Below are 142,274 nucleotides of genomic sequence, written 5' to 3'. Positions count from 1 at the left end.
GAAGTTGGAGATCCAGTCGCACAGGGATGTATGCAGTCCTAGATCCTCCAAATTAGTAGTGAGTAGGGAGGGGATGATAGTGTTAAATGCTGAACTGTAGTCGACAAACAGCATTTTAACATAATTACCCCTCCCTTTGTCCAGGTGGGTCAGTGTGGTTTGGAGCAGATGTGCAATTGCATCATCAGTGGAGCAGTTGTGGCGGTATGCAAACTGCAGTGGGTCCATGGAGGTTGGCAGTGAAGATGATGAAATCTCTGACTAGCTTTTTAAAGCACTTCATCACGACTGATGTAAGGGCAACAGGGCGGTAGTCATTGAAGCCGGAGGGTCGACGATGGTGGATTGCTTGTAGCTGGACGGGACGATACCGAGCGTCAGGGAGCGATTGAAGATGTCGGTGAATACCGGTGCTAGCTGGTCTGCGCAGGCTTTGAGGACTCTTCCACAGATACCGTCTGGTCCTGCTGCCTTCCTGGTATTCACCCTTTTAAATACTCTCCTCACGTCACTCTCCGTGATGATGAGAGGCCGCTGTTCTATGGTGGGCTCTGCGCATGTGCCGTTAGCTGCGCTGATAGTACCATTAGCACTAGTGCTGTTAGCATTGGCACTGCTAGCATTAGCGCTGTTAGCATTAGCGCTGCTTCGCCTCCCTCACTGCCCTGCGCACTCCATATGCTGCAGACATGTACTCGTCCATGTTCCCGCTGATGATCCCCGCGTTGTAGGCAGCAGTGCGAGAGTTCAGAGCCTCGTGGATGGTTTTGTCCACCCTGGGCTTCTGGTTGGGAAACTTCTTGATGGTGATTCTTGGAATCATGTCGTCCACCAGTTTCCCAATAAACCCTACTACTGCCTCCATAAACTCGCTGAAATTATCAGTACTGCACCAGAACATGTCCCAGTCTGCGTCATCCAGAGCGTCCTGCACAGCGGCCACCGATTGGTCTGTCCAGCGCACGACCTCCCTCTGAACCGGAGCTTCCCGTTTCAGACTTTGTTTATATTTTGGTAAGAGGAAGATGGCGGGGTGGTCCGACTTACCAAACGGTGGATGAGCTAGTGCCTTGTAACTGTCTTTGTATGGGGTGTAGCAGTGTTCAAGTGTCCTATTTCCCCTGGTGGGGAAGGTTACGTGCTGGTAAAGGTTGGGCACTGCACGCTTGAGGTTAGCACTGTTGAAATACCCAACCACAATATGTGCAGTGTCCCGGTGCTGTGTCTGAAACTATGTGAGAGCCTCATGAAGTTCACACAGTGCAGTGTCTATGTTGGCCTGAGGTGGGATGTACACGGTGTTGATGATGACCGAAGTGAACTCCCGAGGAAGGTAGAAAGGATGAAACTTGAGGGCGAGCAGCTCCAGGTTGGGTGAGCAGGAGCGGGCGAGAGTAACAACATTGGCATTATTGCACCAGCTGTTGTTTACCATCACACACACTCCACCGCCTCTCGACTTCCCCGAATCTGCCATCCTGTCGATACGGTGAACCGAGAAGAACTCGGCCGGCTGGATGGCATGGTTTGGTACCACTGGGTTCAGCCATGACTCGGTGAAGCAGAGGAGGTTGCAGTCCCGAATGTCCCTCTGGAAGTTTATCCTGGCCCGGAGGTCGTCAAGCTTGTTGTCCAGAGACTGGACATTGGCTAGCAGGATGCTGGGTAAGGGAGCTCGGTGTGCCCGAGCCCTCAGCCTGTTCCTGACACCGGCTCGCTTCCCTCGAGGCCTTTTCCTCGCGTCGCGTCCTTTGTTCTTCCTCAGGATCTCCGTCCGCCATCTTGGGTCCGGGGTTAGAGACGGCTTGAGGTGAGTGCTATGTAGATTAAGAGAAATAAGAGCGTGTCTGCTGTATGAGATACGCGCCAAGGTGTAGAGAGAAGGGCTGCGGAGAAATCAGGGGTAGCGGGAAGAGCGAAAAGAGCTAAAAAGATAGTGAAAAGAGAGAAAAAATTGCCAGGTGTGGACGGAGCAGTCGTGACGGCAGCCGACCTCACTGGCGCCATCACCCATGTGTGATAACATAATCCTAATTTCCGTTAACCCAACTCATATATACGTAAACAAAAATGAACTCTATATTTGCAAAGTGTGGATGCAAATATCTTACTATAACGTTTCCAGCAAGGATGAGATGAGAGGCAGAATGCAAGTGCATGGGGTACTTTAATGAGCAACAACTAAGGCTAACAAACAGAGACACGGGGAAAACACTGAGGCAAATTAACACACAAACCAAGCAAACGGCAAAATAAGGCCAGTGATAGCAACATCAGCTTTAAATGTGACCAAACATACCAAAATAACAGACTAACTGGAAGACAAAACCCAGGGCTTAAATAACCAAGACTGATGAAAACTAACCAGATAGGTGAATATAAGTACAGGCAGGGATACAAACCAGGGGGTGAAACAGAACGAAACTAAAACAAGGACTAGAAAAGAGGAACAGAAAGCAATGACAGGCATAGAGAAAACGAAACTAATTAATGGAACAACAAGGAAGTAAAGGAGAACAGAGACGCGACATGGAAACCATGGAAACAGGGATGCCAGTGAGGGTGGCCAATCGTGACATCTTAACTTTCAACTGGCCCTAAACAACCTGTTTTCTAAAAAGAACTCAGAACAACAACAACAAAAAAAATTACAAAAGCAGTCTTTTGTTTCTTTTGGGAAATACCCTCACAAACTCATATCCCTGATATCAGGGCTATTGGCTATTGACTTCTCTTGGGCCAGAATCACAAGAGGTTTTTTCATCAGTGGCTACACACTGTTGAAAGGTTTGCTGATTCTGTCAAGTACTTCTTCAGCAACAGGCCTTACCACATTAATTTCTCAGGCTTTCTGTTGTGAATGCATGCAAGTTGCTGCAGGGGGTCTAATAAAGCCAGGTCAAGAGGAGCTAGAGTTGGGGAAGGAGACCATTACTAGATATCATCAGAGCCAATTTCTTTTATGGAATTTGTTCTCCATTTCAGCAATGGCTTTGTCTAAAATTTACAGAAGAGACCTTTTCAAAGACTAACTTGGTCTATGGGCAGAGCCAGCAGGTCTGTGACCTACAGTGGAAAGTACCAAGCTCTCAGTCAGTTGTGTGTTCCCAGCCTTTTTCCCCATCTAAGACTTTGGCTCTGACATAGCCAGATGACCCAGGGAATCATCAGTTTGCAACTCTTTTAAATCTGCCAAAGACACACTGATTACCTCCCCAGCCCCACACAGATCTACAGAATGGGCTTACAAGATCAAATTGGCTGGCTTCAAAATACCAAATCTTTCAAATGGAACTTTCCTATTTCAAAGCAATTGTTTTCTCATCTACACCAAGAGCCCTGATGCCTCTGCATAAATCTACAGGTACATCAGAACCGTCAGACACATCAGACAGGACATTTAAAATGATATTTTGGTTCTCCTCTAAACACTTGTTTACATCATAATGACTGGTCCACTGGCTCTCAAGAAGCCTTTTGAGAGGGGGTGTGTCATAATGCCTAACCACATAGTGCTGCTGGAAAAATAATGAAATGTGCTAGAAAGCACACACAAAAAAAGATTTAACACATGAATCTACTTCCATTGCATGCAACACTGTGATTAGTGAATAAAGGGAGGTTTCTTTGAAACTGCCCTGCAGTCCACCTTTCACCCCACTCATTACAGCTGCACCATCATAACACTGACTGATGTTGTGATCAATACAGTGACCCCCATCAGAAAGATGCTTTAGTATCAGTTATGAATTCAACATCTTGCTGATCTAAGTAAGCCAATAAGATGCTCTTGTGGTAGAGAATTGCAGATGAACTTGATCATTAAGGAGAGATTCGCTGCTTTATTCGGTGATGCTGCTTCCTGTTTTTGGGACTGTTTAACGCCAACACCACAGTTTCAGCATACTAGCCCTTAAAGCTCACTAGCTGTTTATAAATTTTTTCCTTGGACTTAACTACATTCTACCTGGAAACCGGCAGCTTCCATCAGACATCGAAAACTACTTTATCATCACAAACTATATCCAAAGAACTACAAAAAATGTAAGTAACGTTAACATTTTTTCCATCAAGGAATGCTTCAATTCTCCTTTGGTACGCTGAGTGCAACATGAATAGCTATTCTTTGCCCGTCGTTAGCAATAGTTTTATCTGTGAGAAGTGTAAATTTATTGCTAGTCTGACAGAGAAGATTCTAGCACTAAAAGTGTGCATCCAGACCTTAGAAAGTGTTAGACCTATCAAGGAACTAGAAGTACAAACTCTGGATGCCTTAGGGGAAGTTAGCAAGCCCTCAACTCCAGCACTACAGCCCTCACAGTGGGGCGAATAGGTGAGGTTATGGCAAAAATACTTGAGCTTCGACCCGGCCATGGGAGCACTACTCCTGGCAGCTTACATTCTCCTTCAGTGCATTAAGTGCAACAGGATTTGCTATTTTTTGTCCGTTGTTTGCGATAGCTTCATCTGTGAGAAGTGTAGATTTATTGCTAGTCTGACAAAGAAGATTCTAGCACTAGAAGTGCTCATCCAAACCTTAGAAAGTGTTAGACCCATCAAGGAACTAGAAGTACAAGCTCTTAGGGGAAGTTAGCAATTTGTCCAACATGTTTGCCCCACTCAGCGAAGCACCCGCTGAGAAGCCTGTTGAAAGAGCTCTGGTTATATGGGACTCTATTTTGTGACACCTGAAGTTTGCTAGGCCTTTAGGGACACCAGCAGCAGTAGTTAGCTGTATACCAGGGGCCATGGCGCCAGACATTGCCGGTAATCTTAAAGTTTTAGGCAAGCTTAGGTTCTCCAAGATAGTTATTCATGTAGGAGCTAATGATATATACCTTAGTCAGTCAGAAATTACTAAAAATAATATTGAAGAGTTGTGTCAATTAGTAAAGGCGATGTCCGATGCAGTAGTATGCTCTGGTCCCATCCCAATGTGGCTCAGCAATATACAAAACAATGTGGGGTTTATAGATAATGGGAACATATTCAAGGGCAAGCCTGATGGCCAGGTGCTGACGATTGATGGTGATTGCAACGTGCCCTGGCCTGACTGGTTATCCTACCTTACACCACCTCACATATAGCCTGTTCGAGGAGAAGAGCCCAGAACCCACCTTCGCATACATTGCATTGTGTATGTTTTGTACCTTTGTTACTGAACTTTTTTTTTTTTTTGGTTGTGAGTATACGAAGGTTGTGTGCTTAGTTCGGTTATGTCTGTACAGGGCACATTTTTGTTGTTCATTTGTTTGTTCTTTTTCTCCTTAGGCAAGTTTTCATCTGTTTTCATTCCAGAATTGTTTGTTTGTTATTTTGGCATTGTCATCTCCCAAAGTACACCCCTCTACAAATAAATACCACTTTTTACTTTATTATAAAAGTAAACAGCCACAATATAGTAACCTCACCTCACCATCATACCAGATGCGTGATCACGTCAGCCAGTGCACCTATATTTATTGCAAATCTCCCGGACTTATCATTTGCGACTAGAATACCCTCAAACCCCACGGAACTTTTCAAATAACAATGCTTAGAATCAATATTCTGCTCCACTTAAGAGTAAAAAAATTAGGGACAAAACATTTGTACCTTGGTATAGTGACCATATTCACAATTTAAAACAAAACACTCCAAAAATAGAACATAAATGGTGCCACACTAAGCTTGTAGTCTTTCAGCTTGCATGGAAGCAGAGCCTTCTCAAGTTTAGAAAAGCACTTATTACCGCTTGAGCATCTTATCTCTCAACACTAATAAAAAATAACAAAAATAATCATAGATTTATTTTTAGTAAAATTGCACATCTAACTAGGAATAAAACTGACACCAATGCTCAGATTAAAACACAGTAGTAATGAGTTCATGAATTTCTTTAATTAGAAGATTCAGCGCATTAGAGATAACATTAAGAGTATTAACATGACATCCGGCAGCTACTTAGAGATCAGAACAACCAAGCCAAAAATGACTCTAGAATCCTTTACACCTATCCAAAATTCAGAACTTACAGCTCTGATCTCATGCTCAAAATCCTCCACTTGCTTACTAGATTCACTGCCCACACACTTTCTTAAGGAAATCCTACCTGAAGTAATTGAACCTTTATTGAATTGAAATTAAATAGAAATTTAATAAACTCCTCCTTGAACCTTGGCTACATTCCTAATTCATTCAAATTTGCTGTAATCAGACCACTTATCAAAAAAATCTAACCTTGACTCATGTCAGCTGTCAAACTACAGGCCGATCTTAAACCTTCCATTTATTTTCAAGATTCTAGAAAAAGCTGTAGCTCAGCAGCCAAGTTCATATCTGAATCAGAACTAGATACATGAAGTCTTTCACTCAGGGTTTAGGCCTAATCACAGTATGGAAACAGCACTATTTAAAGTAGTTAGTGAACTTTTGTTGGCTTCTGACCAGGGTTATGTCCCTTTGCTTATCTTGCTTGATCTGAGTGCACCCTTTGACACTATAGATCAACATTTTGCTAGATAGAATTATGGATTATTCTAGACAGAATGTGGAATTATGGAAATAGCCCTTTCCTGGTTTAAATCTTATCTAGCTAGTCACTTCCAGTTTGGTAACATAAATGGAGACTTCTCAGCATACAAGGTTAGCTATGGTGTCCCACATGGATCTGTTCTAGAGCCTCTGCTTTTTCTTTATATATGCTACCTCTAGGTGACATTATATGTAAACACTGTGCCAGTTTCCACTGCTACGCTGATGATACTCAGCTATATGTCTCAGCCAAACTGGAGGACATATATCATCTTATTCACTAATGCATAAAGGACATCAGACACTGCATGTTGAGGAACTTTCTCTCACTTAATCCTGACAAAACAGAGGTGCTTCTATTAGGGCCAGAGACAGCTAGTTCCTCACTCTCTAATTACTCAGTGAACCTCAGTGGTCTCCCAATCACATCTTCTCTAGCAGTTAAAGATCTTGGAGTTATTATGGATTCCAGTCACTCGTTGGAAGCTCATGTAACTAATATTTCTAGGATTGCCTTTCTCTACCTTAGGAACATTCTCTCCTCACATGATGCAGAAAAGCTACTCCATGAATGTATTACTTCAAGATTGGATTACTGTAATTCCTTACTATCTGGCTGTACCATTAAGTGCCCAAACAGGCTCCAGCTAGTTCAAAATGCAGCAGCCAGAGTTCTTTCTAGAACAAGAACATTTGATCACATCACTCCTTTCTTAGCTGCTTTACACTGGCTCCAAGTAAAGTTTTGTATTGATTATAAAATACTTCTAATAACCTACAAAGCACTGAATGGTCTTGCCCCACAGTACCCTTAGCACAGAACTCTTAGTGCATTATGATCCACCATGTCTGCTTAGATCATAAGGTGCAGGCTCTTTACTAGTACCAAGAAAATCTACCGAAGGAGGCAAAACCTTTTCCTATAAAGCTCCCACACTATGGAATAACCTTCTTGTAAATGTTTGAGACTCAGACACAGCCTTAATATTTAACGCTAGGCTGAAAACCTCTCTGTACAGTCAGGCATTTTATTAACTATTTCCCACCTTAGGTAAAGGTGTAGATCTGGGGGGTCCATGGGCATTGAGAGTTATGGTAAACTGGAATGTTATGATGCTGTGAGTTCAAGTTTGTTGACTGAGAGCAGAAGAGTGCTGATGTTCCAGGGTCCCCTTATGCCTGCGTTTCCTTCTGGCTCTATTCTTTCCATCTCCTACATTCAAGTTCCAGCTTTTATAGAAATTCTACTTTTCAATATCTGCATAGAAATGTTGTGGCCACCACTGACCTTCCCAGAACTCGACTGAGCTTTTAAATCTCATGTATGAAAGCATAACAGCTGCTAATCAAACAATATTGTTATAGGTGTTACCCAAAGATTGTCAAGCATATTCTATGACCATATAAAGCGCACATCACTCAGGTATGGAATTATAGTTTATTCCAACGACACTGTGAAGACATACATGTTCTGCAGAAAGTATCTGTAAACTTTTTACATTTCACTGTGATTTTTAAATGTGGTTAGTGATTTTTGGGTCACCATTTTGTTCTCTTAGTCAAAGTTTACTTTTTTTTTTACCCGCAGACATACTCAGATAAAAGTCAAGCAAGTCATCATACATACAAGACACAAATGAATCAATAACAGGAGTAAGTGAAGCTGGTTGGACAAGGACACTTGAGTTAAAGAAGTTGCAAAGAGCGCTTTTTGATTATTTTAGTTTTGGAAGATTTTATGCCTGATGTGGAGATAGAGATTTGCCCAGATGACAACACTTTTGACATAACAGATCTGCACTCTGATGCTGACAGCAGTGGTGATTTCAGGAGGGGAGCCAATGAAGTGGTAATTAAAGGGGGCGGAGCATATGTTCGTATTTATAGTATACTCCCAGAAGAGTGTATGTGTGTGTGAGAGAGAGAAAGAGAGTGTGAGTGAGTGTGTGTGTGTGTGTGTGTGTGTGTGTGTGTGTGTGTGTGTGTGTGTGTGTGTGTGTGTGTGTATGTGTGTGTGAGAGAGAGAAAGAGAGTGTGAGTGAGTGTGTGTGTGTGTGTGTGTGTGTGTGTGTGTGTGTGTGTGTGTGTGTGTGTGTGTGTGTATGTGTGTGTGAGAGAGAGAAAGAGAGTGTGAGTGAGTGTGTGTGTGTGTGTGTGTGTGTGTGTGTGTGTGTGTGTGTGTGTGTGTGAGAGAGAGTAGGAAAGTGGAGGCATGTTATGCTGATTTGTATGCAAAGGACTTGCACCTCAGACGGTCTTTGAAAAAAGAACTAATGTCCCATAGAGAGACCTCCCCTTAGCGTGCATTTACCACAGAGACCTCCCCTTATTGTGCTTTTACCACAGAGACCTCCCCTTATTGTGCTTTTACCACAGAGACCTCCCCTTATTGTGCTTTTACCACAGAGACCTCCCCTTATTGTGCTTTTACCACAGAGACCTCCCCTTAGCGTGCTTTTACCACAGAGACCTTCCCTTAGTGTGCATTTACCAGAGACCTCCCCTTAGCATGCATTTACCATAGATACCATGTTATGTAAAGATGGCGCCGTGGATGTCAGCCTCGGTGAGAGTTCTGTATGTCTTGTGTTTGGTTTTGTTGTTTTTTTGTTGGATTTGGCAAGTCAATTACACTCAGTTGGAGTAAAGAATGTTTACTGGCCTGTAGAGAAAACATTTCGTCTGGTTCTGTTCCGGAGTTTCTAGAAATTGTGACAACGAGTGCCCTGGCTCTGCTTAACCTGACCTGGGAGAGGCAGGAGAGCTGGAGCACTCGTGCGGCTGAGACGGCGTGGTTTTCGTACACCTTTACCATCTTTATTCCTTTCAAATCTGTGATCTCTACACAATAAACTGAATGAACTACTTCTGCCTAATCAAACCAACAAGGAGTTTTTAAATGTATATGCCTTTTGTTTTACTTAGACATGGGTCACTGAGCTGACCCCGTACAGCGCGCTACACCTCCCCGGTTTCCAGCTGTATAGCGCAGATAGAAACATGGAGCTTAGCGGCAATAATAGAGGAGGAATCTGCTTTTATATCAGCAAACGCTGGTGTAAAGATGTCACGGTACTGTTAAAATCATTTTCTCCTCATCTATAGACTCTTTTTATTAAATGTAACCCTTTCTACTCCCTGAGAGAGATTTTTTCTTTCATTCTGGTCGCTGTTTATATTTCGTTGAGTACTTACACGAGCGATATGGAAAAACAGCTAGCAGATCAGATAATGAAAGCAGAAAGACAGTATTTGGACTCACTACTCATTATTCTGGGACACTAACATCATGAATCTTTCTAAAGAAATGCCTAAATACAGGCAGCATGTCTCCTGTGCCACAAGAGAGGGGAACATTTTTGATCATTGTTACACCACTATTAAGGACACCTCTCATGCAGTTACATGCGCAGCTCTCGGTCTTTCTGACCACTACTGTCTCCTCCACCTCATACCTACATACAGGCAGAAACTCAAAACCAGCAAGCCTGTTATCACAACAGTGAAGAGATGGACTAGTGAAGACATTGAAAAGCTACAGAGCTGCTTTGAAACTACATACTGGTCTGTTTTTGAAGAGGCGGCAAAGAGCCCAGACGAATACACATATTGTAACGTCATACATCAGTTTTTCTGAAGACAGTTGCATTTCAGTTTCAACACGTGAAATACAGCAACAATAAACCCTGGTTTTCAGCTGAATTCAAATAGCTTCGGATGGAAAAGGAGGCTGCTTTTAAGAGTGGGGATAGAATTCTCTATATACAGGCCAAATACAAGCTGGAGAAAGGAGCAGCAAAGCAGGAATACTCTGAAAAACTGAAAAGCTACTTTACTGCTAACAACCCATCGTCAGTCTGGAAAGGCCTTCAAGAGATAACCAACTACAAGGCAAGGACATCCCTCCTCTTTAATGACCGCCAGATTACCAATGACCTGAATGAGTTCTACTGTAGATTTGAATACAGAAAAGACTTTGTTCAGCCTTTAGCTCTTAGCCATCAGCTCTCCTCCTCCACCATGGCTCTCTCACCTTTGCCCCCTGCTAATCTTATCATCAACGAGCAGGATGTCAAGAACCTTTTCCGCGAACAAAAGGTGAGAAAAGCCCCCCGGTGTGGACTTAGTGTCTCCATCCACTCTAAAACACTGCTGTGAACAGCTAGCACCTATTTTTACTGGCATATTCAATAAATCACTGCAAATCTGCTCTGTTCCAACTTGTTTCAAGACATCCACTACTATTCCAGTCCCTATGGATTATGGAATCCATAACTAAACTACAGGCTGGTAGTGCTTGACCTCTGTAGTCATGAAGGTATTTGAATGTCTGGTCCTAGCTCACCTGAAGATTATAACAAACCCTCTGCTCAAGCCCCCACAGTTCGCATACAGAGCAAACAGGTCTGTCAACGATACAGTCAATTTGGCCCTGCACTTTATGCTACAACACCTTGACAGCCCTAGAACCTACGCTGTTTGTGGACTTCAGCTCGGCATTCAACACTGTAGTGCCAGAGTTGCTGCTGTCCCAGCTGTTGGTGCCAGATTCCCTCTGCAGGTGGATCATGGATTTCCTGACTGACAGGAGCCAGCAGGTGTGACTAGGGAAGCACACATCAGATTCTCGGACCCTAAGCACAGAAGTACCACAAGGTTGTGTGCCTTCACCTCTCCTTTTTAGTCTGTATACCAACGACTGTGTTTCTAATGAACCAGCTGTGAAAATCCTGAAGTTTGCAGATGACACCACCGTGATGGGTCTTATAACCAACAGAGATGAGTGTGCCTACAGAAAAGAAGTCGAACATCTGGTTTCATGGTGCAGCAGCAACCATCTGCATCTGAACACAGAAAAGACGCTGCAGTTCGTGATTGACTTTAGACGTCACCCCTCCATCCTACCTGTCCTCACCATAAATGGATCTGTGGTTTCTACTGTGGAGTCACTCAAATTCCTGGGTACTACTATGTCCAAGGATCAGAAGTGGGAGGAGAACATAATTTCCATCATTAAGAAAGCACAGCAAAGAGTGTACTTTCTAAGACAGTTAAAGAAATTCAGAGTCTGATGATCCAGTTCTACACAGTGATCATCGAGTCCATGCTTACATCTATAATCATCTGGTTTGGTTCGTCTACCTCACAGGAATGATCCAAACTTCAGTGTATAATCAGGATGGCAGAGATCATTGGATGTAGCCTGCCACCACTTGAGGACATTTATGCCAGCAGGGCGGTGAAATGCGCCAGCAAAATAATTGCTGACCCTTCTCATCCTGGACATCAACTTTTTTAGTTACTGCCCTTTGGTAGAAGATTCAGGGCTATCAGAGTCAGCACTACTAGATATGCTAACAGCTTTTCCCCAGAGCTGTAGCACTCACGAACCACAGTGGACTTTGCACTTTAAATTGAACTTACAAATCCACCTCCTCCTGTGGCATAATGCTCATTTTGCACAACTGAACAATACGTTAGTATTCAATGTTCACATTATTCTGTATTATTTTTTGATATACATGTTAACATGCATATCTCACATGTACAGATAGCCTTAGTTTTTGTAATTCTAAGTTTTTTTTATTATTTATTTGTTCCTTATTTTATATCTTTTTTTTTTTAAGTCAAATATTGTTGGAGTATATGTGCTGTCCAGTTGTTTTAGTAGGTTATATCATACTTGTGGGCACTCACCAAGACAAATTCCTTGTATGTGTATATACATACTTGGCAGAATAAAGTTATTCTGATTCTGATTTACTACCATACCATTTACAGCAACTGTAGCTAGTTGCGCCTTACTCCCTGCCTATAAATAATATACAGTTTGTCTCACAGTAATCCTGCCTTTTCAGGATACCAAAGTATTTGGACTAATACATTTACAAACTTAATTTCATGGTTGTATAGTTCACACTTTGCAATAGTTGTCTAAATGAAGACCTGTAGACATTACCAGATGGGAATCCTCCCTGGCAATGTAGACATGTCCAGTTGTTCTCCATTTCTTGTTCTCAGAGGTGCTTTGTCCTTAGATGTGGTAAGTGTGTACTGAACAGGGTGCAGACTGAGTGATTTACATGGCCAGACAGGAATACTGCAGTCTCTGGCCCTTAAATATCAATTGTTGTTTGCTGTTCCCAGCAATGGTTTACCTCACCCCTCTGGGGTTATACTGGCATATGATCATCTTTTATGCCTACATACTGCAGAGGAGTAGTTGTGAAAATATTCTTTGGTTATCAGCTAATTTGGTTGCCAGTTTCTGCCTGAAGTGAGCCTTTCTCAGTTTGCTATTCACTGCATTCTTGTTTCTTAACAATGTACCAAACAGTTCATTTTGACACATCTGATACTTTGAGTAGACATAATGGTTTAAATCAGTTTACTTTAGCCTCATGTTGGGCTTATTTACTGTCATAAACACTTCTTTGATCCTTATGTTGAGCGACAGTAGCAAGAGACTTCACATGTAAACGCCCTCATGTGGCATCCAGGATTCTAGAGTCAGCTGTAATCTTTTTGATAGCTCTCCTGTGCATACACTAATAGGAAACAACACAGCTGTCCAAGAAACAATCGAAGAGCCAGTTATCCAATTACCCTGGATTCCCTGAAATGGAAGGATTGTGTATAAAATGACCTTTATTTCCTGCACACTCCATTCAATGTGCATCTAATTATCCAAAAACTATATGCATATAATTATCCTCTAACTATCCTCAAACTGATTATCAGCACTTTAACCTTATAGTGTATACCAAGAGCATACAAATCACAAGAGAGTTGGAGATGATAATTAAAGCACTTGCAAATGACCTCACTGGTATGTGAACAAAGATATTGATGTCCCTACATCACTGTGATGCACATTGTACATACTAAAGGAGATCTACTGATCATCAATCATCTTTAGTGAATCTGATTTCCTCAGTCTGTCTTACTGGTGCATGCATAGACACACACATCACTGGTAAAGACTAGAGATGAGAGAGAATAAATATTCTTCACAAACTAAAGTTTAGGTCTACCTGTGCCTGACTAGCACAATCTGTAATGGTGACCAATGTAAAAAAAAACAAGGCTTGAGTTCTGATACTGAAACGAAGACAGACATATAACAAAAGACAATATCCTCAGTGTGCTAGCTGGAGTAATTGGTACATAGCACATTATGTTTTGGGAATTTATATAGAGATTTGTTTATACTCCTTTGTATTCGTTTGATGAGACTGTCCACTACTCACCAGAACAAGGCTGAATCTTAACTCTTGCTCTTCCAAGATAATATTATCTCTGCTTTATGTGGTAGCAAAATTTTTGTGACTTGTTAGTCCCTCAAAAATTATATCCTGAATTCTTCTCATTTAGTCTGTATCACTGAACACGACCCTTACTGCTGGTCTAGTGGTACGGCCCGCTGCGTGCAGTGGAAATTCACGTTGTCTCACGTTGTAGCCACACCTACGTTGTTTAACACACATCTGCACCTAGTTAGTCTCATTATGTCTGTATGTATTTAAACCACTGTTGTTGTGAATATCATTGTTCATGTTAGCGGCGTTTGTATTCATTTTCATTGTTTATGTTATATGTGAGTGCCATTAGCTTTTGTAAGTTAATAAATGTCTGTCTCCGTCGAGGGAGTCTGTACGGCCTGCTCCTTGCCCTGCGGCACCCAGGCTGTTACAGTCTGCCGTTGGACAATGAAGGAATGAAGTTGCAAATAAATTATTTAAAAGAATACACCAGGCTAGCAGAGATCCAGGAATTGGAAAAATCATGAGAGGAGAGAGACAGAGAGACACTTAAATTAATTAGAAATAGCTCACCAGTGGAAGCACACTACAGCCATCCTATGTCCAGTTCAGCAAATAGCAATTCCTACTGCAGAAGACAGGACAGAGCAAGAAGAGGCTGGGAATGTCAGTTCAGATAGCAAGATCCTCTGCTGGGTCCTCTGTTGGGCCATTATGGGTCTACACATAAATCCTCCTGACTACCAGCAGTTCAGTTTTGTCCTCTCTAGAGTACATATTTAGACTTAAATATCTCCCACAGCAAACATACTAAAGCACTAACTCCTTTTGTTCTTTAAAGAGGACATTTAGAACTTTTAAATAATACCAATGTTATGGGGGTGGGGTTTTGGCAACTTCCGCTTACTTTTTAAAGAATATGGCATCCATCAGCACAAGCTGCTTTTATGGAAAGAAGAAAAGTAAGTGCTTATTAATTATCATTGACCAAATTCTGTCTTGAAATGTTGTTTTATATGAATCTCCTAAGAACACTTTAAACCATTTTCTAAAGTAATATAACAATATGTTATGATGATAGGAGAGTGTTTAAAAAATGTCCTCCACAGTGGACATTTGTACTTATTACCTACATTTTGTTCTCTGTATTTTCAACTGCGAAGGAGGGGATTCATTGTCAGAGGCAGAGAGAGTGTTACTGCTAATTGTTGATGAAAACTCAGATATTGAGTTGTCTGATGTGGAAGATCAAGATGCAGTTTTTGAGGCAGAGGCAGAGGACTCAGAGAGCTCAGAGGATGAAACTAAGATAGGGCAAACAGAGGCAGAAAAGTCAGAGCAAGCAAAACCATCCACATCCAGTCTCCGTACACTCTGGGGCAAGACTACAATGTACACATTTACTTTGTATTTTCAAGATAATATACACTGCCTGGCCAAAAAAAAGTTTACACACTCTGATATTTCGTTGGACCGCCTTTAGCTTTGATTATGGCACACATTCGCTGTGGCATCATTTCCACAAGCTTCTGCAATGTCACAACATTTATTTCTGTCCAGAGATGCAATAATCTTGTATTGATCTTGTATTGATGATGGGAGATTTGGACCACTGCACAAAGTCTTCTCCAGCACATCCCAAAGATTCTCAATAGGGTTGAGGTCTGAACTCTGTGGTGGCCAATCCATCTGTGAAAATGATGTTTCATGCTCCCTGAACCACTCTTTCACAATTTGAGCCCAGTGAATCCTGGCATTGTCATCTTGGAATATGCTCGTGCCATCAGGGAAGAAAAAATCCATTGATGGAATAGTCTGTTCATTCAGTATATTCAGGTAGTCAGCTGACCTCATTCTTTGGGCACATAATGTTGCTGAACCTAGACCTGACCAACTGCAGCAACCCCAGATCATAGCACTGCCTCCACAGGCTTGACATGAGACATGATGGGTACATAGCACTTCAGTTGCCTCTCTTCTTAACCTGATGTGCCCATCACTCTGGAACAGGGTAAATCTGGACTCATCAGACCACATGACCTTCATCCATTGCTCCAGAGTCCAATCTTTATGCTCCCTAGCAAATTGAAGCCATTTTTGCTGGTTAGCCTAACTGACAAGTTGTTTTCTTAAAGCTACACAGCTGTTTAGTCACAATCCCTTGAGTTCCATTCGCATTGTGCGTGTGGAAATGCTCTTACTTTCACTATTAAACATATCCCTGAGTTCTACTGTTTTTCTACGATTTGATTTCACCACACGTTTAAGTGATCGCCGATCACGATCATTCAAGATTTTTTTCTGACCACATTCCTTCCTTGAAGATGATGTTTCCCCAATGTCCTTCCACTTTTTAATAATGCATTGGACAGTTCTTAACCTGATTTTAGTAGTTTCAGCAATCTCCTTAGATGTTTTCTCTGCTTGATAATTTGACCCTTCTGAAACAGATTAACATCTTTTCCACAACTACAGGATGTCTTTCAACATGGTTGTTTAACAAATGAGAAGCTACTCACTGCCTCAGTTAGAGATAAATAACTTGTTGCCAGCTGAAACATAGTCACCCATGCAGTTATTATCCAATGTGAGGCTCTTACCCATTTGCATAGTTAAATCCAGGTGGTGACCTTTTTCTTTTGGCCAGGCAGTGTATTACCATTTACATATATACATAGAGATATTTACTTACATTTTTTTTTCACAAAAATGATTTATTCTGATAATTCATTGTAACAATAATTGAGACTAATATTCTTTTTCTACGTTTATTATTTTCCTAAGATTCAACCCTCAACTGGAAAATTTTCTCATTATTCAGAGTAATGATGCCATAACATGCCAGAATTGGACCCCAATTAATTATTTTCATCAGTACATTGATGACTCTGTGTTTGAAGAAATGGCTGTGTGTCCTTGTGTCTGGAGCAGCACTAAACACCACTTCTGAAGAGTTGAAAACATTCTTTGGCAGTTCTGTCTACATGGCCTGTCTAGTTTATCCAAATATACAGATGTATTTGGCCTCAAACACCAGAGTTCAAGTAGTGGCAGAATCCATGATCAAAAATCAATTCTATAAACTAAGAAATTCCATTAAGATTGTCAATGACCTTGATATTTCAGATGAGGACAAAAGCAGAGACCTTGTGGAAAGTCAGGCCCCTTCTGAACAAAGTGAGGTAAGGATGTCTAAATCAGCTTACAACAGGAAAATTGTCCATTGATGAGCAAATTATTCCATTTATTGGTCGCTGCCCAATTCACCAGTATGTACCGGGCAAACCATACCCGACTGGATTGAAGGTGTTTGTCTTGGCCACACCAAGTGGTATGGTCTTAGATTTTGTGGTTTACCCAGGTAAGACCACCTTCAGAGTCACAGAGGGATTGGGCATTGGAGAACAAGCTGTCCTTCATTTGGCAGAGACTGTTCCCAGAGGAACCCACCTGTTTTTTGACAGGTTCGTTACAGCTGTCAATCTCCTGCACACCATGATGGAGAAAGGCTTGGAAGGTACAGGAACTCTCATGAAGAACAGAATTCCAAAGGAGTGCAACATTATAGGGGATCAGGCTATCAAAAAGAATGGAAGAGGGGTATCTGAGATGGTGGTCAGGTAAGATCCTGAACTTTGTGTCATCAAGTGGTTTGACAACAAACCAGTGGTCATGGCATCCTCTGCCTATCTCATTGAGCCACAGGACACATGAAATAGATGTTAATTAATGTTATTTAAGAAAGAGAAAAGGTATGTCCAGGTGTCAAGACCAGTGGCAATTGCTGAGTATAAAAAAAAACATGGGTGGTGTGGACATGGACGACAGGATGCTAAGTTTCTATAGGATGGCCACTCGCACTCGGAAATGAACAGTGCGTACAATTTTCCACTTTTTTTTCACTTTTTTTTTTATTTGGCAGTCACCAATGCATGGCTTCAGTATAAGACTGACTGCCAAGTTCTGGGAAAGAAACCACTGAGATTCCTTGAATTCAAATTGCTCCTTGGTGAGCAGATGATTACTCAGGTCCAAGTAGGAATCTCCAGTGAGAGTGAAGATGACTACACTCCCCCACATCAAAAGTGGAAACCTCAGCCAAATGCAGCTCGGAGACACTATGGGGCCATCCATCTCCCACAGATGGTGGATGAAACACAGGCATCAAGGTGTCGCAGGTCTGGTTGCAACAAGCAAAACGTATGTGATGTGTACAAAGTGCAAGATCTTCCTCTGTGTTTCAAAGAAAGGGAATTGCTTTTTGAAATATCATACTCCATAAACATAAGTCCATAACATCAAAATACAAACACTAGACATACACTAGAAAAGTTACATATAGATTGGTAGTTGGTAGTTTTCATCATAAACCGACAGGGAGCAAGACAAAAAGCAAAAACAGGGAGAACAAGTAAAATGATAAAAACTTCTAAAATCAGGTAAGTACAAAGGAATGGTTTAGAAAGTCTGGGAAAATGCTGAGCAAGACTTCGCAATAATCAGCAGACACAAGTAAGTTTAATTGTACAAAGACATTAAGGGAAACGACACAGGTGACACTAATTAACTTTTTTTTTTTTACTTAAGTTTAAGATTCTGCAAGTGACTCGTGTATAATGATTATGTCTGAGTGCAAATCACTTAACGACATCTGCTGTGATCAGAGAGCAGAGATATTTTTGGATCAGAATCACAGGATTCCTGATTAGGAAGCTGCAGTAATTTTCAGTTTTGCCACTATTTTGTGTTGGCTGATTTATCAGACACCTGCCTTGTTAACACAACAGAAGTATTTAAGAAACAGGTACGTGGTATATAGTCATTCAACATGCAAGTTGTTAATATACAACCCCCCCCCCCCCATGTCTCAGATCATGTACTTACTAGCAAACAGCTTTGTTATTACTAGAGCATTTGCCTGTTGCTAATTAGGATTTTTCTTTCATGCAGTTCACAATATTAACCATGTGTTTCTCAAACATGTAGAGATAATGGAGAAAATAATTTGAGCAGAGAATTTGCAGAGAGGCGATTTATTAATATAATATTTTGATCCCAAATAGTTAATATCAGATTATTTAGCTAGATAACTAACTAACACACACCACCTTAGGCCTTCTTTAAAAAGCAAGGCCACCAGTACCAGGGCAGACCAGTTTATTAATACAATTTAAAAACCATAACTCAGCACCACCAAATAAATCTCTTGTGTTGTAAATGGTCATAAATCCAGTGTAATCTCATCAACCAATCAGCACTCACTAACAGAAATACTAACATTCTGCACCAAACCATTTTGCTGTAGAAAAAAAGTAAGTTTACAGGTAAATGTTTCTTCCTTCTTGTATTTTCTGTGTAATACATACTTCTACTTTCCAAAATTAAAGTGAGATCCTGGCAAAGTGGTGAGAAAATAATGAAATGGCTGTAATGTGGAGCAATCACAAGGAGGCATACGCTGAGAAGAGTGAGATTTATTAAGGGCAAATCCATATTCAGAGTCGTTAGTACGGTCCAGGGTCAGTGAGTCAACATGGAGAGTCCAGGAATACACAGTAGACAAAACACGCAAGGAGACAAAAAACAAGGAGACAAAAAACACGCAATAACAGAATAGGGCAACGGGCTACAAAACAAAACACAAACTACATGAACAGGCTAAGAATCATGAGCAGAGTAAACATGACAGGGCTTAATACATCCAACTACAGAGGACACAGAGGCATGCATAACAATAGCAGGCAGCACAAACACGATAGAGGCATGAAATTACAATACAGGAAGAGAAAACATGACAGGCATGGATTACAAAGACCAGCCAACTAACGGAAAGACACAGGCTTTAAATACATGGACTGATGAGGGCTTACAAGGAACAGGTGATAACTCGTGAAAACAGGGAAAACCAAAACAAGCACCAGAACAGGAACGGTAGGAGATGAAATTAAGGAACGCAGTCAAAACAAAGACATGAGCTAGGGTGCTAGGGAGGGCCAATCATGACAGCAAGCCCCAAGACTAGACACAGACAGGAACAACTGGGCAAGAAAAGGAGCAGGAATGGAAACTGGATGAGACACAGGAAAAAACAGGTGAGTAACATGAGCAGAACATAGGACACAACGAGGAGCAGGTACAGGAGCAGAAGAGACAGAGACCGGAGACACTACAGGAGCAGACAAGAAAACAGATGCAGAAACAGACAAACCGGGTCAACAGGAGCAGGCACAACAATCAGGAACAGACACAAACGCAGGAGCGGGAACAGGACACTGAATAGCAACAGACTGAGGGTGACACAGACTGGGCCAGGACAATGGGACAGGAACAAAAACACACAGGCACAGAAACACAGACACACAGATGGGCACAGAGACAGAAACAAAGGGAGACCAAGGAACTGGAATGGGCACAGAAACAGGCACAGGATCAGACACCACAACAGGGGCAAAAACTAAATCAGGCATATGTGAAGGCAAAAACAAGGAACAGACCCGGTAACAAGTAGAGTGGCATCTTTAACGCTGGGAACAGGAACTCACTGGGTGGCATCTTCAATGCTGGGAACACAAACTGGCAAAGTGGCTTGCGGTACAGCCACTGGTACAAGTGCGGTGACCCTGGAGGAAAACACAGACACAGAAGCAACTCGGCAGCTCCCAAGCCTCATGTGAGCTATAGGAAGCTTGCAGTTGAGAGCACACCAAGTATCATACCGAAGATTATCTGTACATTCACTCCACCTACTCACGTCTTGTGCTGCAGGTCGCTCCTTCCTGCAGCGTTGATAAAAACAGGCAGATAGTGTGTACCTGCGGTCTCATCACAAAAAACAGCTGAAAATGAAAGTACTTGCAGAGTTTTCTATGACTGACAATACGCCCTTATAGCTGCAGTGCCAGGGGATTTGCTGCCTCTGGCTTGGTGGTGCTGAGACGCAGCATACTGGGACTGTGGAAAAGGCTAGTGTTTTGTCCCATTTACCTGACACTTTTATCCAAAGCTACTTACAATTATGACTGAGTACAATTTGAGCCATTGAGGGTTAAGGGTCTTGCTCAGCAGCCCAACAGTGGGGGGCCGTGGTGGGGCTTTAACCAGCAACCTTCTGATTACAATTCAAGTACCTTAACCGCTGAACTACCACTGCCCTGAAGAGCATTAGCTAACAGAGGCCCTCTCTCTTTCTGCGTCCTTGGTAAACTGGTCTTTCTGTAATGTGGAGAGATCCTGAGGCAGACTCATACACTGAGAGGAGCGAGATTTATTAAGATGGTATAATGATGTGATTATGTAATGTGATTTCTTTCTTAAAATTATTTAATTATATGGTCCATATCCTACATTTTTCCTTGATTTTATATTCTTCCTTGATGTCCACTTACAATGTTTGTGTGGTTTTATGTTCCAGTCATAATTCATTTTCCAACTTCTCTTTCCAACCTTTTAAACAGGCCGTTTCTGCACCTTTAACTGAAATAGTAGATAAATGACCTCTGTTCACTGTGAATCCATCCTGGATCCCTGCCTGAGACATCATTTAAGAGTTCCACGGGCGGTGATCGCCACGGGCAGTCATCCCGCACTATGAACCCTGGACCAACACTTCCATCCTGAGCCCTACCCTAATGTGTTTCACCTGTCACACTCCTATCCTCAGCCCTGTTCTAATGTGTTTCACCTGTTCCTTGTTTCAAGCTCCTTTTAAGTAGCCCTTCCATTCCCTTGAACATTTTTTGTGGGGTGGGGGATGTGTGCCTGGCATTAAAAAAAGAGACTATTTAAGTTAAAATTAATTAAGTGATTAAAGATTGCAGCACACTGTATCTGTGGGAAACGGGCAATACTGAAAACCAGCCTGTTCAGGAGGGGGTTATATATGTCTATATCACGGTACGGCCCCTCTGCCCCCAAACATCTCCGTGCGTGTGTATGTATGTTCGTCAATGTGGCCATGGCCTCCTTGTGTCTCACACCTGCTCCTTATTGTGTCATTATCATATGTATAAAGGTCTGTCCTTTACGGTTTTCGCTTCTGTTAGTGTGCGTATCTGAATGTCAAATAAACGTGTGTTGGTGTTCCACGCTACTCGTCCCCGCATCCTCCTTAAAGCCTCCTCCTTACAGTCTAACCCTTAATTCAGAATTGCTTAACAGTAAGAATTTAAATCCTATTTTCAGTGTTATTTACTGTAATAGAGAACTGACTGTAAAGATTGCACACACAAACGAAGAGGATCCAATCGCAAGAGGTTTTATTTTTTAAATCAAACAGATCAGTGGGGTCAGGCAGGTATTCGTAGTCAGGTTGTTCTAAGGTCGATAACACGGGGGTGTCCAGGCATCAGGCAGGAGACGAGGTATGCTCGAATCTGGAATGCTCAGCATGAAACATAGAGTTGGCAATACGTTGCGACATGAATGCGAGGGAGGGGAGGTTAAGTAGGGGGGCAATGATGAGGAGAACGATGATCAGGTATGTACTCTGGTGAATCAGATCGGAGGTATGTACTAGTACTCTGGCGAATCAGATCGGAGGTGTGTACTAGAAGTAGGTGTGGCAGTGCAGGGCTGAGCGTGGTTCCCCTCATCAACAATGGTTTTCCAAATACAAACCAGACACACAAGAATCTCAGCTTTATAAACATTTCTTTAGGGAACTATTTCATAAGAGCTGCTGTCTTATTAAAATGAAGATTAAATAAATCTTTTTAATTTATAGCGCAGTAATTACAGTCAGCTCCAAAATGAATATTACTCCTGATAAAAATGAATTGAACTGCTGTACATCAGTTATTGAGTCACATATTAAAATTTCAAAAGTTTTTTTTTTTTTAGAAAAAGGTTTTGTACAGTATAATGGGAAAACAAATCAGACATTTGTTTTTAAAAGAGTCACTTAGAATGAAATTCCCAAAAGAAATATCTTCAAAAATTACAACCATTTCAGATGAATTTTACATTATGGGTATGACTTTTATGTGTGGCAAATTCACTGTGGTCTTGCTGTGGTCTCGCATCTTGATAATGTCAGGTGACTCATTTAAATCTTTTACACATTTAAATGAATCTAAATCAAGACAGAACATACAGTCAGGAAAGGTACAGTAAAAATGCACATATGCAAGAAGAAGGCATGCATAAATTCTGCCGAGGAAACACATTTGACAGTGAGGCAATTCATAAATCAACTGCAGGTGGTACTAATCTAAAATTTGCTGGCAGGTGTAGGCAGAATCATTGCTGTCCGCAGCTCATGAGCGCAGTGTCTTTGTATGGATTGGGGACAGAAAAGATCAAATTGGGCAGGCAAGATTCTTTGCTGTTATCCTGTGGCATGAGGGGTGAGGCGGTGACAGGTGGGCTTTTAGGGGGTCCGTGAACAGAGGAGACAGCTGTGAGAGTTGTGGGAGGAGGTGTGGTCATACCTCCAGACTCTGGATGTGGCACCAGATGTGAGAGATATGCACACATGCATCCCCTGTCCTGCAGCAACCTCAGCACATCATTACGGAAGCGCACGGCCACGAAGGCATAGAGCACAGGGTTGAGACAGCAACGCACGTATGCCAGGCTGCGGGTAACGTCCTCGCTCAGGTGGGCCCTGCCCCACTCGTCGCAAGTACTCATAGCTATAAACACTCGGAAAGACAGCACCAGGGTGTATGGCAGCTGGAAGAGCAGGAAGAGCAGCACCAATGCCAACATGAGACGCAGTGTCCTCTGTCTGCGCCAGCATTTGGCCTTACCCTGCAGGAGCACATGCCCGATGGCACCGTAAAACACCAGCATGGCCACGCAGGGCACACAGAAGCCCACAATCTTAGCCACATTTGCCAACTTCTTCACCCAGCCACTGTCGGCCTCCATCCAGATGTTCATGCTACAGCGTTGCGCCACGTTGCCAGCTTCCTGCTTCACAGAGGAGAAGATGAGCTCCGGCAGGCTCAGCAGCACTGAGGCGATCGCCACAGCAATGGCACACAGCCCACCGTAGCACAGCATGGCCGGCCGCAGCTTCTGTGCCGCCCGCGCGCGGACCACCACTAGGTAGCGGTCCGCACTGATGCACGCCAGCAGCAGCAGGCCGCTGTATGTGTTGATCGCGTGCACGCCATGGTTCAGCTTGCACAGACCCTCTCCAAAGAACCAGCCGCCAGCGAGGGCCTCACCTGTGCGTAGCGGCAGGGTCAGCAGGAGCAGCAAGTCGGACAGTGCTAGGTGGAAGAGGAAGACGTCGGTCATGCAGCGCAGACGCAGGCGGCGGTACTGGCCGAAAGTGGCAATGACCAGTCCGTTGCCGGTTACACCGAGGAAGAAGATGATGAAGAAAAGGGCAACCTGGATGGCCACATTGGTCACCTCCTGCTTATTGCTGGGTTCACACATCTCAATCAGATTCAGATCGTCCGTAGAATTTGAAATATACGTGTAATCACCAGAGAAGTCATCTGTCGTAATGAGCAAGGCCAGAAATCCTGTATCACAGTGATACATTTTTAGAATCACTTTAGGGCAGAGACAATGGTAGAGGAGGTATATATAATATACCCTTGACATCCTAAAATGATGACTAGCCCTGATGCTGCAGTGCTTGGAGGGCAACTAGGCAGAGGATAAGGACCATTGTACTGGGATGCTTAAGACTCCCAGCATGGTTCAGATAATCTGCTACTGGGAAACATGTACCATAAAGATGAATATGTATCTCAAATGTACAGATGGAGCCTAAACTGTTACAAAGACCAGGTATCAGTTATGTGCTGTGAATTGCAACACCTACAAGGAATATATGTGTCACATTTTGTGGAGGAGTGTATTAAGACAAATGAACATAATGTAATATGTTCCCTTAATATTTTTACTGTTTACTATTTACTGATTAAACTCCAATGGCAAATGTTAAATCATGTCATCGGGCATCGTGTTGTAACTATAATTCAGGGCATGCTTCAAATACTGTGCTACAGATTGTACACATAAAAGATTACACTGTTATTCTGCATGGTATGTATGAATATTGGGATAAATAAATAGCATACAAAAACAAGTAATGTTAAAAGTTTTACTTAAATGTGAAAAAAATAAGTAACTGATGATTAACTACTACTCCCTGCTGACCATAAACTGCCTAGACAGATGATGTCACTCTGTGTATCACCTGTGGAACTGTCATCATTGGGGAACTTGCCATCGGTATGGATCGTAGAGTTTCTGTAGCTTGTCATTGCTCTGCTTAGAGAAAGAAAGAGAGAATCAGATATGAATTAGTTACATGTGAAGTTCACAAGGTGATCTATGTCATGATGTGGAATGGTCCAAATTAGTGGACCTCCAGAGGGGTTTCCAGTACATTTTTAAATGTGGAACAGCATCATTCTTCCATCACATTCTCAGTAGGAAAGAAAACTCTCAAAGCATTCCAGGAGCCTTTAACTATATTGAAATAATGACAGTGTGCATCACAGCTAATGGGTAATATTGGGTAATACAAGTCCTCTCTACCTAATATTCCTCTCTACCTTTGTCAAAGCACCAGCTCTTCTGACATATATCTGAAGTGAGACAGTTGTCAAAGCTCTTCCAGGCTAGACGATCTTTTGATTATTGACGTACCCATGATGATCTAAGTTCAATAGCGGGGTACAAATTGGTGTAGGCTGAGAGGTATTGCCAATACACAATAAAAGCCCTTTCAAACTAAAAAACGTGGTATAGACTATAAATCCGATACATCCTTTCTTATTAGTCTTCTGTTTAAACTATTATACCTGAGATCTTGGCTAAAATGCTACCTGTAAAATCATGAGGCGTTGAAGATAGAGTAACTCATATCCAGTCTATCAAGACATTCTATGTAAACAAGAAAACTGGCAAAATGTGTCAGCGAGTGTAATAATGCTTACAGAGAATGTCAAAGTTCTCCCCATTTCTCCTTTGAGAAATGTGTTAAAACCATAGCTAGGAGCTGTTAAAAGTGTAGTCACGTTATTACTCAGCAGACTGCATCAGATACCCAATGACCATTTTTCAATATACATGTACAAAAGTACCATTCAGTTGTTTCAGTTGTGCCATCTGTGACATCTTAAGGCTTGAGTGTGGTAGAGTATCTTTATTGATGCTCACAAAACAAAGCAAAAGGCTCAAAAAACAAACAGTAATAAATCAAGCCCTTAGCAACCCTTTCAGCGTTTGGGTGGTTTATTTATTATTATGTGCAATGTAAAGCACTGGAGACATGTAACTGTGGACTGAAATACTGTGGGTTAAATGAAAGTGAAACAAGAAGTAGGTGTGCATGATAACAGGTAATAAACTAAATGATTGAGATTAGGGGGATTGGCTGCAAACTGGAGCAATGTGTATGCATGTGTGTGTGTGAGGGCATGTCTCTTTGGCTGGGCGCTGCCCAAGCCGTGAAACCATCTGTCCTTTGTAACTGTGGCTTGGATGGCGAAACTGTCCAACAAACTAATAAATATAGTTTAAAATAGGGAATATCATTTTGAAATTGTAAACATCATTTATTCTAGTAAGTTCTTCTTTGTTGGTTCACTTCAATTAACTATTTTAGAGGTAAGTGTATATAGTGTTAGGAGTCTTGCCCAAGGACTATTATTGGTATAGCATAGAGCACTTACCCAGAAGAGGTTCAAACCCAAAACCTCCATGAGAAAAGCAGTGTTTTCTAAGCCTTTGCAGGCAAGACCTGACAACCCATAAAATGTGTAAAAATACGTTACAGAATTTAGATTTGTGGACATACTTAGATAGGCTGTCACATAATAACACTGTTTATCCACTTAGAGCTCTGTGATCTGCCCAGATTACATACTGCTGTTTGCCTTGGTGCCAAGTTGGGTTGTTATCTACATATTCAATCTATGCCTGTATTCTTCAGTTATCTTTGTTCACATTCGTGGTACTTTTTTTTCATCTGGAACTGAATATATATATATATATATATATATATATATATATATATATATATATATATATATATATATATATATATATATATATATATATATAAGTATGTTCTATGATCTCAGTATCTGCATCTGTTCTGTGATGCAGTTCTGTTCTGTTCTGCATCTGTTCTGTGATGCAGATGTATCATACTACTAGAGTATACAAGAAGGTCTTATCTTTTCTTCTTTTTTCCAATCTCTCAATCTGCATGTCTGTAAAACTTCTTTTTAAAGGTGATTCGACCATTCAACTATATTTAAAACGGGTATTCAGTCTTACAGCGTTATTATGTCTAAAGCAAACGATACCACTATAGTATACAGATGTATAAAATAAAATGAAATAAAATAAAATAAAAAAGAAGTGTTGTAAGAATTAAAAACACTAATCCAAAAAAAATGGTGGTAACACTCACCACGGTTAATCGTTATCGTGATTCTTAGACATGTTTTGCGGTTTACAATTACACGAAAATAGACATAACATGGAACTCTTTGAACACTCTTGGTAAGAAGGTTTATTCATAAGGAGACACATCGCGTGCCACCGCTCCGTTGCTTTAAATGAAGTGTCCAGTGAGATGACTTATAGCTTCAGAAATCAGTCATCATTGCGTGCGACAGAACTTTAAGAACAGTTTCACGTCTAACAGTGTTATTTTTGTTGAGAAATACACCAACCATACTACGTCATCTCCTTTGGATATTTGCATTCCCTTGGAGTGTACAGAGGCTAATACACCGCCGACGGGACCACATCTGTAGCGAGAAAGGTACGAATTTAGATTGCTTAGATTGCGGATGTTGGAAATTAAAGCTGCTTTCCATTATATTCTTAAACTTTGCCAAAATATGATTGCGAGGTATTGAGCAGTTAAATTATTAACTTAAACGAGTTAGAGTAGAGAGGCTTTCAGATTGGATGCTATCCCACGTAGTAGGCTAGATAATCAAAAACATATCGCATCTATGAGAACAAACACACTAGTTTATAGCAAATCGGATTTTTACTGTTGGAATCTGTTATATTTGATTTTAATATGCCGAACAATACAATACCATTTTTAAAGACTAACTCGATAGCAAACCTGCAAAAGTAAACTGCTTTACTGACAGCGGTGGCGTTACTACCAGCATCAAATACAGCCAAACTGCTTAGAAGGTGCTCACGTAGGTATGAATGCGCATAAACTACTGGAATAATGCCTCAGACTACTAATTTACATTCCATTCTATTCTATTCTATTAATATAAATTTCATATTATATTATATTGTATTAAAATAGACCTCTAAACAAATAAATTACTCAGATCAAAGGAAGTTAATACAGGCTTTGTAACGTGTGTGGCCCGAGTGCCGAAGGGTGAGGTACAGGACGCACAGGCTCCAGCGACGAGGACGAACATTTATTGTTACATGAAGACAGCGGTAACACAGGAAATGAACATAAACACGAAACCGTGAACATTACAAAAGCGAGAGACTTATAGGTTTAGACTACATACATGTATTTAGTTCTTAGGTGGTTGGTTTGCCTGTTTTTTTTTTTTCCTTTGTACGGTTAAACAGTCACGACATGTTAACATTTTAAGTCTCCTGGAAAGATTAGTTGTTGTATATAACATTAAATAAATAAAGCACCATTTGCTGAAATAAGTGTCTGGGTAAAACCCAAACACATACCAATACCAGACTTATTCTTCAAATGTGTGCTTTGGATTTTGTCAGGTGATTAATTCCATAAAATGTCTTTATTATTATTGTTATTATCATTATTATTATTATCCCATTAATATCGTTGTTGTTTGTTTCTTTCTTTGTTTGCTTGCTTGCTTATTTACGGGGTTTTCTTTTAGTACCCAAAACACCTGAAGCGCAAAATAAAATATGCTTTTATTTATGAGCACAAGGTTTATGACCACAGACTTTTTGAGCACACAGTAATAAATTACATTGTAGATTCAGTTATAATTTAATTAATTGAACTGAAAATGAGAATGATCAACTTTCCTAAGAGTAAAATGTTAATCAGCAGTAATCGAGCCACGTATACAGTGCTTGAAGGGGGCCGGTACTCACGGATACGCAGTACCAGCACTTCTACATTTTGTTCGTTCGCGTACCGTGACCTTTCGTTGCGTTTCGGCACTTTTCACCAACTGCCCGTACTCTTCTCTGCCCCCGCCATATCAGGAATATAAAAACTAATTACCCAGGCAGCACTACGTGCGGATCACCTGTTCCCGTTCTCTAAGACTCTAAGGCTAAATAACGATGGCTCCAAAAGTGCACAAAGACAAAGCGTAGGTCACACAACAGAGCTTCAACTAGATCCAGAACTAAATGCAGGCCCAGGAGCAGCAAGCTAGCTTTAACGTCACTTCTAGCAGTGAGGAACCTGTTTGTGTAGCATCCGCAGAAACAACTGCCTGGAACTACCGACGATAACAAATAAAGATGAATGGCTCGATTGCTGGTCAAAGGATCAAATTTATTTTTCTGTGCTCGCTAATTTGAATTTACATTTATGATTTCATTTTAAATTTACATTTACATTCGACAAGCAAACCATTGACAGCTAAGCTTGGAGGAGGAGATTCAGTTTCATTATATTGGACTGTAATGTACTATTATTACTCAGTAATGTTACAACATGCATATCTAGTGCTGTTACACTAGTGCTGTTACACTAAATATTAAACATTATCTTAACCATAAACATTCACAGTCACCGAACGAATATTTACAGTCGCCGTTATGTCCATTGATTCGTGTCTGTGATTTGTGTGATTTTTTCATCTATTCTGTCGCATTAGTTTTCGACACTAATGCAACTTTGCTTAATTTATCAGTTTCTTTATGAGTTGAAGCACATGCACCTGCATGCACCATTGAATGGTTTTCAATATAGGTCATTAATAATCAAACATTAATCAATAAAGCTCTGCTACTATCTAGACTTTGTACACCTTTTTGCATATATTTTAAACAAACGACTAAAATTGTATCCATGGAATCTGTCCACAGAAACACAAGTTGCTGGTCAAAGCATTTATTTTTCAGATTACACGTTGTGCTATATAGTTATGTTTACCTAACATTTAAGTTTGCTGCCAACATGCAGTCAATAAAATATACATCATGTTTACTGTGAATGTGTACAAAAACGTTCATTACTTTTCAGACAATTTAGTAATAGATAGTTTTATATAAAATATTACATACATGCATGTTTACATATAATATTATTTATCATATTTCATATATAATATTACCTAAAACAGTTTCTTGGGAGACTGGTGTGACTCACCTCTGTGTACAGTAGTTGGTAGATTTTTGCAGTAGCAGTGCCAAGGTTATTCAGTGCATGCGCTGTTTTTGATTGTCTGGCCTCTCTACCCGAAATGTACATAAGATATATGTGGCATGCTGTTTTTCTCATCCTATCACAGCTGGCCTAGCATGAAACCAAAATCAAAAACACCCTGACCACAAGCTGATTTAAACATGAGAAGCAGCTTCTTTTTGCAAGGGTGTTGTTTTTCTGTTACTTGTTTTTTTTTTTGGAGGTGGCATCTGAGTTGGGGATTGTAGGTTCATGAGTTCAAGTCAAAGTTCTTTACCTCAGGGACAGGGGTTGTACACGTTGAAATGCTGTGACACTGAATAATGCCCTGAATATGCTATGCAAATGTGAAACAGGATGAACATTTTGGTTACGGGTTCATGATACTGGGTGGGTACTCAGGCCAGAAAGAGGTTGCACTGGGTTTACCAAGGTTTCTGTGCAGGTGGCTTTTTGTGCCTGTGGTTGGCATACTGTTGACAGTGCTATAGAAATGACCTCTCCTTAACCTGAGGCATGTCTTCCATCTTGAATGTTTTGAATTCATTTTGTCTTTTGCATATTCATCATTGTAAGTTTATGTTGGTGCATATGCTTGTGTGGATGGTTACAAAATCTGTTCAGATCCACCATAGCATGTATCAGTGTGGTTAGTCGTCTCTTAATCTGTGTGTGTGTGTCTGAAAGAGAATTTGTTTACAAGTAGGCATACCTCTGTCTTTCTCAGCCCTGTGTGTTAGAGTGGTGACCAAACACTCAAAAGTTGGAAAAATGCATCATTCTAAGCATTCTCCCTCTCTCTCGCTCTCTCTCTGTGTGTATGTTTCAATTTGTATTTATCTCTCTATTCTGTCTCTCTCACTGTCTCCATTTTGTTTTGATCGGATTGTGGTTAGGAGGTTTGTGTCAAATGCCACACACTCCTTTCCAAAAGGCAACATGAACAATGCACACTTAGGTTTTAATTAATGTAATGAGTTTTTAATGAATGGCAAAGTATTACCATATACCATTTAGGCATAATAACTATGCAACTATGCATCTTCAGAATTAATTCTAAATCTGTGTATGCAACTTGTATTTACACATTGCATTTTTCTCTGTATGTATACTGAATTTCAGTGATTGTACACTTTGTACAGAGTGTACAATCAGAAAACACCCATTCAGAAAACAGAATTGGATTCTTCATTTCTGACCTGAAGATTGCATTTTGTTCATAGGCAATTGTGATGGCAATTGTGGTCTTTTGTGTGTAATGAAATACAAATCTTTATACGCAAACATATCTGACATTTTATTTAAACAGGCAAAAAAAGGTTTATGTGAAACTTTACCTAATACAGCCAATCGCAGGGTCTGTTTTATTCATTTATATCAAGCTATGTATTTATTTCACAAGGAAAACAGATTGCCAGTCAAAGTTAAATTGACTGTCCTTAGACAGGTTATAAATTGACTGTCCTTAGACAGGTTATACATTTGAACACCCAACAAGTTGAGGACAAGCTGAAGTAGGTTAAAACAAGTGTGTCATAAAGTATAACATGTCTCAATGAAGAAAAGACTTATGACAGCTCTGTTGATTGTTACAGGTTTGTTGTAATTTTTGACTAAGCAGAGAAAACACTACACCAAACAGGGCAGTTTCAATGTGTTCATTGCAAGAGCTGGAGATGATCTATGTCGTTCATCCCCTAATGAAATTATCACAGGGCAGCTTTAACATGACAAACATCACAAAGGTGGATGTCAGGATATGTATATGTGACTCTAATTATAGAAGTGGATCACAGTGTCAACATTATTTGTGATTGGAGATAGTAAGTAAAATGAGTTAATGGGTGTCAGTTTTGTAGAGGTTTGCCTTGCATGATAGACACACACAAAATAGAGTGAGGCATAACTCTGTGCATGTTCCCAATTTCAGATTTTACCAAAATGTTTAAGGTTCTTTGTCAGAACTGGAATAATTTCTTTACAAATTCTGAAGTTCCTTTACAGAAAATTTACAAGAACTCTCCACTTTGTACTCATATCAGGGACGCTATCAAAACTTATTCATCAGCACAGAGAGGAAGAGATGTGGGCTGTTTTACTATTCCTCAGTTACGCACGCACACACACACACACACACACACACACACACACACACAGAAGTGTTCCTCACTTATACTACTCTGAGTGCTTGTTCTGTCATATACTTGTAGACACACATACACACTTCTGAGTGCTCACAGACTTCCATAATGCTACATTTCTTCATAGGAATAGTACTTCTGTTGCTAGATCCATCAACAATCTGTTGTAAGAAAACCCATGATCTCCTAATTAGAGCATGTATATTTTTAAATATTATGTTTAACCTAATTGGATGGTATTATGGAAGGCTTTATGGATTACCACCAAGAGACGTCCAGACACTGCTGTGTTCTTAATAAATGCAGGAGATAGATGTTTGTATTTAAATGTTTTTTTATTTTTTATTTTTTTGTTAAAGAAGGTACTGTGTTTGTCTGTTTTTTCAGGTCAAACAGTGGAAGGCACCTTTTTGGGAGATAAAGGTAAGAAAATTACTGAAAACCAGTCATAGATGTGGTCTGCTTATCAACAAATGTTTAAATTCAGTTAATTGCATTTTGATTATAACTAAGATGATTTTATTCCATGCTCAGAGTTACTCCTATTATTTAATTATGTCATTTTTATTTCAATTAAAATTGCATTTGCAGTTGGGTCTACAATGGAATCTCACTATGTCTTTTTCAGAAGGAATTCCCTTACACAATGACTCTCTAACTCTAAGGTCTTGGAACACTGAATGTGTCAGAACTGATTGTTTGGTGCCTTGCTAGTAATAAGCATACCCTGTTGAGCTTAGCAAAAACAAACCGCTTTGGTCTTCTGTACCAAAGTAATGGGAAAAGCAGACAGTGTGAATGAAAAAAGGCAACTAATTATGGACTGAAGCAGATGGTGTCATCTGGGGAACATGGCTGCATGTATGTATCCTTGTCTTCCTGGCTATATTGATGAAGTAACAGCCAACAACAGCAGTAAGATGAATCATTCTGAAGTGAAGACTGCTTAGATCCAACCAAATTCTTTTAGACTTATTGGACTCCATATTGTGGTAGAGAAATTTTATCATTCCGCCAAATATTTAAGGTACAAAAGATAGAATGAGAACTAGGGATAGGGGGAGATTAATATGAATTGTTTTTATTAATGTTGCTTTTTTTGTTTGTTTTGGTTTTTTAACCATTTTTCAGAAGAGACTAACCAGAATGTGACTTATGAATATTAAGGTAGGACTGTGTTTGTGTGTGTGTGTACATTGAGGTTAGTGATAACTTTTAAACAGGCTTTTAAATATTGTTTGCTTGGTTTTAAAGTATAAAATATTTGTGTGTGTAGTGTATGTACATTGAGTTTAGTGATGATGGTGCAAAATGTGTGTATGTGGTTGTACAGATTTATTCTTACTACTACTTGCTATGTAGGTCTTAAACTTTTGTTCTCTCCTAGAGAGTTTCCAGGATCAAGAGCAAAATCATCGCTATAAGAGTTGTAATGTATTGCTACTGGTGAAGGCTATCAAGCCATTCTGCTGGAGTGAATTTAATAAGTCCATGGTGGAACTGGGATGGCAGAAGTGGTGTGAGTGGGAGTTGGTGCTCAGGTAAGCCAACAGTTCTTCCACTATTAAACTATGTGTGTATGTGTATATTATTTGTGTATATATATATATATATATATATATATATATATATATATATATATATATATATATATATATATATATATATATATATAAAATTTTTTTTTTTTTACTTTTTCCTCCTTCTGGAACCTGCTAGATTAACACTGGAAATTATACATCAGTCAGTGTTTGTCATCATTCTTGTAATTGTTTTCTCTTTTTCTTAGAGTAAATTATAGCTACATAGCTTTAAACCAGCTGGATCTGGATTGATTTGCTACACATGACAAGCGTTTGGAGATTTGTGAAGTTTAATTTTTACTAGTTGTTTACTAAATTTTTACTAAAACACTCCAAAAATAGTGAAAATATAAGTGTGCTTTAATGTAAATGAATTATTATAAATAATAGTAGAAATACTTGTGTGACAAGCACTAATTGCTTACATTTTTCATGTCAAAGGAAAAATTCGTTTGAATTATTCCATTAGATTTGAATCAACTTCCATTTGAATTTATTTAAAAATAACTACAGGCACATTTCCTCTCAAATTGTAATTGTAAAAATAAAAACTTGGTAATGGTAAGTCTAAACTCTACCACTAAAACAAATAGCTTTATTCTTTGAGCACTTGCTTTCTTCAGCCTAATGTTTTAAATCCCACAGCAGTTCATTGCAAGTCCCATCGCAAGCCTCGTCACATTCCCGTAAAGGAAGGGCTAAAATTTAAAATGTGTTCCTTATCACTAATTATATGTACTCAGGGAACTAGTGCCTTTTTCTGATTTTTGGACAGGAATTTCCGTCTTTTTGTAGATAAGAGATATGCTCTGATGGTTTGTGTGTGTGTGTGTGAGTGTGCGTGCGCACATTTCCTCTTCCTCCTTCCTCCAGTGTTCCGAGGTTTGGGAGGTTTGACACTGAATACCCTACCACCACATCAGCACGAGAAGCCTTGTACTTGAAGTCCTGAGTGTGTAAACTGAGGTGTAGGGATAAAGGAGATAGGGTGTACGGATGAAGAGGCTAGGGCGTTGGGGTATTTGTAAACATTTAATTTTGTGAGTCAGTCACAGAATTAAATAATGAACTATATGAAGACAAAACAGTGACAATGACATTTCATGAAACTGGTCAACTGATGCAGCATTCAGCAGGAACATATGGTATTCAGCATAAGAAAGTAAGTGTACATATGGAAATTTAATATATCATAGGCTTTTGTTGTGTATATAAAAATTCATGTATATAACAAAATATACTGTTGCCTGTCGTTGTATTTAAACACCTTCAATAGCAGCTTATTACAGCATTCATTTCAGATAGTCTTTTATGTAGTTCTTATTGTAGGGCACTGTTTATCTTGTTTAACAAACTCTAGCACTTATTGTTTATAGCACTTATCACTGTTTAAGATAGACCTTATGTATTTTGCACTTCTAGGTATCAGCATTCATTCCTGTATTCTACAGTATTCTAGTTCATTGGTATGTTAATTCTAACCTACTGTACTGTACTTGGATATATTCTATGAGTAAATGACAAAGCACTTTTGTAAGTCCCTCTGGATAAGAGCGTCTGCTGAATACCGTAAATGTAAATGTAAATGTAAATGTAAATGTAGTTCTCATCATTCCAATTTAGATTTTTGTTGCCTGCATAATAAATTGATTATTAATACTAGAGCAGCCATTAGTGTTAGTATTAAAGCCGAGAGAAAGCTTACAACATCCAGAGAGTGGTAAGAGTACCAGGGCATCTTATAGGACTTGGTGTGCAGCCCCTTTATAGTGCATTACAAACTTTATCCTGTTGAGAGGATGCATGGGCCTGTCCTGGTGCAGTCTAGATAGTCTTTGCATATTGTCTCTGTATGATGGCTGCTGTAGGACAATTTGTACTGCTTTCAGGAAGTCCTGGCTTTTCAATTTAACGACATCAAGAACAACAGCAGCTCCTCGTACCTGAAGATGTAGTAAGTTCTCAAACTGGTCAAACAGTAATGGGAGACCTACCACTGGAACACCATGGTAGATAGACTCAAACTCCATTAGTCCCACCATGGGTGACAAACACTCGGGTTCTGGGGTGACCCAGCAAGTCATTCTGGGGAAGCCATTTAATCAGCAGGTTGTTGTTGCCCAGATTATTGGGTCGCTTACCCAGATGTCCCCAGATCACCCTCTGGGGTAGCTGAGCAAATGCAGCAGCAATCCCAGATGTGATGTCCCACAGGATGGCCTTAAAGCAACGTACCTAATGACATAATGATGATACCGTGCTCTCCAGACCCATCCACAAACTCCTGCAGCTCCACTGATAATGGCATTTCAGTTTTGCACTGGAACCCCCAATGTAGATGATATTGGGCATGGTGAGCCAAGGGAATTCAAAGATAAAGTCCACCCTCATCAGCCAGATGCCAACGCCCTGAAGGAAATGATAAAAACTGGTGTCAGGTCCAAAGTAACATGTCATCAGTGCAGCATAGTGAGAACTCACAATGAAGCGGTCAATGCACACGTTCTTCAGCCTTTCACTGAATGTCATGTGTTCTGAGACAACACAGCCTGACTTTGGGAGAATGGGAGAAGGAGCAACAAAGTGCCCCTCTCCACTGGTGAGCCACTGTACATTAAACACAATCGGTAGTGTAAGATGGGCTCAAACCCAGGTCAGCTAAGTGATGACACCAACAGCCTACTGGGTGAGCAACCACACTCTAACAATGGTGGGCCCATGTGCAAAACAGTTAGCTCTTGGATCAGGTAAAACAAAATGAAAAAAACTAAACACCACGCAGAGTGTGGAAAAAGGAAGAACAAAGGATGCCACGGGAAGAAATTGTTTTTCCAAAACAAAACCAGAAAACAGGGAGGAACTTGAATGGCTAAGGGAAGCCTCAGGAGAGAGACAGACTCGAGAGGGAAAACTGGAGAGAGGAGGGGACATGTAAAAACACAGACACCCTCACAGACAAGAAGTGAGGTGTAGCACGAAGGCGCATAGACCTCAATACCTGAGGCGCTTGACCCAGAACTTTGGCAAAAACCCAGCACTGGGTCACTGGGCTTATATAAGGTCTAGCCCATCCTGTGTTAAGCCTGATTAGTGGCGTGCCTGACTCGATGCCTCCCTCTGGTGGCCGGAGGGGGTCTCGGCCTGGCACCAACCCTTACAGGTAAACCCAGTCTGTGGGCCACTAGCGCCCCCACAGGAATTCCAGGGTCAATCAGAACAACATCATAGCATGCAGATTTTTTCTGCTCCATCAGGGTCTTGTTTTCATCTCCACTACCATTTGACTCGCCTGTCAGTGAATTTCTGACAGTGTGGTTAACATCTGCCAGTAGAATTTCATGAATGCCAGAGGAGAGCCCCCTCCTCACTGAATTTCCAGCATCTTGCTAAGGAAGGAGACAAAAAAGTCTTGGTGCTCGATGATTACGCCCTCGTGAAGGGAAACCGTAATAGACGTAATCCATAGTGCATTCACTTCGATAATTCATTGTTCCAAAACACATCACAACACAACACCCTGAAGTTTGAGTTTTACACACTAGACACACATGACCATGCACTGAAGCATTCTTCCAGGATATGAAAACACCACATTTCATTTCATGCATATTCTTGTTAGCTATAGTTTATACAACAGAAACAGTTTGGAAATGGCATTTTATTTATAAGCGCCTTTCAGGATACTCAATGATACTTCACAATAGCAAATGAAAACATGATAAGAATTATAAGAAAAAAATAACAGGGTAAAACACAAGAATAAAAAAAATAACCCAATAGATAAATGAAAATTAAAATAGAGATTAAGACATGGTAAAAGTTACAGTAATGAGTGACTGGACAAAAACACCACTATGATAAAATAACAAAGCTGTGAGGCAATAGAAATAAAAAGGATTTACAGATCAGGAAAGGCAGTCTGAAAGAGAAAAGTTTTAAATGCTTTTTGAGGGCGGATAGTGATAAGCAGAGGTGGCGGTGCAAGGGGACGGAGTTCCAGAGCTTTGGGACTGCAACGCTAAAAGGACTATCACCATACGTGTGTAGTTTGGCAGGAGGAACAGCCCACTTGAGCATCGGCAGACCAGAGCCACCGTGAGGGATTGTGTCTGGACAACAGAGCAGAGGGGTCATTTTTGTACATGCAGCCTGCCTGTGCTTCTTATTAATTGCAATGATGATGTTAGAGATTCAAATTGCTTGATAATATAGAGAAAATGTCATATACATGAAAATTTTAATTTTATCACTTATCATTGAAGCACATGTCCAAGTTACAATGATCACAAATGTTGATCACAAATGTGACCTTCGAGCAGAAACTCATAGATGTGTGACACAGAGCTGTTTGTTTTACGTTTAGTTAATATCACAGAAAGAGGAACCAAAAACAAAAGTACACGAAGGCAAACGGGAAGTAGGCTATAACAAAGAAGATAGGAAAAAAACACAGAAGTAAGGAAAAACAAACGGCTACAATCACAAAACAGGCTAACAAAGGAAGGCTTCAGAATACAGACAGGCTTTCAGAAAGTCAAACATTCAATGAACAGCCAAGACAAAAGGCCCAAGACAGGGTTTAAATACATGAACCTAACAAAACTAGAAACGAGGAACACGTGAAAGTAATGACAGGCATGGAAAACAAACGAGAGGTGGAGAAAACAAAACAAAGGAATGGAACCAAAACACACAAGACAGAGAAACCATGGAAGCAAGGAGGGACAATCCGTAACTCTATCACACGCCGTCAGTACCTTTCACACACAAATAAGCAGCATCCCTATGTGATTAGACAATGCAATAGATTTTAATTTTGACAATCCACAAGGCAGAGAGCTTCTTTTTTTCTCTGAACATTTCCATTACTGAATTATTTGTTTGGTATTGTATTTGTTTTAATTTCTTTGGGTTCTTTGTCTTATACAGTACATACATATTTGATACACAAGGAAGTGTTAACCATAAAGTGGCTCAAGACTTTCAAAGTGGGAACTAAGACTGTTCTTGTAATATTTCCTTGAAATCCTCTTTTGTCATAAAAAATCTGAAACCTTTGCTGTCCTCAGAGTATTTGTTTACATATAGGAAGGATGGTACTGGCGAGGACATCATCTTCCAGGCGTCAGAAGGATATGTGGTAATCAGAGGCTTTTTGTGTCTAAGCACAGGTACATGGTTTGTTTGAGGGGGTATTTTTAGACTGAACCTCAACATGTATGGCAGCTATGACTTTATTGACCATGGACTTATCTCCTATGCTCCAGTTGAGCTAGCATAATTCAGTGACTGCTAAAAGTTAGCCATGTGGCTAATGGAGTCACTCAGGGCCTATGCTGTGAATAATTTTTGTCATTTCCCCAGGATTGGGAAAAGTTTCTAACTATTGTCCATGCCAATAAAATAACACTGGTACATACTTGGAGAGGCCGTCTCTAGTGAATCCACTTTCCGAACCTACCCAAGAGTCGCACAACCCACACATGCTGGGATTTTGTTTACACTAGAGGGATTTCTCAAGGAAGAGGAAATATGAAAAGCTAGGGAGTTCAAGGGTAATGTCATAGTTGTTGGCATTAGAATTGACTTTAAAACAATGTAACTTGTCAGATAAACTGACATCAATGTCCATTAGGATGGTTTTGTTCAATCTATAGTTTGTGACAGTGTCACATCAGACATTACCACTGTGAGGTTCATCTATATTTATTCCTTTTTATCTTTTTATGTTAATGCATATTGAAGTTATTTTATCCTTGTATGCTCTATAAGCACATATTCTTGTATGTAAAGCACCTTTAAATACACTGAAATATCAAATGTGCTATACAAATCAATAGAAATAAACTTTCCTTCCCACTAACATGTACTGACAAAATGACAAAGCATTAGATCTTTCCATTAGTTGTAGTGCTCAAAAATCTATATATTAGGGGTGGGACTTTAACGCGTTAATTTCGATTAACTAATTACAGGGAAAATAACGAAATTAAAAAAATAACGCATTTTAATCACACTTTTGCACCGTGGAACGTTTCTCAGTGCACGAGTTCCAGGCATACAGATTATATTGACGCACAATGTGATGAGCATGATGCAGATGACGGAAGAGGCTACGCTGGTGGATGGGAAATTTAAATACAAGAAACTTCCAGATGGAAGTACAAACAAAAATGTTGTTATTTGCACTTTATGCAGGAAGGTGTTTGCTACCACCTCAACGTAAAACATGTTGGGGCTAGCGTGTAGGTCAGTAATGTTAACTTAGCTGCTAAATGTGATAGTATTCCTAGTACGAGCAAACAGTGTCGCCAGTCAACACTCGACCACATGTCAAAGTCCACGTCAGACAAATTGACCAATTCACTGGCGAGATGGATTGCTGTGGACTGTAGACCGCTCTCTGTGGTCGAAGATAAAGGGTTACAAGACACGCTGCAAATTGCGTCAGCTGATGCAAGTTACGAACTGCCGTCCAGAAAGACGATGTCGAAAAAAAATCCAGCAGTGTCGTAAGATAGTGGGTCACTTCAAACATAGCCCTGCCAATACAGAGGATGTTTTTAATACCATTTTAGATGATGATAGACAATATTTTATCTATTTTATTTTATTTATAATGGGAGCAGTTGAAGTCAATCAGTACTTTGGCATTTTTGGTCAGAATTTCCAGCGTTCTGAAAAGTATTTACTGTGTTTTCTGCACTCATCTATTGGTCTGTGTAGTAGACTGGTGGGAAAATAAACAAGATTTTGAAGTTTAAGCTTATGTTCATTGATTCATTCATCATCCAAACTTAAATTAACATTTCCCATGTTAAATATTGAAATGTGATTAATTTCGATTAATTAATTACAAAGCTTCTAATTAATTAGATTTGTTTTAATCAAGTCCCACCCCTACTATATAGTATTACGGTCAGTGGTGGCTCCTTTCGAAGCAAACAGTCAAACCGGTTAACGCAAAGCTAATTCAAACTGGAGTGATTGGAAAAACCTATCCTGTAACTATCAACCGTGCACACGGTTTAAGAGCACATGATCTTGTTCACTATACGGCGCTGACGTAAGTGGATCACACAAAGTGCCGTCTGCAATAGGAAATAAGATTAGAGGGTAGTGTGGAATCTAAGATAAGAAATCAATAAAATAAACAGTACAATAGTGCGTAAGAAAAAGAAACAGAACCGAAAAAAATAAGTAATAATGAAAAATGAAATTCAATGAGAAGTTGCGGTAGGTAATAATTACCACAGATTTGAAACTTTTGAAATTATATCATGAAATGTTGGATTTGATAGTTTAATTTCATTTCACAGTTAGCACTGCTTCAGAGAACCTTTCTTTATAGCCAAGCCCATTACAGTACGTCAACAATCAAATCCGTCATGTCACTGTGCTCAGCGGCGGTGCTACACGCGGACTTGTCTTTATGTTGTTCCTGTGCTGATTCTCACTAATTTGTGTTAATCCACGTCAAGTGGTGTGTGTCGTCCATTAGTGGTCAGTCACACCACCTGGAGGTTATTATCCCATTATGATACGCTTTCTTTAATCTTGATTTGTATTCATGACTGTTGTTGTCAATGTTACGTTTTTTATTATTATTATTGTTATCATTCATTTTTGCCGTAGTTAGCACGCTTTTATGTTTGGTGTCGTTTTCGTTACTTTCATGAAAGATTCCAGTTGGAGACTCGCGTTTGCTTTCCTTTTTTCCTTTTTGTCTGCACGTTACTTCTGTTGAAGGTAATTCAAAAAAGATGTAGTAAATGTGAATACAAATTCCAAGATTTGTGTGTGAGAGGCGTTAGAGTTGGTCCTTGTTTTAGGCTTTGCACTCAGTATTGGCGGTGTAATTTTGTAATTCAATAATGTAAACCGTGTGCAGGCAAGTAGAGGTGGAGTCAGTGATTTTGCACCCGTTGCCAAATTTCCCCACACCCTTATAAATTAACCACATGCAGAAATAGTTTATATTTATCTTTGACTCGAGAGAACCGATTCCTCCACAACTGAAAAGACCAACTGGAAAAAAAAAATGGATCCCTGTGATTGCAACAGCAGTAAGATAATATCGAATGTTACTCTTGTTTTTTAAATCTCATGTTTATTGTAGTCTCTGATTAGGTATGTTATGGGATAAATCTGTGATTAATCCTATTTCTTTTAATTAAACTGAAATAATGATTCATTAATCATTCTATTAAACCTATTTTCCATAACATTTCAGCTGGAACTTGCAGGTGTGGTGTCAACTGCAAATGCAAAAATTGCAAGTGTCCAACTTGCCAGAAAAGTATGTTCAGTTCATCTATATGTGCTCACAATATCTTCATTTGGAGTACAAGCATAAGCCTTGACCATAATTACCTTCTCACCAATACTGCTGTTTTCTCATTCATAGGCTGCTGCTGTTGCTGTCCACCTGGGTGCAGCAAGTGTGCTTCTGGATGTGTGTGCAAGGATGAGGCCTGTGATTCTAGCTGTTGCAAGTGAACATCCACGTTTGTTTCACACACAGTGCAGCTGTGTGTGAGAGAACCACTGTCCCATGCAGTGAGGCTTGTCGGGAGTAACAAATGGCTGGCAAACCTTTTGTCAAAACTGTCATTTACTTCTGGTTATCTTCACTCTAGTTTTCCTAGTTCTGTTAAACATAACCTTTGCAATTAATGTTGCATGACTAAACCTGTGTGGAAATGCCAATAAAACATCTGAGTATTTCCAGTGTTGCTGCATTCTGTTATTTCGGTTTACTTCTTTCAAGGGACCTCTGGTGATCTTTAAACTCTCCTTTTCTTTACTTAGTTGGCTTTTTCAGACCAAGTATTGCTCTAGGCACTGGAGGCTGAGAAGGGCCAGTGCTGATTATTCCATCAGAAACTCCACTGTCCACATCCACCACCTGAGATCTTGCAGACTGGATATCCTAAATGCTGTTACTTGTAGGCATAACTAGATTAAAGACCGAACAGTAGTCTAGGACAAGCAACTCTATGTAGGTATTGCATTTATGTGAGAACTCGAGGGACTAAAGAAAAGCTGCATCATCCACTGCTCTATTGGCGTGATGTAGTCCAGTTGCAAAGAGGCAGAGGTCATTATTCACACAACTCCAGCTTGTTGCTGCCCCTTATGACTACTGTTGTGACTGCCCCTGGTCTGTAGTTATTGATGCTTTTGTGTGGGATTAGAGTTTTGGAATGACTAATGTAGCATGGGGTGATTGGAGACATCTGAATGTGTATTCCTGTGAGTTGTACAGTAGGTTTTATGATTTAGTTTCATAGTGTTCAGATATCCACTGTATGGACATATTTTGGGGAGGGGAAAAAAAAGAATTTTACAGTGTTTGTTTTCTGTATGCTCACTGCCTTCCAAACAGTTGGGGAAATTTTAAAAAAGATTAATTGGGAGACACTTTTTCCCCCCTGGTAGTCAGGAGGGTATAACCTTAAGCTCAACCTTGACCCCAGTTTTAGTTTTTACAGTAAAATATTACAAAAATTAGTATTGCATGTTATAATTAACATCTCAAATTGGTCTTATATAATGCATTTTTCTAGCTCTAATATTGAGGCACTACTGAAGGCCTTGGTGAGTTATATTAGGTGAGTTAGATTGTAAGATTAGTTGAAAACTAAACTGCAGTGTAACAGCTTCCCAAAACTGCATACCCATGAAATAGGCTGAATCATGATATTGATATATTTGTGATATTTTGGTGCCATCTAGTGCTCGTAACATATCAAGAGCACAGGTTTCTTACAGCCCCACTGATCAACTTTCAAGGAGCAATAAATTATTTTTACCACCAAAAGGTAGCAAACATGTATGATGCGTGATTATTTTTCTACAAAGTGCTGCTCACACAAGATGACTCAAATTGCTCTGTAGTCCTGAAATGAACCAGTTTTTTTCCCATAGAGGAGGTCTCCCACATGTTTAAAGCAGATTTAGTACAGAATCTGATACATATTTTCCGAGTGCACACTCACATTATTAGGTCTTGAATACATCACCTATTTCTTTAATCATTGCTAGCATGCTTGACTCACAGCTAGACTCAACTCACCCTCCATCTGTTCGTTAACCAGGCTACACGTCTTGGGCCAAAATCCACTAATAAAGTAAGGTATGTGGTTTATAATTATAATAAACAATTTCACCTATAGTCTGACATCATGGTAAGCTAAGCATTACTAGATAGCTATCTGGAATTCTAATTGTAATTCGGAACGTTTGGTTGGTTTGTTTGCCCTGATTAGTTGCTTACGGGGCGCCAAAGCCGCTTTTACTACAGTGTTGGTTTGACGTATTTAAAATTGCACCAAAAGTCTTTACAAAAGGAAGCTGATACTGACAGTGATCGCGACAGGTGTCTCTTGCACAAAGAGCGGTACGGGGCGCAGACAAAAATTCAAATGGTGACATTTGCACTTCACGCAAATAAATTAACACAATAAATGAACGCAACCTAATGCAACTAATTTACTTTTTAGGATCTGGCGCACTGTGTCATGTTCTTCAGTAGTTTCCTCACTCTCCGTTTTTTTTTTTTGTTTTTTTTGTTTTTTTTCCAGTTGCATTTTCTGAAATTCTAAATTTAAAATATTGGTTTAGTCTTGACTCTTGGTTAGTGTAGTAATTTCGCTTATTTATTCATTTGTTTTTGGCTTACATGTTCAAGTGTGTTAGAAGCTCTGACTTCCACATTCACAGAAAGCTTGTAGTTACCATACTGAAAATAGCTAACGATGCCTGCTGGGCAAGACAAGGGAAGTTTTTGTGCACAGCTTCAAGGCGTGCTTGAAGAGTTACAGTTCAGGTATGAATGTTACGCCATTTCAAGTTCGATCGTAGACAGTCACATGTCTATAATGATAAAAGTAATGCAGGTTCTATGTATTTATGGCAACCATTAAAAAAAAATCTGTAAATGCCTATGTTTTACTTTAGAGAAAGAATAAAAACAGACACAATCAGTTTTGTTGTCCAATTTATTTACAAAAGTATGTACATGAACAAACATTAACATTTTTCGTAAAATACAATTAAAAAAAAAAAAAAGAAAAACCTCAGGCACTCAGCCAGCGGGGCTAGTAGGCAAACAATAAAGCTGACAAAATCGACAGTGAGCAAGACAAAGGGCAAAAACAGGGAGAACGAGTAAAACCGATCAAAACCTCAAAAACCAGGTCAGTACAAAGGAATGGCTTACAAAGTCTGGGAAAATGCTGAGCGAGACTTCGCAATAATCAGCAGACACAAGTAGGTTTAATTATACAAAGACATTAAAGGAAACTAGACACAGGTAACACTAAAACTGGGGTTCGGGAACGGACAGAGGGATTATGGGGAGTGTAGTCCACCTGAGGCAGGCTACAGACGTGACAGCTGACTTTAAAAGCTTTTTTAAACCCAAGTTTAAGATTCTGCAAGTGATTCGTGAGTGCAAATCACTTAACGGCCTCTGCTGTGATCAGAGAGCAAAGATTTTTGGATCAGAAACACATCAGCATTCCTGATTAGGAAGTTGAGGTCATTTTCAGTTTTGCCACCATTTTGTGTCGGCTGATTTTGCAGACACCTGCCTTGTTAACACAACAGAAGTATTTAAGAAACAGGTACGTGGTATGTAGTCATTCCACATGCAAGTTGTGCAAATACATGTAGAGACGATGGAGAAGAGAATTTGCAGAGAGGCGATATATTAATATAATTTTTGGGATTTTGATCCCAAATAGTTAATGTCTGATGATTTAGTTAGCTACCTAACACACACCACCTTAGGTCTACTTTAAAAAGCAAGGCCACCAGTACCAGCGCAGACAACTTTAATAAAATTTAAAAACTATGACACACCGAGTGGAGAATCTGGTTCTGAGTTTAGGCACAAAAGGGCTTCACTAACATTTAACATGGTTACCATCACATATGTGCAATACCGCTCAATTCGTCGCATTTAAATACATGCGCTTATAAGGAACGGGGTTCCCCCTTTCCTTAATTACGCGGGCTCTGTGCACGCGCCTTTCCATCAGTCGCTTGCTTAATCCTGTTCTGTTTTCACTATATCACATCACTTTGCCACAAATCAAACCTGTAGCTAATAATACTGTAATAAAACCTGTATATTAATGGACCATACACATAATTAATATTGTGTAACATTTTATGTATCATTATTTTATGTTGGCTGTTCAATAAATGATGATAATCTGATGTCCTAAATCCTTATTTGCTGATGTAGCAACATATGTTTAACATTGCACGTGTAGTCACATTAACAAAGGCTGTGTTCGAAATAGCCTACTACATACTATTCACGTACTGATTGGGCCCTAAATCAGTATGCCATATGCAATATGCGACCAAAATAAAATTTTCCATTATGCAATCTAGAGCTATCTTCAGGGCGTACTGTATCCCATGATGTAACGGTGGCAGAAAAGCTTTCCCAGAACCTTCATATATTTACATAGTATGGTTTGCATGTGGCAGATACTAGGTACTATACTGCATACCACTACAGGGACCCGTATGCAGTATACTGAGTGCAGTATACGGTCTATAGTAGGCTATTATGAACAGAGCCGTAGCCTTAGCAGTAGCCGGCTGGCATGTAGCTGCCAACTGTAGTTGCCACCAAATAAAACTTGTGTTGTAAATGGTCATAAATCCAGTGTAATCTCACCAACCAATCAGCACTCACTAACAGAAATACTAATATTCTACTGCCCCAAACCATTTTGCTGTAGAAAAAAAAAAAGGAAATTTACAGGTAAATATTTCTTCCTATTTTTTGTGTGATACATACTTCTACTTTCCAAAATTAAAGTGAGATCCTGGCAAAGTGGTGAGAAAATAATGAAGTTGCTGTAATGTGGAGCAATCACGAGGAGGAGGCATACGCTGAGAAGAGTGAGATTTATTAAGGGCAAATCCATATTCAGAGTCGTTAGTACGGTCCAGGGTCAGTAAGTCAACATGGAGAGTCCAGGAATACACAGTAGACAAAGGAGTTGTCACGATCAGTCCCTTCCATGTTCCGTGTTTTCCATGTCTTGTGTGGGGTTCCGTTCCATTGTTTCGTTTTGTCCTCACATTGATTGCGTACACCTGTCACTCGTTTCTAGTTCATGTATTTAAACCCTGCTGTGTGCCTTGGTCGTGGCTTTTCACTATTTGTTTTGCTGTTTCATGGTTTGAGTTAATGGTTGAGGGTTATTTCTTTGTGCTCTGTGTTTGTTTCTTAGCCTTCGTGTTTCCTAGTCCTGAGTGTTCCCTAGCGTTAGTTCCTAGCCTGCTTCCCTAGTTAGCCTTCGTGTGTTTTTATTTTGTAATGTTTCTCAGTACTCTCCGTGTCGGCTCTGTGAGCCTGGACCGTATAAACGACTCTGATTTTGGATTTGCCCCTATTAAATCTTGCTCCTCTCAGCACATGCATCCGCCTCCTTACCGCTCAATGCTACAGGAGACAAACACGCAATAACAGAATAGGGAAATGGGCTACAATACAAAACACAAACTACATGAACAGGTTAAGAATCATGGGAAGAGTAAACATGACGGAGCTTAATACATCCAACTACAGAGGCATGCATAACAATAACAGGCAGCAGAAACATGATAGAGGCATGGAATCACAATATAACAGGCATGGATTGCAACTAACAGGGCAGGGAAAGACACAGGGTTTAAATAAACGGACTGATGAGGGCTTACAAGGAACAGGTGATAACTTGTGAAAACCAAAACGAGCACCAGAACAGGAACGGTAGGAGATGAAATTAAGGAATGCAGCCAAAACAAAGACATGAGCTAGGATGCTAGGGAGGGCCAATCATGACAGCAAGCCCCAAGACTAGACACAGACAGAAACAACTGGGCAAGAAAAGGAGCAGGAATGGAAACTGGATGAGACACAGGAACAGACAGATCGGAAACATGAGCAGAACATAGGACACAACGAGGAGCAGGTACAGGAGCAGAAGAGACAGAGACCGGAGACACTACAGGAGCAGACAAGAAAACAGATGCAGAAACAGACAAATCGGGTCAACAGGAGCAGGCACAACAACCAGGAACAGACACAAACGCAGGAGCGGGAACAGGACACTGAATAGCAACAGACTGAAGGTGACAAAAGGGAGGATGTGGACACACAGCAAAAGATGAGAAATGTCAAACCGCACACACAAAATTATGAGCAAAATAAAAATACCATACAGACTGGGCCAGGACAATGGGACAGGAACAAAAACAGGCACAGATACACGGATGGGCACAGAAACAGGAACAAACGGAGACCAAGGAACTGGAATGGGCACAGAAACAGGCACAGGATCAGACACCACAACAGGGGCAAAAACTAAATCATATGTGAAGGCAAAAACAAGGAACAGACCCGGTAACAAGTAGAGTGGCATCTTTAATGCTGGGAACAGGAACTCGCTGGGTGGCATCTTCAATGCTGGGAACACAAACTTGCAAAGTGGCTTGCAGGACAGCCACTGGTACAAGTGCGGTGACCCTGGAGGAAAACACAGGCACAGAAGCAACTCGGCAGCTCCCAAGCCTCATGTGAGCTATAGGAAGCTTGCAGTTGAGAGCACACCAAGTATCATACCAAAGATTATCTGTACATTCACTCCACCTACTCACGTCTTGTGCTTCAGGTCGCTCCTTCCTCCAGTGTTGATAAAAACACTCAGATAGTGTTTACCTGCAGTCTCATCACAAAAAGCAGCTGAAAATGAAAGTACTTGCAGAGTTTTCTATGACTGACAAGACGCCCTTATATCTGCAGTGGCAGGGGATTTGCAGCCTCTGGTGGTGCTGAGACGCAGCATACTCGGAGTGTGTGGAAAAGGCTAGTATTTTGTCCCATTTACCTGACACCTTTATGTAAAGCTGCTTACAATTATGACTGAGTACAACTTGAGCAATTGAGGGTTAAGGGCCTTGCTCAGTGGCCCAACAGTTGGGGGGCCGTGGTGGGGCTTTAACCAGCAACCTTCTGATTATAAGTCAAGTACCTTAACTGCTGAGCTACCACTGCCCTGAAGAGCATTAGCTAACAGAGGCCCTCTCTCTTTCTGCGTTCATGGTAAACTGGTCTTTCTGTAATGTGGAGAGATCCTGAGGCAGACTCGTACACTGAGAGGAGCGAGATTTATTAAGATGGTGTAATGATGTGATTATGTAATGTGATTTCTTTCTTTAAATTATTTATTTATATCGTCTATATCCTACATTTTTCCTTGATTTTATATTCTTCCTTGATGTCCACTTACAATGTTTGTGTGGTTTTATGTTCCAGTCATAATTCATTTTCCAACTTCTCTTTCCAACCTTTTAAACAGGCCGTTTCTACGCCTTTAACTGAAATAGTAGATAAATGACCTCTGTTCACTGTGAATCCATCCTGGATCCCTGCCTGAGACATCATTTAAGAGTTCCACGGGCGGTGATCGCCACGGGCAGTCATCCTGCACTATGAACCCTGGACCAACACTTCCATCCTGAGCCCTACCCTAATGTGTTTCACCTGTCACACTCCCATCCTCAGCCCTGTTCTAATGTGTTTCACCTGTTCCTTGTTTCAAGCTCCTTTTAAGTAGCCCTTCCATTCCCTTGAACATTTTTGGGGGTGGGAGATGTGTGCCTGGCATTAAAAAAAGAGACTATTTAAGTTAAAATTAATTAAGTGATTAAAGATTGCAACACACTGTATCTGTGGGAAACGGGCAATACTGAAAACCAGCCTGTTCAGGAGGGGGTTATATATGTCTATGTCACGGTATGGCCCCTCTCCCCCCAAACGTCTCCGTGCGTGTCTATGTGTGTTTGTCAATGTGGCCATGGCCTCCTTGTGTCTCACACCTGCTCCTTATTGTGTCATTATCATATGTATAAAGGTCTGTCCTTTACGGTTTTCGCTTCTGTTAGTGTGCGTGTCTGAATGTCAAATAAACGTGTGTTGGTGTTCCACGCTACTCGTCCCCGCATCCTCCTTAAAGCCTCCTCCTTACAGTCTAACCCTTAATTCAGAATTGCTTAACAGTAAGAATTTCAATTCTGTTTTCAGTGTTATTTACTGTAATAGGGAACTGACTGTAAAGATTGCACACACAAACGAAGAGGATCCAATCGCAAGAGGTTTTATTTTTTAAATCAAACAGATCAGTGGGGTCAGGCAGGTATTCGTAGTCAGGTTGTTCTAAGGTCGATAACACGGTGTCCAGGCATCAGGCAGGAGACGAGGTATGCTCGAATCTGGAATTGAGTTGGCAATACTTTGCGACATGAATGCGAGGGAGGGGAGCTTAAGTAGGGGGGCAATGATGAGGAGAACGATGATCAGGTATGTACTCTGGCGAATCAGATCGGAGGTATGTACTAGTACTCTGGCGAATCAGATCGGAGGTGTGTACTAGAAGTAGGTGTGGCAGTGCAGGGCTGAGCGTGGTTCCCCTCATCAACAATGGTTTTCCAAATACAAACCAGACACACAAGAATCTCAGCTTTATGAAACATTTCTTTAGGGAACTATTTCACAAGAGCTGCTGTCTTATTAAAATGAAGATTAAATAAATCTTTTTTATTTATAGCGCAGTAATTACAGTCAGCTCCAAAATGAATATTACTCCTGATAAAAATGAATTGAACGGCTGTACATCAGTTATTGAGTCACATATTAAAATTTCAAAGTTTTTGTTTTTTTGTTTTTTTTTTAGAAAAAGGTTTTGTACAGTATAATGGGAAAACAAATCAGACATTTGTTTTTAAAATGAAATTCCCAAAACAAATATCTTCAAAAATTACAACCATTTCAGATGAATTTTACATTATGGGTATGACTTTTATGTGTGGCAAATTCACTGTGGTCTTGCTGTGGTCTCGCATCTTGATAATGTCAGGTGACTCATTTAAATCTTTTACACATTTAAATCAATCTAAAGCAAGACAGAACATACAGTCAGGAAAGGTACAGTAAAAATGCACATATGCAAGAAGAAGGCATGCATAAATTCTGCCGAGGAAACACATTTGACAGTGATGCAATTCATAAATCAACTGCAGGTGGTACTAATCTAAAATTTGCTGGCAGGTGTAGGCAGAATCATTGCTGTCCGCAGCTCACGAGCGCAGTGTCTTTGTATGGATTGGGGACAGAAAAGCAAGTTGGGCAGGCCTGATTCTTTGCTGTTATCCTGTGGCATGAGGGGTGAGGCGGTGACAGGTGGGCTTTTAGGGGGTCCGTGAACAGAGGAGACAGCTGTGAGAGTTGTGGGAGGAGGTGTGGTCATACCTCCAGGCTCTGGATGTGGCAACAGATGTGAGAGATATGCACACATACATCCCCTGTCCTGCAGCAACCTCAGCACATCATTACGGAAGCGCACGGCCACGAAGGCATAGAGCACAGGGTTGAGACAGCAACGCACGTATGCCAGGCTGCGGGTAACGTCCTCGCTCAGGTGGGCCCTGCCCCACTCGTCGCAAGTACTCATAGCTATAAACACTCGGAAAGACAGCACCAGGGTGTATGGCAGCTGGAAGAGCAGGAAGAGCAGCACCAATGCCAACATGAGACGCAGTGTCCTCTGTCTGCGCCAGCATTTGGCCTTACCCTGCAGGAGCACATGCCCGATGGCACCGTAAAACACCAGCATGGCCACGCAGGGCACACAGAAGCCCACAATCTTAGCCACATTTGCCAACTTCTTCACCCAGCCACTGTCGGCCTCCATCCAGATGTTCATGCCACAGCGTTGCGCCACGTTGCCAGCTTCCTGCTTCACAGAGGAGAAGATGAGCTCCGGCAGGCTCAGCAGCACTGAGGCGATCGCCACAGCAATGGCACACAGCCCACCGTAGCACAGCATGGCCGGCCGCAGCTTCTGTGCCGCCCGCGCGCGGACCACCACTAGGTAGCGGTCCGCACTGATGCACGCCAGCAGCAGCAGGCCGCTGTATGTGTTGATCGCGTGCACGCCATGGTTCAGCTTGCACAGACCCTCTCCAAAGAACCAGCCGCCAGCGAGGGCCTCACCTGTGCGTAGCGGCAGGGTCAACAGGAGCAGCAAGTCAGACAGTGCTAGGTGGAAGAGGAAGACGTCGGTCATGCAGCACAGACGCAGGCGGCGGTACTGGCCGAAAGTGGCAATGACCAGTCCGTTGCCGGTTACACCGAGGAAGAAGATGATGAAGAAAAGGGCAACCTGGATGGCCACATTGGTCACCTCCTGCTTATTGCTGGGTTCACACATCTCAATCAGATTCAGATCGTCCGTAGAATTTGAAATATACGTGTAATCACCAGAGAAGTCATCTGTCGTAATGAGCAAGGCCAGAAATCCTGTATCACAGTGATACATTTTTAGAATCACTTTAGGGCAGAGACAATGGTAGAGGAGGTATATATAATATACCCTTGACATCCTAAAATGATGACTAGCCCTGATGCTGCAGTGCTTGGAGGGCAACTAGGCAGAGGATAAGGACCATTGTACTGGGATGCTTAAGACTCCCAGCATGGTTCAGATAATCTGCTACTGGGAAACATGTACCATAAAGATGAATATGTATCTCAAATGTACAGATGGAGCCTAAACTGTTACAAAGACCAGGTATCAGTTATGTGCTGTGAATTGCAACACCTACAAGGAATATATGTGTCACATTTTGTGGAGGAGTGTATTAAGACAAATGAACATAATGTAATATGTTCCCTTAATATTTTTACTGTTTACTATTTACTGATTAAACTCCAATGGCAAATGTTAAATCATGTCATCGGGCATCGTGTTGTAACTATAATTCAGGGCATGCTTCAAATACTGTGCTACAGATTGTACACATAAAAGATTACACTGTTATTCTGCATGGTATGTATGAATATTGGGATAAATAAATAGCATACAAAAACAAGTAATGTTAAAAGTTTTACTTAAATGTGAAAAAAATAAGTAACTGATGATTAACTACTACTCCCTGCTGACCATAAACTGCCTAGACAGATGATGTCACTCTGTGTATCACCTGTGGAACTGTCATCATTGGGGAACTTGCCATCGGTATGGATCGTAGAGTTTCTGTAGCTTGTCATTGCTCTGCTTAGAGAAAGAAAGAGAGAATCAGATATGAATTAGTTACATGTGAAGTTCACAAGGTGATCTATGTCATGATGTGGAATGGTCCAAATTAGTGGACCTCCAGAGGGGTTTCCAGTACATTTTTAAATGTGGAACAGCATCATTCTTCCATCACATTCTCAGTAGGAAAGAAAACTCTCAAAGCATTCCAGGAGCCTTTAACTATATTGAAATAATGACAGTGTGCATCACAGCTAATGGGTAATATTGGGTAATACAAGTCCTCTCTACCTAATATTCCTCTCTACCTTTGTCAAAGCACCAGCTCTTCTGACATATATCTGAAGTGAGACAGTTGTCAAAGCTCTTCCAGGCTAGACGATCTTTTGATTATTGACGTACCCATGATGATCTAAGTTCAATAGCGGGGTACAAATTGGTGTAGGCTGAGAGGTATTGCCAATACACGATAAAAGCCCTTTCAAACTAAAAAACGTGGTATAGACTATAAATCCGATACATCCTTTCTTATTAGTCTTCTGTTTAAACTATTATACCTGAGATCTTGGCTAAAATGCTACCTGTAAAATCATGAGGCGTTGAAGATAGAGTAACTCATATCCAGTCTATCAAGACATTCTATGTAAACAAGAAAACTGGCAAAATGTGTCAGCGAGTGTAATAATGCTTACAGAGAATGTCAAAGTTCTCCCCACTTCTCCTTTGAGAAATGTGTTAAAACCATAGCTAGGAGCTGTTAAAAGTGTAGTCACGTTATTGCTCAGCAGACTGCATCAGATACCCAATGACCATTTTTCAATATACATGTACAAAAGTACCATTCAGTTGTTTCAGTTGTGCCATCTGTGACATCTTAAGGCTTGAGTGTGGTAGAGTATCTTTATTGATGCTCACAAAACAAAGCAAAAGGCTCAAAAAACAAACAGTAATAAATCAAGCCCTTAGCAACCCTTTCAGCGTTTGGGTGGTTTATTTATTATTATGTGCAATGTAAAGCACTGGAGACATGTAACTGTGGACTGAAATACTGTGGGTTAAATGAAAGTGAAACAAGAAGTAGGTGTGCATGATAACAGGTAATAAACTAAATGATTGAGATTAGGGGGATTGGCTGCAAACTGGAGCAATGTGTATGCATGTGTGTGTGTGAGGGCATGTCTCTTTGGCTGGGCGCTGCCCAAGCCGTGAAACCATCTGTCCTTTGTAACTGTGGCTTGGATGGCGAAACTGTCCAACAAACTAATAAATATAGTTTAAAATAGGGAATATCATTTTGAAATTGTAAACATAATTTATTCTAGTAAGTTCTTCTTTGTTGGTTCACTTCAATTAACTATTTTAGAGGTAAGTGTATATAGTGTCTATTATTGGTATAGCATAGAGCACTTACCCAGAAGAGGTTCAAACCCAAAACCTCCATGAGAAAAGCAGTGTTTTCTAAGCCTTTGCAGGCAAGACCTGACAACCCATAAAATGTGTAAAAATACGTTACAGAATTTAGATTTGTGGACATACTTAGATAGGCTGTCACATAATAACACTGTTTATCCACTTAGAGCTCTGTGATCTGCCCAGATTACATACTGCTGTTTGCCTTGGTGCCAAGTTGGGTTGTTATCTACATATTCAATCTATGCCTGTATTCTTCAGTTATCTTTGTTCACATTCGTGGTACTTTTTTTTCATCTGGAACTGAATATATATATATATATATATATATATATATATATATATATATATATATATATATATATATATATATATATATATATATAAGTATGTTCTATGATCTCAGTATCTGCATCTGTTCTGTGATGCAGTTCTGTTCTGTGATGCAGATGTATCATACTACTAGAGTATACAAGAAGGTCTTATCTTTTCTTCTTTTTTCCAATCTCTCAATCTGCATGTCTGTAAAACTTCTTTTTAAAGGTGATTCGACCATTCAACTATATTTAAAACGGGTATTCAGTCTTACAGCGTTATTATGTCTAAAGCAAACGATACCACTATAGTATACAGATGTATAAAATAAAATGAAATAAAATAAAATAAAAAAGAAGTGTTGTAAGAATTAAAAACACTAATCCAAAAAAAATGGTGGTAACACTCACCACGGTTAATCGTTATCGTGATTCTTAGACATGTTTTGCGGTTTACAATTACACGAAAATAGACATAACATGGAACTCTTTGAACACTCTTGGTAAGAAGGTTTATTCATAAGGAGACACATCGCGTGCCACCGCTCCGTTGCTTTAAATGACGTGTCCAGTGAGATGACTTATAGCTTCAGAAATCAGTCATCATTGCGTGCGACAGAACTTTAAGAACAGTTTCACGTCTAACAGTGTTATTTTTGTTGAGAAATACACCAACCATACTACGTCGTCTCCTTTGGATATTTGCATTCCCTTGGAGTGTACAGAGGCTAATACATCGCCGACGGGACCACATCTGTAGCGTGAAAGGTAAATTCGCTTACGAATTTAGATTGCTTAGATTGCGGAAAATTGTTGGAAATTAAAGCTGCTTTCCATTAAATTCTTAAACTTTGCCAAAATATGATTGCGAGGTATTGAACAGTTAAATTATTAACTTAAACGAGTTAGAGTAGAGAGGCTTTCAGATTGGATGCTATCCCAGGTAGTAGGCTAGATAATCAAAAACATATCGCATCTATGAGAACAAACACACTAGTTTATAGCAAATCGGATTTTTTACTGTTGGAATCTGTTATATTTGATTTTAATATGCTGAACAATACAATACCATTTTTAAAGACTAACTCGATAGCAAACCTGCAAAAGTAAACTGCTTTACTGACAGCGGTGGTGTTACTACCAGCATCAAATACAGCCAAACTGCTTAGAAGGTGCTCACGTAGGTATGAATGCGCATAAACTACTGGAATAATGCCTCAGACTACTAATTTACATTCCATTCTATTCTATTCTATTAATATAAATTTCATATTAAATTATATTGTATTAAAATAGACCTCTAAACAAATAAATTACTCAGATCAAAGGAAGTTAATACGGGCTTTGTAACGTGTGTGGCCCGAGTGCCGAAGGGTGAGGTACAGGACGCACAGGCTCCAGCGACGAGGACGAACATTTATTGTTACATGAAGACAGCGGCACTCACACGTAAAACAAGAAATGAACATAAACACGAAACCGTGAACATTACAAAAGCGAGAGACTTATAGGTTTAGACTACATACATGTATTTAGTTCTTAGGTGGTTGGTTTGCCTGTTTTTTTTTTTCCTTTGTACGGTTAAACAGTCACGAAATGTTAACATTTTAAGTCTCCTGGAAAGATTAGTTGTTGTATATAACATTAAATAAATAAAGCACCATTTGCTGAAATAAGTGTCTGGGTAAAACCCAAACACATACCAATACCAGACTTATTCTTTAAATGTGTGCTTTGGATTTTGTCAGGTGATTAATTCCATAAAATGTCTTTATTATTATTGTTATTATCATTATTATTATTATCCCATTAATATCGTTGTTGTTTGTTTCTTTCTTTGTTTGCTTGCTTGCTTATTTACGGGGTTTTCTTTTAGTACCCAAAACACCTGAAGCGCAAAATAAAAATATGCTTTTATTTATGAGCACAAGGTTTATGACCACAGACCTTTTGAGCACACAGTAATAAATTACATTGTAGATTCAGTTATAATTTAATTAATTGAACTGAAAATGAGAATGATCAACTTTCCTAAGAGTAAAATGTTAATCAGCAGTAATCGAGCCACGTATACAGTGCTTGAAGGGGGCCGGTACTCACGGATACGCAGTACCAGCACTTCTACATTTTGTTCGTTCGCGTACCGTGACCTTTCGTTGCGTTTCGGCACTTTTCACCAACTGCCCGTACTCTTCTCTGCCCCCGCCATATCAGGAATATAAAAACTAATTACCCAGGCAGCACTACGTGCGGATCACCTGTTCCCGTTCTCTAAGACTCTAAGGCTAAATAACGATGGCTCCAAAAGTGCACAAAGACAAAGCGTAGGTCACACAACAGAGCTTCAACTAGATCCAGAACTAAATGCAGGCCCAGGAGCAGCAAGCTAGCTTTAACGTCACTTCTAGCAGTGAGGAACCTGTTTGTGTAGCATCCGCAGAAACAACCGCCTGGAACTACCGACGGTAACAAATAAAGATGAATGGCTCGATTGTTGGTCAAAGGATCAAATGTATTTTTCTGTGCTCGCTAATTTGAATTTACATTTATGATTTCATTTTAAATTTACATTTACATTCGACAAGCAAACCATTGACAGCTAAGCTTGGAGGAGGAGATTCAGTTTCTTTATATTGGACTGTAATGTACTATTATTACTCAGTAATGTTACAACATGCATATCTAGTGCTGTTACACTAGTGCTGTTACACTAAATATTAAACATTATCTTAACCATAAACATTCACAGTCACCGAACGAATATTTACAGTCGCCGTTATGTCCATTGATTCGTGTCTGTGATTTGTGTGATTTTTTCATCTATTCTGTCGCATTAGTTTTCGACACTAATGCAACTTTGCTTAATTTATCAGTTTCTTTATGAGTTGAAGCACATGCACCTGCATGCACCATTGAATGGTTTTCAATATAGGTCATTAATAATCAAACATTAATCAATAAAGCTCTGCTACTATCTAGACTTTGTACACCTTTTTGCATATATTTTAAACAAACGACTAAAATTGTATCCAGGGAATCTGTCCACAGAAACACAAGTTGCTGGTCAAAGCATTTATTTTTCAGATTACACGTTGTGCTATATAGTTATGTTTACCTAACATTTAAGTTTGCTGCCAACATGCAGTCAATAAAATATACATCATGTTTACTGTGAATGTGTACAAAAACGTTCATTACTTTTCAGACAATTTAGTAATAGATAGTTTTATATAAAATATTACATACATGCATGTTTACATATAATATCATTTATCATATTTCATATATAATATTACATAAAACAGTTTCTTGGGAGACTGGTGTGACTCACCTCTGTGTACAGTAGTTGGTAGATTTTTGCAGTAGCAGTGCCAAGGTTATTCAGTGCATGCGCTGTTTTTGATTGTCTGGTCTCTCTACCCGAAATGTACATAAGATATATGTGGCATGCTGTTTTTCTCATCCTATCACAGCTGGCCTAGCATGAAACCAAAATCAAAAACACCCTGACCACAAGCTGATTTAACCATGAGAAGCAGCTTCTTTTTGCAAGGGTGTTGTTTTTCTGTTACTTGTTTTTTTTTTTTGGAGGTGGCATCTGAGTTGGGGATTGTAGGTTCATGAGTTTAAGTCAAAGTTCTTTACCTCAGGGGCAGGGGTTGTACACGTTGAAATGCTGTGACACTGAATAATGCCCTGAATATGCTATGCAAATGTGAAACAGGATGAACATTTTGGTTACGGGTTCATGATACTGGGTGGGTGCTCAGGCCAGAAAGAGGTTGCACTGGGTTTACCACGGTTTCTGTGCAGGTGGCTTTTTGTGCCTGTGGTTGGCATACTGTTGACAGGGTGTATGCTGTGGGGTCACACTGGGTTTAGTGCTATAGAAATGACCTCTCCTTAACCTGAGGCATGTCTTCCAACTTGAATGTTTTGAATTCATTTTGTTTTTTGCATATTCATCATTGTAAGTTTATGTTGGTGCATATGCATGTGTGGATGGTTACAAAATCTGTTCAGATCCGCCATAGCATGTATCAGTGTGGTTAGCCGTCTCTTAATCTGTGTGAGTGTGTGTGTCTGAAAGAGAATTTGTTTACAAGTAGGCATACCTCTCTCTTTCTCAGCCCTGTGTGTTAGAATGGTGACCAAACACTCAAAAGATGGGAAAATGCATCATTCTAAGCATTCTCTCTCTCTCTCTCTCTCTCTCTCTCTCTCTCTCTCTCTCTCTCTCTCTCTCTCTCTCTCTCACTGTCTCCATTTTGTTTTGATTGGATTGTGGTTAGGAGGTTTGTGTCAAATGCCACACACTCCTTTCCAAATAGCAACATGAACAATGCACACTCAGGTTTTAATTAATGTAATGGGTTTTTAATGAATGGCAAATTATTACCATATACCATTTAAGCATAATAACTATGCAACTATGCATCTTCAGAAATAATTCTAAATCTGTGTATGCAACTTGCATTTACACATTGCATTTTTCTCTGTATGTATGCTGAATTTCAGTGATTGTACACTTTGTACTGCACCCATTCAGAAAACAGAATTGGATTCTTCATTTCTGACCTGAAGATTGCATTTTGTTCATAGGTAATTGTGATGGCAATTGTGGTCTTTTGTGTGTAATGATATGTAAATCTTTATACGCAAACATATCTGACATTTTATTTAAACAGGCAAAAAAAGGTTTATGTGAAACTTTACCTAATACAGCCAATCGCAGGGTCTGTTTCATTCATTTATATCAAGCTATGTATTTATTTCACAAGGAAAACAGATTGCCAGTCAAAGTTAAATTGACTGTCCTTAGACAGGTTATAAATTGACTGTCCTTAGACAGGTTATACATTTGAACACCCAACAAGTTGAGGACAAGCTGAAGTAGGTTAAAACAAGTGTGTCATAAAGTATAACATGTCTCAATGAAGAAAAGACTTATGACAGCTCTGTGGATTGTTACAGGTTTGTTGTAATTTTTGACTAAGCAGAGAAAACACTAAACCAAACAGGGTAGTTTCAATGTGTTCATTGCAAGAGCTGGAGATGATCTATGTCATTCATCCCCTAATGAAATTATCACAGGGCAGCTTTAACATGACAAACATCACAAAGGTGGATCTCAGGATATGTATATGTGACTCTAATTATAGAAGTGGGTCACAGTGTCAACATTATTTGTGATTGGAGATAGTAAGTAAAATGAGTTAATGGGAGTCAGTTTTGTAGAGGTTTGCCTTGCATGACAGACACACACAAAATAGAGTGAGGCATAACTCTGTGCATGTTCCCAATTTCAGATTTTACCAAAATGTTTAAGGTTCTTTGTCAGAACTGGAATAATTTACAAATTCTGAACTTCCTTTACAGAAAAGATAAGAACTCTCCACTTTGTACTCATATCAGGGCCACTATCAAAACGTATTCATCAGCACAGAGAGGAAGAGATGTGGGCTGTTTTCCTATTCCTCAGTTACACACACACACACACACACACACACACACACACACACACACACACACACACGCACGCACACAGACACACACAAACAAACAAAAGTGTTCCTCACTTATACTACTCGGAGTGATTGTTCTGTCATATACTTGTAGACACACATACACACTTCTGAGTGCTCACAGACTTCCATAATGCTACATTTCTTCATAGGAATAGTACTTCTGTTGCTAGATCCATCAACAATCTGTTGTAAGAAAACCCATGATCTCCAAATTAGAGCATGTATATTTTTAAATATTATGTTTAACCTAATTGGATGGTATTATGGAAGGCTTTATGGATTATCACCAAGAGACGTCCAGACACTGCTGTGTTCTTAATAAATGCAGGAGATAGATGTATGTATTTAAATTTTTTGTTGTTGTTGTTAAAGAAGGTACTGTGGCTGTTTTTTCAGGTCAAACAGTGGAAGGCACCTTTTTGGGAGATAAAGGTAAGAAAATTACTGAAAACCAGTCATAGATGTGGTCTGCTTATCAACAAATGTTTAAATTCAGTTAAATGCATTTTGATTATAACTAAGATGATTTTATTCCATGCTCAGAGTTACTCCTATTATTTAATTATGTTGTTTTTATTTCAATTAAAATTTCATTTGCAGTTGGGTCTAAAATGAAACCTCACTATGTCTTTTTCAGAAGGAATTCCCTTACACAATGATTCTCTAACTCTGAATGGAAATAACACTGCTATCAAAGGTTAAAGTTAAAATAATCTTAACATGTGGCAGATAGCAAAAAGGTTGTTTGGGGTGTGTGTGGTGGGGGGTAGAAATTGAAATAACATTTTTTGTGCATAGATCTGACTGAGAACAACACAGCTCAACTTCACAGATCTTTTCATTTTAGTCCAAATAAAACAATTGTAGGTAAGCAATTTTAAAATGTTTATGAACGCTTCACTAACTTTTTTTTTCTATTTACCAATGCACTCTCTTTAAGACCAATAGTGTTCAGTTATATTTATGTGCTTTAGTAAAACCTTTGGACAGTATAAAAGCTTTCAGTTCAAGGATATGTATGTCTACATCAGGTAAACTATGTTGCAAATACAGCCAGTGTTATACATTGTCCTTACATTTTATTGGATCAAATGAGCTATCCATTTTATTGGATCCACAGGTGAGCTAAAATAGGGTACCGAGTTAATTCCACATGTGCCATTTACATTTTGACTCTGTTGCTGCTATCTTCAAGCATGAGAACTAAAGAGGTCTTCGAGCACTGAATGTGTCAGAACTGATTGTTTGGTGCCTTGCTAGTAATAAGCATACCCTGTTGAGCTTAGCAAAAACAAACAGCTTTGGTCTTCTGTACCAAAGTAATGGGAAAAGCAGACAGTGTGAATGAAAAAAGGGAACTAATTATGGACTGAAGCAGATGGTGTCATCTGGGGAACATGGCTGCATGTATGTATCCTTGTCTTCCTAGCTATATTGATGAAGTAACAGCCAACAACAGCAGTAAGATGAATCATTCTAAAGTTAAGACTGCTTAGATCCAACCAAATTCTTTTAGACTTATTGGACTCCATATTGTGGTAGAGAAATTTTAGCATTCCGCCAAATATTTAAGGTACAAAAGATAGAATGAGAACTAGGGATAGGGGGAGATTAATATGAATTGTTTTTATTAATGTTTTTTTTTTTGTTTGTTTGTTTTTTTTAACCATTTTTCAGAAGAGACTAACCAGAATGTGACTTATGAAGATCAAGGTAGGACTGTGTTTGTGTGTGTGTGTACATTGAGGTTAGTGATAACTTTTAAACAGGCTTTTAAATATTGTTTGCTTGGTTTTAAAGTATAAAATATTTGTGTGTGTAGTGTATGTACATTGAGTTTAGTGATGATGCTGCAAAATGTGTGTATGTGGTTGTACAGATTTATTCTTACTACTACTTGCTATGTAGGTCTTAAACTTTTTTTCTCTCCTAGAGAGTTTCCAGGATCAAGAGCAAAATCATCACTATAAGAGTTGCAATGTATTGCTACTGGTGAAGGCTATCAAGCCATTCTGCTGGAGTGAATTTAATAAGTCCATGGTGGAACTGGGATGGCAGAAGTGGTATATATATATATAATTGTTTTTTGTTTTTTTACTTTTTCCTCCTTCTGGAACCTGCTAGATTAACACTGGAAGTTATACATCAATCAGTGTTTGTCATCATTCTTGTAATTGTTTTCTCTTTTTCTTAGAGTAAATTATAGCTATATAGCTTTAAACCAGCTGGATCTGGATTGATTTGCTACACATGACAAGCGTTTGGAGATTTGTGAAGTTTAATTTTTACTAGTTGTTTACTACATTTTTACTAAAACACTCCAAAAATAGTGAAAATATAAGTGTGCTTTAATGTAAATGAATTATTATAAATAATAGTAGAAATACTTGTGTGACAAGCACTAATTGCTTACATTTTTCCTGTCAAAGGAAAAATTCGTTTGAATTATTCCATTAGATTTGAATCAACTTCCATTTGAATTTATTTAAAAATAACTACAGGCACATTTCCTCTCAAATTGTAATTGTAAAAATAAAAACTTGGTAATGGTAAGTCTAAACTCTACCACTAAAACACATAGCTTTATTCTTTGAGCACTTGCTTTCTTCAGCCTAATGTTTTAAATCCCACAGCAGTTCATTGCCAGTCCCATCGCAAGCCTTGTCACATTCCCGTAAAGAAAGGGCTGAAATTTAAAATGTGTTCCTTATCACTAATTATATTTACTCAGGGAACTAGTGGCCTTTTCTGATTTTTGGACAGGAATTTCTGTCTTTTTGTAGATAAGAGATATGCTCTGATGGTTTGTGTGTGTGTGTGAGTGTGCGTGCGCACATTTCCTCTTCCTCCTTCCTCCAGTGTTCCAAGGTTTGGGAGGTTTGACACTGAATACCCTACCACCACATCAGCACGAGAAGCCTTGTACTTGAAGTCCTGAGTGTGCAAACTGAGGTGTAGGGATAAAGGAGATAGGGTGTACGGATGAAGAGGCTAGGGTGTTGGGGTATTTGTAAACATTTAATTTTGTGAGTCAGTCACAGAATTAAATAATGAACTATATGAAGACAAAACAGTGACAATGACATTCCATGAAACTGGTCAACTGATGCAGCATTCAGCAGGAACATATGGTATTCAGCATAAGAAAGTAAGTGTACATATGGAAATTTAATATATCATAGGCTTTTGTTGTGTATATAAAAATTCATGTATATAACAAAATATACTGTTGCCTCTCGTTGTATTTAAACACCTTCAATAGCAGTTTATTACAGCATTCATTTCAGATAGTCTTTTATGTAGTTCTTATTGTAGGGCACTGTTTATCTTGTTTAACAAACTCTAGCACTTATTGTTTATAGCACTTATCACTGTTTAAGATAGACCTTATGTATTTTGCACTTCTAGGTATCAGCATTCATTCCTGTATTCTACAGTATTCTAGTTCATTGGTATGTTAATTCTAACCTACTGTACTGTACTTGGATATATTCTATGAGTAAATGACAAAGCACTTTTGTAAGTCCCTCTGGATAAGAGCGTCTGCTGAATACCGTAAATGTAAATGTAAATGTAAATGTAAATGTAGTTCTCATCATTCCAATTTAGATTTTTGTTGCCTGCATAATAAATTGATTATTAATACTAGAGCAGCCATTAGTGTTAGTATTAAAGCCGAGAGAAAGCTTACAACATCCAGAGAGTGGTAAGAGTACCAGGGCATCTTATAGGACTTGGTGTGCAGCCCCTTTATAACTTTATAACTTTATCCTGTTGAGAGGATGCATGGGCCTGTCCTGGTGCAGTCTAGATAGTCTTTGCATATTGTCTCTGTATGATGGCTGCTGTAGGACAATTTGTACTGCTTTCAGGAAGTCCTAGCTTTTCAATTTAACGACATCAAGAACAACAGCAGCTCCTCATACCTGAAGATGTAGTAAGTTCTCAAACTGGTCAAATGGTAATGGGAGACCTAGCACTGGAACACCATGGTAGATAGACTCAAACTCCATTAGTCCCACCATGGCTGACAAACACTCGGGTTCTGGGGTGACCCAGCAAGTCATTCTGGGGAAGCCATTTAATCAGCAGGGTGTTGTTGCCTGGATTATTGGGGCGCTTACCCAGATGTCCCCAGATCACCCTCTGGGGTAACTGAGCAAATGCAGCAGCAATCACGTACCTAATGACATAATGATGATACCGTACTCTCCAGACCCATCCACAAACTCCTGCAGCTCCACTGATAATTGCATTGCAGTTTTGCACTGGAACCCCCAATGTAGATGATATTGGGCATGGTGAGCCAAGGGAATTCAAAGATAAAGTCCAACCTCATCAGCCAGATGCCAACGCCCTGAAGGAAATGATAAAAACTGGTGTCGGGTCCAAAGTAACATGTCATCAGTGCAGCATAGTGAGAACTCACAATGAAGCGGTCAATGCACACGTTCAGAGCATAATGAAATGCGTTCTTCAGCCTTTCACTGAATGTCATGTGTTCTGAGAAGACACAGCCTGACTTTGGGATAATGAGCAACAAAGTGCCCCTCTCCACTGGTGAGCCACTGTACATTAAACACAATCGGTAGTGTAAGATTGGCTCGAACCCAGGTCAGCTAAGTGATGACACCAACAGCCTACTGGGTGAGCAACCACAATCTAACAATGGTGGGCCCATGTGCAAAACAGTTAGCTCATGGATCAGGTAAAACAAAATGAAAAAAACTAAACACCACACCGAGTGTGGAAAAAGGGAGAACAAAGAATGCCACGGGAAGAAATTGTTTTTCCAAAACAAAACCAGAAAACAGGGAGGAACTTGAATGGCTAAGGGAAGCCTCAGGAGAGAGACAGACTCGAGAGGGAAAACTGGAGAGAGGAGGGGACATGTAAAAACACAGACACCCTCACAGACAAGAAGTGAGGTGTAGCACGAAGGCACATAGACCTCAATACCTGAGGCGCTTGACCCAGAACTTTGGCAAAAACCCAGCACTGAATGACTGGGTCACTGGGCTTATATAAGGTCTAGCCCATCCTGTGTTAAGCCTGATTAGTGGCGTGCCTGACTCGATGCCTCCCTCTGGTGGCCGGAGGGGGTCTCGGCCTGGCACCAACCCTTACAGGTAAACCCAGTCTGTGGGCCACGAGCGCCCCCACAGGAATTCCAGGGTCAATCAGAACAACATCATAGTATGCAGATTTTTTCTGCTCCATCAGGGTCTTGTTTTCAAACATCTCCACTACCATTTGACTCGCCTGTCAGTGAATTTCTGACAGTGTGGTTAACATCTGCCAGTAGAATTTCATGAATGCCAGAGGAGAGCCCCCTCCTCACTGAATTTCCAGCATCTTGCTAAGGAAGGAGACAAAAAAGTCTTGGTGCTCGATGATTACGCCCTCGTGAAGGGAAACCGTAATAGACGTAATCCATAGTGCATTCACTTCGATAATTCATTGTTCCAAAACACATCACAACACAACACCCTGAAGTTTGAGTTTTACACACTAGACACACATGACCATGCACTGAAGCATTCTTCCAGGATATGAAAACACCACATTTCATTTCATGCATATTCTTGTTAGCTTTAGTTTATACAACAGACAATTTCACAAATGCAGAAACAGTTTGGAAAGGGTTTATATTCTGTAACTTATATCAGAACAAAGGAAAATAATGTTTTGTTATTTTACCCTGCATCTCAGTCCCACTGTGCTGTGCAGTGAACTATGTGTAGCCCCACCCCTCTGTTTTTTCTCTCTACTGGTAGTTTCCAGAGAGCGGCACAGACCCCAAGTCCTGCGATTACCACGATATTTGGGAGAGAGAGACTGAGAATGGACAAATACGAACTTTTTATAATGGCTGCAAATATATTTGTGTGTGTATGTATTTGTCAGTGTAAGACACAGGAAAAATAAATTCCTTGACCCAACTGAGTTTAGTTCATAGGTAATCTAACAACAACAACAACAACAACAACAATAATAATAATAATGATAATAATAATAATAATAATAATAATAATAATAATACATTTTATTTATAAGCGCCTTTCAGGATACTCAATGACACTTCACAATAGCAAATGAAAACATGATAAGAATTATAAGAAAAAATAACGGTAAAACACAAGAATAAAAAAAAATGACAACCCAATAGATAAATGAAAATTAAAATAGAGATTAAGACATGGTAAAAGTTACAGTAATGAGTGACTGGACAAAAACACCACTATGATAAAATAACAAAGCTGTGAGGCAATAGAAATAAAAAGGATTTACAGATCAGGAAAGGCAGTCTGAAAGAGAAAAGTTTTAAATGCTTTTTGAGGGCGGATAGTGTTGAGCAGAGGTGGCGGTGCAAGGGGACGGAGTTCCAGAGCTTTGGGACTGCAACGCTAAAAGGACTATCACCATACGTGTGTAGTTTGGCAGGAGGAACAGCCCACTTGAGCATCGGCAGACCAGAGCCACCGTGAGGGATTGTGTCTGGACAACAGAGCAGAGAGGTCATTTTTGTACATGCAGCCTGCCTGTGCTTCTTATTAATTGCAATGACGATGTTAGAGATTCAAATTGCTTGATAATATAGAGAAAATATCATTTACATGAAAATTTTAATTTTATCACTTATCATTGAAGCACATGTCCAAGTTACAATGATCACAAATGTTGATCACAAATGTGACCTTCGAGCAGAAACTCATAGATGTGTCACACAGAGCTGTTTGTTTTACGTTTACAGTTAATATCCCCGATATTACGGTAAAACCAATGACAGCAGTTTCACACTTGACCTACAGTCATGGATCTTTGCGTAATTACTCGTCAACGTTCGAAATGAAAGTCAAAATTTGCTTTCCTTTCCCAGTTCGATAATGGAGGAGGAGGGTGCACGGATGAACATTTAACGAGTCAAGGCCGTACAACCGCACTTCTGCAGAGATCTGTCCGGTACAAGGACTCGTTACTCTCGAGTGTTAAAAAATGCGCTCTTTTACGTTTATTTTGCCGCTCCGAAGCGAATTATTAAGTATTTGTGGCGGGGATGTTGGCGATTTCTCGCCCTGTTTAAATTATTTCTACCGAGCTTGGCCTCCTCGAGGTATCTCAGGAATTCCGATCTGTCAACGCTATAAGAACCGATATCACTTCGCGACACTGTACAGTCATGAGCGTCGCACGCCATGGTTTTCGGCGTACGTCTACTCGCCGCCAAAGGACAAGAGACCCAAGAGCGTCTGGAAATATGAACCACAGGTGAGTATAACACCTGGACCATCTATTGGGCAGGGATGACACTTATTTGCCGTATTACCGGTTGTTAATAAAGAAAAGTATTACGTGCTAGTAAATTGGACTGGTAGTCCACGTGAAACTAACGACAGAAAAAGCTTAAAAACAACGTCCTACTTTCTATCGCAAATAAAAAATAATGAGTAAACTCAATTACAGGCATGCGCAGCCACGTTAGTTAATATTGTCAGCCCTTTATAGTCAGTAGTGTGACAACACAGCTAAACCATGGATAATATACAATATAACTTTTTAACGTTCTTTATTATACAGTAGATCAGGAGCACAATCAGAGCAGGGAAAGAGAAAATTATAGTGCAATTTTTGCAGTTGACATATGTTCAGTCTTTGGGGAGGGGGTGGTATTTTAAAATTTCTGTACCTCAGTAATGTCCCACTTTATATTAGGATAAATACTGTATACATTTATTAAATTAGGATAAATTTAATAATATACATATATGGCTAAACAACTGGACTGAATGAAATTTAGCTGATACCATAGCCAGCTACCTTGCAAAACAAATTATACCTATATTTTTCAAGTGCAATTTGCACAAAGTGTGTATAACAAACTGCATTTCATTTTCACACGTTTGAAAACAGGATTGATGCTCTAACCAACCACTTAAGCAACAAGTACTTTGAAATGTCTCTTCGGTAAGAAGGAAATGAGCTGAGTCGTACTTGAGAACCGTACCTTTTATCGAACGTTATCATTAGTTTCATTAAAGGCATAATGAGTAGGACTTGTGAATAGGTCTCGGAAAGAAACTGAGCAATACGTTTGTGACCTCTCTCTCTCTCTCTCTCTCTCTCTCTCTCTCTCTCTCTCTCTCTCTCTCTCACTCTCTCTCATATGTATATATAATATAAAATCTGGTGGATTTCACAAGCTCATGACACCCCTTGAATGGGCATGCCATCCCTGGTGAGATCTCTAGAAAGAAACCTTGAAAGTAACCAAGATGGAAAGAGGGGAAACACATTGGATGGAAATCCATCTGAATCTTACCAGAAAGGATGTCATCTCACAGCTACTAAGGGGTTGTCCATGGACTATACCTTGTTAATGACATTGAAAGTGATATTAACTGACATTGTAGCGGGTTATCTTTGACTGATCAAGCAACCTAACCACACTCATTCATTGTCTTGAAAGTTTTAATGACAGTTGGTGTATCTTTTTTTTTGGGAGAATCTGCTTTGAGATGGGCACATATGGACAAAAGTATCATTATGTGATTAGGCAAAATTACAGGAATGCCTGAAGGCACCAAAGCCATAGTGATCATTCATCTGGAATGCTTATCAACTTCAGATTAGACAATACTGTGAAGGCAACAGTACTGTGGTGACAATTTACAAATGGTATATTTTGCATCCCTTTTGACTTTTTGTGATGATATTGCAGGGACTACTCCTTTAATAAATGCATACATGCAGACAAATCACCACTACATGTGACAATATTACTCATACAGTTGTGCACCAACACAGACTACATAATGGTCAGCAGTTTTAATGAGTTTAAGCATCGAACAGCACGCAAAATGGAGAAGAAGCAGCTCTGAGAGAGAAGTAGAACTCTGCTGTGGTTTGACACAGAGAGGAATAATGCTGCGTTAATGTACTTGTTCGCTCACTCTCTGTATGGTTCCCATCAGAGACAAGACTTCCTCCATTCCTCCATAACTCAACCAGAAATTGCATACCTGTAGCCCCAGGGTATTCTCTCTCTCTCTCTCTCTCTCTCTCTCTCTCTCTCTCTCTCTCTCTCTCTCTCTCTCTCTCTCTTGCACACATAAAGATTGCTTGCAAAAATATCATAAACAATCCTATAAGATTATGTCCACCTCTCTTGCCCCTCCAGTTGGCTAACTCTCATTCGGACGGCAACATGGTCCCGTTCCCACCACTGCCGGAAAAAGTGGACCAGAATGTAGTGGAGAGCCAAGCCATGCAGCAGGACTACATCAACTCCACCTACACACGCGGGCACCTGAGCCCGAGCCTGCACCACAGGGATAGTGAGAGTCGGAATGCCACCTTCACCCTCACCAACATTGTGCCGCAGAGGGCCGGCTCCAATGATGGTCCCTGGGCCAGGCTAGAGGCCAAAGTCAGCAAGAGCCTGGCAGCGCACTGTCTGGGCGACGCCCATGTGGTGACAGGGGTGATCCCGTACATGAGCGAGCGTTGGCTGAAGGATGAGAACAGGGTGGCTGTACCTGAGTACCTGTGGTCAGCATACTGCTGCTGGAACTATACGCAGGACCTCCCTAAGAGCCTGGCGAACATGTACCCATCGTTCGCTGCCATCGGGAGGAATGACCCTGACAGCTCAGAGGAGATCGTGCCGGTTGACCGATGCCGGAAGAAGGCCGAGCTCGGCTATGACGTGCGGACCATGGCCCTGTCCGCCCTGGAAATGTACCTGACGCAGAGGTATGGAGTGCCGGTTGGCGTCTTCCACAAGCAATGCACCAGATCAGAACCTTCTGGCAGAAGCTGAGAACCTGTCTAAAGGACCGATGCTGATCTTTAATATTTCAGGAATGTTTGAAATAACAATAGCAGGTGTAAACAAGGTGCTATTTTATTGAAAATGAGCCAAAATGATCAATGTTACACTTTAATCAAAGTTCCATCTTAAATCAAATATGCATTTTTAAAATTAACCATTTTTTCTTCCTCCAGCATGGGAATTTTAGAATAGTTTTTAAAATGTTTTACATACAGAGTATCTAGTTAGAGAGAAGACTTGATTTAACTAGAAAATCACTAGGATAGTAAATGTTGATGTTGGGGAAAAAAAACTGAAATTGGGATCAAGATCTAAATAACATTTTATAGATAAACTTAACCATGTGATTTAATCTTAAAGCTACAACACTGATCTAATAGGTTACTGTGCAACACCACGCAGAGTTTCATTACAGTACTAGTCAAACGCTGACATAATGTACAAGAATTTTAAGCATTAAATTAACTAGTGAACATAAAATTACATGTTTGTTAGAGATCTGAGCTAACATATAAAAGCCTTCTGAAAATACTAATGGTCAAAATTAAATTGCTTGTCAAGATTATATGCGTAGATGTAGAACTGTATTAGCTAAATAATGGTGGTTCTATGGTATCAGCATTAGCTGGGAGCATTTGTTTAAAAAATTAAGCCAAAATTGTATAATAATTATGTTTATGGAAGTATAGCAAGTAGAACAACTTGTCACATTCACGTATAAGTTGTAGCGTCATAAGTTTACATATTGTTGTTCAGAATGAGGCTTTTATTTTGAATAGTCCCAATAGTCCCATACTATCAGCATTCCTATACCTAGTAATTTTGTTTCTCTCAATTTCATTTGTGGTATTGCTTACATGACTCATGACATATATTAATAAACAAACTCCTTGAATTCACTTGAATCTGGAATTTAAATTAATTTAGGAGTAATATAGACTAATATAGTCTTTTAGGCAGGACTCATCTCTGGAAGTTTGGATGTTTGGTAATATAGCTTTCTTTGTTTGTTCGTTCATATCCCCATTTATTTTGGATTACTTTGGGCAACATAAAGAAATCAATTACTGGTCTTTTTTTAAATTTCCAGGTCATTGCTAGTGCTGCATATATCAACATAAAGTGATCAAGAAAAGCCAATCATAATCCAGCCTTAAACAGCCTTGAGTACAAAACATGATACGATACCACACAATATACATCAAGCAAGAACCACTGCTACAAAGCATATTTGATTATAAATCACTCATACAAATATTTTTGCCAGTTTAACTGTACTTACGATTTTCTCTTGGGTAAGAACGAAATGTATTCATGGATGGATTCATGGATTGAATCAGATTAAAAAGCACTTGTTTTTAAATACATTTATTTATAGAAATTATAAATATAGTACATGCGCCTCCAATGTTAACAGTGATACTGTAACCTCAATACAATGTATTGGAAAGAAAAGAAGCAGAGCCCAGAAGAAGCAGCTTCCTGCTTTATTGCCAAAGCATTTTCCTTTGGATATGCCATAACAATAAAAGTACTTTTCTTTTATAAGTACACCAGAAATGTCCCTCTTCCAGTCTAGATTACCCAGCATTCAGGAACAAATGGAAGTCAACTCCAAACAAGTGTTCCCTGGATCTTACACTGAGATACATTCTGAGGATGCAGAGACATACTTTATTATTACCTCTTATTACTCATCGTACCCCTACTATGCAGGAAAATAAGACCTGCCAGCAACCTAAGCAGTATGTTACAGATAACTTGGCTTGTTTGTTATTGCTTAAATGCTGCTTTTTGATAAAAACTTTAGACATTGGACACTCTGGCATGTTCCTCTTTTCCAATGGCAGCAGCATTCAGTTACTAATATATTGTGTTTGCACCTTTTACACAAGCAGAATGTGTGTTATGCATCAGTCCCTGTCCCTTTATTCTGACTTCTTTACAGATTATGTGATTACTTTTGCAATATTGTTGCAATGAAATGTTAGTGGCAGAAAATAATATTAACTCAAGTTGTACTCAGTCATAATTATAAGTCGCTTTGGATAAAAGCATCAGCTAAATACCATAAATGTACATGTAAATGTAAACTTGTGTTCTGCTACTACAGTTAATGGGGGTGGGGGCGTATTCCTAATCCTGGGCCCCTCATGTCTTTTTCTTCGTTATTTCTTGGTGCTGTCACACACAATTCAAGCTATCAGCTAATTGGCAGAAATTTTAGCAATGGAATCATATATGAAAACAGACACCGTGCAGTTGGGGGGGTTGTCAACATGTGAGTGTTGAGATTGTAGGTCCAAATTGTTGTATTTATAAATAAATGTTGGAGAATTTATTAAAATTGATTGTTTAAATAAACCAATCAACAATAATATGGTATTGTTTATATTTTATGAAATAAGACATTGACACAATAGAAAAAAACAACAACAACATTCTACTGACATCTTAAACCAACAATAATATAAGAGCCAGAACTTACATTTTACATTCAATTTATTATCCATATATGTAGAAGGAATTTGTTTTTGTGAAATTGGCATTTACATGATTGTCACGGACGGCGCCTCCTCCCAAGTGTCTCCCTGTGTGTGTGTGTGTGTGTGTGTGTGTGTGTGTTCGTCCTTGTGGCCATGCCCCCCGTGTGTCACACCTGTTTGTAATTGCTTTTCATTAATGTATGTTTATAAACCCATATGGTTCTGTTGTCTGTTGTCGGTGTTTGATGTTACGCTAGCTCAATGGCTACGTAATCCTTGTTCTTGGTGTAAATAAACATGTGTTTTTGTTTTCTGTAACTCATCCCTGCATCTTGCGTAGCCCCCTATCTTTACAATAATAAGATAGAGTAAGTGGGTAAACCAATCAAATGTAAAAATACATAAATAAATGGAAATAAAATGCAACAAAAGTCTTTTTGAAAAAATTTTAGGAATTACATTGGAAAACTCATTGTTGAATTCACATTAATGTTAAAATATGTGTGTGTGTGGGGGGGGGGAGTAGATTGATGTCTGTTTGTTTTTGGCTTTGCACCAAGTATTGGTGGTGTAATTTAATAATTCAATAATGTAAACTGTGGTGCAGGCAAGTAGAGGAGGAGTCAGTTGTTTTGCACCCGTTCCTAAAATGTTTCCCACAGCCTTAGTCTACATTCATGTAAAAATAGTTCACCTTTTTCTTAGGAGAACATATTTGTTCACCAAACATCCAGGACAGAAAAGATCACTGTTAGTGATTTCTGTGATTGCAACAGCAGTAAGACAATATTGAATGTTACTTTTGAAGTTCTGAACCTGTGGTTCTAGCTGTTTCTAGTGAAGAAGCATACATTGTTTCACACACAGTATAACAACGTGTGTGAACTGTTTTGCCATTGTCGCATGCAGTGAATGGTAATAAATTATTGGTGACCATTTTGTCAAAAATATTCCATCCCATTACTCTTCCATTGTCTTAGCGTTATGTGGTTCTTCTGAAATACCTCTGGTCATCTTAAAATTAGATTTCCTTGTCCTGTTAATCTTAACCATTGCCATTAATGCCACTTGACTAATAAAAAATTAAAATGTATTAAAATTTGGCAGTAGTCATGCTTCTTAAAGGTGCATGGGTGTAATTCATGGTAGGGATTGTGAGGACAAGCAAAAACTCAGACGGTGTATTCTTTGCAATGTCCTGTTTCTCTGGAACCTTTGTATACTTCACTACAGTTTTGAATATCTCTATTATAGTGTGAGGTGCATGGCTTTTTATCAACGTTTAATTGCAAAAGTAACTGTTGTGGTGGAGGAGCACGCAGGACCACGCTGTGGGGGCCCTCAAGGTGAGTGGGCCCCCGTGAGGCGATCGCAAGCACCCATACAATATTCAAAGCAGAATATGACCCATCACATACAATATATGCTGAGGCCATAGCAATAAGAGGTGAGAATGTTATAGAACAGCTGGCCATGCGCCATTAACAAAGCATAAGAACCAGGATAACATTTGCTTACACATGTGAAAAACCCCCCATCATCTACTGTTCCACATGCATATCATCTGCTGTTGCATATGTGTGGTAAATCGTTATCATCTGCTATAGAAGCTATTAGGGTGATATGGAACCCTTATGCAACCAAAATCACAAACATGCTATCTGTAACGGTGAGTGGTAAGGAGGCGAACACGTGCGGAGAAGGGCGAGATTTATTAGGGGCAAACCCAGAGGCGTAGTCGTTATAACGGTCCAGGGTCATTGAGCCAATACGTAGAGTACAGAGATAAAAGAGGAACCAAAAACAAAAGTACACGAAGGCAAACGGGAAGTAGGCTATAACAAAGAAGATAGGAAAAAAACACACGGAAGTAAGGAAAAACAAACAGCTACAATCACAAAACAGGCTAACAAAGGAAGGCTTCAGAATACAGACAGGCTTTCAGAAAGTCAAACATTCAATGAACAGCCAAGACAAAAGGCCCAAGACAGGGTTTAAATACATGAACCTAACAAAACTAGAAACGAGGAACACGTGAAAGTAATGACAGGCATGGAAAACAAACGAGAGGTGGAGAAAACAAAACAAAGGAATGGAACCAAAACACACAAGACAGGGAAACCATGGAAGCAAGGAGGGACAATCCGTAACTCTATCACACGCCGTCAGTACCTTTCACACACAAATAAGCAGCATCCCTATGTGATTAGACAATGCAATAGATTTTAATTTTGACAATCCACAAGGCAGAGAGCTTCTTTTTTTCTCTGAACATTTCCATTACTGAATTATTTGTTTGGTATTGTATTTGTTTTAATTTCTTTGGGTTCTTTGTCTTATACAGTATATACATATTTGATACACAAGGAAGTGTTAACCATAAAGTGGCTCAAGACTTTCAAAGTGGGAACTAAGACTGTTCTTGTAATATTTCCTTGAAATCCTCTTTTCTCATAAAAAATCTGAAACCTTTGCTGTCCTCAGAGTATTTGTTTACATATAGGAAGGATGGTACTGGCGAGGACATCATCTTCCAGGCGTCAGAAGGATATGTGGTAATCAGAGGCTTTTTGTGTCTAAGCACAGGTACATGGTTTGTTTGAGGGGGTATTTTTAGACTGAACCTCAACATGTATGGCACCTATGACTTTATTGACCATGGACTTATCTCCTATGCTCCAGTTGAGCTAGCATAATTCAGTGACTGCTAAAAGTTAGCCATGTGGCTAATGGAGTCACTCAGGGCCTATGCTGTGAATAATTTTTGTCATTTCCCCAGGATTGGGAAAAGTTTCTAACTATTGTCCATGCCAATAAAATAACACTGGTACATACTTGGAGAGGCCGTCTCTAGTGAATCCACTTTCCGAACCTACCCAAGAGTCGCACAACCCACACATGCTGGGATTTTGTTTACACTAGAGGGATTTCTCAAGGAAGAGGAAATATGAAAAGCTAGGGAGTTCAAGGGTAATGTCATAGTTGTTGGCATTAGAATTGACTTTAAAACAATGTAACTTGTCAGATAAACTGACATCAATGTCCATTAGGATGGTTTTGTTCAATCTATAGTTTGTGACAGTGTCACATCAGACATTACCACTGTGAGGTTCATCTATATTTATTCCTTTTTATCTTTTTATGTTAATGCATATTGAAGTTATTTTATCCTTGTATGCTCTATAAGCACATATTCTTGTATGTAAAGCACCTTTAAATACACTGAAATATCAAATGTGCTATACAAATCAATAGAAATAAACTTTCCTTCCCACTAACATGTACTGACAAAATGACAAAGCATTAGATCTTTCCATTAGTTGTAGTGCTCAAAAATCTATATATTAGGGGTGGGACTTTAACGCGTTAATTTCGATTAACTAATTACAGGGAAAATAACGAAATTAAAAAAATAACGCATTTTAATCACACTTTTGCACCGTGGAACGTTTCTCAGTGCACGAGTTCCAGGCATACAGATTATATTGACGCACAATGTGATGAGCATGATGCAGATGACGGAAGAGGCTACGCTGGTGGATGGGAAATTTAAATACAAGAAACTTCCAGATGGAAGTACAAACAAAAATGTTGTTATTTGCACTTTATGCAGGAAGGAGTTTGCTACCACCTCAACGTAAAACATGTTGGGGCTAGCGTGCAGGTCAGTAATGTTAACTTAGCTGCTAAATGTGATAGTATTCCTAGTACGAGCAAACAGTGTCGCCAGTCAACACTCGACCACATGTCAAAGTCCACGTCAGACAAATTGACCAATTCACTGGCGAGATGGATTGCTGTGGACTGTAGACCGCTCTCTGTGGTCGAAGATAAAGGGTTACAAGACACGCTGCAAATTGCGTCAGCTGATGCAAGTTACGAACTGCCGTCCAGAAAGACGATGTCGAAAAAAAATCCAGCAGTGTCGTAAGATAGTGGGTCACTTCAAACATAGCCCTGCCAATACAGAGGATCTACATCAGCAGCAAACAGTCAGAGGATGTTTTTAATACCATTTTAGATGATGATAGACAATATTTTATCTATTTTATTTTATTTATAATGGGAGCAGTTGAAGTCAATCAGTACTTTGGCATTTTTGGTCAGAATTTCCGGTGTTCTGAAAAGTATTTACTCTGTGTTTTCTGCACTCATCTATTGGTCTGTGTAGTAGACTGGTGGGAAAATAAACGAGATTTTGAAGTTTAAGCTTATGTTCATTGATTCATTCATCATCCAAACTTAAATTAATATTTCTTATGTTAAATATTGAAATGTGATTAAAATGTGATTAATTTCGATTAATTAATTACAAAGCTTCTAATTAATTAGATTTGTTTTAATCAAGTCCCACCCCTACTATATAGTATTACGGTCAGTGGTGGCTCCTTTCGAAGCAAACAGTCAAACCGGTTAACGCAAAGCTAATTCAAACTGGAGTGATTGGAAAAACCTATCCTGTAACTATCAACCGTGCACACGGTTTAAGAGCACATGATCTTGTTCACTATACGGCGCTGACGTAAGTGGATCACACAAAGTGCCGTCTGCAATAGGAAATAAGATTACAGGGTAGTGTGGAATCTAAGATAAGAAATCAATAAAATAAACAGTACAATAGTGCGTAAGAAAAAGAAACAGAACCGAAAAAAATAAGTAATAATGAAAAATGAAATTCAATGAGAAGTTGCGGTAGGTAATAATTACCACAGATTTGAAACTTTTGAAATATCATGAAATGTTGGATTTGATAGTTTAATTTCATTTCACAGTTAGCACTGCTTCAGAGAACCTTTCTTTATAGCCAAGCCCATTACAGTACGTCAACAATCAAATCCGTCATGTCACTGTGCTCAGCGGCGGTGCTACACGCGGACTTGTCTTTATGTTGTTCCTGTGCTGATTCTCACTAATTTGTGTTAATCCACGTCAGGTGGTGTGTGTCGTCCATTAGTGGTCAGTCACACCACCTGGAGGTTATTATCCCATTATGATACGCTTTCTTTAATCTTGATTTGTATTCATGACTGTTGTTGTCAATGTTACGTTTTTTTATTATTATTACTGTTATCATTCATTTTTGCCGTAGTTAGCACGCTTTTATGTTTGGTGTCGTTTTCGTTACTTTCATGAAACATTCCAGTTGGAGACTCGCGTTTGCTTTCCTTTTTTCCTTTTTGTCTGCACGTTACTTCTGTTGAAGGTAATTCAAAAAGATGCAGTAAATGTAAATACAAATTCCAAGATTTGTGTGTGAGAGGCGTTAGAGTTGGTCCTTGTTTTAGGCTTTGCACTCAGTATTGGCGGTGTAATTTTGTAATTCAACAATGTAAACCGTGTGCAGGCAAGTAGAGGTGGAGTCAGTGATTTTGCACCCGTTGCCAAATTTCCCCACACCCTTATAAATTAACCACATGCAGAAATAGTTTATATTTATCTTTCACTCGAGAGAACCGATTTCTCCACAACTGAAAAGACCAACTGGAAAAAAAAAAATGGATCCCTGTGATTGCAACAGCAGTAAGATAATATCGAATGTTACTCTTGTTTTTTAAATCTCATGTTTATTGTAGTCTCTGATTAGGTATGTTATGGGATAAATCTGTGATTAATCCTATTTCTTTTAATTAAACTGAAATAATGATTCATTAATCATTCTATTAAACCTATTTTCCATAACATTTCAGCTGGAACTTGCAGGTGTGGTGTCAACTGCAAATGCAAAAATTGCAAGTGTCCAACTTGCCAGAAAAGTATGTTCAGTTCATCTATATGTGCTCACAATATCTTCATTTGGAGTACAAGCATAAGCCTTGACCATAAGTACCTTCTCACCAATACTGCTGTTTTCTCATTCATAGGCTGCTGCTGTTGCTGTCCACCTGGGTGCAGCAAGTGTGCTTCTGGATGTGTGTGCAAGGATGAGGCCTGTGATTCTAGCTGTTGCAAGTGAACATCCACGTTTGTTTCACACACAGTGCAGCTGTGTGTGAGAGAACCACTGTCCCATGCAGTGAGGCTTGTCGGGAGTAACAAATGGCTGGCAAACCTTTTGTCAAAACTGTCATTTACTTCTGGTTATCTTCACTCTAGTTTTCCTAGTTCTGTTAAACATAACCTTTGCAATTAATGTTGCATGACTAAACCTGTGTGGAAATGCCAATAAAACATCTGAGTATTTCCAGTGTTGCTGCATTCTGTTATTTCGGTTTACTTCTTTCAAGGGACCTCTGGTGATCTTTAAACTCTCCTTTTCTTTACTTAGTTGGCTTTTTCAGACCAAGTATTGCTCTAGGCACTGGAGGCTGAGAGGGGCAGTGCTGATTATTCCATCAGAAACTCCACTGTCCACATCCACCACCTGAGATCTTGCAGACTGGATATCCTAAATGCTGTTACTTGTAGGCATAACTAGATTAAAGACCGAACAGTAGTCTAGGACAAGCAACTCTATGTAGGTATTGCATTTATGTGAGAACTCGAGGGACTAAAGAAAAGCTGCATCATCCACTGCTCTATTGGCGTGATGTAGTCCAGTTGCAAAGAGGCAGAGGTCATTATTCACACAACTCCAGCTTGTTGCTGCCCCTTATGACTACTGTTGTGACTGCCCCTGGTCTGTAGTTATTGATGCTTTTGTGTGGGATTAGAGTTTTGGAATGACTAATGTAGCATGGGGTGATTGGAGACATCTGAATGTGTATTCCTGTGAGTTGTACAGTAGGTTTTATGATTTAGTTTCATAGTGTTCAGATATCCACTGTATGGACATATTTTGGGGAGGGGAAAAAAAAAGAATTTTACAGTGTTTGTTTTCTGTATGCTCACTGCCTTCCAAACAGTTGGGGAAATTTTAAAAAAGATTAATTGGGAGACACTTTTTTCCCCCCTGGTAGTCAGGAGGGTATAACCTTAAGCTCAACCTTGACCCCAGTTTTAGTTTTTACAGTAAAATATTACAAAAATTAGTATTGCATGTTATAATTAACATCTCAAATTGGTCTTATATAATGCATTTTTCTAGCTCTAATATTGAGGCACTACTGAAGGCCTTGGTGAGTTAGATTAGGTGAGTTAGATTGTAAGATTAGTTGAAAACTAAACTGCAGTGTAACAGCTTCCCAAAACTGCATACCCATGAAATAGGCTGAATCATGATATTGATATATTTGTGATATTTGTGATATTTTGGTGCCATCTAGTGCTCGTAACATATCAAGAGCACAGGTTTCTTACAGCCCCACTGATCAACTTTCAAGGAGCAATAAATTATTTTTACCACCAAAAGGTAGCAAACATGTATGATGCGTGATTATTTTTCTACAAAGTGCTGCTCACACAAGATGACTCAAATTGCTCTGTAGTCCTGAAATGAACCAGTTTTTTTCCCATAGAGGAGGTCTCCCACATGTTTAAAGCAGATTTAGTACAGAATCTGATACATATTTTCCGAGTGCACACTCACATTATTAGGTCTTGAGTACATCACCTATTTCTTTAATCATTGCTAGCATGCTTGACTCACAGCTAGACTCAACTCACCCTCCATCTGTTCGTTAACCAGGCTACACGTCTTGGGCCAAAATCCACTAATAAAGTAAGGTATGTGGTTTATAATTATAATAAACAATTTCACCTATAGTCTGACATCATGGTAAGCTAAGCATTACTAGATAGCTATCTGGAATTCTAATTGTAATTCGGAACGTTTGGTTGGTTTGTTTGCCCTGATTAGTTGCTTACGGGGCGCCAAAGCCGCTTTTACTACAGTGTTGGTTTGACGTATTTAAAATTGCACCAAAAGTCTTTACAAAAGGAAGCTGATACTGACAGTGATCGCGACAGGTGTCTCTTGCACAAAGAGCGGTACGGGGCGCAGACAAAAATTCAAATGGTGACATTTGCACTTCACGCAAATAAATTAACACAATAAATGAACGCAACCTAATGCAACTAATTTACTTTTTAGGATCTGGCGCACTGTGTCATGTTCTTCAGTAGTTTCCTCACTCTCCGTTTTTTTTTTTTGTTTTTTTTTTCCAGTTGCATTTTCTGAAATTCTAAATTTAAAATATTGGTTTAGTCTTGACTCTTGGTTAGTGTAGTAATTTCGCTTATTTATTCATTTGTTTTTGGCTTACATGTTCAAGTGTGTTAGAAGCTCTGACTTCCACATTCACAGAAAGCTTGTAGTTACCATACTGAAAATAGCTAACGATGCCTGCAGGGCAAGACAAGGGAAGTTTTTGTGCACAGCTTCAAGGCGTGCTTGAAGAGTTACAGTTCAGGTATGAATGTTACGCCATTTCAAGTTCGATCGTAGACAGTCACATGTCTATAATGATAAAAGTAATGCAGGTTGTATGTATTTATGGCAACCATTAAAAAAAAATCTGTAAATGCCTATGTTTTACTTTAGAGAAAGAATAAAAACAGACACAATCAGTTTTGTTGTCCAATTTATTTACAAAAGTATGTACATGAACAAACATTAATATTTTTCGTAAAATACAATTTAAAAAAAAAAAGAAAAACCTCAGGCACTCAGCCAGCGGGGCTAGTAGGCAAACAATAAAGCTGACAAAATCGACAGTGAGCAAGACAAAGGGTAAAAACAGGGAGAACGAGTAAAACCGATCAAAACCTCAAAAACCAGGTCAGTACAAAGGAATGGCTTACAAAGTCTGGGAAAATGCTGAGCGAGACTTCGCAATAATCAGCAGACACAAGTAGGTTTAATTATACAAAGACATTAAAGTAAACTAGACACAGGTAACACTAAAACTGGGGTTCGGGAACGGACAGAGGGATTATGGGGAGTGTAGTCCACCTGAGGCAGGCTACAGACGTGACAGCTGACTTTAAAAGCTTTTTTAAACCCAAGTTTAAGATTCTGCAAGTGATTCGTGAGTGCAAATCACTTAACGGCCTCTGCTGTGATCAGAGAGCAAAGATTTTTGGATCAGAAACACATCAGCATTCCTGATTAGGAAGTTGAGGTCATTTTCAGTTTTGCCACCATTTTGTGTCGGCTGATTTTGCAGACACCTGCCTTGTTAACACAACAGAAGTATTTAAGAAACAGGTACGTGGTATGTAGTCATTCCACATGCAAGTTGTGCAAATGCATGTAGAGACGATGGAGAAGAGAATTTGCAGAGAGGCGATATATTAATATAATTTTTGGGATTTTGATCCCAAATAGTTAATGTCTGATGATTTAGTTAGCTACCTAACACACACCACCTTAGGTCTACTTTAAAAAGCAAGGCCACCAGTACCAGCGCAGACAACTCCAGGATATGAAAACACCACATTTCATTTCATGCATATTCTTGTTAGCTATAGTTTATACAACAGAAACAGTTTGGAAATGGCATTTTATTTATAAGCGCCTTTCAGGATACTCAATGATACTTCACAATAGCAAATGAAAACATGATAAGAATTATAAGAAAAAAATAACAGGGTAAAACACAAGAATAAAAAAAATAACCCAATAGATAAATGAAAATTAAAATAGAGATTAAGACATGGTAAAAGTTACAGTAATGAGTGACTGGACAAAAACACCACTATGATAAAATAACAAAGCTGTGAGGCAATAGAAATAAAAAGGATTTACAGATCAGGAAAGGCAGTCTGAAAGAGAAAAGTTTTAAATGCTTTTTGAGGGCGGATAGTGATGAGCAGAGGTGGCGGTGCAAGGGGACGGAGTTCCAGAGCTTTGGGACTGCAACGCTAAAAGGACTATCACCATACGTGTGTAGTTTGGCAGGAGGAACAGCCCACTTGAGCATCGGCAGACCAGAGCCACCGTGAGGGATTGTGTCTGGACAACAGAGCAGAGGGGTCATTTTTGTACATGCAGCCTGCCTGTGCTTCTTATTAATTGCAATGATGATGTTAGAGATTCAAATTGCTTGATAATATAGAGAAAATGTCATATACATGAAAATTTTAATTTTATCACTTATCATTGAAGCACATGTCCAAGTTACAATGATCACAAATGTTGATCACAAATGTGACCTTCGAGCAGAAACTCATAGATGTGTGACACAGAGCTGTTTGTTTTACGTTTAGTTAATATCACAGAAAGAGGAACCAAAAACAAAAGTACACGAAGGCAAACGGGAAGTAGGCTATAACAAAGAAGATAGGAAAAAAACACACAGAAGTAAGGAAAAACAAACGGCTACAATCACAAAACAGGCTAACAAAGGAAGGCTTCAGAATACAGACAGGCTTTCAGAAAGTCAAACATTCAACGAACAGCCAAGACAAAAGGCCCAAGACAGGGATTAAATACATGAACTTAACAAAACTAGAAACGAGGAACACGTGAAAGTAATGACAGGCATGGAAAACAAACGAGAGGTGGCAAAAACAAAACAAAGGAATGGAACCAAAACACACAAGACAGAGAAACCATGGAAGCAAGGAGGGACCATCCGTGACTCTATCACACGCCGTCAGTACCTTTCACACACAAATAAGCAGCATCCCTATGTGATTAGACAATGCAATAGATTTTAATTTTGACAATCCACAAGGCAGAGAGCTTCTTTTTTTCTCTGAACATTTCCATTACTGAATTATTTGTTTGGTATTGTATTTGTTTTAATTTCTTTGGGTTCTTTGTCTTATACAGTATATACATATTTGATACACAAGGAAGTGTTAACCATAAAGTGGCTCAAGACTTTCAAAGTGGGAACTAAGACTGTTCTTGTAATATTTCCTTGAAATCCTCTTTTCTCATAAAAAATCTGAAACCTTTGCTGTCCTCAGAGTATTTGTTTACATATAGGAAGGATGGTACTGGCGAGGACATCATCTTCCAGGCGTCAGAAGGATATGTGGTAATCAGAGGCTTTTTGTGTCTAAGCACAGGTACATGGTTTGTTTGAGGGGGTATTTTTAGACTGAACCTCAACATGTATGGCAGCTATGACTTTATTGACCATGGACTTATCTCCTATGCTCCAGTTGAGCTAGCATAATTCAGTGACTGCTAAAAGTTAGCCATGTGGCTAATGGAGTCACTCAGGGCCTATGCTGTGAATAATTTTTGTCATTTCCCCAGGATTGGGAAAAGTTTCTAACTATTGTCCATGCCAATAAAATAACACTGGTACATACTTGGAGAGGTCGTCTCTAGTGAATCCACTTTCCGAACCTACCCAAGAGTCGCACAACCCACACATGCTGGGATTTTGTTTACACTAGAGGGATTTCTCAAGGAAGAGGAAATATGAAAAGCTAGGGAGTTCAAGGGTAATGTCATAGTTGTTGGCATTAGAATTGACTTTAAAATAATGTAACTTGTCAGATAAACTGACATCAATGTCCATTATGATGGTTTTGTTCAATCTATAGTTTGTGACAGTGTCACATCAGACATTACCACTGTGAGGTTCATCTATATTTATTCCTTTTTATCTTTTTATGTTAATGCATATTGAAGTTATTTTATCCTTGTATGCTCTATAAGCACATATTCTTGTATGTAAAGCACCTTTAAATACACTGAAATATCAAATGTGCTATACAACTCAATAGAAATAAACTTTCCTTCTCACTAACATGTATTGACAAAATGACAAAGCATTAGATCTTTCCATTAGTTGTAGTGCTCAAAAATCTATATATTAGGGGTGGGACTTTAACGCGTTAATTTCGATTAACTAATTACAGGGAAAATAACGAAATAAAAAAAAAATAACGCATTTTAATCACACTTAACGTGACAGCTGACTTTAAAAGCTTTTTTAAACCCAAGTTTAAGATTCTGCAAGTGATTCGTGAGTGCAAATCACTTAACGGCCTCTGCTGTGATCAGAGAGCAAAGATTTTTGGATCAGAAACACATCAGCATTCCTGATTAGGAAGTTGAGGTCATTTTCAGTTTTGCCACCATTTTGTGTCGGCTGATTTTGCAGACACCTGCCTTGTTAACACAACAGAAGTATTTAAGAAACAGGTACGTGGTATGTAGTCATTCCACATGCAAGTTGTGCAAATACATGTAGAGACGATGGAGAAGAGAATTTGCAGAGAGGCGATATATTAATATAATTTTTGGGATTTTGATCCCAAATAGTTAATGTCTGATGATTTAGTTAGCTACCTAACACACACCACCTTAGGTCTACTTTAAAAAGCAAGGCCACCAGTACCAGCGCAGACAACTTTAATAAAATTTAAAAACTATGACACACCGAGTGGAGAATCTGGTTCTGAGTTTAGGCACAAAAGGGCTTCACTAACATTTAACATGGTTACCATCACATATGTGCAATACCGCTCAATTCGTCGCATTTAAATACATGCGCTTATAAGGAACGGGGTTCCCCCTTTCCTTAATTACGCGGGCTCTGTGCACGCGCCTTTCCATCAGTCGCTTGCTTAATCCTGTTCTGTTTTCACTATATCACATCACTTTGCCACAAATCAAACCTGTAGCTAATAATACTGTAATAAAACCTGTATATTAATGGACCATACACATAATTAATATTGTGTAACATTTTATGTATCATTATTTTATGTTGGCTGTTCAATAAATGATGATAATCTGATGTCCTAAATCCTTATTTGCTGATGTAGCAACATATGTTTAACATTGCACGTGTAGTCACATTAACAAAGGCTGTGTTCGAAATAGCCTACTACATACTATTCACGTACTGATTGGGCCCTAAATCAGTATGCCATATGCAATATGCGACCAAAATAAAATTTTCCATTATGCAATCTAGAGCTATCTTCAGGGCGTACTGTATCCCATGATGTAACGGTGGCAGAAAAGCTTTCCCAGAACCTTCATATATTTACATAGTATGGTTTGCATGTGGCAGATACTAGGTACTATACTGCATACCACTACAGGGACCCGTATGCAGTATACTGAGTGCAGTATACGGTCTATAGTAGGCTATTATGAACAGAGCCGTAGCTTTAGCAGTAGCCGGCTGGCATGTAGCTGCCAACTGTAGTTGCCACCAAATAAAACTTGTGTTGTAAATGGTCATAAATCCAGTGTAATCTCACCAACCAATCAGCACTCACTAACAGAAATACTAATATTCTACTGCCCCAAACCATTTTGCTGTAGAAAAAAAAAAAAGGAAATTTACAGGTAAATATTTCTTCCTATTTTTTGTGTGATACATACTTCTACTTTCCAAAATTAAAGTGAGATCCTGGCAAAGTGGTGAGAAAATAATGAAGTTGCTGTAATGTGGAGCAATCACGAGGAGGAGGCATACGCTGAGAAGAGTGAGATTTATTAAGGGCAAATCCATATTCAGAGTCGTTAGTACGGTCCAGGGTCAGTAAGTCAACATGGAGAGTCCAGGAATACACAGTAGACAAAGGAGTTGTCACGATCAGTCCCTTCCATGTTCCGTGTTTTCCATGTCTTGTGTGGGGTTCCGTTCCATTGTTTCGTTTTGTCCTCACATTGATTGCGTACACCTGTCACTCGTTTCTAGTTCATGTATTTAAACCCTGCTGTGTGCCTTGGTCGTGGCTTTTCACTATTTGTTTTGCTGTTTCATGGTTTGAGTTAATGGTTGAGGGTTATTTCTTTGTGCTCTGTGTTTGTTTCTTAGCCTTCGTGTTTCCTAGTCCTGAGTGTTCCCTAGCGTTAGTTCCTAGCCTGCTTCCCTAGTTAGCCTTCGTGTGTTTTTATTTTGTAATGTTTCTCAGTACTCTCCGTGTCGGCTCTGTGAGCCTGGACCGTATAAACGACTCTGATTTTGGATTTGCCCCTATTAAATCTTGCTCCTCTCAGCACATGCATCCGCCTCCTTACCGCTCAATGCTACAGGAGACAAACACGCAATAACAGAATAGGGAAATGGGCTACAATACAAAACACAAACTACATGAACAGGTTAAGAATCATGGGAAGAGTAAACATGACGGAGCTTAATACATCCAACTACAGAGGCATGCATAACAATAACAGGCAGCAGAAACATGATAGAGGCATGGAATCACAATATAACAGGCATGGATTGCAACTAACAGGGCAGGGAAAGACACAGGGTTTAAATAAACGGACTGATGAGGGCTTACAAGGAACAGGTGATAACTTGTGAAAACCAAAATGAGCACCAGAACAGGAACGGTAGGAGATGAAATTAAGGAATGCAGCCAAAACAAAGACATGAGCTAGGATGCTAGGGAGGGCCAATCATGACAGCAAGCCCCAAGACTAGACACAGACAGAAACAACTGGGCAAGAAAAGGAGCAGGAATGGAAACTGGATGAGACACAGGAACAGACAGATCGGAAACATGAGCAGAACATAGGACACAACGAGGAGCAGGTACAGGAGCAGAAGAGACAGAGACCGGAGACACTACAGGAGCAGACAAGAAAACAGATGCAGAAACAGACAAATCGGGTCAACAGGAGCAGGCACAACAACCAGGAACAGACACAAACGCAGGAGCGGGAACAGGACACTGAATAGCAACAGACTGAAGGTGACAAAAGGGAGGATGTGGACACACAGCAAAAGATGAGAAATGTCAAACCGCACACACAAAATTATGAGCAAAATAAAAATACCATACAGACTGGGCCAGGACAATGGGACAGGAACAAAAACAGGCACAGATACACGGATGGGCACAGAAACAGAAACAAACGGAGACCAAGGAACTGGAATGGGCACAGAAACAGGCACAGGATCAGACACCACAACAGGGGCAAAAACTAAATCATATGTGAAGGCAAAAACAAGGAACAGACCCGGTAACAAGTAGAGTGGCATCTTTAATGCTGGGAACAGGAACTCGCTGGGTGGCATCTTCAATGCTGGGAACACAAACTTGCAAAGTGGCTTGCAGGACAGCCACTGGTACAAGTGCGGTGACCCTGGAGGAAAACACAGGCACAGAAGCAACTCGGCAGCTCCCAAGCCTCATGTGAGCTATAGGAAGCTTGCAGTTGAGAGCACACCAAGTATCATACCAAAGATTATCTGTACATTCACTCCACCTACTCACGTCTTGTGCTTCAGGTCGCTCCTTCCTCCAGTGTTGATAAAAACACTCAGATAGTGTTTACCTGCAGTCTCATCACAAAAAGCAGCTGAAAATGAAAGTACTTGCAGAGTTTTCTATGACTGACAAGACGCCCTTATATCTGCGGTGGCAGGGGATTTGCAGCCTCTGGTGGTGCTGAGACGCAGCATACTCGGAGTGTGTGGAAAAGGCTAGTATTTTGTCCCATTTACCTGACACCTTTATGTAAAGCTGCTTACAATTATGACTGAGTACAACTTGAGCAATTGAGGGTTAAGGGCCTTGCTCAGTGGCCCAACAGTTGGGGGGCCGTGGTGGGGCTTTAACCAGCAACCTTCTGATTATAAGTCAAGTACCTTAACTGCTGAGCTACCACTGCCCTGAAGAGCATTAGCTAACAGAGGCCCTCTCTCTTTCTGCGTTCATGGTAAACTGGTCTTTCTGTAATGTGGAGAGATCCTGAGGCAGACTCGTACACTGAGAGGAGCGAGATTTATTAAGATGGTGTAATGATGTGATTATGTAATGTGATTTCTTTCTTTAAATTATTTATTTATATCGTCTATATCCTACATTTTTCCTTGATTTTATATTCTTCCTTGATGTCCACTTACAATGTTTGTGTGGTTTTATGTTCCAGTCATAATTCATTTTCCAACTTCTCTTTCCAACCTTTTAAACAGGCCGTTTCTACGCCTTTAACTGAAATAGTAGATAAATGACCTCTGTTCACTGTGAATCCATCCTGGATCCCTGCCTGAGACATCATTTAAGAGTTCCACGGGCGGTGATCGCCACGGGCAGTCATCCTGCACTATGAACCCTGGACCAACACTTCCATCCTGAGCCCTACCCTAATGTGTTTCACCTGTCACACTCCCATCCTCAGCCCTGTTCTAATGTGTTTCACCTGTTCCTTGTTTCAAGCTCCTTTTAAGTAGCCCTTCCATTCCCTTGAACATTTTTGGGGGTGGGAGATGTGTGCCTGGCATTAAAAAAAGAGACTATTTAAGTTAAAATTAATTAAGTGATTAAAGATTGCAACACACTGTATCTGTGGGAAACGGGCAATACTGAAAACCAGCCTGTTCAGGAGGGGGTTATATATGTCTATGTCACGGTATGGCCCCTCTCCCCCCAAACGTCTCCGTGCGTGTCTATGTGTGTTTGTCAATGTGGCCATGGCCTCCTTGTGTCTCACACCTGCTCCTTATTGTGTCATTATCATATGTATAAAGGTCTGTCCTTTACGGTTTTCGCTTCTGTTAGTGTGCGTGTCTGAATGTCAAATAAACGTGTGTTGGTGTTCCACGCTACTCGTCCCCGCATCCTCCTTAAAGCCTCCTCCTTACAGTCTAACCCTTAATTCAGAATTGCTTAACAGTAAGAATTTCAATTCTGTTTTCAGTGTTATTTACTGTAATAGGGAACTGACTGTAAAGATTGCACACACAAACGAAGAGGATCCAATCGCAAGAGGTTTTATTTTTTAAATCAAACAGATCAGTGGGGTCAGGCAGGTATTCGTAGTCAGGTTGTTCTAAGGTCGATAACACGGTGTCCAGGCATCAGGCAGGAGACGAGGTATGCTCGAATCTGGAATTGAGTTGGCAATACTTTGCGACATGAATGCGAGGGAGGGGAGCTTAAGTAGGGGGGCAATGATGAGGAGAACGATGATCAGGTATGTACTCTGGCGAATCAGATCGGAGGTATGTACTAGTACTCTGGCGAATCAGATCGGAGGTGTGTACTAGAAGTAGGTGTGGCAGTGCAGGGCTGAGCGTGGTTCCCCTCATCAACAATGGTTTTCCAAATACAAACCAGACACACAAGAATCTCAGCTTTATGAAACATTTCTTTAGGGAACTATTTCACAAGAGCTGCTGTCTTATTAAAATGAAGATTAAATAAATCTTTTTTATTTATAGCGCAGTAATTACAGTCAGCTCCAAAATGAATATTACTCCTGATAAAAATGAATTGAACGGCTGTACATCAGTTATTGAGTCACATATTAAAATTTCAAAGTTTTTGTTTTTTTGTTTTTTTTTTAGAAAAAGGTTTTGTACAGTATAATGGGAAAACAAATCAGACATTTGTTTTTAAAATGAAATTCCCAAAACAAATATCTTCAAAAATTACAACCATTTCAGATGAATTTTACATTATGGGTATGACTTTTATGTGTGGCAAATTCACTGTGGTCTTGCTGTGGTCTCGCATCTTGATAATGTCAGGTGACTCATTTAAATCTTTTACACATTTAAATCAATCTAAAGCAAGACAGAACATACAGTCAGGAAAGGTACAGTAAAAATGCACATATGCAAGAAGAAGGCATGCATAAATTCTGCCGAGGAAACACATTTGACAGTGATGCAATTCATAAATCAACTGCAGGTGGTACTAATCTAAAATTTGCTGGCAGGTGTAGGCAGAATCATTGCTGTCCGCAGCTCACGAGCGCAGTGTCTTTGTATGGATTGGGGACAGAAAAGCAAGTTGGGCAGGCCTGATTCTTTGCTGTTATCCTGTGGCATGAGGGGTGAGGCGGTGACAGGTGGGCTTTTAGGGGGTCCGTGAACAGAGGAGACAGCTGTGAGAGTTGTGGGAGGAGGTGTGGTCATACCTCCAGGCTCTGGATGTGGCAACAGATGTGAGAGATATGCACACATACATCCCCTGTCCTGCAGCAACCTCAGCACATCATTACGGAAGCGCACGGCCACGAAGGCATAGAGCACAGGGTTGAGACAGCAACGCACGTATGCCAGGCTGCGGGTAACGTCCTCGCTCAGGTGGGCCCTGCCCCACTCGTCGCAAGTACTCATAGCTATAAACACTCGGAAAGACAGCACCAGGGTGTATGGCAGCTGGAAGAGCAGGAAGAGCAGCACCAATGCCAACATGAGACGCAGTGTCCTCTGTCTGCGCCAGCATTTGGCCTTACCCTGCAGGAGCACATGCCCGATGGCACCGTAAAACACCAGCATGGCCACGCAGGGCACACAGAAGCCCACAATCTTAGCCACATTTGCCAACTTCTTCACCCAGCCACTGTCGGCCTCCATCCAGATGTTCATGCCACAGCGTTGCGCCACGTTGCCAGCTTCCTGCTTCACAGAGGAGAAGATGAGCTCCGGCAGGCTCAGCAGCACTGAGGCGATCGCCACAGCAATGGCACACAGCCCACCGTAGCACAGCATGGCCGGCCGCAGCTTCTGTGCCGCCCGCGCGCGGACCACCACTAGGTAGCGGTCCGCACTGATGCACGCCAGCAGCAGCAGGCCGCTGTATGTGTTGATCGCGTGCACGCCATGGTTCAGCTTGCACAGACCCTCTCCAAAGAACCAGCCGCCAGCGAGGGCCTCACCTGTGCGTAGCGGCAGGGTCAGCAGGAGCAGCAAGTCGGACAGTGCTAGGTGGAAGAGGAAGACGTCGGTCATGCAGCGCAGACGCAGGCGGCGGTACTGGCCGAAAGTGGCAATGACCAGTCCGTTGCCGGTTACACCGAGGAAGAAGATGATGAAGAAAAGGGCAACCTGGATGGCCACATTGGTCACCTCCTGCTTATTGCTGGGTTCACACATCTCAATCAGATTCAGATCGTCCGTAGAATTTGAAATATACGTGTAATCACCAGAGAAGTCATCTGTCGTAATGAGCAAGGCCAGAAATCCTGTATCACAGTGATACATTTTTAGAATCACTTTAGGGCAGAGACAATGGTAGAGGAGGTATATATAATATACCCTTGACATCCTAAAATGATGACTAGCCCTGATGCTGCAGTGCTTGGAGGGCAACTAGGCAGAGGATAAGGACCATTGTACTGGGATGCTTAAGACTCCCAGCATGGTTCAGATAATCTGCTACTGGGAAACATGTACCATAAAGATGAATATGTATCTCAAATGTACAGATGGAGCCTAAACTGTTACAAAGACCAGGTATCAGTTATGTGCTGTGAATTGCAACACCTACAAGGAATATATGTGTCACATTTTGTGGAGGAGTGTATTAAGACAAATGAACATAATGTAATATGTTCCCTTAATATTTTTACTGTTTACTATTTACTGATTAAACTCCAATGGCAAATGTTAAATCATGTCATCGGGCATCGTGTTGTAACTATAATTCAGGGCATGCTTCAAATACTGTGCTACAGATTGTACACATAAAAGATTACACTGTTATTCTGCATGGTATGTATGAATATTGGGATAAATAAATAGCATACAAAAACAAGTAATGTTAAAAGTTTTACTTAAATGTGAAAAAAATAAGTAACTGATGATTAACTACTACTCCCTGCTGACCATAAACTGCCTAGACAGATGATGTCACTCTGTGTATCACCTGTGGAACTGTCATCATTGGGGAACTTGCCATCGGTATGGATCGTAGAGTTTCTGTAGCTTGTCATTGCTCTGCTTAGAGAAAGAAAGAGAGAATCAGATATGAATTAGTTACATGTGAAGTTCACAAGGTGATCTATGTCATGATGTGGAATGGTCCAAATTAGTGGACCTCCAGAGGGGTTTCCAGTACATTTTTAAATGTGGAACAGCATCATTCTTCCATCACATTCTCAGTAGGAAAGAAAACTCTCAAAGCATTCCAGGAGCCTTTAACTATATTGAAATAATGACAGTGTGCATCACAGCTAATGGGTAATATTGGGTAATACAAGTCCTCTCTACCTAATATTCCTCTCTACCTTTGTCAAAGCACCAGCTCTTCTGACATATATCTGAAGTGAGACAGTTGTCAAAGCTCTTCCAGGCTAGACGATCTTTTGATTATTGACGTACCCATGATGATCTAAGTTCAATAGCGGGGTACAAATTGGTGTAGGCTGAGAGGTATTGCCAATACACGATAAAAGCCCTTTCAAACTAAAAAACGTGGTATAGACTATAAATCCGATACATCCTTTCTTATTAGTCTTCTGTTTAAACTATTATACCTGAGATCTTGGCTAAAATGCTACCTGTAAAATCATGAGGCGTTGAAGATAGAGTAACTCATATCCAGTCTATCAAGACATTCTATGTAAACAAGAAAACTGGCAAAATGTGTCAGCGAGTGTAATAATGCTTACAGAGAATGTCAAAGTTCTCCCCCATTTCTCCTTTGAGAAATGTGTTAAAACCATAGCTAGGAGCTGTTAAAAGTGTAGTCACGTTATTGCTCAGCAGACTGCATCAGATACCCAATGACCATTTTTCAATATACATGTACAAAAGTACCATTCAGTTGTTTCAGTTGTGCCATCTGTGACATCTTAAGGCTTGAGTGTGGTAGAGTATCTTTATTGATGCTCACAAAACAAAGCAAAAGGCTCAAAAAACAAACAGTAATAAATCAAGCCCTTAGCAACCCTTTAAGCGTTTGGGTGGTTTATTTATTATTATGTGCAATGTAAAGCACTGGAGACATGTAACTGTGGACTGAAATACTGTGGGTTAAATGAAAGTGAAACAAGAAGTAGGTGTGCATGATAACAGGTAATAAACTAAATGATTGAGATTAGGGGGATTGGCTGCAAACTGGAGCAATGTGTATGCATGTGTGTGTGTGAGGGCATGTCTCTTTGGCTGGGCGCTGCCCAAGCCGTGAAACCATCTGTCCTTTGTAACTGTGGCTTGGATGGCGAGACTGTCCAACAAACTAATAAATATAGTTTAAAATAGGGAATATCATTTTGAAATTGTAAACATCATTTATTCTAGTAAGTTCTTCTTTGTTGGTTCACTTCAATTAACTATTTTAGAGGTAAGTGTATATAGTGTTAGGAGTCTTGCCCAAGGACTATTATTGGTATAGCATAGAGCACTTACCCAGAAGAGGTTCAAACCCAAAACCTCCATGAGAAAAGCAGTGTTTTCTAAGCCTTTGCAGGCAAGACCTGACAACCCATAAAATGTGTAAAAATACGTTACAGAATTTAGATTTGTGGACATACTTAGATAGGCTGTCACATAATAACACTGTTTATCCACTTAGAGCTCTGTGATCTGCCCAGATTACATACTGCTGTTTGCCTTGGTGCCAAGTTGGGTTGTTATCTACATATTCAATCTATGCCTGTATTCTTCAGTTATCTTTGTTCACATTCGTGGTACTTTTTTTTTCATCTGGAACTGACTATATATATATATATATATATATATATATATATATAAAAGTATGTTCTATGATCTCAGTATCTGCATCTGTTCTGTGATGCAGTTCTGTTCTGTTCTGCATCTGTTCTGTGATGCAGATGTATCATACTACTAGAGTATACAAGAAGGTCTTATCTTTTCTTCTTTTTTCCAATCTCTCGATCTGCATGTTTGTAAAACTTCTTTTTAAAGGTGATTCGACCATTCAACTATATTTAAAACGGGTATTCAGTCTTACAGCGTTATTATGTCTAAAGCAAACGATACCACTATAGTATACAGATGTATAAAATAAAATGAAATAAAATAAAATAAAAAAGAAGTGTTGTAAGAATTAAAAACACTAATCCAAAAAAATGGTGGTAACACTCACCACGGTTAATCTTTATCGTGATTCTTAGACATGTTTTGCGATTTACAATTACACGAAAATAGAGATAACATGGAACTCTTTGAACACTCTTGGCAAGAAGGTTTATTCATAAGGAGACTCATCGCGTGCCACCGCTCCGTTGCTTTAAATGACGTGTCCAGTGAGATGACTTATAGCTTCAGAAATCAGTCATCATTGCGTGCGACAGAACTTTAAGAACAGTTTCACGTCTAACAGTGTTATTTTTGTTGAGAAATACACCAACCATACTACGTCGTCTCCTTTGGATATTTGCATTCCCTTGGAGTGTACAGAGGCTAATACATCGCCGACGGGACCACATCTGTAGCGTGAAAGGTAAATTCGCTTACGAATTTAGATTGCTTAGATTGCGGAAAATTGTTGGAAATTAAAGCTGCTTTCCATTAAATTCTTAAACTTTGCCAAAATATGATTGCGAGGTATTGAACAGTTAAATTATTAACTTAAACGAGTTAGAGTAGAGAGGCTTTCAGATTGGATGCTATCCCAGGTAGTAGGCTAGATAATCAAAAACATATCGCATCTATGAGAACAAACACACTAGTTTATAGCAAATCGGATTTTTTACTGTTGGAATCTGTTATATTTGATTTTAATATGCCGAACAATACAATACCATTTTTAAAGACTAACTCGATAGCAAACCTGCAAAAGTAAACTGCTTTACTGACAGCGGTGGCGTTACTACCAGCATCAAATACAGCCAAACTGCTTAGAAGGTGCTCACGTAGGTATGAATGCGCATAAACTACTGGAATAATGCCTCAGACTACTAATTTACATTCCATTCTATTCTATTCTATTAATATAAATTTCATATTAAATTATATTGTATTAAAATAGACCTCTAAACAAATAAATTACTCAGATCAAAGGAAGTTAATACGGGCTTTGTAACGTGTGTGGCCCGAGTGCCGAAGGGTGAGGTACAGGACGCACAGGCTCCAGCGACGAGGACGAACATTTATTGTTACATGAAGACAGCGGCACTCACACGTAAAACAAGAAATGAACATAAACACGAAACCGTGGACATTACAAAAGCGAGAGACTTATAGGTTTAGACTACATACATGTATTTAGTTCTTAGGTGGTTGGTTTGCCTGTTTTTTTTTCCTTTGTACGGTTAAACAGTCACGAAATGTTAACATTTTAAGTCTCCTGGAAAGATTAGTTGTTGTATATAACATTAAATAAATAAAGCACCATTTGCTGAAATAAGTGTCTGGGTAAAACCCAAACACATACCAATACCAGACTTATTCTTTAAATGTGTGCTTTGGATTTTTTCAGGTGATTAATTCCATAAAATGTCTTTTTTATTATTATTGTTATTATCATTATTATTATTATCCCATTAATATCGTTGTTGTTTGTTTCTTTCTTTGTTTGCTTGCTTGCTTATTTACGGGGTTTTCTTTTAGTACCCAAAACACCTGAAGCGCAAAATAAAAATATGCTTTTATTTATGAGCACAAGGTTTATGACCACAGACCTTTTGAGCACACAGTAATAAATTACATTGTAGATTCAGTTATAATTTAATTAATTGAACTGAAAATGAGAATGATCAACTTTCCTAAGAGTAAAATGTTAATCAGCAGTAATCGAGCCACGTATACAGTGCTTGAAGGGGGCCGGTACTCACGGATACGCAGTACCAGCACTTCTACATTTTGTTCGTTCGCGTACCGTGACCTTTCGTTGCGTTTCGGCACTTTTCACCAACTGCCCGTACTCTTCTCTGGCCCCGCCATATCAGGAATATAAAAACTAATTACCCAGGCAGCACTACGTGCGGATCACCTGTTCCCGTTCTCTAAGACTCTAAGGCTAAATAACGATGGCTCCAAAAGTGCACAAAGACAAAGCGTAGGTCACACAACAGAGCTTCAACTAGATCCAGAACTAAATGCAGGCCCAGGAGCAGCAAGCTAGCTTTAACGTCACTTCTAGCAGTGAGGAACCTGTTTGTGTAGCATCCGCAGAAACAACCGCCTGGAACTACCGACGGTAACAAATAAAGATGAATGGCTCGATTGTTGGTCAAAGGATCAAATGTATTTTTCTGTGCTCGCTAATTTGAATTTACATTTATGATTTCATTTTAAATTTACATTTACATTCGACAAGCAAACCATTGACAGCTAAGCTTGGAGGAGGAGATTCAGTTTCTTTATATTGGACTGTAATGTACTATTATTACTCAGTAATGTTACAACATGCATATCTAGTGCTGTTACACTAGTGCTGTTACACTAAATATTAAACATTATCTTAACCATAAACATTCACAGTCACCGAACGAATATTTACAGTCGCCGTTATGTCCATTGATTCGTGTCTGTGATTTGTGTGATTTTTTCATCTATTCTGTCGCATTAGTTTTCGACACTAATGCAACTTTGCTTAATTTATCAGTTTCTTTATGAGTTGAAGCACATGCACCTGCATGCACCATTGAATGGTTTTCAATATAGGTCATTAATAATCAAACATTAATCAATAAAGCTCTGCTACTATCTAGACTTTGTACACCTTTTTGCATATATTTTAAACAAACGACTAAAATTGTATCCAGGGAATCTGTCCACAGAAACACAAGTTGCTGGTCAAAGCATTTATTTTTCAGATTACACGTTGTGCTATATAGTTATGTTTACCTAACATTTAAGTTTGCTGCCAACATGCAGTCAATAAAATATACATCATGTTTACTGTGAATGTGTACAAAAACGTTAATTACTTTTCAGACAATTTAGTAATAGATAGTTTTATATAAAATATTACATACATGCATGTTTACATATAATATCATTTATCATATTTCATATATAATATTACATAAAACAGTTTCTTGGGAGACTGGTGTGACTCACCTCTGTGTACAGTAGTTGGTAGATTTTTGCAGTAGCAGTGCCAAGGTTATTCAGTGCATGCGCTGTTTTTGATTGTCTGGTCTCTCTACCCGAAATGTACATAAGATATATGTGGCATGCTGTTTTTCTCATCCTATCACAGCTGCCCTAGCATGAAACCAAAATCAAAAACACCCTGACCACAAGCTGATTTAACCATGAGAAGCAGTTTCTTTTTGCAAGGGTGTTGTTTTTCTGTTACTTGTTTTTTTTTTTTTTGGAGGTGGCATCTGAGTTGGGGATTGTAGGTTCATGAGTTTAAGTCAAAGTTCTTTACCTCAGGGGCAGGGGTTGTACACGTTGAAATGCTGTGACACTGAATAATGCCCTGAATATGCTATGCAAATGTGAAACAGGATGAACATTTTGGTTACGGGTTCATGATACTGGGTGGGTGCTCAGGCCAGAAAGAGGTTGCACTGGGTTTACCATGGTTTCTGTGCAGGTGGCTTTTTGTGCCTGTGGTTGGCATACTGTTGACAGGGTGTATGCTGTGGGGTCACACTGGGTTTAGTGCTATAGAAATGACCTCTCCTTAACCTGAGGCATGTCTTCCAACTTGAATGTTTTGAATTCATTTTGTTTTTTGCATATTCATCATTGTAAGTTTATGTTGGTGCATATGCATGTGTGGATGGTTACAAAATCTGTTCAGATCCGCCATAGCATGTATCAGTGTGGTTAGCCGTCTCTTAATCTGTGTGAGTGTGTGTGTCTGAAAGAGAATTTGTTTACAAGTAGGCATACCTCTCTCTTTCTCAGCCCTGTGTGTTAGAATGGTGACCAAACACTCAAAAGATGGGAAAATGCATCATTCTAAGCATTCTCTCTCTCTCTCTCTCTCTCTCTCTCTCTCTCTCTCTCTCTCTCTCTCTCTCTCTCTCTCTCTCTCTCTCACTGTCTCCATTTTGTTTTGATTGGATTGTGGTTAGGAGGTTTGTGTCAAATGCCACACACTCCTTTCCAAATAGCAACATGAACAATGCACACTCAGGTTTTAATTAATGTAATGGGTTTTTAATGAATGGCAAATTATTACCATATACCATTTAAGCATAATAACTATGCAACTATGCATCTTCAGAAATAATTCTAAATCTGTGTATGCAACTTGTATTTACACATTGCATTTTTCTCTGTATGTATGCTGAATTTCAGTGATTGTACACTTTGTACTGCACCCATTCAGAAAACAGAATTGGATTCTTCATTTCTGACCTGAAGATTGCATTTTGTTCATAGGTAATTGTGATGGCAATTGTGGTCTTTTGTGTGTAATGATATGTAAATCTTTATACGCAAACATATCTGACATTTTATTTAAACAGGCAAAAAAAGGTTTATGTGAAACTTTACCTAATACAGCCAATCGCAGGGTCTGTTTCATTCATTTATATCAAGCTATGTATTTATTTCACAAGGAAAACAGATTGCCAGTCAAAGTTAAATTGACTGTCCTTAGACAGGTTATAAATTGACTGTCCTTAGACAGGTTATACATTTGAACACCCAACAAGTTGAGGACAAGCTGAAGTAGGTTAAAACAAGTGTGTCATAAAGTATAACATGTCTCAATGAAGAAAAGACTTATGACAGCTCTGTGGATTGTTACAGGTTTGTTGTAATTTTTGACTAAGCAGAGAAAACACTAAACCAAACAGGGTAGTTTCAATGTGTTCATTGCAAGAGCTGGAGATGATCTATGTCATTCATCCCCTAATGAAATTATCACAGGGCAGCTTTAACATGACAAACATCACAAAGGTGGATGTCAGGATATGTATATGTGACTCTAATTATAGAAGTGGGTCACAGTGTCAACATTATTTGTGATTGGAGATAGTAAGTAAAATGAGTTAATGGGAGTCAGTTTTGTAGAGGTTTGCCTTGCATGACAGACACACACAAAATAGAGTGAGGCATAACTCTGTGCATGTTCCCAATTTCAGATTTTACCAAAATGTTTAAGGTTCTTTGTCAGAACTGGAATAATTTACAAATTCTGAACTTCCTTTACAGAAAAGATAAGAACTCTCCACTTTGTACTCATATCAGGGCCACTATCAAAACGTATTCATCAGCACAGAGAGGAAGAGATGTGGGCTGTTTTCCTATTCCTCAGTTACACACACACACACACACACACACACACACACACACACACACGCACACACACACACACAAACAAACAAAAGTGTTCCTCACTTATACTACTCGGAGTGATTGTTCTGTCATATACTTGTAGACACACATACACACTTCTGAGTGCTCACAGACTTCCATAATGCTACATTTCTTCATAGGAATAGTACTTCTGTTGCTAGATCCATCAACAATCTGTTGTAAGAAAACCCATGATCTCCAAATTAGAGCATGTATATTTTTAAATATTATGTTTAACCTAATTGGATGGTATTATGGAAGGCTTTATGGATTATCACCAAGAGACGTCCAGACACTGCTGTGTTCTTAATAAATGCAGGAGATAGATGTATGTATTTAAATTTTTTTTTGTTGTTGTTAAAGAAGGTACTGTGGCTGTTTTTTCAGGTCAAACAGTGGAAGGCACCTTTTTGGGAGATAAAGGTAAGAAAATTACTGAAAACCAGTCATAGATGTGGTCTGCTTATCAACAAATGTTTAAATTCAGTTAAATGCATTTTGATTATAACTAAGATGATTTTATTCCATGCTCAGAGTTACTCCTATTATTTAATTATGTTGTTTTTATTTCAATTAAAATTTCATTTGCAGTTGGGTCTAAAATGAAACCTCACTATGTCTTTTTCAGAAGGAATTCCCTTACACAATGATTCTCTAACTCTGAATGGAAATAACACTGCTATCAAAGGTTAAAGTTAAAATAATCTTAACATGTGGCAGATAGCAAAAAGGTTGTTTGGGGTGTGTGTGGTGGGGGGTAGAAATTGAAATAACATTTTTTGTGCATAGATCTGACTGAGAACAACACAGCTCAACTTCACAGATCTTTTCATTTTAGTCCAAATAAAACAATTGTAGGTAAGCAATTTTAAAATGTTTATGAACGCTTCACTAACTTTTTTTTTCTATTTACCAATGCACTCTCTTTAAGACCAATAGTGTTCAGTTATATTTATGTGCTTTAGTAAAACCTTTGGACAGTATAAAAGCTTTCAGTTCAAGGATATGTATGTCTACATCAGGTAAACTATGTTGCAAATACAGCCAGTGTTATACATTGTCCTTACATTTTATTGGATCAAATGAGCTATCCATTTTATTGGATCCACAGGTGAGCTAAAATAGGGTACCGAGTTAATTCCACATGTGCCATTTACATTTTGACTCTGTTGCTGCTATCTTCAAGCATGAGAACTAAAGAGGTCTTCGAGCACTGAATGTGTCAGAACTGATTGTTTGGTGCCTTGCTAGTAATAAGCATACCCTGTTGAGCTTAGCAAAAACAAACAGCTTTGGTCTTCTGTACCAAAGTAATGGGAAAAGCAGACAGTGTGAATGAAAAAAGGGAACTAATTATGGACTGAAGCAGATGGTGTCATCTGGGGAACATGGCTGCATGTATGTATCCTTGTCTTCCTAGCTATATTGATGAAGTAACAGCCAACAACAGCAGTAAGATGAATCATTCTAAAGTTAAGACTGCTTAGATCCAACCAAATTCTTTTAGACTTATTGGACTCCATATTGTGGTAGAGAAATTTTATCATTCCGCCAAATATTTAAGGTACAAAAGATAGAATGAGAACTAGGGATAGGGGGAGATTAATATGAATTGTTTTTATTAATGTTTTTTTTTTGTTTGTTTGTTTTTTTTAACCATTTTTCAGAAGAGACTAACCAGAATGTGACTTATGAAGATCAAGGTAGGACTGTGTTTGTGTGTGTGTGTACATTGAGGTTAGTGATAACTTTTAAACAGGCTTTTAAATATTGTTTGCTTGGTTTTAAAGTATAAAATATTTGTGTGTGTAGTGTATGTACATTGAGTTTAGTGATGATGCTGCAAAATGTGTGTATGTGGTTGTACAGATTTATTCTTACTACTACTTGCTATGTAGGTCTTAAACTTTTTTTCTCTCCTAGAGAGTTTCCAGGATCAAGAGCAAAATCATCACTATAAGAGTTGCAATGTATTGCTACTGGTGAAGGCTATCAAGCCATTCTGCTGGAGTAAATTTAATAAGTCCATGGTGGAACTGGGATGGCAGAAGTGGTATATATATATATAATTGTTTTTTGTTTTTTTACTTTTTCCTCCTTCTGGAACCTGCTAGATTAACACTGGAAGTTATACATCAATCAGTGTTTGTCATCATTCTTGTAATTGTTTTCTCTTTTTCTTAGAGTAAATTATAGCTATATAGCTTTAAACCAGCTGGATCTGGATTGATTTGCTACACATGACAAGCGTTTGGAGATTTGTGAAGTTTAATTTTTACTAGTTGTTTACTACATTTTTACTAAAACACTCCAAAAATAGTGAAAATATAAGTGTGCTTTAATGTAAATGAATTATTATAAATAATAGTAGAAATACTTGTGTGACAAGCACTAATTGCTTACATTTTTCCTGTCAAAGGAAAAATTCGTTTGAATTATTCCATTAGATTTGAATCAACTTCCATTTGAATTTATTTAAAAATAACTACAGGCACATTTCCTCTCAAATTGTAATTGTAAAAATAAAAACTTGGTAATGGTAAGTCTAAACTCTACCACTAAAACACATAGCTTTATTCTTTGAGCACTTGCTTTCTTCAGCCTAATGTTTTAAATCCCACAGCAGTTCATTGCCAGTCCCATCGCAAGCCTTGTCACATTCCCGTAAAGAAAGGGCTGAAATTTAAAATGTGTTCCTTATCACTAATTATATTTACTCAGGGAACTAGTGGCCTTTTCTGATTTTTGGACAGGAATTTCTGTCTTTTTGTAGATAAGAGATATGCTCTGATGGTTTGTGTGTGTGTGTGAGTGTGCGTGCGCACATTTCCTCTTCCTCCTTCCTCCAGTGTTCCAAGGTTTGGGAGGTTTGACACTGAATACCCTACCACCACATCAGCACGAGAAGCCTTGTACTTGAAGTCCTGAGTGTGCAAACTGAGGTGTAGGGATAAAGGAGATAGGGTGTACGGATGAAGAGGCTAGGGTGTTGGGGTATTTGTAAACATTTAATTTTGTGAGTCAGTCACAGAATTAAATAATGAACTATATGAAGACAAAACAGTGACAATGACATTCCATGAAACTGGTCAACTGATGCAGCATTCAGCAGGAACATATGGTATTCAGCATAAGAAAGTAAGTGTACATATGGAAATTTAATATATCATAGGCTTTTGTTGTGTATATAAAAATTCATGTATATAACAAAATATACTGTTGCCTCTCGTTGTATTTAAACACCTTCAATAGCAGTTTATTACAGCATTCATTTCAGATAGTCTTTTATGTAGTTCTTATTGTAGGGCACTGTTTATCTTGTTTAACAAACTCTAGCACTTATTGTTTATAGCACTTATCACTGTTTAAGATAGACCTTATGTATTTTGCACTTCTAGGTATCAGCATTCATTCCTGTATTCTACAGTATTCTAGTTCATTGGTATGTTAATTCTAACCTACTGTACTGTACTTGGATATATTCTATGAGTAAATGACAAAGCACTTTTGTAAGTCCCTCTGGATAAGAGCGTCTGCTGAATACCGTAAATGTAAATGTAAATGTAAATGTAGTTCTCATCATTCCAATTTAGATTTTTGTTGCCTGCATAATAAATTGATTATTAATACTAGAGCAGCCATTAGTGTTAGTATTAAAGCCGAGAGAAAGCTTACAACATCCAGAGAGTGGTAAGAGTACCAGGGCATCTTATAGGACTTGGTGTGCAGCCCCTTTATAACTTTATAACTTTATCCTGTTGAGAGGATGCATGGGCCTGTCCTGGTGCAGTCTAGATAGTCTTTGCATATTGTCTCTGTATGATGGCTGCTGTAGGACAATTTGTACTGCTTTCAGGAAGTCCTAGCTTTTCAATTTAACGACATCAAGAACAACAGCAGCTCCTCATACCTGAAGATGTAGTAAGTTCTCAAACTGGTCAAATGGTAATGGGAGACCTAGCACTGGAACACCATGGTAGATAGACTCAAACTCCATTAGTCCCACCATGGCTGACAAACACTCGGGTTCTGGGGTGACCAAGCAAGTCATTCTGGGGAAGCCATTTAATCAGCAGGGTGTTGTTGCCTGGATTATTGGGGCGCTTACCCAGATGTCCCCAGATCACCCTCTGGGGTAACTGAGCAAATGCAGCAGCAATCACGTACCTAATGACATAATGATGATACCGTACTCTCCAGACCCATCCACAAACTCCTGCAGCTCCACTGATAATTGCATTGCAGTTTTGCACTGGAACCCCCAATGTAGATGATATTGGGCATGGTGAGCCAAGGGAATTCAAAGATAAAGTCCAACCTCATCAGCCAGATGCCAACGCCCTGAAGGAAATGATAAAAACTGGTGTCGGGTCCAAAGTAACATGTCATCAGTGCAGCATAGTGAGAACTCACAATGAAGCGGTCAATGCACACGTTCAGAGCATAATGAAATGCGTTCTTCAGCCTTTCACTGAATGTCATGTGTTCTGAGAAGACACAGCCTGACTTTGGGATAATGAGCAACAAAGTGCCCCTCTCCACTGGTGAGCCACTGTACATTAAACACAATCGGTAGTGTAAGATTGGCTCGAACCCAGGTCAGCTAAGTGATGACACCAACAGCCTACTGGGTGAGCAACCACACTCTAACAATGGTGGGCCCATGTGCAAAACAGTTAGCTCTTGGATCAAGTAAAACAAAATGAAAAAAACTAAACACCACACCGAGTGTGGAAAAAGGGAGAACAAAGAATGCCACAGGAAGAAATTGTTTTTCCAAAACAAAACCAGAAAACAGGGAGGAACTTGAATGGCTAAGGGAAGCCTCAGGAGAGAGACAGACTCGAGAGGGAAAACTGGAGAGAGGAGGGGACATGTAAAAACACAGACACCCTCACAGACAAGAAGTGAGGTGTAGCACGAAGGCACATAGACCTCAATACCTGAGGCGCTTGACCCAGAACTTTGGCAAAAACCCAGCACTGAATGACTGGGTCACTGGGCTTATATAAGGTCTAGCCCATCCTGTGTTAAGCCTGATTAGTGGCGTGCCTGACTCGATGCCTCCCTCTGGTGGCCGGAGGGGGTCTCGGCCTGGCACCAACCCTTACAGGTAAACCCAGTCTGTGGGCCACGAGCGCCCCCACAGGAATTCCAGGGTCAATCAGAACAACATCATAGTATGCAGATTTTTTCTGCTCCATCAGGGTCTTGTTTTCAAACATCTCCACTACCATTTGACTCGCCTGTCAGTGAATTTCTGACAGTGTGGTTAACATCTGCCAGTAGAATTTCATGAATGCCAGAGGAGAGCCCCCTCCTCACTGAATTTCCAGCATCTTGCTAAGGAAGGAGACAAAAAAGTCTTGGTGCTCGATGATTACGCCCTCGTGAAGGGAAACCGTAATAGACGTAATCCATAGTGCATTCACTTCGATAATTCATTGTTCCAAAACACATCACAACACAACACCCTGAAGTTTGAGTTTTACACACTAGACACACATGACCATGCACTGAAGCATTCTTCCAGGATATGAAAACACCACATTTCATTTCATGCATATTCTTGTTAGCTTTAGTTTATACAACAGACAATTTCACAAATGCAGAAACAGTTTGGAAAGGGTTTATATTCTGTAACTTATATCAGAACAAAGGAAAATAATGTTTTGTTATTTTACCCTGCATCTCAGTCCCACTGTGCTGTGCAGTGAACTATGTGTAGCCCCACCCCTCTGTTTTTTCTCTCTACTGGTAGTTTCCAGAGAGCGGCACAGACCCCAAGTCCTGCAATTACCACGATATTTGGGAGAGAGAGACTGAGAATGGACAAATACGAACTTTTTATAATGGCTGCAAATATATTTGTGTGTGTATGTATTTGTCAGTGTAAGACACAGGAAAAATAAATTCCTTGACCCAACTGAGTTTAGTTCATAGGTAATCTAACAACAACAACAACAATAATAATAATAATGATAATAATAATAATAATAATAATAATAATAATAATAATACATTTTATTTATAAGCGCCTTTCAGGATACTCAATGACATTTCACAATAGCAAATGAAAACATGATAAGAATTATAAGAAAAAATAACAGGGTAAAACACAAGAATAAAAAAAAATGACAACCCAATAGATAAATGAAAATTAAAATAGAGATTAAGACATGGTAAAAGTTACAGTAATGAGTGACTGGACAAAAACACCACTATGATAAAATAACAAAGCTGTGAGGCAATAGAAATAAAAAGGATTTACAGATCAGGAAAGGCAGTCTGAAAGAGAAAAGTTTTAAATGCTTTTTGAGGGCGGATAGTGTTGAGCAGAGGTGGCGGTGCAAGGGGACGGAGTTCCAGAGCTTTGGGACTGCAACGCTAAAAGGACTATCACCATACGTGTGTAGTTTGGCAGGAGGAACAGCCCACTTGAGCATCGGCAGACCAGAGCCACCGTGAGGGATTGTGTCTGGACAACAGAGCAGAGAGGTCATTTTTGTACATGCAGCCTGCCTGTGCTTCTTATTAATTGCAATGACGATGTTAGAGATTCAAATTGCTTGATAATATAGAGAAAATATCATATACATGAAAATTTTAATTTTATCACTTATCATTGAAGCACATGTCCAAGTTACAATGATGACAAATGTTGATCACAAATGTGACCTTCGAGCAGAAACTCATAGATGTGTCACACAGAGCTGTTTGTTTTACGTTTACAGTTAATATCCCCGATATTACGGTAAAACCAATGACAGCAGTTTCACACTTGACCTACAGTCATGGATCTTTGCGTAATTACTCGTCAACGTTCGAAATGAAAGTCAAAATTTGCTTTCCTTTCCCAGTTCGATAATGGAGGAGGAGGGTGCACGGATGAACATTTAACGAGTCAAGGCCGTACAACCGCACTTCTGCAGAGATCTGTCCGGTACAAGAACTCGTTACTCTCGAGTGTTTAAAAATGCGCTCTTTTACGTTTATTTTGCCGCTCCGAAGCGAATTATTAAGTATTTGTGGCGGGGATGTTGGCGATTTCTCGCCCTGTTTAAATTATTTCTGCCGAGCTTGGCCTCCTCGAGGCATCTCAGGAATTCCGATCTGTCAACGCTATGAGAACCGATATCACTTCGCGACACTGTACAGTCATGAGCGTCGCACGCCATGGTTTTCGGCGTACGTCTACTCGCCGCCAAAGGACAAGAGACCCAAGAGCGTCTGGAAATATGAACCACAGGTGAGTATAACACCTGGACCATCTATTGGGCAGGGATGACACTTATTTGCCGTATTACCGGTTGTTAATAAAGAAAAGTATTACGTGCTAGTAAATTGGACTGGTAGTCCACGTGAAACTAACGACAGAAAAAGCTTAAAAACAACGTCCTACTTTCTATCGCAAATAAAAAATAATGAGTAAACTCAATTACAGGCATGCGCAGCCACGTTAGTTAATATTGTCAGCCCTTTATAGTCAGTAGTGTGACAACACAGCTAAACCATGGATAATATACAATATAACTTTTTAACGTTCTTTATTATACAGTAGATCAGGAGCACAATCAGAGCAGGGAAAGAGAAAATTATAGTGCAATTTTTGCAGTTGACATATGTTCAGTCTTTGGGGAGGGGGTGGTATTTTAAAATTTCTGTACCTCAGTAATGTCCCACTTTATATTAGGATAAATACTGTATACATTTATTAAATTAGGATAAATTTAATAATATACATATATGGCTAAACAACTGGACTGAATGAAATTTAGCTGATACCATAGCCAGCTACCTTGCAAAACAAATTATACCTATATTTTTCAAGTGCAATTTGCACAAAGTGTGTATAACAAACTGCATTTCATTTTCACACGTTTGAAAACAGGATTGATGCTCTAACCAACCACTTAAGCAACAAGTACTTTGAAATGTCTCTTCGGTAAGAAGGAAATGAGCTGAGTCGTACTTGAGAACCGTACCTTTTATCGAACGTTATCATTAGTTTCATTAAAGGCATAATGAGTAGGACTTGTGAATAGGTCTCGGAAAGAAACTGAGCAATACGTTTGTGACCTCTCTCTCTCTCTCTCTCTCTCTCTCTCTCTCTCTCTCTCTCTCTCTCTCTCACTCTCTCTCATATGTATATATAATATAAAATCTGGTGGATTTCACAAGCTCATGACACCCCTTGAATGGGCATGCCATCCCTGGTGAGATCTCTAGAAAGAAACCTTGAAAGTAACCAAGATGGAAAGAGGGGAAACACATTGGATGGAAATCCATCTGAATCTTACCAGAAAGGATGTCATCTCACAGCTACTAAGGGGTTGTCCATGGACTATACCTTGTTAATGACATTGAAAGTGATATTAACTGACATTGTAGCGGGTTATCTTTGACTGATCAAGCAACCTAACCACACTCATTCATTGTCTTGAAAGTTTTAATGACAGTTGGTGTATCTTTTTTTTGGGGAGAATCTGCTTTGAGATGGGCACATATGGACAAAAGTATCATTATGTGATTAGGCCAAATTACAGGAATGCCTGAAGGCACCAAAGCCATAGTGATCATTCATCTGGAATGCTTATCAACTTCAGATTAGACAATACTGTGAAGGCAACAGTACTGTGGTGACAATTTACAAATGGTATATTTTGCATCCCTTTTGACTTTTTGTGTTGATATTGCAGGGAATACTCCTTTAATAAATGCATACATGCAGACAAATCACCACTACATGTGACAATATTACTCATACAGTTGTGCACCAACACAGACTACATAATGGTCAGCAGTTTTAATGAGTTTAAGCATCGAACAGCACGCAAAATGGAGAAGAAGCAGCTCTGAGAGAGAAGTAGAACTCTGCTGTGGTTTGACACAGAGAGGAATAATGCTGCGTTAATGTACTTGTTCGCTCACTCTCTGTATGGTTCCCATCAGAGACAAGACTTCCTCCATTCCTCCATAACTCAACCAGAAATTGCATACCTGTAGCCCCAGGGTATTCGCTCTCTCTCTCTCTCTCTCTCTCTCTCTCTCTCTCTCTCTCTCTCTCTCTCTCTCTTGCACACATAAAGATTGCTTGCAAAAATATCATAAACAATCCTATAAGATTATGTCCACCTCTCTTGCCCCTCCAGTTGGCTAACTCTCATTCGGACGGCAACATGGTCCCGTTCCCACCACTGCCGGAAAAAGTGGACCAGAATGTAGTGGAGAGCCAAGCCATGCAGCAGGACTACATCAACTCCACCTACACACGCGGGCACCTGAGCCCGAGCCTGCACCACAGGGATAGTGAGAGTCGGAATGCCACCTTCACCCTCACCAACATTGTGCCGCAGAGGGCCGGCTCCAATGATGGTCCCTGGGCCAGGCTAGAGGCCAAAGTCAGCAAGAGCCTGGCAGCGCACTGTCTGGGCGACGCCCATGTGGTGACAGGGGTGATCCCGTACATGAGCGAGCGTTGGCTGAAGGATGAGAACAGGGTGGCTGTACCTGAGTACCTGTGGTCAGCATACTGCTGCTGGAACTATACGCAGGACCTCCCTAAGAGCCTGGCGAACATGTACCCATCGTTCGCTGCCATCGGGAGGAATGACCCTGACAGCTCAGAGGAGATCGTGCCGGTTGACCGATGCCGGAAGAAGGCCGAGCTCGGCTATGACGTGCGGACCATGGCCCTGTCCGCCCTGGAAATGTACCTGACGCAGAGGTATGGAGTGCCGGTTGGCGTCTTCCACAAGCAATGCACCAGATCAGAACCTTCTGGCAGAAGCTGGGAACCTGTCTAAAGGACCGATGCTGATCTTTAATATTTCAGGAATGTTTGAAATAACAATAGCAGGTGTAAACAAGGTGCTATTTTATTGAAAATGAGCCAAAATGATCAATGTTACACTTTAATCAAAGTTCCATCTTAAATCAAATATGCATTTTTAAAATTAACCATTTTTTCTTCCTCCAGCATGGGAATTTTAGAATAGTTTTTAAAATGTTTTACATACAGAGTATCTAGTTAGAGAGAAGACTTGATTTAACTAGAAAATCACTAGGATAGTAAATGTTGATGTTGGGGAAAAAAAACTGAAATTGGGATCAAGATCTAAATAACATTTTATAGATAAACTTAACCATGTGATTTAATCTTAAAGCTACAACACTGATCTAATAGGTTACTGTGCAACACCACGCAGAGTTTCATTACAGTACTAGTCAAACGCTGACATAATGTACAAGAATTTTAAGCATTAAATTAACTAGTGAACATAAAATTACATGTTTGTTAGAGATCTGAGCTAACATATAAAAGCCTTCTGAAAATACTAATGGTCAAAATTAAATTGCTTGTCAAGATTATATGCGTAGATGTAGAACTGTATTAGCTAAATAATGGTGGTTCTATGGTATCAGCATTAGCTGGGAGCATTTGTTTAAAAAATTAAGCCAAAATTGTATAATAATTATGTTTATGGAAGTATAGCAAGTAGAACAACTTGTCACATTCACGTATAAGTTGTAGCGTCATAAGTTTACATATTGTTGTTCAGAATGAGGCTTTTATTTTGAATAGTCCCAATAGTCCCATACTATCAGCATTCCTATACCTAGTAATTTTGTTTCTCTCAATTTCATTTGTGGTATTGCTTACATGACTCATGACATATATTAATAAACAAACTCCTTGAATTCACTTGAATCTGGAATTTAAATTAATTTAGGAGTAATATAGACTAATATAGTCTTTTAGGCAGGACTCATCTCTGGAAGTTTGGATGTTTGGTAATATAGCTTTCTTTGTTTGTTCGTTCATATCCCCATTTATTTTGGATTACTTTGGGCAACATAAAGAAATCAATTACTGGTCTTTTTTTAAATTTCCAGGTCATTGCTAGTGCTGCATATATCAACATAAAGTGATCAAGAAAAGCCAATCATAATCCAGCCTTAAACAGCCTTGAGTACAAAACATGATACGATACCACACAATATACATCAAGCAAGAACCACTGCTACAAAGCATATTTGATTATAAATCACTCATACAAATATTTTTGCCAGTTTAACTGTACTTACGATTTTCTCTTGGGTAAGAACGAAATGTATTCATGGATGGATTCATGGATTGAATCAGATTAAAAAGCACTTGTTTTTAAATACATTTATTTATAGAAATTATAAATATAGTACATGCGCCTCCAATGTTAACAGTGATACTGTAACCTCAATACAATGTATTGGAAAGAAAAGAAGCAGAGCCCAGAAGAAGCAGCTTCCTGCTTTATTGCCAAAGCATTTTCCTTTGGATATGCCATAACAATAAAAGTACTTTTCTTTTATAAGTACACCAGAAATGTCCCTCTTCCAGTCTAGATTACCCAGCATTCAGGAACAAATGGAAGTCAACTCCAAACAAGTGTTCCCTGGATCTTACACTGAGATACATTCTGAGGATGCAGAGACATACTTTATTATTACCTCTTTTTAGTCATCGTACCCCTACTATGCAGGAAAATAAGACCTGCCAGCAACCTAAGCAGTATGTTACAGATAACTTGGCTTGTTTGTTATTGCTTAAATGCTGCTTTTTGATAAAAACTTTAGACATTGGACACTCTGGCATGTTCCTCTTTTCCAATGGCAGCAGCATTCAGTTACTAATATATTGTGTTTGCACCTTTTACACAAGCAGAATGTGTGTTATGCATCAGTCCCTGTCCCTTTATTCTGACTTCTTTACAGATTATGTGATTACTTTTGCAATATTGTTGCAATGAAATGTTAGTGGCAGAAAATAATATTAACTCAAGTTGTACTCAGTCATAATTATAAGTCGCTTTGGATAAAAGCATCAGCTAAATACCATAAATGTACATGTAAATGTAAACTTGTGTTCTGCTACTACAGTTAATGGGGGTGGGGGCGTATTCCTAATCCTGGGCCCCTCATGTCTTTTTCTTCGTTATTTCTTGGTGCTGTCACACACAATTCAAGCTATCAGCTAATTGGCAGAAATTTTAGCAATGGAATCATATATGAAAACAGACACCGTGCAGTTGGGGGGGTTGTCAACATGTGAGTGTTGAGATTGTAGGTCCAAATTGTTGTATTTATAAATAAATGTTGGAGAATTTATTAAAATTGATTGTTTAAATAAACCAATCAACAATAATATGGTATTGTTTATATTTTATGAAATAAGACATTGACACAATAGAAAAAAACAACAACAACATTCTACTGACATCTTAAACCAACAATAATATAAGAGCCAGAACTTACATTTTACATTCAATTTATTATCCATATATGTAGAAGGAATTTGTTTTGGTGAAATTGGCATTTACATGATTGTCACGGACGGCGCCTCCTCCCAAGTGTCTCCCTGTGTGTGTGTGTGTGTGTGTGTGTGTGTGTGTGTTCGTCCTTGTGGCCATGCCCCCCGTGTGTCACACCTGTTTGTAATTGCTTTTCATTAATGTATGTTTATAAACCCATATGGTTCTGTTGTCTGTTGTCGGTGTTTGATGTTACGCTAGCTCAATGGCTACGTAATCCTTGTTCTTGGTGTAAATAAACATGTGTTTTTGTTTTCTGTAACTCATCCCTGCATCTTGCGTAGCCCCCTATCTTTACAATAATAAGATAGAGTAAGTGGGTAAACCAATCAAATGTAAAAATACATAAATAAATGGAAATAAAATGCAACAAAAGTCTTTTTGAAAAAATTTTAGGAATTACATTGGAAAACTCATTGTTGAATTCACATTAATGTTAAAATATGTGTGTGTGTGGGGGGGGGAGTAGATTGATGTCTGTTTGTTTTTGGCTTTGCACCAAGTATTGGTGGTGTAATTTAATAATTCAATAATGTAAACTGTGGTGCAGGCAAGTAGAGGAGGAGTCAGTTGTTTTGCACCCGTTCCTAAAATGTTTCCCACAGCCTTAGTCTACATTCATGTAAAAATAGTTCACCTTTTTCTTAGGAGAACATATTTGTTCACCAAACATCCAGGACAGAAAAGATCACTGTTAGTGATTTCTGTGATTGCAACAGCAGTAAGACAATATTGAATGTTACTTTTGAAGTTCTGAACCTGTGGTTCTAGCTGTTTCTAGTGAAGAAGCATACATTGTTTCACACACAGTATAACAACGTGTGTGAACTGTTTTGCCATTGTCGCATGCAGTGAATGGTAATAAATTATTGGTGACCATTTTGTCAAAAATATTCCATCCCATTACTCTTCCATTGTCTTAGCGTTATGTGGTTCTTCTGAAATACCTCTGGTCATCTTAAAATTAGATTTCCTTGTCCTGTTAATCTTAACCATTGCCATTAATGCCACTTGACTAATAAAAAATTAAAATGTATTAAAATTTGGCAGTAGTCATGCTTCTTAAAGGTGCATGGGTGTAATTCATGGTAGGGATTGTGAGGACAAGCAAAAACTCAGACGGTGTATTCTTTGCAATGTCCTGTTTCTCTGGAACCTTTGTATACTTCACTACAGTTTTGAATATCTCTATTATAGTGTGAGGTGCATGGCTTTTTATCAACGTTTAATTGCAAAAGTAACTTGTGGTGGAGGAGCACGCAGGACCACGCTGTGGGGGCCCTCAAGGTGAGTGGGCCCCCGTGAGGCGATCGCAAGCACCCATACAATATTCAAAGCAGAATATGACCCATCACATACAATATATGCTGAGGCCATAGCAATAAGAGGTGAGAATGTTATAGAACAGCTGGCCATGCGCCATTAACAAAGCATAAGAACCAGGATAACATTTGCTTACACATGTGAAAAACCCCCATCATCTACTGTTCCACATGCATATCATCTGCTGTTGCATATGTGTGGTAAATCGTTATCATCTGCTATAGAAGCTATTAGGGTGATATGGAACCCTTATGCAACCAAAATCACAAACATGCTATCTGTAACGGTGAGTGGTAAGGAGGCGAACACGTGCGGAGAAGGGCGAGATTTATTAGGGGCAAACCCAGAGGCGTAGTCGTTATAACGGTCCAGGGTCATTGAGCCAATACGTAGAGTACAGAGATAAAAGAGGAACCAAAAACAAAAGTACACGAAGGCAAACGGGAAGTAGGCTATAACAAAGAAGATAGGAAAAAAAAACACACGGAAGTAAGGAAAAACAAACAGCTACAATCACAAAACAGGCTAACAAAGGAAGGCTTCAGAATACAGACAGGCTTTCAGAAAGTCAAACATTCAATGAACAGCCAAGACAAAAGGCCCAAGACAGGGTTTAAATACATGAACCTAACAAAACTAGAAACGAGGAACACGTGAAAGTAATGACAGGCATGGAAAACAAACGAGAGGTGGAGAAAACAAAACAAAGGAATGGAACCAAAACACACAAGACAGGGAAACCATGGAAGCAAGGAGGGACCATCCGTGACTCTATCACACGCCGTCAGTACCTTTCACACACAAATAAGCAGCATCCCTATGTGATTAGACAATGCAATAGATTTTAATTTTGACAATCCACAAGGCAGAGAGCTTCTTTTTTTCTCTGAACATTTCCATTACTGAATTATTTGTTTGGTATTGTATTTGTTTTAATTTCTTTGGGTTCTTTGTCTTATACAGTATATACATATTTGATACACAAGGAAGTGTTAACCATAAAGTGGCTCAAGACTTTCAAAGTGGGAACTAAGACTGTTCTTGTAATATTTCCTTGAAATCCTCTTTTCTCATAAAAAATCTGAAACCTTTGCTGTCCTCAGAGTATTTGTTTACATATAGGAAGGATGGTACTGGCGAGGACATCATCTTCCAGGCGTCAGAAGGATATGTGGTAATCAGAGGCTTTTTGTGTCTAAGCACAGGTACATGGTTTGTTTGAGGGGGTATTTTTAGACTGAACCTCAACATGTATGGCAGCTATGACTTTATTGACCATGGACTTATCTCCTATGCTCCAGTTGAGCTAGCATAATTCAGTGACTGCTAAAAGTTAGCCATGTGGCTAATGGAGTCACTCAGGGCCTATGCTGTGAATAATTTTTGTCATTTCCCCAGGATTGGGAAAAGTTTCTAACTATTGTCCATGCCAATAAAATAACACTGGTACATACTTGGAGAGGCCGTCTCTAGTGAATCCACTTTCCGAACCTACCCAAGAGTCGCACAACCCACACATGCTGGGATTTTGTTTACACTAGAGGGATTTCTCAAGGAAGAGGAAATATGAAAAGCTAGGGAGTTCAAGGGTAATGTCATAGTTGTTGGCATTAGAATTGACTTTAAAACAATGTAACTTGTCAGATAAACTGACATCAATGTCCATTAGGATGGTTTTGTTCAATCTATAGTTTGTGACAGTGTCACATCAGACATTACCACTGTGAGGTTCATCTATATTTATTCCTTTTTATCTTTTTATGTTAATGCATATTGAAGTTATTTTATCCTTGTATGCTCTATAAGCACATATTCTTGTATGTAAAGCACCTTTAAATACACTGAAATATCAAATGTGCTATACAAATCAATAGAAATAAACTTTCCTTCCCACTAACATGTACTGACAAAATGACAAAGCATTAGATCTTTCCATTAGTTGTAGTGCTCAAAAATCTATATATTAGGGGTGGGACTTTAACGCGTTAATTTCGATTAACTAATTACAGGGAAAATAACGAAATTAAAAAAATAACGCATTTTAATCACACTTTTGCACCGTGGAACGTTTCTCAGTGCACGAGTTCCAGGCATACAGATTATATTGACGCACAATGTGATGAGCATGATGCAGATGACGGAAGAGGCTACGCTGGTGGATGGGAAATTTAAATACAAGAAACTTCCAGATGGAAGTACAAACAAAAATGTTGTTATTTGCACTTTATGCAGGAAGGAGTTTGCTACCACCTCAACGTAAAACATGTTGGGGCTAGCGTGCAGGTCAGTAATGTTAACTTAGCTGCTAAATGTGATAGTATTCCTAGTACGAGCAAACAGTGTCGCCAGTCAACACTCGACCACATGTCAAAGTCCACGTCAGACAAATTGACCAATTCACTGGCGAGATGGATTGCTGTGGACTGTAGACCGCTCTCTGTGGTCGAAGATAAAGGGTTACAAGACACGCTGCAAATTGCGTCAGCTGATGCAAGTTACGAACTGCCGTCCAGAAAGACGATGTCGAAAAAAAATCCAGCAGTGTCGTAAGATAGTGGGTCACTTCAAACATAGCCCTGCCAATACAGAGGATCTACATCAGCAGCAAACAGTCAGAGGATGTTTTTAATACCATTTTAGATGATGATAGACAATATTTTATCTATTTTATTTTATTTATAATGGGAGCAGTTGAAGTCAATCAGTACTTTGGCATTTTTGGTCAGAATTTCCGGTGTTCTGAAAAGTATTTACTCTGTGTTTTCTGCACTCATCTATTGGTCTGTGTAGTAGACTGGTGGGAAAATAAACGAGATTTTGAAGTTTAAGCTTATGTTCATTGATTCATTCATCATCCAAACTTAAATTAATATTTCTTATGTTAAATATTGAAATGTGATTAAAATGTGATTAATTTCGATTAATTAATTACAAAGCTTCTAATTAATTAGATTTGTTTTAATCAAGTCCCACCCCTACTATATAGTATTACGGTCAGTGGTGGCTCCTTTCGAAGCAAACAGTCAAACCGGTTAACGCAAAGCTAATTCAAACTGGAGTGATTGGAAAAACCTATCCTGTAACTATCAACCGTGCACACGGTTTAAGAGCACATGATCTTGTTCACTATACGGCGCTGACGTAAGTGGATCACACAAAGTGCCGTCTGCAATAGGAAATAAGATTACAGGGTAGTGTGGAATCTAAGATAAGAAATCAATAAAATAAACAGTACAATAGTGCGTAAGAAAAAGAAACAGAACCGAAAAAAATAAGTAATAATGAAAAATGAAATTCAATGAGAAGTTGCGGTAGGTAATAATTACCACAGATTTGAAACTTTTGAAATATCATGAAATGTTGGATTTGATAGTTTAATTTCATTTCACAGTTAGCACTGCTTCAGAGAACCTTTCTTTATAGCCAAGCCCATTACAGTACGTCAACAATCAAATCCGTCATGTCACTGTGCTCAGCGGCGGTGCTACACGCGGACTTGTCTTTATGTTGTTCCTGTGCTGATTCTCACTAATTTGTGTTAATCCACGTCAGGTGGTGTGTGTCGTCCATTAGTGGTCAGTCACACCACCTGGAGGTTATTATCCCATTATGATACGCTTTCTTTAATCTTGATTTGTATTCATGACTGTTGTTGTCAATGTTACGTTTTTTTATTATTATTACTGTTATCATTCATTTTTGCCGTAGTTAGCACGCTTTTATGTTTGGTGTCGTTTTCGTTACTTTCATGAAACATTCCAGTTGGAGACTCGCGTTTGCTTTCCTTTTTTCCTTTTTGTCTGCACGTTACTTCTGTTGAAGGTAATTCAAAAAGATGCAGTAAATGTAAATACAAATTCCAAGATTTGTGTGTGAGAGGCGTTAGAGTTGGTCCTTGTTTTAGGCTTTGCACTCAGTATTGGCGGTGTAATTTTGTAATTCAACAATGTAAACCGTGTGCAGGCAAGTAGAGGTGGAGTCAGTGATTTTGCACCCGTTGCCAAATTTCCCCACACCCTTATAAATTAACCACATGCAGAAATAGTTTATATTTATCTTTCACTCGAGAGAACCGATTTCTCCACAACTGAAAAGACCAACTGGAAAAAAAAAAATGGATCCCTGTGATTGCAACAGCAGTAAGATAATATCGAATGTTACTCTTGTTTTTTAAATCTCATGTTTATTGTAGTCTCTGATTAGGTATGTTATGGGATAAATCTGTGATTAATCCTATTTCTTTTAATTAAACTGAAATAATGATTCATTAATCATTCTATTAAACCTATTTTCCATAACATTTCAGCTGGAACTTGCAGGTGTGGTGTCAACTGCAAATGCAAAAATTGCAAGTGTCCAACTTGCCAGAAAAGTATGTTCAGTTCATCTATATGTGCTCACAATATCTTCATTTGGAGTACAAGCATAAGCCTTGACCATAAGTACCTTCTCACCAATACTGCTGTTTTCTCATTCATAGGCTGCTGCTGTTGCTGTCCACCTGGGTGCAGCAAGTGTGCTTCTGGATGTGTGTGCAAGGATGAGGCCTGTGATTCTAGCTGTTGCAAGTGAACATCCACGTTTGTTTCACACACAGTGCAGCTGTGTGTGAGAGAACCACTGTCCCATGCAGTGAGGCTTGTCGGGAGTAACAAATGGCTGGCAAACCTTTTGTCAAAACTGTCATTTACTTCTGGTTATCTTCACTCTAGTTTTCCTAGTTCTGTTAAACATAACCTTTGCAATTAATGTTGCATGACTAAACCTGTGTGGAAATGCCAATAAAACATCTGAGTATTTCCAGTGTTGCTGCATTCTGTTATTTCGGTTTACTTCTTTCAAGGGACCTCTGGTGATCTTTAAACTCTCCTTTTCTTTACTTAGTTGGCTTTTTCAGACCAAGTATTGCTCTAGGCACTGGAGGCTGAGAAGGGCCAGTGCTGATTATTCCATCAGAAACTCCACTGTCCACATCCACCACCTGAGATCTTGCAGACTGGATATCCTAAATGCTGTTACTTGTAGGCATAACTAGATTAAAGACCGAACAGTAGTCTAGGACAAGCAACTCTATGTAGGTATTGCATTTATGTGAGAACTCGAGGGACTAAAGAAAAGCTGCATCATCCACTGCTCTATTGGCGTGATGTAGTCCAGTTGCAAAGAGGCAGAGGTCATTATTCACACAACTCCAGCTTGTTGCTGCCCCTTATGACTACTGTTGTGACTGCCCCTGGTCTGTAGTTATTGATGCTTTTGTGTGGGATTAGAGTTTTGGAATGACTAATGTAGCATGGGGTGATTGGAGACATCTGAATGTGTATTCCTGTGAGTTGTACAGTAGGTTTTATGATTTAGTTTCATAGTGTTCAGATATCCACTGTATGGACATATTTTGGGGAGGGGAAAAAAAAAGAATTTTACAGTGTTTGTTTTCTGTATGCTCACTGCCTTCCAAACAGTTGGGGAAATTTTAAAAAAGATTAATTGGGAGACACTTTTTCCCCCCTGGTAGTCAGGAGGGTATAACCTTAAGCTCAACCTTGACCCCAGTTTTAGTTTTTACAGTAAAATATTACAAAAATTAGTATTGCATGTTATAATTAACATCTCAAATTGGTCTTATATAATGCATTTTTCTAGCTCTAATATTGAGGCACTACTGAAGGCCTTGGTGAGTTAGATTAGGTGAGTTAGATTGTAAGATTAGTTGAAAACTAAACTGCAGTGTAACAGCTTCCCAAAACTGCATACCCATGAAATAGGCTGAATCATGATATTGATATATTTGTGATATTTTGGTGCCATCTAGTGCTCGTAACATATCAAGAGCACAGGTTTCTTACAGCCCCACTGATCAACTTTCAAGGAGCAATAAATTATTTTTACCACCAAAAGGTAGCAAACATGTATGATGCGTGATTATTTTTCTACAAAGTGCTGCTCACACAAGATGACTCAAATTGCTCTGTAGTCCTGAAATGAACCAGTTTTTTTCCCATAGAGGAGGTCTCCCACATGTTTAAAGCAGATTTAGTACAGAATCTGATACATATTTTCCGAGTGCACACTCACATTATTAGGTCTTGAGTACATCACCTATTTCTTTAATCATTGCTAGCATGCTTGACTCACAGCTAGACTCAACTCACCCTCCATCTGTTCGTTAACCAGGCTACACGTCTTGGGCCAAAATCCACTAATAAAGTAAGGTATGTGGTTTATAATTATAATAAACAATTTCACCTATAGTCTGACATCATGGTAAGCTAAGCATTACTAGATAGCTATCTGGAATTCTAATTGTAATTCGGAACGTTTGGTTGGTTTGTTTGCCCTGATTAGTTGCTTACGGGGCGCCAAAGCCGCTTTTACTACAGTGTTGGTTTGACGTATTTAAAATTGCACCAAAAGTCTTTACAAAAGGAAGCTGATACTGACAGTGATCGCGACAGGTGTCTCTTGCACAAAGAGCGGTACGGGGCGCAGACAAAAATTCAAATGGTGACATTTGCACTTCACGCAAATAAATTAACACAATAAATGAACGCAACCTAATGCAACTAATTTACTTTTTAGGATCTGGCGCAGTGTCATGTTCTTCAGTAGTTTCCTCACTCTCCGTTTTTTTTTTTTTTGTTTTTTTTTTCCAGTTGCATTTTCTGAAATTCTAAATTTAAAATATTGGTTTAGTCTTGACTCTTGGTTAGTGTAGTAATTTCGCTTATTTATTCATTTGTTTTTGGCTTACATGTTCAAGTGTGTTAGAAGCTCTGACTTCCACATTCACAGAAAGCTTGTAGTTACCATACTGAAAATAGCTAACGATGCCTGCAGGGCAAGACAAGGGAAGTTTTTGTGCACAGCTTCAAGGCGTGCTTGAAGAGTTACAGTTCAGGTATGAATGTTACGCCATTTCAAGTTCGATCGTAGACAGTCACATGTCTATAATGATAAAAGTAATGCAGGTTGTATGTATTTATGGCAACCATTAAAAAAAAATCTGTAAATGCCTATGTTTTACTTTAGAGAAAGAATAAAAACAGACACAATCAGTTTTGTTGTCCAATTTATTTACAAAAGTATGTACATGAACAAACATTAATATTTTTCGTAAAATACAATTTTAAAAAAAAAAGAAAAACCTCAGGCACTCAGCCAGCGGGGCTAGTAGGCAAACAATAAAGCTGACAAAATCGACAGTGAGCAAGACAAAGGGTAAAAACAGGGAGAACGAGTAAAACCGATCAAAACCTCAAAAACCAGGTCAGTACAAAGGAATGGCTTACAAAGTCTGGGAAAATGCTGAGCGAGACTTCGCAATAATCAGCAGACACAAGTAGGTTTAATTATACAAAGACATTAAAGTAAACTAGACACAGGTAACACTAAAACTGGGGTTCGGGAACGGACAGAGGGATTATGGGGAGTGTAGTCCACCTGAGGCAGGCTACAGACGTGACAGCTGACTTTAAAAGCTTTTTTAAACCCAAGTTTAAGATTCTGCAAGTGATTCGTGAGTGCAAATCACTTAACGGCCTCTGCTGTGATCAGAGAGCAAAGATTTTTGGATCAGAAACACATCAGCATTCCTGATTAGGAAGTTGAGGTCATTTTCAGTTTTGCCACCATTTTGTGTCGGCTGATTTTGCAGACACCTGCCTTGTTAACACAACAGAAGTATTTAAGAAACAGGTACGTGGTATGTAGTCATTCCACATGCAAGTTGTGCAAATACATGTAGAGACGATGGAGAAGAGAATTTGCAGAGAGGCGATATATTAATATAATTTTTGGGATTTTGATCCCAAATAGTTAATGTCTGATGATTTAGTTAGCTACCTAACACACACCACCTTAGGTCTACTTTAAAAAGCAAGGCCACCAGTACCAGCGCAGACAACTTTAATAAAATTTAAAAACTATGACACACCGAGTGGAGAATCTGGTTCTGAGTTTAGGCACAAAAGGGCTTCACTAACATTTAACATGGTTACCATCACATATGTGCAATACCGCTCAATTCGTCGCATTTAAATACATGCGCTTATAAGGAACGGGGTTCCCCCTTTCCTTAATTACGCGGGCTCTGTGCACGCGCCTTTCCATCAGTCGCTTGCTTAATCCTGTTCTGTTTTCACTATATCACATCACTTTGCCACAAATCAAACCTGTAGCTAATAATACTGTAATAAAACCTGTATATTAATGGACCATACACATAATTAATATTGTGTAACATTTTATGTATCATTATTTTATGTTGGCTGTTCAATAAATGATGATAATCTGATGTCCTAAATCCTTATTTGCTGATGTAGCAACATATGTTTAACATTGCACGTGTAGTCACATTAACAAAGGCTGTGTTCGAAATAGCCTACTACATACTATTCACGTACTGATTGGGCCCTAAATCAGTATGCCATATGCAATATGCGACCAAAATAAAATTTTCCATTATGCAATCTAGAGCTATCTTCAGGGCGTACTGTATCCCATGATGTAACGGTGGCAGAAAAGCTTTCCCAGAACCTTCATATATTTACATAGTATGGTTTGCATGTGGCAGATACTAGGTACTATACTGCATACCACTACAGGGACCCGTATGCAGTATACTGAGTGCAGTATACGGTCTATAGTAGGCTATTATGAACAGAGCCGTAGCCTTAGCAGTAGCCGGCTGGCATGTAGCTGCCAACTGTAGTTGCCACCAAATAAAACTTGTGTTGTAAATGGTCATAAATCCAGTGTAATCTCACCAACCAATCAGCACTCACTAACAGAAATACTAATATTCTACTGCCCCAAACCATTTTGCTGTAGAAAAAAAAAAAAGGAAATTTACAGGTAAATATTTCTTCCTATTTTTTGTGTGATACATACTTCTACTTTCCAAAATTAAAGTGAGATCCTGGCAAAGTGGTGAGAAAATAATGAAGTTGCTGTAATGTGGAGCAATCACGAGGAGGAGGCATACGCTGAGAAGAGTGAGATTTATTAAGGGCAAATCCATATTCAGAGTCGTTAGTACGGTCCAGGGTCAGTAAGTCAACATGGAGAGTCCAGGAATACACAGTAGACAAAGGAGTTGTCACGATCAGTCCCTTCCATGTTCCGTGTTTTCCATGTCTTGTGTGGGGTTCCGTTCCATTGTTTCGTTTTGTCCTCACATTGATTGCGTACACCTGTCACTCGTTTCTAGTTCATGTATTTAAACCCTGCTGTGTGCCTTGGTCGTGGCTTTTCACTATTTGTTTTGCTGTTTCATGGTTTGAGTTAATGGTTGAGGGTTATTTCTTTGTGCTCTGTGTTTGTTTCTTAGCCTTCGTGTTTCCTAGTCCTGAGTGTTCCCTAGCGTTAGTTCCTAGCCTGCTTCCCTAGTTAGCCTTCGTGTGTTTTTATTTTGTAATGTTTCTCAGTACTCTCCGTGTCGGCTCTGTGAGCCTGGACCGTATAAACGACTCTGATTTTGGATTTGCCCCTATTAAATCTTGCTCCTCTCAGCACATGCATCCGCCTCCTTACCGCTCAATGCTACAGGAGACAAACACGCAATAACAGAATAGGGAAATGGGCTACAATACAAAACACAAACTACATGAACAGGTTAAGAATCATGGGAAGAGTAAACATGACGGAGCTTAATACATCCAACTACAGAGGCATGCATAACAATAACAGGCAGCAGAAACATGATAGAGGCATGGAATCACAATATAACAGGCATGGATTGCAACTAACAGGGCAGGGAAAGACACAGGGTTTAAATAAACGGACTGATGAGGGCTTACAAGGAACAGGTGATAACTTGTGAAAACCAAAATGAGCACCAGAACAGGAACGGTAGGAGATGAAATTAAGGAATGCAGCCAAAACAAAGACATGAGCTAGGATGCTAGGGAGGGCCAATCATGACAGCAAGCCCCAAGACTAGACACAGACAGAAACAACTGGGCAAGAAAAGGAGCAGGAATGGAAACTGGATGAGACACAGGAACAGACAGATCGGAAACATGAGCAGAACATAGGACACAACGAGGAGCAGGTACAGGAGCAGAAGAGACAGAGACCGGAGACACTACAGGAGCAGACAAGAAAACAGATGCAGAAACAGACAAATCGGGTCAACAGGAGCAGGCACAACAACCAGGAACAGACACAAACGCAGGAGCGGGAACAGGACACTGAATAGCAACAGACTGAAGGTGACAAAAGGGAGGATGTGGACACACAGCAAAAGATGAGAAATGTCAAACCGCACACACAAAATTATGAGCAAAATAAAAATACCATACAGACTGGGCCAGGACAATGGGACAGGAACAAAAACAGGCACAGATACACGGATGGGCACAGAAACAGAAACAAACGGAGACCAAGGAACTGGAATGGGCACAGAAACAGGCACAGGATCAGACACCACAACAGGGGCAAAAACTAAATCATATGTGAAGGCAAAAACAAGGAACAGACCCGGTAACAAGTAGAGTGGCATCTTTAATGCTGGGAACAGGAACTCGCTGGGTGGCATCTTCAATGCTGGGAACACAAACTTGCAAAGTGGCTTGCAGGACAGCCACTGGTACAAGTGCGGTGACCCTGGAGGAAAACACAGACACAGAAGCAACTCGGCAGCTCCCAAGCCTCATGTGAGCTATAGGAAGCTTGCAGTTGAGAGCACACCAAGTATCATACCAAAGATTATCTGTACATTCACTCCACCTACTCACGTCTTGTGCTTCAGGTCGCTCCTTCCTCCAGTGTTGATAAAAACACTCAGATAGTGTTTACCTGCAGTCTCATCACAAAAAGCAGCTGAAAATGAAAGTACTTGCAGAGTTTTCTATGACTGACAAGACGCCCTTATATCTGCAGTGGCAGGGGATTTGCAGCCTCTGGTGGTGCTGAGACGCAGCATACTCGGAGTGTGTGGAAAAGGCTAGTATTTTGTCCCATTTACCTGACACCTTTATGTAAAGCTGCTTACAATTATGACTGAGTACAACTTGAGCAATTGAGGGTTAAGGGCCTTGCTCAGTGGCCCAACAGTTGGGGGGCCGTGGTGGGGCTTTAACCAGCAACCTTCTGATTATAAGTCAAGTACCTTAACTGCTGAGCTACCACTGAAGCGCATTAGCTAACAGAGGCCCTCTCTCTTTCTGCGTTCATGGTAAACTGGTCTTTCTGTAATGTGGAGAGATCCTGAGGCAGACTCGTACACTGAGAGGAGCGAGATTTATTAAGATGGTGTAATGATGTGATTATGTAATGTGATTTCTTTCTTTAAATTATTTATTTATATCGTCTATATCCTACATTTTTCCTTGATTTTATATTCTTCCTTGATGTCCACTTACAATGTTTGTGTGGTTTTATGTTCCAGTCATAATTCATTTTCCAACTTCTCTTTCCAACCTTTTAAACAGGCCGTTTCTACGCCTTTAACTGAAATAGTAGATAAATGACCTCTGTTCACTGTGAATCCATCCTGGATCCCTGCCTGAGACATCATTTAAGAGTTGCACGGGCGGTGATTGCCACGGGCAGTCATCCCGCACTATGAACCCTGGACCAACACTTCCATCCTGAGCCCTACCCTAATGTGTTTCACCTGTCACACTCCCATCCTCAGCCCTGTTCTAATGTGTTTCACCTGTTCCTTGTTTCAAGCTCCTTTTAAGTAGCCCTTCCATTCCCTTGAACATTTTTGGGGGTGGGAGATGTGTGCCTGGCATTAAAAAAAGAGACTATTTAAGTTAAAATTAATTAAGTGATTAAAGATTGCAACACACTGTATCTGTGGGAAACGGGCAATACTGAAAACCAGCCTGTTCAGGAGGGGGTTATATATGTCTATGTCACGGTATGGCCCCTCTCCCCCCAAACGTCTCCGTGCGTGTCTATGTGTGTTTGTCAATGTGGCCATGGCCTCCTTGTGTCTCACACCTGCTCCTTATTGTGTCATTATCATATGTATAAAGGTCTGTCCTTTACGGTTTTCGCTTCTGTTAGTGTGCGTGTCTGAATGTCAAATAAACGTGTGTTGGTGTTCCACGCTACTCGTCCCCGCATCCTCCTTAAAGCCTCCTCCTTACAGTCTAACCCTTAATTCAGAATTGCTTAACAGTAAGAATTTCAATTCTGTTTTCAGTGTTATTTACTGTAATAGGGAACTGACTGTAAAGATTGCACACACAAACGAAGAGGATCCAATCGCAAGAGGTTTTATTTTTTAAATCAAACAGATCAGTGGGGTCAGGCAGGTATTCGTAGTCAGGTTGTTCTAAGGTCGATAACACGGGGGTGTCCAGGCATCAGGCAGGAGACGAGGTATGCTCGAATCTGGAATTGAGTTGGCAATACTTTGCGACATGAATGCGAGGGAGGGGAGCTTAAGTAGGGGGGCAATGATGAGGAGAACGATGATCAGGTATGTACTCTGGCGAATCAGATCGGAGGTATGTACTAGTACTCTGGCGAATCAGATCGGAGGTGTGTACTAGAAGTAGGTGTGGCAGTGCAGGGCTGAGCGTGGTTCCCCTCATCAACAATGGTTTTCCAAATACAAACCAGACACACAAGAATCTCAGCTTTATGAAACATTTCTTTAGGGAACTATTTCACAAGAGCTGCTGTCTTATTAAAATGAAGATGAAAAAGGTTTTGTACAGTATAATGGGAAAACAAATCAGACATTTGTTTTTAAAATGAAATTCCCAAAACAAATATCTTCAAAAATTACAACCATTTCAGATGAATTTTACATTATGGGTATGACTTTTATGTGTGGCAAATTCACTGTGGTCTTGCTGTGGTCTCGCATCTTGATAATATCAGGTGACTCATTTAAATCTTTTACACATTTAAACCAATCTAAATCAAGACAGAACATACAGTCAGGAAAGGTACTGTAAAAATGCACATATGCAATTGAAGAAGGCATGCATAAATTCGGCCTAGAAAACTCATTTAAATGACAGTGATGCAATTCATAAATCAACTGCAGGTGGTACTAATCTAAAATTTGCTGGCAGGTGTAGGCAGAATCATTGCTGTCCGCAGCTCACGAGCGCAGTGTCTTTGTATGGATTGGGGACAGAAAAGATCAAATTGGGCAGGCAAGATTCTTTTGTTATCCTGTGGCATGAGGGGTGAGGCGGTGACAGGTGGGCTTTTAGGGGGTCCGTGAACAGAGGAGACAGCTTTGAGAGTTGTGGGAGGAGGTGTGGTCATACTTCCAGGCTCTGGATGTGGCACCAGATGTGAGAGATATGCACACATGCATCCCCTGTCCTGCAGCAACCTCAGCACATCATTACGGAAGCGCACGGCCACGAAGGCATAGAGCACAGGGTTGAGACAGCAACGCACGTATGCCAGGCTGCGGGTAACGTCCTCGCTCAGGTGGGCCCTGCCCCACTCGTCGCAAGTACTCATAGCTATAAACACTCGGAAAGACAGCACCAGGGTGTATGGCAGCTGGAAGAGCAGGAAGAGCAGCACTAATGCCAACATGAGACGCAGTGTCCTCTGTCTGCGCCAGCATTTGGCCTTACCCTGCAGGAGCACATGCCCGATGGCACCGTAAAACACCAGCATGGCCACGCAGGGCACACAGAAGCCCACAATCTTAGCCACATTTGCCAACTTCTTCACCCAGCCACTGTCGGCCTCCATCCAGATGTTCATGCCACAGCGTTGTGCCACTTCGCCAGCTTCCTGCTTCACAGAGGAGAAGATGAGCTCCGGCAGGCTCAGCAGCACTGAGGCGATCGCCACAGCAATGGCACACAGCCCACCGTAGCACAGCATGGCCGGCCGCAGCTTCTGTGCCGCCCGCGCGCGGACCACCACTAGGTAGCGGTCAGCGCTGATGCATGCCAGCAGCAGCAGGCCGCTGTATGTGTTGATCGCGTGCACGCCATGGTTCAGCTTGCACAGACCCTCTCCAAAGAACCAGCCGCCAGCGAGGGCCTCACCTGTGCGTAGCGGCAGGGTCAGCAGGAGCAGCAAGTCGGACAGTGCTAGGTGGAAGAGGAAGACGTCGGTCATGCAGCGCAGACGCAGGCGGCGGTACTGGCCGAAAGTGGCAATGACCAGTCCGTTGCCGGTCACACCGAGGAAGAAGATGATGAAGAAAAGGGCAACCTGGATGGCCACATTGGTCACCTCCTGCTTATTGCTGGGTTCACACATCTCAATCAGATTCAGATCGTCCGTAGAATTTGAAATATACGTGTAACCACCAGAGAAGTCATCTGTCGTAATGAGCAAGGCCAGAAATCCTGTATCACAGTGATACATTTTTAGAATCACTTTAGGGCAGAGACAATGGTAGAGGAGGTATATATAGAGGTATATATAATATACCCTTGACATCCTAAAATGCCCTGATGCTGCAGTGCTTGGAGGGCAACTAGGCAGAGGATAAGGACCATTGTACTGGGATCCTTAAGACTCCCAGCATGGTTCAGATAATCTGCTACTGGGAAACATGTACCATAAAGATGAATGTGTATCTCAAATGTACAGATGGAGCCTAAACTGTTACAAAGACCAGGTATCAGTTATGTGTTGTGAATTGCAACACCTACAAGGAATATATGTGTCACATTTTGTGAAGGAGTGTATTAAGACAAATGAACATAATGTAATATGTTCCCTTAATATTTTTACTGTTTACTATTTACTGATTAAACTTCAATGGCAGATGTTAAATGATGTCATCGGGCATCGTGTTGTAGCTATAATTCAGGGCATGCTTCAAATACTGTGCTACAGATTGTACACATAAAAGATTACACTGTAAGTCTGCATGGTATGTATGAATATTGGGATAAATAAATAGCATACAAAAACAAGTGATGTTAAAAGTTTTACTTAAATGTGAAAGAAAATAAGTAACTGATGATTAACTACTACTCCCTGCTGACCATAAACTGATGATGTCACTCTGTGTATCACCTGTGGAACTGTCATCATTGGGGAACTTGCCATCGGTATGGATCGTAGAGTTTCTGTAGCTTGTCATTGCTCTGCTTAGAGAAAGAAAGAGAGAATCAGATATGAATTAGTTACATGTGAAGTTCACAAGGTGATCTATGTCATGATGTGGAATGGTCCAAATTAGTGGACCTCCAGAGGGGTTTCCAGTACATTTTTAAATGTGGAACAGCATCATTCTTCCATCACATTCTCAGTAGGAAAGAAAACTCTCAAAGCATTCCAGGAGCCTTTAACTATATTGAAATAATGACAGTGTGCATCACAGCTAATGGGTAATATTGGGTAATACAAGTCCTCTCTACCTAATATTCCTCTCTACCTTTGTCAAAGCACCAGCTCTTCTGACATATATCTGAAGTGAGACAGTTGTCAAAGCTCTTCCAGGCTAGACGATCTTTTGATTATTGACGTACCCATGATGATCTAAGTTCAATAGCGGGGTACAAATTGGTGTAGGCTGAGAGGTATTGCCAATACACGATAAAAGCCCTTTCAAACTAAAAAACGTGGTATAGACTATAAATCCGATACATCCTTTCTTATTGGTCTTCTGTTTAAACTATTATACCTGAGATCTTGGCTAAAATGCTACCTGTAAAATCATGAGGCGTTGAAGATAGAGTAACTCATATCCAGTCTATCAAGACATTCTATGTAAACAAGAAAACTGGCAAAATGTGTCAGCGAGTGTAATAATGCTTACAGAGAATGTCAAAGTTCTCCCCATTTCTCCTTTGAGAAATGTGTTAAAACCATAGCTAGGAGCTGTTAAAAGTGTAGTCACGTTATTGCTCAGCAGACTGCATCAGATACCCAATGACCATTTTTCAATATACATGTACAAAAGTACCATTCAGTTGTTTCAGTTGTGCCATCTGTGACATCTTAAGGCTTGAGTGTGGTAGAGTATCTTTATTGATGCTCACAAAACAAAGCAAAAGGCTCAAAAAACAAACAGTAATAAATCAAGCCCTTAGCAACCCTTTCAGCGTTTGGGTGGTTTATTTATTATTATGTGCAATGTAAAGCACTGGAGACATGTAACTGTGGACTGAAATACTGTGGGTTAAATGAAAGTGAAACAAGAAGTAGGTGTGCATGACAACAGGTAATAAACTAAATGATTGAGATTAGGGGGATTGGCTGCAAACTGGAGCAATGTGTATGCATGTGTGTGTGTGAGGGCATGTCTCTTTGGCTGGGCGCTGCCCAAGCCGTGAAACCATCTGTCCTTTGTAACTGTGGCTTGGATGGCGAGACTGTCCAACAAACTAATAAATATAGTTTAAAATAGGGAATATCATTTTGAAATTGTAAACATAATTTATTCTAGTAAGTTCTTCTTTGTTGGTTCACTTCAATTAACTATTTTAGAGGTAAGTGTATATAGTGTTAGGAGTCTTGCCCAAGGACTATTATTGGTATAGCATAGAGCACTTACCCAGAAGAGGTTCAAACCCAAAACCTCCATGAGAAAAGCAGTGTTTTCTAAGCCTTTGCAGGCAAGACCTGACAACCCATAAAATGTGTAAAAATACGTTACAGAATTTAGATTTGTGGACATACTTAGATAGGCTGTCACATAATAACACTGTTTATCCACTTAGAGCTCTGTGATCTGCCCAGATTACATACTGCTGTTTGCCTTGGTGCCAAGTTGGGTTGTTATCTACATGTTCAATCTATGCCTGTATTCTTCAGTTATCTTTGTTCACATTCGTGGTACTTTTTTTTCATCTGGAACTGACTATATATATATATATATATATATATATATATATATAAAAGTATGTTCTATGATCTCAATATCTGCATCTGTTCTGTGATGCAGTTCTGTTCTGTTCTGCATCTGTTCTGTGATGCAGATGTATCATACTACTAGAGTATACATGAAGGTCTTATCTTTTCTTCTTTTTTCCAATCTCTCAATCTACATGTCTGTAAAACTTCTTTTTAAAGGTGATTCGACCATTCAACTATATTTAAAACGGGTATTCAGTCTTACAGCGTTATTATGTCTAAAGCAAACGATACCACTATAGTATACAGATGTATAAAATAAAATGAAATAAAATAAAATAAAAAAGAAGTGTTGTAAGAATTAAAAACACTAATCCAAAAAAATGGTGGTAACACTCACCACGGTTAATCGTTATCGTGATTCTTAGACATGTTTTGCGGTTTACAATTACGCGAAAATAGAGATAACATGGAACTCTTTGAGCACTCTTGGCAAAAAGGTTTATTCATAAGGAGACACATTGCGTGCCACCGCTCCGTTGCTTTAAATGAAGTGTCCAGTGAGATGACTTATAGCTTCAGAAATCAGTCATCATTGCGTGCGACAGAACTTTAAGAACAGTTTCACGTCTAACAGTGTTATTTTTGTTGAGAAATACACCAACCATACTACGTCGTCTCCTTTGGATATTTGCATTCCCATGGAGTGTACATAGGCTAATACATCGCCGACGGGACCACATCTGTAGCGAGAAAGGTAAATTCGCTTACGAATTTAGATTGCTTAGATTGCGGATGTTGGAAATTAAAGCTGCTTTCCATTAAATTCTTAAACTTTGCCAAAATATGATTGCGAGGTATTGAACAGTTAAATTATTAACTTAAACGAGTTAGAGTAGAGAGGCTTTCAGATTGGATGCTATCCCACGTAGTAGGCTAGATAATCAAAAACATATCGCATCTATGAGAACAAACACACTAGTTTATAGCAAATCGGATTTTTACTGTTGGAATCTGTTATATTTGATTTTAATATGCCGAACAATACAATACCATTTTTAAAGACTAACTCGATAGCAAACCTGCAAAAGTAAACTGCTTTACCGACAGCGGTGGCGTTACTACCAGCATCAAATACAGCCAAACTGCTTAGAAGGTGCTCACGTAGGTATGAATGCGCATAAACTACTGGAATAATGCCTCAGACTACTAATTTACATTCCATTCTATTCTATTCTATTAATATAAATTTCAAATTATATTATATTGTATTAAAATAGACCTCTAAACCAATAAATTACTCAGATCAAAGGAAGTTAATACAGGCTTTGTAACGTGTGTGGCCCAAGTGCCGAAGAGTGAGGGACAGGACGCACAGGCTCCAGCGACGAGGACGAACATTTATTGTTACATGAAGACAGCGGCACTCACACGTAACACAACAAATGAACATAAACACGAAACCGTGAACATGGAGCAAAAACGATAAACACGAATACATGTAACAACGACACCGCTACATCATCAATGACCAACGAGAGGTCACACACTGACGAGGATTTGGATACTTATAGACAAAACGAGGTGCAGGCGTGGCCACAAACGAAGATCCTCCCACTGCACGTGGCAGGCCAAACTTCGTGACTCGCGGGAGGCGAGCGTTCCGTGACAAGCTTCCAAAGAGTCACTACAAAGGCGAGTGACATAACTTTAGACTACATACACGTATTTAGTTCTTAGGTGGTTGGTTTGCCTGTTTTTTTTTTCCCTTTGTACGGTTAAACAGTCACGACAAGTTAACATTTTAAGTCTCCTGGAAAGAAATAATTGTTGTATATAACATTAAATAAATAAAGCCCCAGTTACTGAAAACCAAACACATAACAATACCAGACTTATTCTTCAAATGTGTGCTTTGGATTTTGTCAGGTGATTAATTCCATAAAATGTCTTTATTATTATTGTTATTATCATTATTATTATTATCATATTAATATTGTTTGTTTCTTTATTTGTTTGCTTATTTTCTAATATGACTGTTACAGGGGGTTTTTTTAGTACCCAAAACAGCTGAAGCGCAAAATTAAATATGCTTTTATTTTTTAGCACAAGGTTTATGACCACAGACGTTTTTAGCACACAGTAATAAAATACATTGTAGATTCAGTTATAATTTAATTAATTGAACTGAAAATGAGAATGATCAACTTTCCTAAGAGTAAAATGTTAATCAGCAGTAATCGAGCCACGTATACAGTGCTTGAAGGGGGCCGGTACTCACGGATACGCAGTACCAGCACTTCTACATTTTATTCGTTCGCGTACCGTGACCTGTCGTTGTGTTTCGGCACTTTTCACCAACTGCCCGTACTCTTCTCTGCCCCCGCCATATCACGAATATATAAACTACATTACCCAGGCGGCACTACTTGCGGCTCACCTGTTCCCGTTCTCTAAGACTCTAAGGCTAAATAACGATGGCTCCAAAAGTGCACAAAGGCAAAGCGTAGGTCACACAACAGAGCTTCAACTAGATCCAGAACTAAATGCAGGCCCAGGAGCAGCAAGCTAGCTTTAACGTCACTTCTAGCAGTGAGGAACCTGTTTGTGTAGCATCCGCAGAAACAACTGCCTGGAACTACCGACGGTAACAAATAAAGATGAATGGCTCGATTGTTGGTCAAAGGATCAAATGTATTTTTCTGTGCGCGCTAATTTGAATTTACATTTATGATTTCATTTTAAATTTACATTTACATTCGACAAGCAAACCATTGACAGCTAAGCTTGGAGGAGGAGATTCTGTTTCATTATATTGGACTGTAATGTACTATTATTACTCAGTAATGTCACAACATGCATATCTAGTGCTGTTACACTAAATATTAAACATTATCTTAAACAGCTTAATTTATCAGTTTCTTTATGAGCTGAAGCACATGCACCTGCATGCACCATTGAATGGTTTTCAATATAGGTCATTAATAATCAAACATTAATCAATAAAGCTCTGCTACTATCTAGACTTTGTACACCTTTTTGCATATATTTTAAACAAACGACTAAAATTGAATCCAGGGAGTCTGTCCACAGAAACACAAGTTACTGGTCAAAATATTTATTTTTCAGATTACACGTTGTGCTATATAGTTATGTTTACCTAACATTTAAGTTTGCTGCCAACATGCAGTCAATAAAATATACATCATGTTTACTGTGAATGTGTACAAAAACATTCATTACTTTTCAGACAATTTAGTAATAGATAGTTTTATATAAAATATTACATAAATGCATGTTTACATATAATATTACATGTCATATTTCATATATAATATTACATAAAGCAAAGTTTCTTGGGAGACTGGTGTGACTCACCTCTGTGTACAGTAGTTCGTAGATTATTGCAGTAGCAGTGCCAAGGTTATTCAGTGCATGCGCTGTTTTTGATTGTCTGGTCTCTGTACCCCAAGTTTACATAAGGTATATGCTGTTCTTCTCATCCTATCACAGCTGGCCTAGCATGAAACCTTTTGAAATAAAAAACACCCTGACCACAAGCTGATTTAACCATGAGAAGCAGCTTCTTTTTGCAAGGGTGTTGTTTTTCTGTTACTTGGTTTGTTTTTTTTTTGGAGGTGGCATCTGAGGTGGGGATTGTAGGTTCATGAGTTCAAGTCAAAGTTCTTTACCTCAGGGGCAGGGGTTGTACACGTTGAAAAGCTGTGACACTGAATAATGCCCTGAATATGCTATGCAAATGTGAAACAGGATGAAGATTTTGGTTACGGGTTCATGATACTGGGTGGGTGCTCAGGCCAGAAAGAGGTTGCACTGGGTTTACCACGGTTTCTGTGCAGGTGGCTTTTTGTGCCTGTGGTTGGCATACTGTTGACAGGGTGTATGCTGTGGGGTCACACTGGGTTTAGTGCTATAGAAATGACCTCTCCTTAACCTGAGGCATGTCTTCCAACTTGAATGTTTTGAATTCATTTTGTTTTTCATTGTAAGTTTATGTTGGTGCATATGCATGTGTGGATGGTTACAAAATCTGTTCAGATCCGCCATAGCATGTATCAGTGTGGTTAGCCGTCTCTTAATCTGTGTGAGTGTGTGTGTCTGAAAGAGAATTTGTTTACAAGTAGGCATACCTCTCTCTTTCTCAGCCCTGTGTGTTAGAATGGTGACCAAACACTCAAAAGATGGGAAAATGCATCATTCTAAGCATTCTCTCTCTCTCTCTCTCTCTCTCTCTCTCTCTCTCTCTCTCACTGTCTCCATTTTGTTTTGATTGGATTGTGGTTAGGAGGTTTGTGTCAAATGCCACACACTCCTTTCCAAATAGCAACATGAACAATGCACACTCAGGTTTTAATTAATGTAATGGGTTTTTAATGAATGGCAAATTATTACCATATACCATTTAAGCATAATAACTATGCAACTATGCATCTTCAGAAATAATTCTAAATCTGTGTATGCAACTTGTATTTACACATTGCATTTTTCTCTGTATGTATGCTGAATTTCAGTGATTGTACACTTTGTACTGCACCCATTCAGAAAACAGAATTGGATTCTTCATTTCTGACCTGAAGATTGCATTTTGTTCATAGGTAATTGTGATGGCAATTGTGGTCTTTTGTGTGTAATGATATGTAAATCTTTATACGCAAACATATCTGACATTTTATTTAAACAGGCAAAAAAAGGTTTATGTGAAACTTTACCTAATACAGCCAATCGCAGGGTCTGTTTCATTCATTTATATCAAGCTATGTATTTATTTCACAAGGAAAACAGATTGCCAGTCAAAGTTAAATTGACTGTCCTTAGACAGGTTATAAATTGACTGTCCTTAGACAGGTTATACATTTGAACACCCAACAAGTTGAGGACAAGCTGAAGTAGGTTAAAACAAGTGTGTCATAAAGTATAACATGTCTCAATGAAGAAAAGACTTATGACAGCTCTGTGGATTGTTACAGGTTTGTTGTAATTTTTGACTAAGCAGAGAAAACACTAAACCAAACAGGGTAGTTTCAATGTGTTCATTGCAAGAGCTGGAGATGATCTATGTCATTCATCCCCTAATGAAATTATCACAGGGCAGCTTTAACATGACAAACATCACAAAGGTGGATGTCAGGATATGTATATGTGACTCTAATTATAGAAGTGGGTCACAGTGTCAACATTATTTGTGATTGGAGATAGTAAGTAAAATGAGTTAATGGGAGTCAGTTTTGTAGAGGTTTGCCTTGCATGACAGACACACACAAAATAGAGTGAGGCATAACTCTGTGCATGTTCCCAATTTCAGATTTTACCAAAATGTTTAAGGTTCTTTGTCAGAACTGGAATAATTTACAAATTCTGAACTTCCTTTACAGAAAAGATAAGAACTCTCCACTTTGTACTCATATCAGGGCCACTATCAAAACGTATTCATCAGCACAGAGAGGAAGAGATGTGGGCTGTTTTCCTATTCCTCAGTTACACACACACACACACACACACACACACACACACACACACACACACGCACACACACACACACAAACAAACAAAAGTGTTCCTCACTTATACTACTCGGAGTGATTGTTCTGTCATATACTTGTAGACACACATACACACTTCTGAGTGCTCACAGACTTCCATAATGCTACATTTCTTCATAGGAATAGTACTTCTGTTGCTAGATCCATCAACAATCTGTTGTAAGAAAACCCATGATCTCCAAATTAGAGCATGTATATTTTTAAATATTATGTTTAACCTAATTGGATGGTATTATGGAAGGCTTTATGGATTATCACCAAGAGACGTCCAGACACTGCTGTGTTCTTAATAAATGCAGGAGATAGATGTATGTATTTAATTTTTTTTTTGTTGTTGTTAAAGAAGGTACTGTGGCTGTTTTTTCAGGTCAAACAGTGGAAGGCACCTTTTTGGGAGATAAAGGTAAGAAAATTACTGAAAACCAGTCATAGATGTGGTCTGCTTATCAACAAATGTTTAAATTCAGTTAAATGCATTTTGATTATAACTAAGATGATTTTATTCCATGCTCAGAGTTACTCCTATTATTTAATTATGTTGTTTTTATTTCAATTAAAATTTCATTTGCAGTTGGGTCTAAAATGAAACCTCACTATGTCTTTTTCAGAAGGAATTCCCTTACACAATGATTCTCTAACTCTGAATGGAAATAACACTGCTATCAAAGGTTAAAGTTAAAATAATCTTAACATGTGGCAGATAGCAAAAAGGTTGTTTGGGGTGTGTGTGGTGGGGGGTAGAAATTGAAATAACATTTTTTGTGCATAGATCTGACTGAGAACAACACAGCTCAACTTCACAGATCTTTTCATTTTAGTCCAAATAAAACAATTGTAGGTAAGCAATTTTAAAATGTTTATGAACGTTTCACTAACTTTTTTTTTCTATTTACCAATGCACTCTCTTTAAGACCAATAGTGTTCAGTTATATTTATGTGCTTTAGTAAAACCTTTGGACAGTATAAAAGCTTTCAGTTCAAGGATATGTATGTCTACATCAGGTAAACTATGTTGCAAATACAGCCAGTGTTATACATTGTCCTTACATTTTATTGGATCAAATGAGCTATCCATTTTATTGGATCCACAGGTGAGCTAAAATAGGGTACCGAGTTAATTCCACATGTGCCATTTACATTTTGACTCTGTTGCTGCTATCTTCAAGCATGAGAACTAAAGAGGTCTTCGAGCACTGAATGTGTCAGAACTGATTGTTTGGTGCCTTGCTAGTAATAAGCATACCCTGTTGAGCTTAGCAAAAACAAACAGCTTTGGTCTTCTGTACCAAAGTAATGGGAAAAGCAGACAGTGTGAATGAAAAAAGGGAACTAATTATGGACTGAAGCAGATGGTGTCATCTGGGGAACATGGCTGCATGTATGTATCCTTGTCTTCCTAGCTATATTGATGAAGTAACAGCCAACAACAGCAGTAAGATGAATCATTCTAAAGTTAAGACTGCTTAGATCCAACCAAATTCTTTTAGACTTATTGGACTCCATATTGTGGTAGAGAAATTTTATCATTCCGCCAAATATTTAAGGTACAAAAGATAGAATGAGAACTAGGGATAGGGGGAGATTAATATGAATTGTTTTTATTAATGGTTTTTTTTTTGTTTGTTTGTTTTTTTTAACCATTTTTCAGAAGAGACTAACCAGAATGTGACTTATGAAGATTAAGGTAGGACTGTGTTTGTGTGTGTGTGTACATTGAGGTTAGTGATAACTTTTAAACAGGCTTTTAAATATTGTTTGCTTGGTTTTAAAGTATAAAATATTTGTGTGTGTAGTGTATGTACATTGAGTTTAGTGATGATGCTGCAAAATGTGTGTATGTGGTTGTACAGATTTATTCTTACTACTACTTGCTATGTAGGTCTTAAACTTTTTTTCTCTCCTAGAGAGTTTCCAGGATCAAGAGCAAAATCATCACTATAAGAGTTGCAATGTATTGCTACTGGTGAAGGCTATCAAGCCATTCTGCTGGAGTAAATTTAATAAGTCCATGGTGGAACTGGGATGGCAGAAGTGGTATATATATATATAATTGTTTTTTGGTTTTTTACTTTTTCCTCCTTCTGGAACCTGCTAGATTAACACTGGAAGTTATACATCAATCAGTGTTTGTCATCATTCTTGTAATTGTTTTCTCTTTTTCTTAGAGTAAATTATAGCTATATAGCTTTAAACCAGCTGGATCTGGATTGATTTGCTACACATGACAAGCGTTTGGAGATTTGTGAAGTTTAATTTTTACTAGTTGTTTACTACATTTTTACTAAAACACTCCAAAAATAGTGAAAATATAAGTGTGCTTTAATGTAAATGAATTATTATAAATAATAGTAGAAATACTTGTGTGACAAGCACTAATTGCTTACATTTTTCCTGTCAAAGGAAAAATTCGTTTGAATTATTCCATTAGATTTGAATCAACTTCCATTTGAATTTATTTAAAAATAACTACAGGCACATTTCCTCTCAAATTGTAATTGTAAAAATAAAAACTTGGTAATGGTAAGTCTAAACTCTACCACTAAAACACATAGCTTTATTCTTTGAGCACTTGCTTTCTTCAGCCTAATGTTTTAAATCCCACAGCAGTTCATTGCCAGTCCCATCGCAAGCCTCGTCATATTCCCGTAAAGGAAGGGCTAAAATTTAAAATGTGTTCCTTATCACTAATTATATTTACTCAGGGAACTAGTGGCCTATTCTGATTTTTGGACAGGAATTTCCATCTTTTTGTAGATAAGAGATATGCTCTGATGGTTTGTGTGTGTGTGTGCGCACATTTCCTCTTCCTCCTTCTGTCTTTCAGTCACTATAATATTCTGACAATGTGTATGGAGAACGGTTGTGGGATAGCAGGCTGCTACTACCCGAACGCCATAGTACAGAAGATGTTTCTAAATGTCCATGAACAATACTTCAGCTCCTGTGCCCTGGAGGAGGAGCCTCTTCGTGATCCCCCACCAGGTGTGCTAGTCACCCTCACCCTGCTGCCTATTAGCGTCATCCCCATTCTGGTCTATGTGGTCATCTGGAAGAGTAGCATTAGAGACTGAGCCACACACAAATAAAATTCAGACATACATAAGAGAACTCTAGATTACTGCCTGTAACATGAACATGTACTTATATGTAAGCTGAAATATACAAAATACTACTAAATCTTGTAAGTCTTGCAAGTAAATACATGACTACTGGATGATTTATTTCATCAATAGACATGTTCTGTATAGATGATGTCAGAAACAAAGTAAGTCACGCTTGTACAAGAATAAAATAAATAAAGAAATAAGATATATATACTGCAACTTATTGAGATCTTATTCAGTTTCAAAAGGAGTTATGTGTCATTTCATTTCACATAATATTTCTAAAAACTACACCACACTACAATTTTTACTACTTCTTCATCTTTAACTATAGTACACTGCAGTTACTTCCTGGAATCTTATATATATATATATTTGAAGACGATTCTATTTTTAAAACTTAAAGTGATTAAGCAATTAAACTTAAAACTTAAAATAAATAGTATAATGGGTAAATGGGTAAATAATGGGTGCCTAAGTCCTTTACACAATACTATATATACAAAACAATTCCTTGTAGTGGGTGATTTTTTTTCCTAACACTTGAGCCTTTTACCAGAGGCCTGGGAGTTTGAGGGAGTGGACTGCCACATCAATTACCACTGCTGCTGCTACATTTGATATTTATCTACCATCTGGATTTCTAGTTGGCTCGCCACTACTTGTTCATCTGTCTGGATTTGGAGGTCAGGATCTTATCCTTGTCGTTCTCGACTATATATTTCCTCCCCTTTAGACTTGGGGGTGTAGAGCTCTTGTATTCTTCAGTTTTATATTTATATATATATATATATATATATATATATATATATATATATATATATATATATATATATATATATATATATATATATACTTTTTCCTCCTTCTGGAACCTGCTAGATTAACACTGAAAGTTATACCTCAGTCAGTGTTTGTCATCATTCTTGTAATTGTTTTCTCTTTTTCTTAGAGTAAATTATAGCTATATAGCTTTAAACCAGCTGGATCTGGATTGATTTGCTACACATGACAAGCGTTTGGAGATTTGTGAAGTTTAATTTTTACTAGTTGTTTACTACATTTTTACTAAAACACTCCAAAAATAGTGAAAATATAAGTGTGCTTTAATGTAAATGAATTATTATAAATAATAGTAGAAATACTTGTGTGACAAGCACTAATTGCTTACATTTTTCCTGTCAAAGGAAAAATTCGTTTGAATTATTCCATTAGATTTGAATCAACTTCCATTTGAATTTATTTAAAAATAACTACAGGCACATTTCCTCTCAAATTGTAATTGTAAAAATAAAAACTTGGTAATGGTAAGTCTAAACTCTACCACTAAAACACATAGCTTTATTCTTTGAGCACTTGCTTTCTTCAGCCTAATGTTTTAAATCCCACAGCAGTTCATTGCCAGTCCCATCGCAAGCCTTGTCACATTCCCGTAAAGAAAGGGCTGAAATTTAAAATGTGTTCCTTATCACTAATTATATTTACTCAGGGAACTAGTGGCCTTTTCTGATTTTTGGACAGGAATTTCTGTCTTTTTGTAGATAAGAGATATGCTCTGATGGTTTGTGTGTGTGTGTGAGTGTGCGTGCGCACATTTCCTCTTCCTCCTTCCTCCAGTGTTCCAAGGTTTGGGAGGTTTGACACTGAATACCCTACCACCACATCAGCACGAGAAGCCTTGTACTTGAAGTCCTGAGTGTGCAAACTGAGGTGTAGGGATAAAGGAGATAGGGTGTACGGATGAAGAGGCTAGGGTGTTGGGGTATTTGTAAACATTTAATTTTGTGAGTCAGTCACAGAATTAAATAATGAACTATATGAAGACAAAACAGTGACAATGACATTCCATGAAACTGGTCAACTGATGCAGCATTCAGCAGGAACATATGGTATTCAGCATAAGAAAGTAAGTGTACATATGGAAATTTAATATATCATAGGCTTTTGTTGTGTATATAAAAATTCATGTATATAACAAAATATACTGTTGCCTCTCGTTGTATTTAAACACCTTCAATAGCAGTTTATTACAGCATTCATTTCAGATAGTCTTTTATGTAGTTCTTATTGTAGGGCACTGTTTATCTTGTTTAACAAACTCTAGCACTTATTGTTTATAGCACTTATCACTGTTTAAGATAGACCTTATGTATTTTGCACTTCTAGGTATCAGCATTCATTCCTGTATTCTACAGTATTCTAGTTCATTGGTATGTTAATTCTAACCTACTGTACTGTACTTGGATATATTCTATGAGTAAATGACAAAGCACTTTTCTAAGTCCCTCTGGATAAGAGCGTCTGCTGAATACCGTAAATGTAAATGTAAATGTAAATGTAGTTCTCATCATTCCAATTTAGATTTTTGTTGCCTGCATAATAAATTGATTATTAATACTAGAGCAGCCATTAGTGTTAGTATTAAAGCCGAGAGAAAGCTTACAACATCCAGAGAGTGGTAAGAGTACCAGGGCATCTTATAGGACTTGGTGTGCAGCCCCTTTATAACTTTATAACTTTATCCTGTTGAGAGGATGCATGGGCCTGTCCTGGTGCAGTCTAGATAGTCTTTGCATATTGTCTCTGTATGATGGCTGCTGTAGGACAATTTGTACTGCTTTCAGGAAGTCCTAGCTTTTCAATTTAACGACATCAAGAACAACAGCAGCTCCTCATACCTGAAGATGTAGTAAGTTCTCAAACTGGTCAAATGGTAATGGGAGACCTAGCACTGGAACACCATGGTAGATAGACTCAAACTCCATTAGTCCCACCATGGCTGACAAACACTCGGGTTCTGGGGTGACCCAGCAAGTCATTCTGGGGAAGCCATTTAATCAGCAGGGTGTTGTTGCCTGGATTATTGGGGCGCTTACCCAGATGTCCCCAGATCACCCTCTGGGGTAACTGAGCAAATGCAGCAGCAATCACGTACCTAATGACATAATGATGATACCGTACTCTCCAGACCCATCCACAAACTCCTGCAGCTCCACTGATAATTGCATTGCAGTTTTGCACTGGAACCCCCAATGTAGATGATATTGGGCATGGTGAGCCAAGGGAATTCAAAGATAAAGTCCAACCTCATCAGCCAGATGCCAACGCCCTGAAGGAAATGATAAAAACTGGTGTCGGGTCCAAAGTAACATGTCATCAGTGCAGCATAGTGAGAACTCACAATGAAGCGGTCAATGCACACGTTCAGAGCATAATGAAATGCGTTCTTCTGCCTTTCACTGAATGTCATGTGTTCTGAGAAGACACAGCCTGACTTTGGGATAATGAGCAACAAAGTGCCCCTCTCCACTGGTGAGCCACTGTACATTAAACACAATCGGTAGTGTAAGATTGGCTCGAACCCAGGTCAGCTAAGTGATGACACCAACAGCCTACTGGGTGAGCAACCACACTCTAACAATGGTGGGCCCATGTGCAAAACAGTTAGCTCTTGGATCAGGTAAAACAAAATGAAAAAAACTAAACACCACACCGAGTGTGGAAAAAGGGAGAACAAAGAATGCCACGGGAAGAAATTGTTTTTCCAAAACAAAACCAGAAAACAGGGAGGAACTTGAATGGCTAAGGGAAGCCTCAGGAGATAGACAGACTCGAGAGGGAAAACTGGAGAGAGGAGGGGACATGTAAAAACACAGACACCCTCACAGACAAGAAGTGAGGTGTAGCACGAAGGCACATAGACCTCAATACCTGAGGCGCTTGACCCAGAACTTTGGCAAAAACCCAGCACTGAATGACTGGGTCACTGGGCTTATATAAGGTCTAGCCCATCCTGTGTTAAGCCTGATTAGTGGCGTGCCTGACTCGATGCCTCCCTCTGGTGGCCGGAGGGGGTCTCGGCCTGGCACCAACCCTTACAGGTAAACCCAGTCTGTGGGCCACGAGCGCCCCCACAGGAATTCCAGGGTCAATCAGAACAACATCATAGTATGCAGATTTTTTCTGCTCCA

The 142,274-nt window shown here is 39.4% G+C and overlaps 11 protein-coding genes, 3 long non-coding RNA genes and 4 pseudogenes across 21 annotated transcripts; 10 read left to right on the top strand and 8 right to left on the bottom strand.

The window, feature by feature from the left end:
• Positions 1–22,029: 22,029 nt before the first annotated feature.
• Positions 22,030–30,201, bottom strand: LOC118242140 (C-C chemokine receptor type 7-like). Of its 2 annotated transcripts, none has more exons than XM_035530752.2 (3): positions 30,061–30,201; positions 24,937–25,007; positions 22,030–24,253 (listed from the first exon to the last, which is right to left on the bottom strand). In XM_035530752.2, exons 2-3 carry the CDS (start codon positions 25,001–25,003, stop codon positions 23,013–23,015), a joined length of 1,308 nt encoding a protein of 435 aa, XP_035386645.1. In that variant the 5' UTR covers positions 25,004–25,007; positions 30,061–30,201; the 3' UTR covers positions 22,030–23,012. The 2 variants fall into 2 exon arrangements, with proteins under 2 accessions (XP_035386645.1, XP_081552930.1); XM_081696804.1 differs by having other exon boundaries at positions 22,030–23,992.
• Positions 30,202–32,307: 2,106 nt separating this feature from the next.
• On the top strand, positions 32,308–33,757 carry LOC113569465 (uncharacterized). Its single transcript, XR_003409778.2, has 5 exons — positions 32,308–32,403; positions 32,625–32,660; positions 32,866–33,098; positions 33,369–33,404; positions 33,625–33,757. It is a non-coding gene; the product is annotated as an uncharacterized LOC113569465 (long non-coding RNA).
• Positions 33,758–33,971: 214 nt separating this feature from the next.
• LOC145651227 (UDP-glucuronosyltransferase 2A3-like) lies at positions 33,972–39,139 on the bottom strand (annotated as a pseudogene).
• A 2,591-nt stretch (positions 39,140–41,730) lies between these two features.
• Positions 41,731–42,546, top strand: LOC118242149 (metallothionein-like). Its single transcript, XM_081696795.1, has 3 exons — positions 41,731–41,886; positions 42,054–42,119; positions 42,228–42,546. The coding sequence occupies exons 1-3, from the start codon at positions 41,862–41,864 to the stop codon at positions 42,317–42,319; spliced, it is 183 nt and encodes a 60-aa protein (XP_081552921.1). The 5' UTR covers positions 41,731–41,861; the 3' UTR covers positions 42,320–42,546.
• Positions 42,547–43,888: 1,342 nt separating this feature from the next.
• LOC145651249 (uncharacterized) lies at positions 43,889–49,797 on the top strand. The gene is made up of 3 exons (XR_014117082.1): positions 43,889–43,958; positions 48,636–48,698; positions 49,192–49,797. It is a non-coding gene; the product is annotated as an uncharacterized LOC145651249 (long non-coding RNA).
• Positions 49,798–49,984: 187 nt separating this feature from the next.
• Positions 49,985–58,167, bottom strand: LOC118242185 (C-C chemokine receptor type 7-like). Its single transcript, XM_035531190.2, has 3 exons — positions 57,982–58,167; positions 52,874–52,944; positions 49,985–52,190 (listed from the first exon to the last, which is right to left on the bottom strand). The coding sequence occupies exons 2-3, from the start codon at positions 52,938–52,940 to the stop codon at positions 50,923–50,925; spliced, it is 1,335 nt and encodes a 444-aa protein (XP_035387083.1). The 5' UTR covers positions 52,941–52,944; positions 57,982–58,167; the 3' UTR covers positions 49,985–50,922.
• A 2,103-nt stretch (positions 58,168–60,270) lies between these two features.
• On the top strand, positions 60,271–66,110 carry LOC118242187 (uncharacterized). 3 transcript variants are annotated; one of them, XM_081696622.1, is made up of 9 exons: positions 60,271–60,366; positions 60,575–60,610; positions 60,816–60,875; positions 60,977–61,045; positions 61,856–61,891; positions 62,112–62,241; positions 63,038–63,326; positions 63,587–63,630; positions 65,956–66,110. In XM_081696622.1, the coding sequence occupies exons 1-7, from the start codon at positions 60,309–60,311 to the stop codon at positions 63,114–63,116; spliced, it is 468 nt and encodes a 155-aa protein (XP_081552748.1). In that variant the 5' UTR covers positions 60,271–60,308; the 3' UTR covers positions 63,117–63,326; positions 63,587–63,630; positions 65,956–66,110. The 3 variants fall into 3 exon arrangements, with proteins under 3 accessions (XP_081552748.1, XP_081552746.1, XP_081552747.1); XM_081696620.1 differs by lacking the exon at positions 63,587–63,630; XM_081696621.1 differs by lacking the exon at positions 65,956–66,110 and having other exon boundaries at positions 63,587–64,611.
• Positions 63,937–65,948, bottom strand: LOC113568052 (UDP-glucuronosyltransferase 2B20 pseudogene; annotated as a pseudogene).
• Positions 66,111–66,320: 210 nt separating the features above from the next.
• On the top strand, positions 66,321–73,012 carry LOC118242186 (endonuclease domain-containing 1 protein-like). The gene is made up of 2 exons (XM_035531191.2): positions 66,321–67,447; positions 69,357–73,012. Exons 1-2 carry the CDS (start codon positions 67,175–67,177, stop codon positions 69,996–69,998), a joined length of 915 nt encoding a protein of 304 aa, XP_035387084.1. The 5' UTR covers positions 66,321–67,174; the 3' UTR covers positions 69,999–73,012.
• A 4,847-nt stretch (positions 73,013–77,859) lies between these two features.
• Positions 77,860–78,676, top strand: LOC118242148 (metallothionein-like). The gene is made up of 3 exons (XM_081696783.1): positions 77,860–78,016; positions 78,184–78,249; positions 78,358–78,676. The coding sequence occupies exons 1-3, from the start codon at positions 77,992–77,994 to the stop codon at positions 78,447–78,449; spliced, it is 183 nt and encodes a 60-aa protein (XP_081552909.1). The 5' UTR covers positions 77,860–77,991; the 3' UTR covers positions 78,450–78,676.
• Positions 78,677–89,017: 10,341 nt separating this feature from the next.
• LOC113569230 (C-C chemokine receptor type 7-like) lies at positions 89,018–97,133 on the bottom strand. 2 transcript variants are annotated; one of them, XM_035531185.2, is made up of 3 exons: positions 97,012–97,133; positions 91,907–91,977; positions 89,018–91,223 (listed from the first exon to the last, which is right to left on the bottom strand). In XM_035531185.2, exons 2-3 carry the CDS (start codon positions 91,971–91,973, stop codon positions 89,956–89,958), a joined length of 1,335 nt encoding a protein of 444 aa, XP_035387078.1. In that variant the 5' UTR covers positions 91,974–91,977; positions 97,012–97,133; the 3' UTR covers positions 89,018–89,955. The 2 variants fall into 2 exon arrangements, with proteins under 2 accessions (XP_035387078.1, XP_081552743.1); XM_081696617.1 differs by having other exon boundaries at positions 89,018–90,962.
• A 2,163-nt stretch (positions 97,134–99,296) lies between these two features.
• On the top strand, positions 99,297–105,144 carry LOC145651202 (uncharacterized). Of its 4 annotated transcripts, XR_014116992.1 has the most exons (8): positions 99,297–99,392; positions 99,601–99,636; positions 99,842–99,901; positions 100,003–100,071; positions 100,881–100,916; positions 101,137–102,351; positions 102,612–102,655; positions 104,975–105,144. XR_014116992.1 is itself a non-coding variant. In XM_081696618.1 (6 exons), the coding sequence occupies exons 1-6, from the start codon at positions 99,335–99,337 to the stop codon at positions 101,280–101,282; spliced, it is 405 nt and encodes a 134-aa protein (XP_081552744.1). In that variant the 5' UTR covers positions 99,297–99,334; the 3' UTR covers positions 101,283–102,845. The 4 variants fall into 4 exon arrangements, 1 of the variants encoding a protein (XP_081552744.1); XR_014116990.1 differs by lacking the exon at positions 102,612–102,655; XR_014116991.1 differs by lacking the exon at positions 104,975–105,144 and having other exon boundaries at positions 102,612–102,845.
• On the bottom strand, positions 102,956–104,967 carry LOC118242183 (UDP-glucuronosyltransferase 2B20 pseudogene; annotated as a pseudogene).
• A 126-nt stretch (positions 105,145–105,270) lies between the features above and the next one.
• LOC118242182 (endonuclease domain-containing 1 protein-like) lies at positions 105,271–112,017 on the top strand. Its single transcript, XM_035531186.2, has 3 exons — positions 105,271–105,711; positions 106,074–106,462; positions 108,366–112,017. Exons 2-3 carry the CDS (start codon positions 106,190–106,192, stop codon positions 109,017–109,019), a joined length of 927 nt encoding a protein of 308 aa, XP_035387079.1. The 5' UTR covers positions 105,271–105,711; positions 106,074–106,189; the 3' UTR covers positions 109,020–112,017.
• A 4,851-nt stretch (positions 112,018–116,868) lies between these two features.
• LOC118242147 (metallothionein-like) lies at positions 116,869–117,685 on the top strand. The gene is made up of 3 exons (XM_081696785.1): positions 116,869–117,025; positions 117,193–117,258; positions 117,367–117,685. Exons 1-3 carry the CDS (start codon positions 117,001–117,003, stop codon positions 117,456–117,458), a joined length of 183 nt encoding a protein of 60 aa, XP_081552911.1. The 5' UTR covers positions 116,869–117,000; the 3' UTR covers positions 117,459–117,685.
• An 8,224-nt stretch (positions 117,686–125,909) lies between these two features.
• On the bottom strand, positions 125,910–133,137 carry LOC118242142 (C-C chemokine receptor type 7-like). The gene is made up of 3 exons (XM_035530753.2): positions 133,017–133,137; positions 127,857–127,927; positions 125,910–127,177 (listed from the first exon to the last, which is right to left on the bottom strand). Exons 2-3 carry the CDS (start codon positions 127,921–127,923, stop codon positions 125,910–125,912), a joined length of 1,335 nt encoding a protein of 444 aa, XP_035386646.1. The 5' UTR covers positions 127,924–127,927; positions 133,017–133,137.
• Positions 133,138–135,254: 2,117 nt separating this feature from the next.
• Positions 135,255–136,838, top strand: LOC145651172 (uncharacterized). The gene is made up of 4 exons (XR_014116951.1): positions 135,255–135,358; positions 135,567–135,602; positions 135,808–135,867; positions 135,969–136,838. It is a non-coding gene; the product is annotated as an uncharacterized LOC145651172 (long non-coding RNA).
• Positions 136,839–140,471: 3,633 nt separating this feature from the next.
• The window catches only part of LOC118242180 (UDP-glucuronosyltransferase 2B20 pseudogene), a 2,354-nt pseudogene continuing 551 nt past the window's right edge, over positions 140,472–142,274 (bottom strand).

The sequence above is a fragment of the Electrophorus electricus genome, chromosome 14 (genome assembly GCF_041902795.1).
Source record: "Electrophorus electricus isolate QZ-2024a chromosome 14, ASM4190279v1, whole genome shotgun sequence".
Classification (NCBI taxonomy): domain Eukaryota; kingdom Metazoa; phylum Chordata; class Actinopteri; order Gymnotiformes; family Gymnotidae; genus Electrophorus; species Electrophorus electricus.
Note: the sequence above shows the minus strand (reverse complement) of the source record. Positions and strands in the feature narration are given on the sequence as shown.

Coding starts and splice junctions, on each gene's coding strand:
- LOC118242140 (XM_035530752.2), bottom strand. CDS start 25,003: ATGACAAGCTACAGAAACTCTACGATCCATACCGATGGCAAGTTCCCC. Junction 24,254..24,936: donor CAATGATGACAGTTCCACAG/GTGATACACAGA, acceptor ACTGTGATACAG/GATTTCTGGCCTTGCTCATT.
- LOC118242148 (XM_081696783.1), top strand. CDS start 77,992: ATGGATCCCTGTGATTGCAACAGCA. Junction 78,017..78,183: donor TCCCTGTGATTGCAACAGCA/GTAAGATAATAT, acceptor ATAACATTTCAG/CTGGAACTTGCAGGTGTGGT. Junction 78,250..78,357: donor GTGTCCAACTTGCCAGAAAA/GTATGTTCAGTT, acceptor TCTCATTCATAG/GCTGCTGCTGTTGCTGTCCA.
- LOC118242182 (XM_035531186.2), top strand. CDS start 106,190: ATGCGCTCTTTTACGTTTATTTTGCCGCTCCGAAGCGAATTATTAAGT. Junction 106,463..108,365: donor TCTGGAAATATGAACCACAG/GTGAGTATAACA, acceptor TTGCCCCTCCAG/TTGGCTAACTCTCATTCGGA.
- LOC113569230 (XM_035531185.2), bottom strand. CDS start 91,973: ATGACAAGCTACAGAAACTCTACGATCCATACCGATGGCAAGTTCCCC. Junction 91,224..91,906: donor CAATGATGACAGTTCCACAG/GTGATACACAGA, acceptor ACTGTGATACAG/GATTTCTGGCCTTGCTCATT.
- LOC118242147 (XM_081696785.1), top strand. CDS start 117,001: ATGGATCCCTGTGATTGCAACAGCA. Junction 117,026..117,192: donor TCCCTGTGATTGCAACAGCA/GTAAGATAATAT, acceptor ATAACATTTCAG/CTGGAACTTGCAGGTGTGGT. Junction 117,259..117,366: donor GTGTCCAACTTGCCAGAAAA/GTATGTTCAGTT, acceptor TCTCATTCATAG/GCTGCTGCTGTTGCTGTCCA.
- LOC118242142 (XM_035530753.2), bottom strand. CDS start 127,923: ATGACAAGCTACAGAAACTCTACGATCCATACCGATGGCAAGTTCCCC. Junction 127,178..127,856: donor CAATGATGACAGTTCCACAG/GTGATACACAGA, acceptor ACTGTGATACAG/GATTTCTGGCCTTGCTCATT.
- LOC118242149 (XM_081696795.1), top strand. CDS start 41,862: ATGGATCCCTGTGATTGCAACAGCA. Junction 41,887..42,053: donor TCCCTGTGATTGCAACAGCA/GTAAGATAATAT, acceptor ATAACATTTCAG/CTGGAACTTGCAGGTGTGGT. Junction 42,120..42,227: donor GTGTCCAACTTGCCAGAAAA/GTATGTTCAGTT, acceptor TCTCATTCATAG/GCTGCTGCTGTTGCTGTCCA.
- LOC145651202 (XM_081696618.1), top strand. CDS start 99,335: ATGCTACATTTCTTCATAGGAATAGTACTTCTGTTGCTAGATCCATCA. Junction 99,393..99,600: donor AGATCCATCAACAATCTGTT/GTAAGAAAACCC, acceptor CTGTTTTTTCAG/GTCAAACAGTGGAAGGCACC. Junction 99,637..99,841: donor CACCTTTTTGGGAGATAAAG/GTAAGAAAATTA, acceptor TGTCTTTTTCAG/AAGGAATTCCCTTACACAAT.
- LOC118242186 (XM_035531191.2), top strand. CDS start 67,175: ATGCGCTCTTTTACGTTTATTTTGCCGCTCCGAAGCGAATTATTAAGT. Junction 67,448..69,356: donor TCTGGAAATATGAACCACAG/GTGAGTATAACA, acceptor TTGCCCCTCCAG/TTGGCTAACTCTCATTCGGA.
- LOC118242187 (XM_081696620.1), top strand. CDS start 60,309: ATGCTACATTTCTTCATAGGAATAGTACTTCTGTTGCTAGATCCATCA. Junction 60,611..60,815: donor CACCTTTTTGGGAGATAAAG/GTAAGAAAATTA, acceptor TGTCTTTTTCAG/AAGGAATTCCCTTACACAAT. Junction 61,046..61,855: donor TCCAAATAAAACAATTGTAG/GTAAGCAATTTT, acceptor ACCATTTTTCAG/AAGAGACTAACCAGAATGTG.
- LOC118242185 (XM_035531190.2), bottom strand. CDS start 52,940: ATGACAAGCTACAGAAACTCTACGATCCATACCGATGGCAAGTTCCCC. Junction 52,191..52,873: donor CAATGATGACAGTTCCACAG/GTGATACACAGA, acceptor ACTGTGATACAG/GATTTCTGGCCTTGCTCATT.